Source organism: Muscardinus avellanarius (assembly GCF_963383645.1).
Source record: "Muscardinus avellanarius genome assembly, chromosome: 12".
In the NCBI taxonomy this organism is placed as follows: domain Eukaryota; kingdom Metazoa; phylum Chordata; class Mammalia; order Rodentia; family Gliridae; genus Muscardinus; species Muscardinus avellanarius.
In genome coordinates this window covers 105634519-105775256 of record NC_137798.1, presented here as the reverse complement: position 1 = coordinate 105775256, position 140738 = coordinate 105634519, and the positions used below count along the sequence as shown (strand labels likewise).

Genomic DNA, 140738 nt, shown 5'->3' with positions numbered 1-140738 from the left:
ATGGCTGCTCACAGGCCAAGCCTGGCCCCAGCCTGCCACTCAGAGCCCGCCCGCCCTGCCTTTCTTTTCCTTTCTTTCTCTTCTTTTCTTTGTGGCACTGGTGATGGAAATCAGGGGCATTCTATCTCTGAGCTACACACCCAGCCCTATTTTATTCTTTTAGTGTTCTTCATATTATTATTATTATTATTATTATTATTATTATTTGTGTGTGTGTGTACATGTGTCTGTGTGGTACTGGGGATTGAACCCAGAAGCATTCTACCTTAGAGATATACCCCCTAGTCCAATTTTATTTCTTATTTTGAAAACATGGTCTCACTAAGTTGATGAGAGTCTTACCACTTGCTGAGGCTGGACTTGAACCTGCAATCCTCCTGTCTCAGCCTCCCAAGTACAGGGATTACAGGTATGTGCTATCAGGCCTGGCTTAACTATTATTTGAAAACAGGATCTCACTAAATTGCTGAGGCTGGCTTTGAACCTGTGGTCCTCCTGTCTCAGCCTCCTATGTGCTGGGATTCCGAGTGAGCACCCTTTTGCCCGGCCCAGCCTCCCCTTCTCAGTGTGGCCCTGTGCCCAGGGCGACGCGCCCCTCCAGCCTCCTGGGCCTCCCCTCTGTCCGCTGCATGCCCAGCCTCCGGCTCTCCCTCCAGCCCTTCCCCGCCCAACCTTTCTCTCTCTCAGTTCCCCAAACCTGACTTGAGTTTCAGGACCTGGCACCCCACCTCCCAGGAGTCGTCAAGCTGCTGTTCCGCCCAGCCTGGCCACGTGTCTGCGCGGTGGGCACTCAGACCCGTCCCCGCAGTGGCATGGCCCTCTTTCCCGGCCTGGGCACCTCTGTCCACCCCCTCCCCTGTCACCCGAGGGCGCAGTCTGGAGAAGCGGGACCCCTGCCCCGGACTGGCCCTGCCCACAGCTCTGGGGCCTCACTGTGACTGCCCCCATGCACTGGGGCCTCTCTGTCTCACCGTCCTGCTGCAGCTCCCTGGGACTCCTGCCCAGACCACATCAGGTGCAGGCCTGGACTTCCCCACTTCCCCGCCCGCCTCTATCCCCCCCTCGGCTTGCCAGTCAGCCTCCAGGGCTCACTGTGCCCCTCCATCCAGGGACTGGCCAGTGCGCTGTCCTCCAAAGCTCACAGGTAGTTGGGCGTGGTGCACAGGTCTGCAATCCCAGCAAGTGGGAGGCGCAGACAGGAAGACAGCTTTGAGGCCAGCCTCAGCAAGGTTTAGAGGCTCTCAGCAACCTAGTGAGACCCTGTTTCAGAATGAAAAGGGCTGAGCCGGGCGTGGTGGTGCACGCTTGTAATCCCAGGACTTGGAGGGTGAGACGGGGGACTGCAGGTTCCTGGCCAGCCTCCGCAACGTAGCGAGGCCCTCGGCAACTCAGTGAAACCCTGTTTCTAGTTACGAAATAAAATCGTGTTGCGAATATAACCTGGCGGTAGAATGCCTCTGGGTTCAATCCCCAGTACCAAAAAAACAAAAAACAAAACAAAATGAAAAGGGCTGGGGGTGTAGCTTGGAGGTGAAATGCCTCTGAGTTCAATCTCGGGTATCACACACACACAGTGGTCACGCAGGCAGGTGACAGCCTGTCCCTGGGGCCGCTCGTGCCCCTTCTTCCCACCCCATCGGCCTCCTCACTCCTCTCCCTCCTGGCTACTTGGGGCAGCCGGGACGCCTTGCCGAAACCTGACCCTGCCTTGGAAAGGACCAGGCTGTCTGTTCTCACCGCCTCTTCTAAGGAAGAGCTCATGAAGGCCCCAAGGCAAGGACAACCAACCACTGCTATAACCATGAGAAAGCTCTCATTATCTGTTGGCAACGCGATTGTCTGTTCAGAAATCTGAGCCTGAATATCATGGACGCTCACAGAAGCTTGGCAAATTTCCTATGTTACTTTCGCCAATACAACCAATAGCTCTCCTATACCCCAGCAAGGCCCAAGACACTTACGGGCTCTCTTCAAAACGAAAAGCCTCAGCTGGGCGTGTGGCGCACGCTTGTAATCCCAGCACTTGGGAGGCCGAGACAGGAGGATCACGGTTTGAGGACAGCCTCAGATACTACTTAGTGAGGCCCTTTGCAACTCAGTGAGACTCTATTTCAAAATAAAGAATGAAAAATAGGGCTGGGGTGTAGCTCCGAGGTAGAATGCCCCTGGGTTCCATCCCCAGTACTGCAAAAACAAAAAAACAAAAACAAATGAAAAGCCTCCCAGGCTGCCATCGCCCCAGGATAGAGGCCTTCTCCTTGGCTTGGCGCTCAAGGCCCTTGCTAAGCCTTGGCTCCACAATCTTGCACACCTGAGCACCTGCGGGACCTCAGCCCCGCCTTTTCCCTCTGCAGTCTGCAACCCCTCAGGCTCCCTCTTCCCTGGACACTGTCAGCCTCTCTGGCTCAGGGCCCAGCCCCAGCCCCAGCCCCAGCCCTGGGGCCACTCTCCCATGACTAAGGATCTGAGAGGTCTGTGCCCTTGACCAGGAACAGGAAATGGGCCTGACCCAGCCCCAGCCAGGCCTGGACGTGGCAGGTGCCCCAGGAAAACAGGTAAGTGGCTGGAGCCTGTGAGTGTGAACCTGCAGCTCTGACCAGCTCAGGTGTGTGTGGCTGAGCACGCGTGGGTGTTAGGATGTGTGTGGGGGGAGGTTGTTTTAGTTCTTGGGGCCTCAGAGGGCTGCGGATGGGTCCGTGAGTCCCTGTGTGTCTGTCAATCCTGCACTCTCGTCTTCACATCTTGCGTGTGTCTCCGTGCTTTCTCTGCGTGTGCCTGCCGTGTATAAGCGTGTGCATGTCTGCTGTGATGGAGCAGGCTCTCTAGCCCAGTCAGCTGGGCTTCAAGCCAGCGCCCTGGCTGGGAGGGCCGTGAGTGGCTCCTGACCCTGCCCTACCGACCCACCGCGGGCGGGTGGCCCTCCCGCCCCACCTGCCCGGCACTTACCTGCTGAGTGCGCTACTCGGCCCAGGCAGAAGGGCCTTGGACAAGCCCAAGTGGGGCTCTGACCGCCGGCTGGGCCGGACCTCCAGTGCAGCCCAAGCCACAGCTGGACTCCCAGCGGCGCTCACTCCGCCCAGGCACCCCCTCCCCTCAGACTTTCACTTTCAGAAGACCCGCCCCTTCTCATTCCAGCTCCAACCTTTGATCTCTCCGCTCCCTGGGGCTCTGAGGCTAGGGTCAGTGGAGGAGGGACGGGAGGACAACCCGGGGGCCTGGGCCTAGGTCGTGGGGGTGGGTGATGGAGGGGCCACTAATGCCTACCAGTCCCTGCCCGCAGGCAGTGGCCTGTCCATCAAGCTCATCCTAAGCCCCCCTGCACCCAATGAGGCTGAGCGCCCAGAGGGAGAGGGGGAGAGAGGGAGGGGGAGAGGGGGACGGAGAGAGGGAGGGCGGGGAAGGGGGAGAGGGAGGGGGAGAGCAGAGAGAATGAGTATAGAAAGGTGGCTGCGGAGCTTGTCTCCTCGTTCCAGAGGACTTCAGGGGCTGGAAGGGAGAGGCCTTAAGCAACAGACAGGAGGGTGGGCTCGTGGGCAGGGGCAGGATCTGGAGGCGGGCCTGAGGCTGAGGACTGGGCACGTGGGCCCTGGCTCTCCACGGCCACTCACACTGAAGGCATTTTGTGCCGTGTCATGGAGAGTCCCAGAGGAGGCAGCCACTCCCCTTCAGAGGGGGATTCCACAGAAACTCGGGGAAGTCCAAGAGGGACGGACTCAGGCCTGGAACCTGCTAGGTGCTCCAGGCAGGGCCACAGAGTGCAGTGGACAGAAACCGTGCTAGTGGTCTAGGGCCACCCGGAAGAAAGCGCCACAGCCAGGTATGGTGGCACACGCCTGTGATCCCAGCACTTAGGAGGCTGACATGGAGAATTGCAGGTTGGAGGCCAGCCTCGACAAGAGTGAGGCTCAGCAATCTGAGGAGCCCCCGCTTCAAAACTAAGTAAATAAATAAAAGGGCTGGGGTAAAGCTTGGAGGTAAAGGGCCCCTGAGTTCAATCCTTAGTCACACACACACACACACACACACACACACACAATTAAAAGTCACAGACCTAAACAAGGCTTTATTGGCACACAGCCTGCCAGCCAGAAGGAAGATCAAGGTGTGGGCAGCTGGCTTCTCCTCTGTCTGCAGGCGACTGCCTTCCCCTGGTGCCTTCACGTGGTTGTCCTTCTTCGTGCGTCTGCGTCCAACTTCCTTTTTTGGAGGGGGGTACTGGAGATTTCTACCCAGGGACATTTTACTTCCAAGCTACACCCCCAGCCCTAGTTTTTATTCTTTACTTTGAAACAGAGTCTCACTAAGTTGCAAGGGCCTAAGTAGCTGAGGCTGGCCGAGAACCTGTGATCCTCCTGTAACAGCCTCCCAAAGTACTGGGACTGCAAGCCTGAGCCACCATGCCCGACTTTTATATTTTATTTTGAGATGGGGTCTTGCTAAATTGCTAAGGGTCTTATTAAGTTGCTGAAGCTGGCCTTGAGCCTGTGATCCTCCTGTCTCAGCCTCCCAGGTACTGGGATTACAGGTGTGTGCAGGCACACCTGGCCCAATTTTTTCTTAATATTGGATGAGGGCCCACTCTAATGATCTCATTTTAACTTATTACCTGTGTGTGTGTGTGTGTGTGTGTGTGTGTGTGTGTGTGTGTGTGTGTTACTGGAGTTTGAACTCAGGCATTCTACCTCTGAGCTAGAGCCCCAGAGCATTTTGCTTTTTTTTTTCCCCCAGTGCTGAGGATGGAACCCAGGGGCAGTCTACCTCTGAGCTGCACCCTCAGCCTCATTTTTTATTCTTTTTTGTTTTTTTCTTTTGGTGGTACTGGGGTTCCTAGAAGCCCTTCTACCTCCAGGCTACACTCCCAGACCTATTTTATGGTTTTTGTTTTGTTTTGTTTTTTGTTTGTTGGTGGTACTGGGGTTCCTGGAAGCCCTTCTACCTCCGGGATGCACTCCTACGGGCTACACTCCCAGACCTATTTTTTTTTTTTTACCTTTTTATGTGGAAACAGGGTCTCTTAAGCCAGCTCGGCTGGCTCTGAACCAGCGCAATCCTCCTGTCTCCGCCTCCCAAGCACGGGGATTACAAACATGCGCCACCACGCCCGACTATATGCTTTTTTGTTTTTGGAAACAGGGTCTCTTTAGCCAATGGCGCCCTGCCTGAAGCTGATCTTGAACCTGTGATCCTCCTGTCTCAGCCTCCCACGTACTGAGATCACAGGTGTGCACAAACAGACCCAGCAACTTGTTTCTCTCTCTCTCTCTCTCTCTCTCTCTCTCTCTCTCTCTCTCTCTCTCTCTCTCTCTGTTATTGGCGGGTCTGGGGATGAAACCCAGAGGCATTTGACCTCTGAGCTACACCCCCTGCCCTATTTTTTATTCTTTAATTTGAAACAGGGTCTCACTGAGTTGCGGAGGGTCTAAGTAGCTGAGGCTGTCCTCAAACCACCATCCCTCCAGTCTCAGCTTCCCAAATGCTGGGATTACAAGCGTGCGCCCCACGCCCAGTTTTATCTCTTTTAAAGACCCTGTCTCAGATGGTCACAGTTCGGGGACAGCTTCAGCTACTTAGTGATGCACTTTGCAACTCAGTGAGACCGTTTCAAAATAAATAAATAAATACATAAATAATAATAATAATAATAATAATAATAATAGGGCTGGGGTGTAGCTTGGAGGTAAAATGCCCCTGGATTCCACCCCCAGTACCGCAAATAAATAAATAAATAAATAAATAATAGGGCTGGGGGTGTAGCTCAGAGGTAGAATGCCCCCGGGTTCCATCCCCAGTACAGCAAAAATATAAATAAATAAATAAAGACCCTGTCTCCAAATAGGGTCATCATCTGATGTTCTGGGGGTTAAGATTTCAACAGATGCCAGGCGTGGTGGCTCACGCTTGTAATCCCAGCATTCAGGAGGCTGAGACAGGAGGATCGCAGTTTGCAGACAGCCTCAGCTACTTAGTGAGGCCCTGTTTCAAATTAAAGAATTAAAAAAAAAAAAATAAGGCAGGGGGGTAGCTCGGAGGTCGAATGCCCCTGGGTTCCATCTTCAGACCCGCAAAAAAAAAAAAAAAAAAAAAAAAAAAAAAAAAAAAAAAAAAATCAAGCCATGATTTTGGGGCCAGTGTTCAGTGCATAACAGACTGGAAAATTCCAGAATGCTGCCATCTGCAGACAGGCCGAGTCAGCGGAAGACACCAGCACCTCCTCGGGCAGCCCTCCTGCTGACCTCTGCCCTGGGTTCCCTCTGCACTGGTGAGCTTCCCAGCTCAAGCCCCGGAGCCGCCCAGCTGCCCAGCGGGCCTTTCCTTCCAGCTCAGCCTGGCCTGCCCGGGGACCTCCTGCCCCACGTGTCTCCAACAGTCAGGTTAAAGGGAGCAAGACAGAGCCAGGGGCCCAGGGCCTGGGGATCTGCTCCTGGACCCCAAAATCCCAGCGACACATGCCCAAGCCGGAGCCCACTTCTCAGCATGAAAATGTTCTTTTATTCTATTTCTCAGGAAAATCCCGGTGGAAAAGCCCCTGCCTTGTCTCGGAGGAGCCTGGGCACAGGACTGGTGTGGCCGGGATCAGCAGGCTGGGCAGGGAGCCTCGGTCTACCTCTCCATAAAATGGGGTTATTGTTGGGATCGAGTTCGCCTCCGCTAAGGTCCGGGCTCCGAGGTGGCGAGGGTGGGGAGGACTCTCAACACCAGGTGCTTCCCTGGCCTCCGAGGTTTGGGGAGCCAGGTGAGAAACCCACTGGAATGCAGACGCAGAGGTGACCGACTCTGCTAAGGTGGAGCCCAGCCGGGGAACAGGAGGCCCGGGTTCCATCCTCTGCGCCTCCCGGCTGCGGGGCGCGGCGCGGGGCAGTGCCCACCCGGAGCCGCGCTCAGGGCATCGTCGGCGGCCCACCTGGGAGGCGCACCGGGCCTCCGCAGTGAGCCCAGCCGCCGCCAGGGGGCGCCGCAGGACCATGCCGGCCGGCGCTGGGGGCGGGGCCTCGGCACACCCCGGCCCCGCCCCTCCCGTGTCCTGGCGCCCCGCTCACGCCGCCAGCCCCGGGGCCCGGGAGCCGGGCGTGTCCACTCTGGAGCTCCCCGAGTGGATGCTGAGCTCAGGATGATGCTGGGACGCTCCGCCGGGGGCTCCCGGAGACCCGGACTCACCTGTCGGTCCGCTCGGGCCCTCGGGCAAGTCGTGTTGAAACGGGGGCAATTATCCCCGCCTCGGAGGGACGAGGCGGGTGAGGGTTCAATCTTAGCAAGGGGCGCGGGGGCCCACCCCCCGCGCTGCCGACACCGCCTCGCAGGTGTCGCAACACTTCGGGGAAGCTGTCTCCTTTCCCGCCCCCGTCCTCCCCGCCGGCCACATCCCTCCTCGGCTCTCGCGCCCGAAGGACCGGCCGGCACCTTCCCAGGCTGAGGGCCGGGGGCGCCCAGGGACCTGAGCCTGGACCCTGCACGGGCCCACAGTTGACAAGAAAGCAGGCTCCCCAGCGGACTCGGCACCGCGCTCCCACCTCTCGGCCATTTGGGGGGTGGGCTATATTTAGCAGGCAGGCCGTTGGAGAAGGCGCCTTATTCATCCTGGAGGTTAGCGAGGCAGCCAGCAGAGAACAGAGGACCTGCGTCGGCCGCCTCCCCTGCCGCTCAAACGGGGGCGCCGCGCCGTGTGCCTCTGGCTCGGTGGAGCTAGCACTGTAGAGCGCCCCCAGCCCCCGCGCCCGGCTCAGGCTGCCTCCTGTGCCAGGCCTGACCGGGCAGCAGGGCTCCCGCCGGCCTGGGACAGAGCCTGGAGACGTCGTCGATGGGCCCTGGCGGAGGGACACGATGGGGTAACAGGAAGAGGCGCCTGCCTACCCAGAGCCCACGAGGGGTCTGTGGCCAGCTTGGTGGCCTCCTGGCCTCGGGGATCCCTTCACAGCCCCAGCCCAGCCGAGCCTTGAGCAACTCGCTTTGCACCTCAGTTTCCCCCTCTACAAAATGGGGTTTTGCAAGGATTTAGTGACACCCCCCTTGGCACTGGACACCTCACCCCGGGTGCCATCCCTGGGCCCTACTGTACCCAGGGTCAGGGAGTGATAGGAAAGCCTCCTGGGCTCTGGTCCCGGCCGCACCAAGGAGACTGCCTGGCCTGTCACTTCATGTCCACCCTGTGCCAAACACCCAGCGCTCACCCACCTGGCATCGTGGCCTGACCAGCCTGGGCTCAAGGGAGTCCAGAAGAACCAAAATTGTCTGCAGCCCCTCAAGTCCCCACCAAGTGTGCCCACCAGCCACCAGGAAGTGCCTTTATTTCTGATTCAAACCACCAAACAAGAGAGGGCAGGGGCCATGGTCCTGGCCCAGGTGGTGAGCCGGGAAGCTCTGCCAGCTGGCTGTCTGAGCAGGCCTGGCCATCTCGGTGTTTGGGCCAAGGCCCACTCAGCGGCCGGCGAGCAGGGCCCCGCCGTGTCCTCCTCTGTCACTGGGCCAGGGGTGCCTGCTCCCCGGGGCGGCCAGCATCATCCTCCGCCTTTGCTGCTGCTCCCGGCAGACTGGAAGAGGGGGCTGCAAAAATGAAAGGAAGGCCTCGCGTCAGCGGATCCTGGGGGTCTGAGGCAAGCCTCTGGCAGGCACCTGGGTTTGGGCCAGGCCACTTCTTCCCCGGGGAGATAAAGGAGGGGGGCTGGGCATGCCAGTTCTAGGGAGAGAGGGCAGGGCCTGGCTCTGGGAGCAGGAGCACCCCTCCCCCTTGCATCAAAGACAAGAGGTGGCACAGAGACGCGTGATCCAGGGCAGACCTGGGACCTCCCCAGGGTCCACATCCCAGTGGTTACCCAGGGGGCAGATGCTGTTCTGGGCAGAAACTGATAGGCCAAGGGGGCTTTGGGCAAAGGGGAGGTTATGGGCATGGGCCCCTTCTGGGCTCAGGCTATAGGGGCACCTATCATAAGGGTTACTGCCCAAGGGCTGATGTTCTGGGACAGGCAGGGTGCTGAGCAGCCTCTGCTGGGGGCAAATCTTTCCTCAGTAGGGCCAGACCCCCAGCGGATCTCAGAGCACAAAACTTCCAAGGGCACAGCTGAGCCCTCATGCCCCCTCCAAACCCCCGTGGCCCCAGAACCCTCCCCAGAGACCCTCACCGCTCAACCTGCTACTCCCCATTCCTGGGGTCTGGCCCTGGCAAGCCCTCCTACCCATGGTCCTCCAGAAGCTCTAGTCTTCCCACGGGGCACCTGCTGTGAGGACTGGAGCTGGCCACAGGGCTGCCCACAAGTGCTCCTGTACCAGGAGGCCCTCCTGGACCACGTGCAGGGGTCCAAAGGCCTCGGGTCAGTGAGGTAGAGAAGCAGGAAAGAGGGAGGGCGGGGTATTTCATTCATAAAACACTCACTCTGTGCGCCTCCTGGTGCCGCAGGATGGGTGAGACCTCGGATTCAAGGGGGAGGATTCCCACACTAAGCTGTGCGCTGGAAGGGGGTGTCAGGAGGGGTCGAGGCCAGGCAGGCACAGAGGGCAACGCACCTGGGCTGCACAGAGTGGGGGGCAGCCGCGGGCACTTCTGGACTAGAGGTTGGGGTAGCTTGGAGGGCCCTGCTTCTGTCCTGGGTGACAGTGGCCCCCTCTCTCAGCACCCACACAGGCAGCCCCTTACTCACCAGCAGAAGCAGCCTGGCTCTGCAGGGCCCTCCTCTGCGTACCCTCTGGGGGCCAGCGCAGCTCCCCGCTTTCCACAGCACCCGCCTCGCTGGGTTCCACCACGATGGACGGCAGCCGTTGGCCCAGCCGGGGGCCCTTCTCCCGGACGCCCACCCCAGCCTGTGGGGAAGGCTCCGTGTCAGGGCGATGCAGGCAGGCCCTGGGCTCCTGCCCCTGTCCCTAGGAATCCCAGGGCAGGGAGAGCATGGGTATGCAAACACACAGGGCCCTCCCCCAGAGTGGCCCAGCCCCTAGCCCACCCACTGCTGGGGAATGGGCCCTGGGCCCTGGGCCCTGGGGGGTGGCAGCTCTCCTGAGGGCACCACAGGACCACCTGGGGCTCATCCTCAGAAGCCCATCTCACAGACAGAGCCTGAAGCTGGGGAGGCCAAGGTCACTCCAGGATGAGCCAGGGTGGTGAACCCCAGCTGCCTCCCACTCCTGGAATCCTGCAGGCCCCTTCCTGGGGTCTTCCCTGCGGGGCCCTGGCTGCCTCCTTCCACTCCGAGGAGCTGGAGGATGTTGCCATAGCAACCTGAGCTCTGGCTCTTGGCTCATTGTTCAGTGCCCACACCAGCCCTCTGGGTGCCCTCAGCATCCCCGCCTCCCATTCAAGGCCTTCTGAGGTTGAGGCTGCAGCACTGCATACCTCCACCTCGCAGCCCAGCGCCCAGGTCCGCCCATACCCCTGCTCCACCTCTGGCTCAGGCAGGTCCTCCTTCCTGGAGCTCCCGCCTCCCACCTCTTCTCAGAAGGACAGTACTTGGCCCACCGCGGGGGCACTTTGCTAAATGGCCCTTGAACTGCCACAGGACCGGCCAATGTGCACTGCCCATGTGCCTCCCCGGCTCCACCCCGACACTCTTTTTTTTTTTTTTTTGCGGTACTAGGGATGGAACCAAGGGGCATTCTACTTCTGAGCTACACTCCCCAACCCCCCTTTTTTTGTGGTACTGAGGGTGGAACCCAGAGGCTTTCTACCTCCGGGCTATACTCCCAAACCTATTTTATACTTTATTTGGAAACAGGGTCTCACTAAGATACTGAGAGCCTCACTAAGTAGCTGAGGCTGGCTTTGAACCTGTGTGATCCTCCTGTCTCAGCCTCCCAAGCGCAGGGATTACAAGCGTGCACCACCACGCCTGGCTTCCCAGCCCTATTTTTTAATCCTTATTTTGAAACAGGGTCTCACTGAGTTGCAAAGGGCCTCACTAAGTAGCTGAGGCTGTCTACGAACTGCAATCCTCCTGTCTCAGACTCCCAAATGCTGGGATTACACCACCATGCCCGGCTCCAGACCCTCTTTTAACCAAGTCTCAGGTGACCCTGAGGTGTGAGAACAGGCGGGCAGAGAAGAGCCCCTCGCCCTGCCCAGAACAGGAACCCCTAGGGCTAGCCCCCATGCGGGCACTGCCAGGTCAGGGCTCCTTCCCCTCCTGGCTCCCTCGCCACAAGCCATTTCCTTCCTGCCCTCAGGAGCCTGGAGCGCGCCCACATGGTGAGGGGCCATGGCAGGCCTTGCAGGGTGTCTGTGCCATGTGGCCCCAGACTCCATGGTCACCCCATGTGTGTGGCACTGGGCTGTCCTCCGCTGCTGGCTCCGCTGCTGCCAGCCCAGGTCACACTCAGAGGATCAAGGCTGCTTCCTTTGTCCCGGGACTTCAGTGTTTTGCTACATCCACACCCTCTCCTGGAAAACCAGAGCTGGGGGCAAGGCCCCGTCACTGCATCACCCAGCAGCCGGCAAAGTGTCCCGGTCATTGTCGCCCCTTCCTCTCCCTCTCCTCCCCTTCTCCCCCTCCCTCCCCTTCCCTTCCTCCCCTCCCCTCCTCCTCCTGCTCCTCCTCCATCTTCTTCTTCTTCCTGTGACTGTGTGTGTGTCACAGGAAGAAGAAGAACAGGAACCCCTAGGTGTGTGTGTGTGTGTTGCTGGGGATTGAACCCAGGGCATTTTTCTTCTGATCCACATCCCCAGTGGCCTGCCCTCTTTCTTTTCTTTTCTTTCTTTCGCAGAACTGGGAATTGAACCCAGGGGCATTCTACCTCTAAGTTACACCCCAACCCTATTTTTTATTCGTGTGTGTGTGTGTGTGTGTGTGTGTGTGTGTGTAGGGGGGTTACTGGGGGTGGAACCCAGGGGCTTTCTACCTCCGGGCTATCCTCCCAGACCTATTTTATATTTTATTTGGAAACAGGGTCTCACTAAGTTGCTGAGAGCCTCACTCAGTAGCTGAGGCTGGCTTCGAACCTGTGCAATCCTCCTGTCTCAGCCTCCCAAGCGCGGGGATTACAAGCGTGTACCACCGCACCAGGCTTGTATTCTTTATTTTGAAACAGGGTCTCACTAAGTTGCAGTGGGCTTCACTAAGTAGCTGAGGCTGGTCGCAAACCTGTGATCCTCCAGTCTCACCCAGTCCTTTTCATTTTTTATTTTGCAGCAGTGTCTTACTAAGTTGCTGAGTCTGGCCTCAAACTGCAATCCTCTTTTTTCAGCCTCCCAAGTAATTTTAAAATTTTTGTTTATGCTTTACTTATTTATTCATTTTCGTGTTACTGGGGTTTGAACCCAGGGCATTCTACCTCTAAGCTTACCCCCAGCCCTATTTTATTTATTTATTTATTTATTTATTTATTTATTTATTTATTTATTTATTTTGTGTGGTACTGGGGTTCCTGGAAGCCTTTCTACCTCCGGGCTACACTTCCAGACCTATTTTATATTTTTATTTGGAAACAGGGTCTCTTAAGCCAGCGCAGCTAACTTCGAACCTGCGTGATCCTCCTGTCTCTGCCTCCCAAGCGTGGGGATTATAAGCGTGCGCCACTACGCCCGGCTATTTTATTTATTTTTTGGGGGTACTGGGGTTCCTGGAAGCCCTTCTACCTCCGGGCTACACTCCCAGACCTATTTTTACATTTTCATTTGGAAACAGGGTCTCCTAAGTCAGCACGTGTGGCTGGCTTCGAACCTGCGTGATCCTCCTGTCTCTGCCTCCCAAGCGCGGGAATTACAAGCGTGCGCCACCATGCCCGGCTTATTTTGAAAGAGAGACTCATTAGGTTGCTGAGGGCCTCATTAGGTTGCTGAGGCTGGCCACAAACCTGCCATCCTCCTGTCTCAGCCTCCCAGGTACATGGATTACAAGCACGTGCCGCCACACCTGGCTCTCCACCAGACTTCTATAGAAAAGCAACCACCTTCCCCACCCAGATGGGTAAACTGAGGCCAGCAATGAGAACAGGCATACCCCATCATGGACCAGGGCTCCAGGCTGGCTCCCTCCCAGGCTTCCATGACTTACCTTCTCTGCGGGGCCTCCAGCTTCCTCAGGAGGGCTTAGCTCTGACGAGGGCTGGGGGGTGCTCATTCTGGCCGGGCTGCACAAGACAGGGCAGGGATGAGCTTGGCTGGGCCAGTGCTGGATGCCGCCCCTTAGTCCTCTCACCTGGGAAACCTGCAGCCTTCTCAGTCCACACCCAGCCCGGCCCAGGACCCAGGGCTCCAGCTAGATTTTCTTTTCTTTTTTTCTTTTTTTCTTCTTTCTTTCTTTCTTTCTTTCTTTCTTTCTTTCTTTCTTTCTTTCTTTCTTTCCTTCTTTTTCTTTCTTTCTTTTGGTGCTGGGGATTGGACCCAGAGGCCTTCTAACCTCTGAGCTATACCCCCAGCCCATTTTATTTTTTATTTTGAAACAGGGTCTCATTAAGTTGCTAAGGGTCTTAGTTGCTGAAAGTAGCCTCAAACTGTGATCCTCCTGTCCCAGCCTCCCAAGTCCTAGGACTATAGTGTATGCCAGGCTGGATGTTTATGGCCTTGCTCCACTGGGCAGCTGCCACCCAGTGACCAGGACTGGCTGCAGGGGCACAGGTACAGGACAGGGGGACAGCCTTGAGACTGAGGAGGGCTCCTGGAAGGTCAGCTGGCCTGCTGGTAAGAGAGCAATGTGTTCTTGGGGTCACAGGGAATCAGGGCCCACATGGCTTTCTGAGCCAGGGGGCTGGGGAGCAGGGCTGGGTTTGAATGTGCCAGAGGCCAAGGTGCCCAGTTGCTCCCCAAGAGCACTCACCCCACACCCCCTACCACTGGAGAGGACCCACAGCCTGCCCCAGGGCCCAGACCACCCGGGGGGGGGGGCACAGGGCGAGGGTGTTGGGCCAGAGGCCCCCACAGCAAGGACCCGCCAGAAGTCAAGCTGACTCTCTACCCCCTGTGGCCAGGTGGGCTCTTGGGGCTGTGCCCAGGACAAAGGCAGAAGTGGGGATGGGGTCTGGCAGGTAGAGATGGAGTTTGGAGAGGGGGGGGACGGGTGCTGGGGAAACTGCCTGGGAGGGTGGGGGTCAGCAGGGCGGAATGCCTGTGACACCCTGCTGGGCGGGGTTGGCGCTGTGGGCTCCAGCAAGGGCAGGGCGGCTATTCTGGGAAATGAGGTTTCAGCCACCAAACCCCGGCTCAGGTCAGCAGGTCCCACAGAGGCTCGGGAGCGCGGGGGAGAGGGGCTCCCGCTGCGGTGGGCACCCACGGGCGTCAGCACCTCCCCCAGCCCCAGGGCTCGGGAATGCCCTGCCACCCACCCGCCCACGTCTGCCCCTCCGTGGAGCCCCTTCCAGTCCCCCCGCCCCCGGGGCTCAGAATCCCGAGCAGAGCCCGACGCCAGGACAGACCCGAGCGAGGTCTCCCAGACAGGCGCAGGCAGGAAAAGCGCGGCCAGCGGCCAGGCGCCGAGGCCAGCGGGCGGCGGGGCGGGAGCCGGGCGGCGGGACGGGCTGGCACCGCGGGCAGACCGGGCAGAGCGCGGCGGCCGCTGCCCGGAGCCCGGAGCCCGGCCCCCCGCCCGGCCCCCCGCCCTCCCGCCGCGGGGCGGGGCCGCGCCCGGACCGCCCCTCGGCCACACCGCCCGCCTGGCCCCGCACTCGGGACCCCGCCCCAGGCTCGGGTTCAGGAATGTGGAGCGCAGAGCCAGGTGGGCCCTCCCGCGAGGGCAGTGGAAAGGACCAGGGGCCTGGAGATGGACGGAGGCCGGGGGCGCCCACAGCTCCTCCTCATCCCCAGCCCAGGGGTCTCCTCCTTCAGGCTGGCACACGCTTGACACCTGAGCCAGGGCGCGCGACTAGCGATGACCTAACGTCCGACTCCCGTGGACCTCCACCCACCCACCGCCTGGGGTCTCCGTCCACGTCTGATCATCTCCTACCAGCCAGCCAGCACCCAGCATCAAACACCTACCATCCACCACCCAGCACCCACCTGCCACCCACCACCAACCCTCCACCTTCAACTCCCAGCCCTCCTTCACCACCCAGCACCCACATCCACCCAGTGTCACCCAACAGCCAACAGTCAGCGTCCACGACCCCACACACTACCCATGCGCCATGCGTCCAGCCGTTCGCCACCCACACCACAGTTTACCACACAGTGGCAGCACTCACCCCATACACCTCTCCACCTCCCATCCAGCGCCATGGTGGAACAGCTTCCATTAAATATTTAACAACTATCTGTCTAGCTTCTGGGGGTCCATCCACCACGTACCTAATGATCAGCTGTTAGTAGCCTTCATCCAATCAGCCCAGCCACAATTCACCCATCACCACCATTGTCTATGTTTCTATGAAATACAACCCACCATCCAGCCAGCCATCCCCAGTCAACACCATCCCTATCTCCACCCGCACGTACCTACCCATGCAACATCCTTCTCACAACAGCCGGTGTCCATCCACCATCAACTAGCCGTAACGCACTGCCACCCAGAATCCTTCCAGTATCACCCACCAGCTATTCATGTTCCCCATGCCACAAGAACTTACTGCGTGCCGTGTATTGCCAGGCATTGTTCTAGGTGTTGGGAACAGAGCGCAGAGACGGCAGCGCGCGTCACCCACCGTCACGGCTCCTCTCTGCCCACCCCTCGGCGTCCTGTTACTCGCTGTCCACTCAGAATCATCTCCATCTCCGCCCACTGCTATCTACCCATCTGTACATGAACGATCCGTTTGCCATAGGCCACTGCCCCTTCCATCCCCCCAGCGTCTCCCACTGCCCACCACCCACCTCTTACCTTCCGGGCGCCCGTCCTCCAGGCTCTAGCCACCCACTTCCACATGCTGTCCATTCAGCATGAAACATCACCTGCCACCCAGAGCCCACCCACCACTACGTATCCACCATGCACCTCCGTCTACACCCCACTAGCCACCCAAGGAGCAATCACGTATTCATATGGAGCCTCTATTCCCAATCCACGCTCTCTTCAGCCACCATCCGACTGCCCTTTCCACCCTCCTGTCCACCTGTCGTGACCCACCCACCCACCTACATGCACGAGCGTTTACCTGCTCCCTGTCTATCCCCTGTGAATCCGTCTGTCCATCAATCATCCACTTGCTACGTATCCACCATCTCCCACCCATCGTGCACTTCTGCAACTCACCCATCTACCAAGCACCCCCCACCGCCTTTACCTGCAATCCTCTTGTCTCAGCCTCCCAAGTGGTGAAATTACAGGCATGGGCCACCACATCCGGCTTAACTAAATTCTTAGAAGCCCCCTGCCCGATCCACTGGGCACAGGTAGGTTCTTCTACACCCCAGAGCACAGGAAACAGAAGGGCCGGGGGCTTGCGAAGGGTCACACGGCGCGCTGCGTGGGTCACCGTGGCTGCAGGTGCACTGGCTCGGGAAGGGCTCTGCGCAGACACCCCTCCCCGACACCGCCCCCTTGCCTCCTTCTACTTGTCTGCGAGGGTGCTAGCTGTCACCTAAGGTGCTAGTTATCATCCAAGGTGTGGGCCTCTCAGCTCCTGGGATCGCTCCTAATAGAATTCTCCAGAAGTGCTCAAGGCCCTGGGGGTACTCCCTGCAGGGCTGGGGTGAGGAGCACCCCCCAAAAAAAAAAACAGGCCCAGCGCCTGCAGAGCCGCCTTGGGGCTCGCCTTTGCTCGGCCTCGGCTTCGCGTCTCCGCTCCCTCCTGCGCACACCGGGGCCTTCTCCAGCGGACCCCAGTGGCAGGCCTGCCCTGCCTGGGCTCTCTGCCCTGCTGTAAGGGGAGGGGGTGCCCCTGCCCTGCCTGGGCCCTCTGCCCTGCTGTAAGGGGAGGGGGTGCGCCGAGTGGAGGGTATGAACCAGCCACCTCTGACGTCCTCGGGCCGTGCTGAGACTGCAGTGACCCCTTTCCCCACCGCTCCGCCCCCCACAACACCTTCCAGGAGGCGGCACCCGGGCAGGAGCGGGGCTCCGAGCGCGAAGGCTGGCGCGTGTTGCCCTCTGGTGGCCATTCTCGGTAAAACAGGCCCAGACCCTGGGCGACCGCGCTTCACGGCAGGGCAAGAAATCCACGTAGGTTCTCTGCTACCTTGAGTTTGGAAGGGTGCTAGGAGCGCCGTCCAAATGCCCTACATTTTGTCCCCAGGTGCTGACCCTCTGTGAGGAGGCAGGCCCAGGACTGAGTCGCCAACCCCATCCTTGGTGGGCAGGGAGGGCGGGGCAGATGGACCGCCCATGAAGCGCGCCTGCGCCTAGGGAGACCCGCACTCCTGTCCCAGCCCATTACAACCAAAGGCCTGGGGAAGAATTCCCAGCTGTCTTGCTCCCATAATAAATCCCAGCCTCTAAGTATTGGTTGGCTGTAGAATTTCTGGACATAAATAGTCAGATTTCAGTTTTTAAAATACCGTGAAACAGACTCTCAGCAACTTAGGAAGACCCTATTTCAAAATAAAATTAAAAATAGGGCTGGGGGTGTAACTCAGAAGTAGAATGCCCCCCTGGGGTTCAATTTTCAGTACAAAGAAAGAAGAATGAGTCCTACCAACAGAGGGAATCAATCCCAGGGTCTCCCTGTGGCAGACCCACCAGGCCCGGGAGGAGAGTGGGGAGGAAAAGTTGGGCCCATGGCCACGGGCGGGGGGCAATCTGCCCCCCGAGTGAGGTTGGAGTGGGCACAAGAGGAACCAGACCAGCACCTTCCAGACCAGGCAGAGGTGACCCTGCGGGGGCAGAAATGCATGTATTATAATTTTTTTTTTCAGTACTGGAGATGGAGCCCAGGGGCATTCTACCTCCGAGATACACCCCCAGCCCTATTTTTTATTCTTTACTTTGAAACAGGGTCTCACTGAGTTGCAAAAGACCTCACTAAGTAGCTGAGGCTGTCCTCGAACCATGATCCTCCTATCTCAGCCTCCCAAATACTGGGATTACAAGCATGCACCACTACACTCAGCTCTATTCTTTTTCTTCTTTTTTCTTTTTTTGGTGGTACTGGGGTTCCTGGAAACCCTTCTACCTTCGGGCTACACTCCCAGACTTATTTTTATACTTTTTTATTTGAAAACAGGGTCTCTTAAGCCAGCACGGCTAGCTTCGAACCTGCGCGATCCTCCTGTGTCTGCCTCCCAAGCGCGGGGATGACAAGCGTGCGCCACCACGCCCGGCTTTATTCTTCATTTTGAAACAGGGTCTCACTAAGTTGAGGAGGGCCTCACTAATTTGCAGATAGCAGATAGCTGAGGCTGGCCACAAACCCGTATCCTTCTGTCCCAGTCTCCCAAGCGCGGGATTACAAGCCTGCACCACCACGCCCGGCTCTTAACACGTGCACTTCTGTTTGCCTGACAGAAATGTTCCGGAAGGCTGCGCTGGAATCCTCACGAGTGCTGAGGTGGGGCCTGTGTGGTGGCAGGCACAGGTAGGTGCTTTGGCCATAACTAACTCCTTTCTTCATGGAACCCCTGTGATGGCGAGTTCTCCCCAGGGAGGCAGAGGGGGAGGAGGAAGCTGAGAGGCGCAGCTCGCTGGACTGAGTAGTGCCACGCCACGCCACCAGTCACGGCACCGCCTGGGGGCGAGGCACCCCCTCTCAGTGCCTGCACCCCAGCCAAAGCCCGGGGTGTTCTGTCCTCTGCCACGGGCAGGGGTGTTCCCTGGTGTGAAGCAGACGCCGAGACTGTGAGCTGAACCCTGGGCTCCCAGCTGGAAAACCAGCAGCGCTGAGGCCGGGACTCAAGTCTTCAGGCCCTCCCTGCCTCCCAAGACCAGCTGCCCACAGGGGAACCGGAGCACACGGCTCCTCCCCAGGCCAGAGCCCCTACGCTGGGTATTACATTCCCAGATCAGGCAAACACGGCTCCCCCGCCACCTCGCAGGCTCGGGTTTATGCCATTCTTCCAGCTGCCCGGGTGGGGCTATAAAAGTCCCCCGTGGGAATTCTCCACACGTCTAGGGGCAAAACCCATGACCAGGGTCCCCACAGGTAGGGGAACAGCTGCACGGCTCCGGCTGGCCCTCCCACAGGTGGGGGCAGGGCCTGGTGCAGCCGGCCACCTGTGTCCTGGCCAGCCTCCGCGCCCAGGCGCAGCCAGGAAGAACAAGTGTCCAAGGCGTGCTCCCCACCCGCCGCGCTCCCTCACTCCTGGGAGGTGACTCAGCCACGCGCATCCATGAACACCGCGGGCGGCATCAGCCCGCCTGAGGCACAGGACATGCTCAGGAGTGGGACCCCAAGCCCAGGCGGAGACAGGACGAGCGCAGGCTCGGTGCCAGTCCCCGCCACCTGCAGAGGCTCTCAGCAACCTAGCGGACTGTTTCAAAAGTAAAAGAATGAAAAGATCTGGGAGAGGACCTTGCAGGCAGAACGCCCTTGGGCTCAATCCCCAGAAGAAAAAAAGCGGGAGCCCAGGCTCTCCCACACTGCACCTGTCCTGGGTCGCTGTCTGGCTGGAGGTTGGGATGAAGGTGGAGAAAGGCTCGCAGTAGGCTGGGCATGGCAGCCTGCCTTGGGCTCGCACCTGGCGCCGGGTTTTTCTGTGTGTGTGTGTGTGTGTGTGTGTGTGTGTGTGTGTGTGTGTGTGTTACTGGGGATTGAATATACCCTCAGCTCTATTTTAAATTTTATTTAGTTTTTGGTGCTGAGGATTGAATCCAGGGGAACTCTACCTCAAGAGGTACATCCCAGCCCTAACTTATTTTTTATTTGGAAACAGTCTCACTAAGTTGCCGTGAGCCTCACTGAGTTGATGAGGCTGGCTTTGAACCTGCAATTCTCCTGTCTCAGACTTCCAAGTACTGGGATTATAGGTGTGCACCACCACATCCTGTCTGACATTTTGAAAAAGGGTCTCACTAAATTACCACATGCTGGTCTTGAACCTGCCACCCTCCTCTCAACCTCCAAAGTATCTTTTGTGTGTGTGTGGTACTGCGGATTGAATACAGGGGCACTCTACCTCCAAGTTACGCTCCCAACCCTATATTTTATTCTTTACTTTGAAATAGGGTCTCACTAAGTAGCTCAGGCTGGCTGCAAACCCGTGATCCTCCTGTCTCAGCATCACTAGTACTGGGATTATAAGTGTGTGTCACCATGTCTGGCGGCGGCAGCTCCTCCTCCTCCTCCTCCTTCTTTTTGTGGCGCTGGGGATGGAACCCAGAGGCTTCCTACCTCCAGGCTATACTCCCAGACCTATTTTATATTTTATTTGGAAATAGGGTCTCACTAAGTTGCTAAGAGCCTCACTAAATAGCTGAGGCTGGCTTCCAACCTGCGCGATCCTCCTGTCTCAGCCTCGCAAGTGCTGGGATTACAAGTGCGTGCCACCATGCCCAGATTTCCATTAGTTTTTAAAAAGTGATTTTTATGATTTCATTAACTTTTCAAACATGCAGAATATAGTTAATATAACTGTATTTTTTTTTTGCAGGTCTGGGGGTGAAACCCAGGGGCATTCGACTTCTGAGCTACACCCCCTGCCCTATTTCCCTATTTTTTATTCTTTATTTTGAAACCGGGTCTCACTGAGTTGCAGAGGGCCTCACTAGGTAGCTGAGGCTGTCTGCGAATCGCGATCCTCCGGTCTCAGCCTCCTGAATGCTGGGATTACAAGCGTGTGCCACCACGCCCGGCAACATAACTGTTTTAATGTTCTTCTCTGCTAATTCTAACACCTGTGTAAACTTTAGGTTATTATTCTCCTTATTTTATTTTATTTTATTTTATTTTATATTTTTGGTGGTACTGGGGGTGGAACCCAGAGGCTTTTTACCTCCGGGCTATACTCCCAGACCCATTTTTTTTTTAAATATTTTATTTGGAAACAGGGTCTCACTAAGTTGCTGAGAGCCTCACTAAGTAGCTGAGGCTGGCTTCGAACCTGCGTGATCCTCCTGTTTCAGCCTCCTAAGCGCGGGGATTACAAGCGTGCGCCACCTCACCTGGCTTATTCTCCTTATTAAAGATTGTGTTTTCTTGCTTGTTTGAAAATCTGGTGCTGGGCGTGGTGGTGCACACTTGAAATTCCAGTACTTGGGAGCCTGAGACAGGAGGATCCCAGATTCAAGGCCAGCTTCAACAACTTAGTGAGGTCCTCTGCAACTCAGTGAGACCGTTTCAAAATAAAACATAAAATAGGGCTGGTAGTGAGACAGGAGGCTCGCAGTTCAAGGCCAGCCTCAGCTATAGTGAGGCCCTTTGCAATCAATGAGACCCTATTTCAAAATAAAGAATACAAAATAGGGCTGGGAGTGTAGCTCAGAAGTAGAATGCTTCCATCCCCAGTACTGGGAAAAAAAAAAAAAGAAAGAAAGAAAAATAGGGCTGATAGAATGTCCCTGGGTTCGATCCTCAGTACACAGAAAAGAAAAGAAAATCTGGCAATCTTTAACTGGGTGCTGGACGTTGTGATTTTATCTCTTTTGGATGCTGGGTATTTTGCCTCCTATAAATGTCCTGTTGCTTTTTTTCTGAGATGCAGCTAATACATACATATATATATATATATATATATATATATATATATATATATTTTTTTTTTTTTTTTTTTGGTGGTACTGGGGGTGGAATCCAGGGGCTTTCTACTTCCGGGCTATACTCCCAGACCTATTTTATAATTTTTATTTGGAAACAGGGTCTAAGTAGCTGAGGCTGGCTTTGAACCTGTGCGATCCTCCTGTCTCAGCCTCCCAAGCACGGGGATTACAGCGTGCGCCACCGCGCCCGGCCTTGGAAAGATTTTGATGCCTTTTCGTCTTGATTTTGTGATTTGTTCGGCAGGTATAGCTCTGACTAAGGCTTTTCTAGGAGGTTTTGGGGAAAGGCAAGCAGAGGCTTCCTAGGAGTGATAATCCCAGGACTAAGGCACAGCCTTCTAGAAAGGTCTACGCAATGCCAGGAAGTTCCAGTTTGGCTGGTAGAAAGCAGGAATCTCAGTCTCATGAGCACTGGGCGCCATCCTCTGACCCTTTGCATGGTCTTTCCTCGAGCGTGGGCAGTTTCCCCCTCAAGGCACTTGTCAGTTTGCTGCTGGATGCTTGAGGAGACTGCAGAGTTCGGGGTTTTCTTTCTGTGCGGTGCACACTCTCTCTCCCCTCCCCTCTTCTCTCCCTATCTCCTTCTGGTACTGGGGATTGAAACCAGGAGCATTCTACCTCCTGGCTACACCCCTAGCCGTTCTGTATTTTTTAATTTTGACACTGGGTCTCATGATGTTGCTGAGGTTGGCCTGGAACCTGTGATCCTTCTGTCTCAGCCTCCCAAGTAATGAGGCTCTAGGCGTGTGCCACCACACGGGGCCCTGGTTTTTTTTTTTTTTTTTTTTTTTTTGCAGTACTATTGGTTGAAACCAGGGCTTTTCTCATGCTAGGCAAGTGCTCTAACCTCTGAGCTATAACCCCAAGCCCTATTTTATTTTATGAGTCTTACTAAGTTGCTAAGGCTGGCTTAAAACCTATGATCCTCCTGTTTTAGCCTCCCAAGTACTGGGATTACAGATGTGTGCTACTGTACCTAGCTAGGACTATGAATTTTATCTGGTGTTCATGTTATATGTATTGGGATGCTAAACTAAAGTTTTTCTTTTTGTGGTACTGGGGTTCCTGGAAACCCTTCTACCTCCGGGCTACACTCCCAGACCCACTTTATATTTTTTATTTGGAAACAGGGTCTCTTAAGCCAGCGCGGCTGGCTTCAAACCTGAGCGATCCTCCTGTCTCCGCCTCCCAAGCGCGGGGATTACAAGCGTGCCCACCACACCCAGCTGAACTGAAGTTTTGAGGGGCCAAGAAGAGAGGACAGGTATGGAATACTTAGCATTTGAGAGTTCTCAAGATGGCATCTGAAAATCGTCAAGGGGGATTCTTGGGCAACATCCTATACCCTGGAATGAATGGTTAGAGTGGAAGACGGACTTGGCAGTGACCTGCTGGGGGCACAGAGCGTGAGTGGCTGTGCGATCCATGACCTCCTGTCTCCGCCTCCCAAACGCTGGGATTACAAGATGTGCCACCACGCCCAGCTAGGGGTTGTTTTTAGTTTTGTCCAATGGGGGAGTTTAGGTCCTATCTGATAGTCTCCCAGAAGAGCTTTTGCACCCTCTAGCTGAACACCCACCCAGACAAGTGACGCCTGTGCTTGGGTTAAGGACTCAGGAGCGAGGGCATAGGGAACTGCCGAGGAGCCCCTAACGCCCGGAAGGCCAGCTCTATCCTCTGACAGCCCTTGCCCACCCTTCCCAGTTTCTCCTCCCTGAGCCCAGCGGAGAGGCTGGGGAAGGGAAGGGGGCACCAGCGTTGCTCTCAGACCCCGAGGAGCGCACGCCGGATGCGAGGAGGAGATTTAAGGCCCAGTCAACTCCAGGCTTAACTGTAGATCTGGACACTAATTTCTGAACCAAATTCTGTTTGTGGCCTGAAGTAACCATCTGTTGTAGACAATTTGGGGGTGCTGGGTATAAGCAGACACAGACTGGGGTTGGTATGTTGATTGCAAAGATCAGAAATCCACTGCAGCCAGCTCGAGGAGCTTACTGTAAAAATACAGCAGGCCTCGTGGGTGCCTGAGAACACACACAGCCAGCTGGGCATCCTGGCCTGCGGCCACGAGTCCGCATCTGAGGCTGCTCTACGTCAGCTGCTCGCAGAGTTCCTGCTTCTGAAATAACAGTCCCAGTGCATGATGGGGGTGACCAGTGTGTGTGCACTTAGGGTGAGCCAGCCCGTGTTGTGCCCCGTGCGGGATAACTCATTCTCCCCGATCCACTGGAACACACAGGTGGGCTTTATTATTTTCCTTTTGGTGGCACTGGGGATGGAACCCAGGGGTGTTCTGCCTTCGAGCCATACCCTTGATTTTATTTTGAAGCAGGGTCTCACTAAATTCCTGAGTCTGCCTTAAGCTGTGATCCTTCTCCCAAGCACTAGGGTCACAGGTGTGCACCACCATGCCCTGGTCTTACTCTCTTTTTACATCTGAGGAAAACGGAGGCAGAGAAAGTTCTGGCTCTAGGCTCATGGGCAAGCTCCATGTGGACTTGCTGCCTCCAGTGCCGAGAAGGAGCTCACAGGAACACGGGCTCTGTCCCTGGAGCTGGGTGAGACTGCCTCAGGGGCTGTGAAGCAGGCTTGGGCTGGGCAGACGGGACAGTGCGGTGGGACATTCAAGCGGGAGGGCTAGCAAGGTGGGGTCAGATAACTGAGGAGCAAGGAGGCCGGTGAGACTGGACCAGAGCCTGAGGGACAGGGTGACAGCAGCTGGGGGCTGAGCAGGGCCAGGCACAGCCAGCCAGATCCGGAGATGAGACCGTCCCAAAAAGGCATTGCTAATACACTAGGCGGAAGAGAATCCCGGGGACTATTCAGGCACTCTCTGAATTTGGTCTTTATCCTAAAACCAGCCTTTGGTTTGGGGCCAGATGATCTACTCGGCCTATTTTTTCTTTCCTTTTTCCTTTTTTTTTTTTTTTTTTTGTGGTACTGGGGATGGAACCCAGGGGCTTCCTACCTCTGGGCTTTCTACTCTCAGACTTACTTTATGTTTTATTTGGAAACAGGGTCTCACTAAGTTGTTGAGAGCCTCACTATAAGTAGCTGAAACTGGCTTCGAACCTGCGTGAGCCTCCTGTGTCAGTCTCCCAAGTGCTGGGATCACAAGTGCGCGCCACCATGCCCGGCTCTTTTTTTTTTTTCCTTTTAAGCTTTTTAAAACCAAAGTACCGGGCTGAGTGTGGCGGTGCATGCCTGTAACCCCTGTACTTGGGAGGCTGAGCTGGACAATCGCAGACTTGAGAATAGCTTCAGCCAATAGTGAGCCTTGCATCAACCTAGTGAGACCCTGTCTCCAAATAAGAAATAAGTTCAGGCCGGGGATGTAGCTTGAAGGTAGAATGCCTCTGGGTTCAGTCCTCAGTACCACAAAAAACAAAACAGAACAAACAACTAGCTGGGCATGGTGGCGCACACTTGTAATCCCAGTACTTGCAGGCTGAGACAGGAGGATCACAGGTTCATGGCCAGCCTCAGCTATTTAGGCCCTCTGCAACTTAGTGAGACCCAGTTTAAAAAATAAAGAATAAAAAAAACAGAGCTGGGGGTGTAGCTCAAAGGTAGACTGCCCCTGGGTTCAATCCCCAGTACCATAAAAACCAAACCAAAACCAAATTATCATACACATAAATATTTAGGGCACAGTCTGATTGATTTTTACATACGTATAGGCCCAGGAAGGAGTTATTTCTGATGAAGATACAGAAAGTTCCTACCCCCTATAGGGCTCACTCTGCCCTTTCAATTAGTATCCTCCAAAGGTAATCACTACTGGATTATTTGGCATGTGTTTTATTTATTTTTATTTTATTTTTGGTGGTACTGGGGTTCCTGGAAGCCCTTCTACCTCCAGCTACACTCCCACGGGCTACACTCCCAGACCTATTTTATACTTAAGCGCGGGGATTACAAGCGTGCGCCACCATGCCCGGCTTGGCATGTGTTTTAAAAACAAAAGTTATATGCACATACACAGATGCGCACTGATTTTAGGAGGGCAGTTTGGAGGTTAACTTCTTTTTCTAAAAATTTTTTTTTGCGGTACTGGGGATTGAACCCAGGGGCATTCTACCTTTGAGCAACACTTCCAGTCCTATTTTTTATTCTTTACTTTGAAACAGGGTCTCACTAAATTGGGGAGGGTCTCACTAAGTAGCTGAGGTAGCTAAGGCTGGCCAAGAACCTGCGATCCTCCAGTCTCAGCCTCCCAAGTACTGGGATTACAAGCGTGCCCACCACGCCCGGCTGGAGAAGGCTTACCTGTATGCACGCCTGTGTAACTGAAACCGAGTCACAAAACGTTCCCACCCAGCCTTCTGGCTCCCTGGACTTTCCCATCAATATCTGTCCCACAGGTACGGGGGTGGGGGGTGAGGGAGGATTGAACCCGGGAGGAACTCCACCTCTGCCACACCCCAGTCCTATTTTATTTTCTTAAATTTGAACAGGTCTTGGTAAACTACTGAGGCTGGAACCTTGAACCCGCGATCCTCTGGTCTCGACCTCCCGGGTACTGGGGTGACAGACGTGGTCCTCGCCCTCGCCCTCGGCTTCAGCACCCTTTCACCTGCTCCACCGCACCCCCGCTCCTGCTGAAGCGCCCTCCTGGAGGGGCCTTCTCCCCTAAAGCCAGGGGATTACTTGGGGGTGGATTCTCCATCAACTTCCTTCAGCCAACAACTTCAGTAAAAACGGAGGCTCGCCGGACCGGCCCAGCCTGGAAGCCGAGTCCCCGCTTCCTATAGCACTGTCGATCTAAGACGTTTGCTTGGAGAGTGGAATTCCAGATGGCCAGACAGGTCCGGAGCCCCAGCGCCTGCCTCCGCCACCAGATCGCCGGGCCGGAGCCCTCTAAGGCGGCTCTGACCCGGCCAGAGGGCGCCCGCCTCTCGGGGCGGGTCCGAGCGCCGGGCTGACCAGGGGGCCGGGGGCTGGCCGGGCGCGCCCAAGCCTCACCGGCCCGAGCCGCGCCACCCCGGCGCGCGCACGCGCAGCTCGGCCCCGCGCCCCGCCCGGGAGCGTCCGCGCACGCGCAGCTCGGCCCCGCGCCCCGCCCGGGAGCGTCCGCGCACGCGCAGCTCGGCCCCGCGCCCCGCCCGGGAGCGTCCGCGCACGCGCAGCTCGGCCCCGCGCCCCGCCCGGGAGCGTCCGCGCAGGCGCGGGCGCGCAATCTCGGCGGCGCACTCCTGGCCCCGCCCCCTGGCCGCCCTGCGGCGAGCGGCGAGGCCCGGTCGGCCCGGAGCGGCCGCGGGGCGAGGGCGGGGCGGCGCGCTGAGGTCAGCGCGGCGGTGGCCGGCCCCGCGGTGGTTGGCTGCGCGGCTCCGGCCGCGCCCTGGTTGGCCGCGGGCCGCGGGCGGGGCGCCGGCCGCGCTGGGTCGGGGCGCGGGCGCCGGCCGGGCTTGCGCAGCGCTAGGTCCGCGGCTCGCGGCGGCGGAGGGCGGCGGCGCCGGGGCTCACCGGCCCATGGACCCGCGGGGCCCGGCGCCCCAGACTCCGCGCCGCCGGGACGGGGCCCGAGGGCTCGGCCTAGGCCGGGGCTCGCCCGCCGGGCGCCCCAGGCCCGGGCCTGACGCCGGCCGCCTCGGCGCGTGAGCAGGCCCGCGCGGAGCCATGTCGGCCAAGGTGCGCCTCAAGAAGCTGGAGCAGCTGCTCCTGGACGGGCCATGGCGCCACGAGAGCGCCCTGAGCGTGGAGACGCTGCTCGACGTCCTCGTGTGCCTCCACACCGAGTGCAGCCACTCGGCGCTGCGCCGCGACAAGTACGTGGCCGAGTTCCTCGAGTGGGGTGAGTGCGTCCCGCCGCGCCCCGCCCGCCAGCGCCCGGCCGCTCCACACCCACCCCGGGCGGCCGGACCTCACTTCCTGCCGCGCCCGGGCCCTCCCCGCCCCCGGGACCCCCGCCCCCGGGACCCCGGCGCACCCCGAGGGCCCGGCCCCTGCCAGGTGGCAGCCCGTCCTGATCCTCTGGGTGTCCAGGGGCTGGATACCGTCCTGTAGAACCTCCAAGGAAAATGTCACATCAAAAGCTTTGTTTTAAATTCGCCCGGAAGAGTAAATTGGTTTCTTCTTCTTTCATTGTACCAGTACCAGACCCTTGTGACTCGGGGGACTTAGCTGGGACCCTCACTTCAAAAAGCCTTTTCAGCCGGTTTTTGCTGCCTGTAGCTCATTCAGGGATCCATAATCTAATCGTCAGCCCGCTGACCTCGTAGGCTTTATTTGGACCAACGTTTGATTAAATTACTTAGTGCTCTTAGATCCCCAAGACAGGTCAAAGTGTAAGATGAAGTCTTTTCTTGATCTTTCCCTAACGGGGCTGGGGGCATCCCTCAGGACCCTCAGACCCCTCACCTACAGTGACCGAGGAGGAGGAAGCCAGGCTTCCATCCAGGCCAAACGCCGTGAAAAATCTTAGGCCTATTAGGACTGTGCAGTTTGAACCAGTAATTTGTAACCTTTGGGGCTGCTGATAAAGCTGATATTACTAGAGGAAACAAATGCATGTGTTCTGAGCAGGCCTTCTACTCTGCCACAGCGAAAACTGGAATTTGGGATTTTGTTTACAAGTTCAAAATCAAGTGATCATCGTTTTTAGAGGGCTTCTGTTGGTTGCTTTCTTCATGCTGTGAGAACTGCAGAAAGAGGCCCACACCCCAGGATGGCCTGGTGGCTTTGCTGGAGGAACCTGCGTTCTTGGTTACACGGAGGACTTGTTGAGAGTCTGGAGTTCTTTATCAGTGACATGATTTCCACCAGGATAATTAATTGACTTCACAGTTGCTTTAAAAGTGAGTGAGGGCCAGGCGTGGTGGCGCACGCTTGTAATCCCCGCGCTTGGGAGGCTGAGACAGGAGGATCTCACAGGTTCGAAGCCAGCCTCAGCTACTGAGTGAGGCTCTCAGCAACTTAGTGAGACCCTGTTTTCAAATAAAATATAAAATAAGTCTGGGAGTATAGCCCGGAGGTAGAAAGTCTCTGGGTTCCACCCCCCAGTACCAGAAAAAAAAAAAAAAAAAGTGAGCGAGACCTTATCCAGGCGTGCTGGCGCACACTTGTCATCCCTGCACTTGGGAGGCTGAGATAGGAGGATCGCACGGGTTCGAAGCCAGCCTCAGCTACTGAGTGAGGCTCTCAGCAACTTAGTGAGACCCTGTTTTCAAATAAAATATAAAATAAGTCTGGGAGTATAGCCCGGAGGTAGAAAGTCTCTGGGTTCCACCCCCCAGTACCAGAAAAAAAAAAAAAAAAAGTGAGCGAGACCTTATCCAGGCGTGCTGGCGCACACTTGTCATCCCTGCACTTGGGAGGCTGAGATAGGAGGATCGCACGGGTTCGAAGCCAGCCTCAGCTACTGAGTGAGGCTCTCAGCAACTTAGTGAGACCCTGTTTTCAAATAAAATATAAAACAGGTCTGGGAGTGTAGCCCGTAGGTAGAAGGCCCCTGGGTTCCACCCCCAGTACCACAAAGAAAAAAAAGTGGGACCTTGTGGGGCATGCCTGTAATCCCAGTATGGGGGAGCCTGAGAGAAGAGGATTGCACATTGGAGGCCAGCCTCAGTAACATAGCAGGAACCCCCCCCCCACCCAGTGAGACCCTGTTTCAAAAAAAGTAAACAGACTTGAAAGCATAGCTCAGAGGTAGAGTGCCCCCAGTTTGAATCCTCAGTAACCCTTCCCCCAAAGAAATTGAGGTTTTGGTGCAAGTTGCAACAAGAGCCTCCTCAGCGATATGCTTGCCACTCCTTCCTGAGTGCTGGATTTTGAAATCCTGACAGACACTTCCACAGTCAGGTTGAGCGGAATGCCAGTAGGTGAGTAAGGTGTGACCCCGAGGAGGAAGCTGAGGGCAGGTCCGCGCAGCCGCGGAGGTGTGGTCTAGCTGGCCTCTGGCTTGGCCCTGCACAGCGCCTGGGTGGGATGGACTAGGCCTGAAGTCTGGGCACTCTTACACCAGATGCTTTGGGTTTCACCAGAAGAAGCGCTTCTCAGCCTTCTAGGAGGTCAGATTTCATAAGATCTGCCCTTTCCAAATCTAATCCGAACTGTGCACTATTACGTAGACATATTTTCAAGATTGTATCCTGGTTCTTGGAAATTGTGATTATAATTAAATTGGAGTAGCCGGGTGTGGTGGTGCACACCTGTAATCCCAGTATGTGGGAGGCTGAAATAGGAGGATTGCAGGTTTAAGGCCAGCCTTAGAAATTTAGTGAGACCTTGTTTCAAAATAAAAAATAAAATAGGGCAGGAGGAGTAGCTTAGAGGTAGAATGCCCCTGGGTTTACTGCTTAGTACCATAAAAATAAATATATTATTAAGAACTTTGTGCAAAAAATGTAAATATTAAATTACAGAGCAGAGCCAGATGTGGTGGTGCACACTTGTAATCCCAGTACTTGGGAGGCTGAGACAGGAGGATCGCGGGCTCATGGCCAGCCTCAGGTACTTAGTGAGGCCCGCTGCAACTTAGACCCTGTTTTTTTTTGTTTTTGGTGGTACTGGGGTTCCTGGAAACCCTTCTACCTCCAGGCTACACTCCCAGACCCATTTATTATTATTATTATTATTATTATTATTATTATTATTATTATTTTAATTTGGAAACAGGGTCTCTTAAGCCAGTGGAGCTGGCTTTGAACCAGCGCCCAATCCTCCTGTCTCCGCCTCCCAAGCGCGGGGATTACAAGCGTGCGCCACCACGCCCGGCTAGATCCTGTTTTAAAATAAAAAAATATAATAGGGCTAGGAGGTAGCTTAGAGGTAGAATGCCCCTGGGTTCAATCCCCAATACCCCCCAACCCAAATTACAGAGTAAAATGGACTTAAAGTGCCATCTTAATAAAACATGAACATATTAGAAGTACTGTAAGCTCGTAGACACATTAACATATATATAGTATTGTAACACCAAAGTAGTGTATTACTAGTAAGATAGGTGTGCACTCATTGTTTGATGTTACTTGAAATTGTTATTTTAATGTGAAAACAGTGGTTTTTCTCGGTGCGCCTCCGTAGAGCGTTACCGAGTGCCTGGCTTCCCTGTGTGATGACTGTTCAGGAAACAGCTCGTCTGTCTGGACCGAGTAGAGAGCCAGTCACTCACTGGTCATCTCCCAGATCTTGCCAGGTAGCTAATGGCCAGTGTGTGGAAGTCTTAAAATTTAAGAAAGAAAAGCAGCTGATTCGGCCTAGGTTTTGAGATTTATTGGGAAATCTTTGAGACAATTTGGAAAATCTAAGTAATAAGGTTTTTAAATTTTGAAAGGTTATTTCTGGCTCCTGTTCTCTTACTGCCGCAGTGACTGCTTTGGACAAGTCACTGGAGCTTTCACTCCAGAGTTTTGTTTATAGTTTGATTGGTTTTCTTTATGAAATTCTGGACCTTAATTAAAAGCTGGAAATACCCGGCTTTGAACTGTTTTAAAATGTAAATGATACCATTGGAAGCACAGCATATGAAACACTTTAAAATTTCCACTAGTAAATAGCAACAAATGCAAACAACCTCGAGGTAATGTGCTTTCATCTTTATTAAAAAAAATGACAACTATTTTTTCACAGCTTAAGTCTAAGGACTGGCATTGCATTCTCCACTCTGGCCGGGAGGCGCCCTGGGTGCGGTAGACGCACCAGTTAGACAGCTCCCCAGTCTCCAGCCCCAGCTTCTCCCGCCTTGTGCTTCCTTTGTTTTGTTTTGTTTTTTTCCTGCTCTACTGGGAATTGAACCATCGAACCCAGGCCCATCTCTGCGCTGCACCCACAGTGCTGTTATATTTTTTTATTTTGAAACAGGGTCTCAGTAAATTACCCTGTGTTGGCCTGGCCTCTAACCTGCAGTCTCCCTGTCTCATCCTGGCTTCCTCTTAATGAGTAAACCAAGTAAACCAATCTTACTAGCCTTCTGGCCAATTTCCTCCTTTGTGGTTTTCTTATCTTGAATGTGGTGGTGTCTCCGCCTTCCTGGATGTGAGTGTGCAAAGCTGTGGTGTGGAGAAGCCCCGGTCCCTGTAGGGCAAGGCTGTCACATTTAGTGAGCAAGGCTCGCCGATGGTGCGGAGCATCCCAAGATGCATTTTAACTTCATGATTTCAGTGGATAAAATATTCAGGAAGCTAGCCGGGGCGTGGTGGCGCGCGCTTGTAATCCCAGCATTCGGGAGGCTAAGACCAGAGGATCACGGTTCGAGGACAGCCTCAGCTACTTAGTGAGGCCCTCTGCAACTCAGTGAGACCCTGTTTCAAAATAAAGAATAAAAAATAGGACCGGGGGTGTGGCTCAGAGTAGAATGCTCCTGGGTTCCATTCCCAGACCTGCCAAAAATAAAAAAATAAAAAAATTCTCGAACCTGGGTGCAGTGGCGCACCTCTAGTCCCAGTACACGGGAGGCTGAGACAGGAGGATTTCAGGTTTGAGGACAGCCTTAGCAACTTAGTGAGACCCTGTTTCAAAATAAAAAAATACAATAGGCCTGGGGGTGTAGCTCAAAGGTAGAATACCCCTGGATTCACCCCCAGTTCCAAAAAAAGTTCATGTAATATGGTAATACTTTTAATTTTTTATGTGGGTGGTGCTCAGGGATTAAACACGGGCATTCTGCCTCTGAGCTGCACGTCTATCAATCTGTCTGTCTGTCTAACCTAGGGGGATTATGCAGTCCTTTTTAATTTTTTTTTTTTTTTGAATGTGTATGGGACTGATAATTGAATCCATGGACATTCTACCTCTAACCAACACCTGAGTGCTATCTTATTTGGAAATGGTCTAAGTTGCTGAGGCTGGCCTCGAACCTGCGATCCTCTTGTCTCAGCCACTCAAGTATTTATGCCCAGATTTTTTTTTTTTAAACAGACTCTTCTTTGGGTTGCTGAGAGGCTGGCTGGCTTTCTTTCTTTCCTGGTACTGGTGGGGGAACCCAGGGGCTTTTCTACCTTCGGGCTATATTCCCAGACCTATTTTATATTTTATTTGGAAACAGGGTCTCACTAAGTTGCTGAGAGCCTCACTCAGTAGCTGAGGCTGGCTTCGAACCTGTGCGATCCTCCTGTCTCAGCCTCCCAAGCGCTGGGATTACAAGCGTGCGCCACCACGCTTGGCTAAGGCTTTCTTTTTATTTCATTTTATTATTATTATTATTTTTTTGGCGGTACTGGGGTTCCTGTAAACCCTTCTACCTCTGTGCTTACACTCTCAGACCTATTTTTATACATTTTTATTTGGAAACAGGGTCTCCTAAGCCAGCGCGTCTGGCTTGGAACCTGCGCGATCCTCCTGTCTCCACCTCCCAAGCGCGGGGATTACAAGCGTGCCCACCACGCCCGGCTTTTTTTTTTTTTTTTTATTAAAAAAAATTTTTTTTTGATGGTACTAGGGATGGAATCCAGAGGCATCTACCTCTGAGGTACACACTTCGCCCTATTTTTTACTCCTTATTTTGAAACAGGGTCTCACAAAATTGCAAAGGGCCTCACTAAGTAGCTGAGGCTGTCCTCGAACCGCAATCTTCTGGTCTCAGCCTCCCAAATGCTGGGATTATAAGTATGTTCCACCACACGTGGCTCCAAACAGGTTTTTTTTGTTTTTTTTTTTTTTTTTTTTTTTTTGGTGGTACTGGGGTTCCTGGAAGCCCTTCTACCTCCGGGCTACACTCCCAGACCTATTTTATATTTTTATTTGGAAACAGGGTGTCTTAAGCCAGTGGCTTCGAACCTGCGTGATCCTCCTGTCTCAGCCTCCCAAGCGCGGGGATTACAAGCGTGCGCCACCACACCTGGCTATTTTTTATATTTTTATTTGGAAACAGGGTCTCTTAAGCCAGAGAGGCTGCCTTTGAACCGGCGTGATCCTCCTGTCTCTGCCTCCCAAGCGCGGGGATTACAAGGGTTCAGCACCACGCCTGGCTTTTTTTTTTTTTTTTTTTTTTTTAAACACGATCTCACTTGGTCTGTTTGCTGAGAAATGAAAGTCTCTCTTTGCTGAGGCTTTCCTTGAACTTCAAGCCTCCTCTGTCAGCCTCCCAAGGACTGGGATTGCAGGTGGATACCACCATGCCCAGTTTGACTGTGTTTCTTGGTAAAAAGGCAGAAAATATATTTTAAGGCAGACAAAGCAAAAGACTCTTGCTGGATGAGACCAAATACGGGTTTGTAACTTTTTTTTGTGGAGCACAGGATTGAACCCAGGGACATTCTACTTTCAAGGTATACCTCTAGCCCAATTTTATTTTTATTAGGAAACAGGGTGTCACTAAGTTGCTGATAACCAAAACTAAGTTCCTGAGATTGGCTTCAAATCTACCATTTTCCTGTCTTAGCCTTCCCCCAGTACAACTTTTTATTTTAAATAAAAAAATAGGGTAATATAGCCGGGCGTGGTGGCGCACGCTTGTAATACCCGTGCTTAGGAGGCGGAGACAGGAGGATCGCACAGGTTCGAAGCCAGCCGTGCTGGCTTAAGAGACCCTGTTTCCAAATAAAAAAGTATAAAAAATAGGTCTGGGAGTGTAGCCTGGAGGTAGAAGGGTTTCCAGGAACCCCAGTACCACACACACACACACACACACACACACACACACACAAATAAATAAAATAAAAAAATAGAGTAATATAAAGTTAAAGGAAATTTTGAAAGAATTGGAAAAAAAAAGCTAGGCATGGCAGCATACACTTGTGAACCCAGTATTTGGAAGGCTGAGACAGGAAGATTGCAGATTCAAGGCCAGCCTCAGCAACTTAGCAAGACCCTGTTTCAAAAAAAAGGGGAGGGGGTTAGGGGTGTAGCTTAGAGGTAGAATGCCCTTGGTTTCAATCTCTAGTCACATACACACACGCACACAGTGTAGCCAGGCATTGTGTGCATCCCCACAATCCCAGGTACTCAGGAGGCTAAGGAAGGAGGATTGCAAATTCAAGGCCAGTCTGAGCAACTTAGACCCTATCACAAAAAATGAAAAGGGCTGAGGTTGTAGCTCCGTGGCAGAACACTTACCTGGTGTGTGCGGGGTCCTGGGTTTGATCTCCAGTAAGGGGCAGGGGGATGGGCCAGAGCAAAGCACATTTTTCCTAAGTTTAAAATTCACAAGTGCTGGGTGTGGTGGCACATGCTTTCATCCCATTACTTTGTAGGCTGAGACAGGAGTTCCTTTGTTCGAGGACAGCCTCAGCAAGTAGTGAGACCCTCATTAACCTAGTGAGACCTTGTTTCCAAATAAAAGTAAAATCGTGCTGGGGGTGTAACTTAGAGGCAGAATGCCCCTGGGCTCAATACCCAGTACCAAAAAAGAAAAGAAAATTACAAGAGCTTTGACAATATGAAACTGTTAATGTAATTGTGTGCTTGTGTGTGTGTGTGCATGCACGTGTGCACATTGGCACACACTCGCACCGGGCGTTGAACCCAGGCCTGTACTGCTGAGCTCCGTGCCTGGTCCTGTGTGCAGTCCTCTGGAGCCTTGCTTTCGCCAGAAGACCTTTTTTGTGTGTGTGTAAATCAGATGAGCACTGCCTCTGAGGTAAAGGTCGGCTTCTCAGTTGGATTTTAAGCAGTGTGTGTTAGACATTCGGTTTTTGGTCAGTTTATTGATTAGTAGGTAACTGGCAGCAGCAACATTTTTAGATTAAAATTTCCAGAAAGGATTGACTACAGGGGTTCTGCGGTTTTGTTATTAGGAATGAGTTGGGGCTTTGATTGTTCTGTCGCGTGTTGTTCTGGGATTGACCAAGGGGCGTTCACTTTCAAGGCACATCCCCAGCCCTTCTTATTTATTTTGAACAGGCTCTCACTAACAGGCTGAGGGCCTTGCGGAGGCTGGTCTCGAATCTGTACTCCTCCGCTCTCAGCCTCCCAAGTACTAGGATTTCCAGTGTGTGTCAGCACGCCCGGCCGCTGACTTGTTTTACAAGTGAAGCAGTACCACAGTGTACAAACAGCGTCCTCTGTGATCCTGGCCACTCTGGCGGCTCGCTTCCGTAGACGACCACTTTTGTTTTTTTCTTTTTTGTTCAGAGGATTAAAGCCAAGGACATTCTACCTCTGAGCTCTTCATACCCGATTGCTTTTAATTTCTTTCTTTCTTTTTTGTGGTACCAGGGATTGAACCCAGGGCAGGGCGATTCTACCTACAGGATATACTCCCAGCCCTATTTCTTATTCTTTATTTTGAAATAAGGTCTCACTGAGTTGCAAAGGGCCTCACTAAGTAGCTCAGGCTGTCTGTGAGCTGCGGTCCTCCTGTTTCAGCCTCCCAAATGCTAGAATCATAAGGGTGCACCACCACACCCGGCTCTATTCTTTCTTTATTTTTTTTGGTGGTACTGGGGTTCCTGGAAGCCCTTCTACCTCCGGGCTACACTCCCAGACCTATTTTTACATTTTTATTTGGAAACAGGGTCTCCTAAGCCAGCGCGCGCGGCTGGCTTCGAACCTGCGCGATCCTCCTGTCTCCGCCTCCCAAGTGCGGGGATTACAAGCGTGCGCCACCACGCCTGGTGTGGGAGCCTTCTTTTTTTAACCTCCAGAGTTCTCGGGACTGCAGATGGGTAGCTAGAAGTATAGACATGCAGATTTTATAATTTTTCTTTTCTAACAGCATTTTGATAACAATTGGTTTGTAATGTAGATAAAATCGCATTTAGTATTAAGGAAAAAATCTAGCCAGGCATGGCGGCACAGTACTTGGGATCTACAGTAATCACAGTATCTGGGAGGTTCAGACTGGGAGATTATGGATTTGAGGCCAGGGCCAATGTCAGCAACTTAATGAGGCTGAGACAGGAGGATCACGGGTTTGTGGCCAGACTCACCAAGTTCTGGTGGCCATCCTCAACTTAGTGAGACCCCCGCTTAAAAGAATACAAGTGGCTGGGAGTGTACTCAGATAGAATGCCCCCGGGCTTAATACTAGTGCCTCCCCCACTAGAAAAATACCCCAGACCCAGACTGTTCTGGATTAGCATTTCTTTCTTTTTCTTTTTTCATTTTTACCATCGATTTCATGGTCCTAGCACATTCTTTTTCTCAGGGTTTATTTCCCCTAACGCTGTAGTTGTTGATGGCATCGCAGTGGTAAAGTATTACATTTACAGGCATAGAGAATATTCCCAGTAAAATGAATTTTTTTTTTTTGGGTGGTATTGGGGATGGAAACCAGGGGCTTTCTACCTCCAGGCTATTCTCCCAGACCTATTTCATATTTTATTTGGAAACAGGGTCTCACTAAGTTCCTTAGAGCCTCACTAAGTAGCTGAGGCTGGCTTCGAACCTGCGGGATCCTCCTGTTTCAGCCTCCTAAGCGCGGGGATTACAAGCGTGTGTCACCACGCCCGGCTTTAAAATGAACTTTATTTTTGAAAATAAAATTTGTGTACCTTGCCCGTAATCCTAGTACTTGGGAGGCTGAGACAGGAGGATCGCAGGTTTGAAGTCATCTTTGGCAACATAGAGAGGCTCTCAGCAACCTAGTGTGACCTTGTTTCCAAATAAGATCCCGAAAAAAAAATTCCCTATGATAAAAATGCTAATTTTAATAGGAAGTTTTTTATTTTTTCCAAATAAAATTGGTTAGGTTGAGGAGGGGGCAATGTAGCTTGGAGGTAGAATGCCTCTGGGTTCAGTCCCCAGTACAAAAAAACCGACAAATGGTGTGGAGGATCCACTTCTGCGTTTTCAGCCCCGCGTCTCAGGGGAGGCCTGCGAGGGACGGCGGTCAGCGCGCCGGCACAGCGCTCTGGGAAGCGGAGCCGAGCGGCGCCGGGTAGTTGAGATGGAACCTGGAGCCGATAGTCATGTCGGCCTGGCAGCGTTTGCACAGATACTTACCAGCTGGTGAAACTTGTCTGACCCAGACGGAGTGCGAGCGATAAGCGAGCTCACGGCGGACACCCGGGCGCCGCGCTCACTCTGGTGCGATGGCGCTGCCAGCGGGCTGCGGGTGCTGGTGACGGCCGCGGAGGGGCCAGCCTTCCTGCTGGAGGGCTTGTGAAAGGACGCGCCGGCAGCCGTTGCTCAGCAGCATCCTGTACTCACCCTGCACTGTCCTCAGGGATTCCTCTAGGACAACATAACTGCTCTTTTGGAGTGTCTTGATTTTTTTTTTTTTTTTTTTTTGGTATTACTGGGGTTCCTGGAAGCCCTGCTACCTCCGGGCTACACTCCCAGGCCTATTTTTATACTTTTTAAATTTGGAAACGGTCTCTTAAGCCAGTGTGGCCGGCTTCGAACCTGTGCAATCCTCCTTTCTCCGCCTCCCAAGTGCAGGGATTACAAGCGTGTGCCACCGCGCCCGGCTGATTTAAAAAAAAAAAAATAATAATAATTATTATTATTATTATTTGGCGGTACTGGGGATGGAACCCAGGAGCATTCTACCACTGATACACCCCCAGCCCTATTTTTTTTTTTAGTCTTTATTTTTTATTTATTTATTTATTTATTTATTTATTTTGGTGGTACTGGGGTTCCTGGAAGCCCTTCTACCTCCGGGCTACACTCCCAGACCTATTTTTTATACTTTTTTATTTGGAAACAGGGTCTCATAAGCCAGCGCGCTGGCTTCGAACCTGCCTCCTGTCTCTGCCTCCCAAGCGCGGGGATTACAAGCGTGCACCACCACGCCCGGCTAGTCTTTATTTTTTGAAACAGGGTCTCACTGAATTGCAAAGGGCCTCCCTAAGTAGCTGAGGCTGGCTGTGAACCGAGATCTTCAAGTCTTTACCTCCTGAATAGTGGGATTCCGAGCATGTACCACCACTCCCGGCGAGTGTCATTTTGTGTAATCAATATTAATAAAAAAGTAATAGTAATTGGTAATATTTCCTATTAAGATTAGCATTTTTATCATAGGGAATTTTTTTTGGGGGGGTCTGGGGATGGAACCCAGTGGCATTCGGCCTCTGAACTACACTCCCAGCCCTATTTTTTATTCTTTTTTTTGAAACAGGGTCTCACTGAGTTGCGGAGGACCTCACTGAGTAGCTGAGGCTGGCCACAAACCGTGGTCCTCAAGCTGTAATCTCAGCCTCCGGAATGCTGGGATGACAAGCGTGGGCCACCATGCCCGGCTAGGGAATTTCAGACACATTAAAAACTGGAGAGTATTGCCACATGTGGTGTACACCTATAATCTCAGGGCTTTGGAGGCCAGGACAGAAGGATCACAGGTTTAAGGCCAGCCTCAACAATTTAGTGAGACTCTGAAAATGCAAAGGGCTGGCTTCGGTCCTCAGACCCCCCAAAGTGGACAGTGTTTGTCTGTCTTCAACTCACAGTCATATTTCACCGTCCCCCAGTTCAGTCTGCCGCCCTCCCTCCCCTGCCCTGGGCTGGGCCAGCCTCCCGGCCCTCTGCCTCGCTGGCAAGAGAGCGCATGGCCTGCATGAAGGATCTGGTGTTGGAGAGGGGGCGCCGGTGTGCGTCATCTCGCGAGAGCTCCAGAAGGCCCTGGAGCCGCCGTCTCCTTGGACTCTGGCCTACCCCCGGGCCACGGGGCTTCCCCCCTCAGTCTGCACGCTGTCTGTGGGCAGAGGGGGACGCGGGGCTCGCAGCTGGCGGCCACGGCACCTCCCTCGGTGCGCACCTGGCGCGGCGGGTTCCAGCCGGGAAGCTGGCTGTGGTGTGTCTTAGAGAGGCCCGGGACACCGCAGGCTGTGCGGGCCCGCGCCCGGCTGGCCTTGGAGGTGACTCCATCGATCCATGTGTTAGTTGAGCTTTTGTTTTTTTTGGACTAGAGTTGAACCCAGGAAGTTCTACCTCCAGGCCATATCCCCACCTGTCCCTGTTTATTTTTGATTTTGAAACAGGGTCATATTCGGTTGCTGAGGCTGACCAGGGATTCCCCTGCCTCAGCCTCCCTAGCACCGCGGCCCCATGCCTGGCTGAGGACTCAGCTCTTTATTTTGTACTGAGGCTAGAACCCAGGGATAGTCTACCTCTGGGCCACACCCCCAGCACTTTATTATTTTTCAGTTTTGAATACGCTCTTAGCTGGGCATGGTGGCACAAACTTGTAGTCCCAGTACTTGGGAGGCTGAGACAAGAGGATCACAGGTTCACAGCCAGCTTCAGCAATTTAGTGAGGTCCTCCACACTTAGACCCTGTTTTAAACTAATAAATAAAATAAGACTAGGGGTATAACTCAGAGGTAGAATGCCTCTGTGTTCAATCCCTTGTACCAAAAAACAAAAAACTAAAAAACCCAAAAACAACAAAAAAAGGGTCTTGCTAAATTGCTGAGATTGGCCCCCAACCTGCAGCCCTCCTTCCTGTCTCGCCCCCCAGTACTGGAATTCCAGCTGTGTGCCCATGCCTGGCTGGCCCCGCTTTTAAATGTGCTCTTGAGCTGTGTGGTTTTAGTTAAACTTCAGGAACACGAGTTGATGCTTGCCCATCTGTGAACTGTGCTCAGATGTGCCCAGCCCTCCGGAGTGTTTCCTTGTCTGGCCCTGGCCCTGGCTCTGGCGTGGAGGGGTGGGCATCTACCTCTAATGCAGGGAGGCACAGCTGCTCCTGAGGGCGGGGCTGGAGCAGCTCTGTGCTGAGAGCCTGGGGAAGGAAGGTGTGGGTGTGTTAATGCTCGTGTTCCCCATAGCTGTGGTCGCCGTAAGCTTGTATTCTGAATCTTTTATTGTAATTGAAGGGTTTAAGGCATAGCGGTTTACTATCTCTTTTTGGTTTATGGAAGGAAATACAGGCTTTATGAAAACAGATTGCCTTTTAAAAAATGTTAAAAATTAGCCAGGTGTGGTGGTGCACCCTTGTAATCCCAGCCTTCGGGAGGCTGAGACTGGAGGATCTAAGTTCGAGGACAGCCTCAGCTGTTTAGCGAGGCCCTATGCAACTCAGCGAGACCCTGTTTCAAAATAAAGAATTAAAAAAAAAAAATAGGCCAGGGGGTGTAGCTTGGAGTTCGAATGCCCCTGGGTTCCATCCCAGACCTGCAAAAAAAAAAAAAAAAAAAAAAAAGACTAAAATATAGGGCTGGGGGTGTAGCTCAGAGGTACAATGCCCCTGGGTTCCATCCCTGGTACCACACACACACACACACACACACACACACACACACACACACACACACAGCCGGGCGTGGTGGCGCACGCTTGTAATCCCCGCGCTTGGGAGGCAGAGACAGGAGGATCGCGCAGGTTCGAAGCCAGCCGTGCGTGCTTGCTTAGGAGACCCTGTTTCCAAATAAAAATGTAAAAATGGGTCTGGGAGTGTAGCCCGGAGGTAGAAGGGCTTCCAGGAACCCCAGTACCACCAAACAAAAAAAAAAGGGAGTCGGGAGTGGGAGCGCATACTTGTAATCCCAGCATTTGGGAGGCTGAGACAGGAGGATCATGGTTTGTGGCCAGCCTCAGCTACTTAATGAGGCTCTCTGCAGCTTAATGAGACCTTGTTTCAAAAATAAAGAATAAAAAATCAGGCTGGGAATGTAGCTCAGAGGTAGAATGCCCCTGAGTTCAATCCCCAGTACTGCAAAAACAAAAGAAAACAGGGCAGTTGTGTACCTTAGACTCCACTGGCCAGTCAGAGCGCCCTGAGGCCACTCTGGAACCACTGCAGGTGCAAACCCAGGGCCGACCTGGGCACGGCAACCCTGGGCAGTGGGCAGCGGGGCTGGCGACTCTGCTTCTGCCTTTGGAGGGGGGGAGTTGGGCCCTCCAGAGTTTGTGGAGCAAGTCTGGCTCTAGAGCACCTTGAAAGCCGAGCAGTCAGGAATCGCAGAGGGAGCCTGTTGTGTTTTGAACATTTTCATCCTTACCTTTTTTTTTTTTCCCCCCTGGTGGTACTGGGGGTGGAACCCAGAGGCTTTCTACCTCCGAACTAAACTCCCAGACCTATTTTATATTTTACTTGGAAACAGGGTCTCACTAAGTTGCTGAGAGCCTCACTAAGTAGCTGAGGCTGGCTCTGAACATGTGCGATCCTCCTGTCTCAGCCTCCCAAGCACGGGGATTACAAGCGTGCCCCCAGCCCTATTTTTTATTCTTTATTTTGAAACAGGGTCTCACTGAGTTGCAGAGGGCCTCACTAAGAGCTGAGGCTGTCCGCAAATCACGATACTTCTGTCTCAGCCTCTGGAATGCTGGGATTACAAGTGTGTACTACCAAGCCTGGCTATAGTGTATAATTTTGATGGAAACAGTTCTTTCTCCTCCAGAAATGCTAACTCTTTGCAAAATACAGAGCTACTCACTAAACACATTAAAAACTTGAAGGAATATTGGATAAAGAGAATTTGCATAAAACCTCTTGCTGTTACATACTTACAGTATATCAACTATCCAATACAGAAAGATGGGCAGGGACACTTGATAATTCCGTACTGGGCTCAGTGCAGTTTTTAGGAACACTGGTGATGATTTATATGTAGGCTTGCAGCTTAGATAGTTGACCCAGGATCTAAGTTAGGATTAAAAAAGAAAAAGAAGAAGCCGGGCGTGGTGGGCACGCTTGTAATCCCAGCGCTTGGGAGGCTGAGACAGGAGGATCCCACAGGTTCGAAGCCAGCCTCAGCTACTTAGGCTCTCAGCAACTTAGTGAGACCCTGTTTCCAAATAAATTATAAAATAGGGTTGAGGGTATAGCTTGGAGGTAGAAAGCCCCTGGGTTTCACCCCCAGTACCGCAAAAGAAAGAAAGAAAGAAAGAAAGAAAGAAAGAAAGAAAGAAAGAAAGAAAGAAAACACGGAGAGAAACGTTTCTTGGTAGTGGTAGTGTTTTCCAGCTGAATGAGGTTAAAAATGAAGTCCTGTTCATCAAGAATCTGGCACAAGGCGTGTTCAGGTAGAAGCGCTGCCCGTGTGGCCGCTGAGCACCTGCGGCCTGGGAGCTGGGGCTGTCTGGGGCCCGCAGGGGATGCTCCGTGCTTGAGACCAGGGTGAGACCAGAAGGACCAGAAGGACTGAGGGCCGGCTGTGCCGGGGAGGCTTCTTGAGCAAGGCTTGTAGTAGCTGCACAGGGGAGGGGGGACGGAGGGCTGGCATTGACCTGCACCTGCTGAGCACCTGCTGTATGCGAGGTCCCGCCCTGCGGCCAGGTTTGTGTCTCCTGAGCTGGGAAAGGAAGCCGCTGGCCAGGCCTGGTGATGGCAGCACCGTCCTCTTTGCCTCTCCGGAGCCTCCTCCGACCCTCCGGGACCATCTCTGATCTGCTGCTGAGGAGTGAGTGCAGACTAGGTGTTTTGCAGCACAGTAGGGCAGCCAGGTCTGAGGCTGGTGCTGCTCTTAGTCACTGTCTTGCTCCATTTCATTTCAGTAAGATCTTTAATATATTCTTTTCTCTTCTTCTTTTTTTTCTTCTCAGTACTAGGGATGAAACCTGGGGGTATTCTACCTCTGAGCTAAACCCCCAGCCTGATTTTTTTATTCTTTATTTTGAAACAGGGTCTCAGTGAGTTGCACAGGGCCTCACTCAGTAGCTGAGGCTGTCTGCGCACCGCGATCTTCCGGTCTCAGCCTCTCAAATGCTGGGGTTACAAGTGTGCCCACCACACTCACTTTTGAATAAGTGACTGAAGCAGTCCTGCTCCCAAGCAGGCCCCAGTGTGACCCCTCCATCTTACTCCCCCGGGGTGAACACAGTTGGGACCCAAAGCACAGGATAGCTGTGTCTGGGCTATTTTTGTTGGTCTTTCACTTTTTCTTTCATGGTGCTAGGGATTGAACTGAGGGACACTGTACCGCCAAGCTACACCCCAGCCCTTTTTATTTCTTATTTAGAAACAAGATACCACTAAGTTGCTTAGGGCCTCGCTAAGTTGCTGAGGCTAGCTTTGAACCTGAGATCCTCCTTTTTCAGCCTCCAGGTATTGGTTTGACAGTGTGCTCCACCAGGCCTGCCCTTTTCTTTTCCTTTTTCTTTTTCCTTTTCTTTTTGAAATGGTCTCACTATGTTGCTGAAACTGGCCTCCCAGTACTGGATTACAGGCACGTACTAGCATGCCCAGCCTGTCCTTTCACTTTCTTCATGGTGTCCTCTGAATATTTTTTGTTCACATTTAGTGTTTGTAGTAAAAAAACACAAATTTTTAATTCTGGTGAAGCCCATTTGTCTTTATTCCCCCCTTTTGGTATTGGGAGTTGAACCCTCCAAGTTTGTATACCTCCAGCCCTTTTTTAATTTTTATTTTGGAATGGTTTTGCCAAGTGGCCTTGTCTGAACTCAAACCTGTGATCCTCCTGTCTCAGCCTCCCAAATACTAGGATTATAGGTGTGTGCCACCACACCCTGCTTCAAAGAATTTGAATAATGAAGTCTACCTTAAATTAAAAAGACACTGGCACTGGGGGCCATGATACATACCTATAATCCCAATATTTGGGAGACCGAGACTGGAGAATCTGAAGTTTGCAGCCAGCCTCAGCAGCCTTTTGGAGCTTTCTGCAACCCTGTATGCCCGTGGGTACAATCCCAAGTACCACACACACTTTTCACACATAAATAAGTAAGTAAGTAAAGGGAGCCTGCCTGCCATTGACTGTCATTTTCTCAGGAGATGGACTCTAAATGAGAAGCATGTAACAGGTCGGCATGGTGGCCAGCCTGAGATCCTAGTACTTGGGGGCGGAGACAGTGGGACCTCAGGTTGGAGGCCAGCCTCAGCAACATAGTGAGACCCTCTGCAATGTAGCAAGTGTTTAAACCACAGAATACAACGGGCATGGTGTGTGTGTATGGAGTGGCTTGTGGGTAACATGCCCCTGGGTTCAATCCCCAGTAGGAAGAAAAAAATGGGGCTGAAGGTATGGCTCAGGGGTAGAATGCTCCTTGGGTTCAGTCCCCAGTACCACAAAACAAAAACTGTGTGTGTGTGTGTGTGTGTGTGTGTGTGTGTGTGTGTGTGTGTGGTGGCACTGGAGATTGAACCCAAAAACATTCTACCTCTGAGCTAAATGCTCAGCCCAATTTTATTTTTTATTTGGAAACAGGATCTCACTTAATCAACTTAGGCCTTGTGTTTCCTTAGTTTGCTTATTTCTTTTTCTTTCCTTGGTATGAGAGATTGAACCCATGGGCATTCTTTCTTCGAGCTATACCCCCAGCCTTATTTTTTATCTTTTATTTTGAAACAGGGTCTCTCCGTATTGTGGGAGGCCTCATTAACTAGTTGAGGCTGACTGTGAACTTGTGATCCTCCTGTCTCAGCCTTTCAAATACTGGAACTGCAAGTGTGCAGGCTTGGTAAAAAGCAAATTTAAAGCATTAACTCAAGAATATAGTTTCTTATGTCTATCACGTACGAAGGCCCATGTTAGAAGTATGAGTGTCCTAACAGGTTCACAGGTATTACATCTGGTTGCTAAAACTTCCCCAGATTATTGAGATGAAGTTTCTGCCTTTGAAATGTATGTATGAACTTGCTAATACTTTGCAGACTTTTACCTTCCTATGTTACTCTCCCTACTCTCTTCATTTTAACAGTCTGCTTTGTCCTAAGTTTGTTGACTCTGTCTTCTAGATATGTGTTAGCCAGTCTCAATTCGAGGGTCAGAACCAGGAAGAGGAAGCTGGCATTATTCTGTGCCAGGCCCTCTCTCTCCTCCATCCCGCAGGCCCCCCAGCCCCGAGGCTTCTGGGAGGAAGAGGCGCAGACAGCTCCCTTCCTCGCTGTCCAGTCCTCCTTCCTGTCCCAGCTGGCTGGCTGTGCTGTGTGGGGGAGCACGCCTGTTGTGTTTAGTGCGCCCAGCTTTGTGCTGGGAGGGAGTGAGCAGGTCATTCTCGCGCCAGCACGGCAGCTAAGTTCAGTCCCCATGTTGCTGCCTGGAGGTGGACGCGCCCCGGCTGTGCTGCGCCGTCCCCTCAGTTCTGCAGGACAGATCTGTAAGGATGCTCGTGCCCATAAAGTAACTGCCTAGAATGTAGAGGGGAGAAGTGGCCGGTCACCACAACCCCAGACAGAACGTGTCTGGTTCAAAGACAAGGAGTGGAATCAGAAAGCCATGTCTAAGTGTGGCTGCCATCCTGCCTCGTGTGCAGAGAACGGAGCCTGTTGCACAGGACCCAGTGTTCTGTGAAAGCTGTGTATCACCAAAACATGCATATAACCCTGGTTATTAGCTTAATTAAACTATGCTTATGAATACGTTTTCTTTACAAAAATTAAAGTTCAGCCAGGTGTGGTAGTACACATCTGTAATCCAGTATTGAAGAGGCTGAGCCCGAGGATCACAGGTTCAAGGCCATCTTCAGCAATTTAGTGAAACCCCGCTTCACTAAGCTGGACATTGTGGTGCTCGCTTTTAACCCCAGCATTCGGGAGCCTGAGACAGGAGGATCCGGGTTTTCAGCCTCAGCTACTTAGTGAGGCCCTCTGCAGCTCAGTGAGACTGTTTCAATACAATGAATAAGAAATAGGGCAGCCCGGCGTGGTGGTGCGCACGCTTGTAATCCCAGAATTTGGGAGGCTAGACCGGAGGATCGCCTACTCAGGCCCTCCACAACTCAGTGAGACCCTGTTTCAAAATGAAGAATAAAAAATAGGGCAGGGGGTGTAACTTGGAGGTTGAATGCCCCTGGGTTTCATCCCCAGTACTGCCAGAAAAAACCAAAAACAAAAACTGGGCATGGTGTCACACCCCAGTAATCCCAGTATTTGGAGGCGGTGATAGGAGGATCGCAGGTTCAAAGCCAGCCTCAGCAACTTAGGAAGACCCTGTTTCAAAACAAAAATGAGTTAGCATGCTTGTAATCCCAGTACTTGGGAGGCCGAGGTAGGAGGATTGCAGGTCAGCAACCAGCCTTAGCAACTTAGGCACTCCATAACTTAGTGAGACCCTGTTTCAAAATAAAAAATAAAATAGGACTGGGGGTATATTTTGGAGGTACAGTGCCCCTGGATTCAATTCCTAGTACCAAAAAATAAATAAATAAAGTGGGGTTGCAGCTCAGAGTTTGAATGTTTTTTGGTTCAATCCCTTGTACCCTTCCCTATTTTATACTTTTTTATTTTGGAAACAGGGTCTCTTAAGCCAGCGCGCTGGCTTCGAACCTGTGCGATCCTCCTGTCTCCGCCTCCCAAGCTCGGGGATTACAAGTGTGTGCCACCACACTTGGTGACAAGTGAGTAATTTCGTTAATTTGTAGAAAATTGCTGCTTTTCTTGTGTGGAAAGGTTGTAGTGCAGGCAGGTGCGGTAGGGGCTGAGAGCAGGCGGCGTCCCCGCCGAGGGCCACCTGCTCATGGGCAGGGTCTCGGGCTGTCGTGCTGATGGCTTATGGAAGCTTGGGGTGTGCTTCGCAACCCTAGTACCTCACGTGAAGGTTACCCTTGGCGCGGACGGCAGTGGAAACAGGTTTATCACGCAGTGCTTCGGCGACCCGTTGGGCTCACGCCTCTCACCTGTGCGTGGCAGGTGAGTGTGTGTGGGTGGCACACGTGAATGTGTGGGTTGCCAGGCGGGTGTGTGAGTGTGGGGTTGCAGGTGTGTGTGGGAGTGGTAGCAACGTGTGTGTGTGGCACATGTGTGTGGGGTGGCAGGTGTGTGTGTGTGGCAGCGTGTGTGTGTGGGGTGGCAGGCGTGTGGGGTGGTGGCTGGTATGATGTGTGCACAGGTGTGGAATGGCCTGGCTTCCGAGAGGAGAGCTCGTTATTATTATTATTTTTTAATGGTACTGGGGATGGAACCCTTCTACCTCCCGGCTACACTCCCAGACCTATTTTATACTTTTTATTTGGAAACAGGGTCTCTTAAGCCAGCGCTGCGTGAACCTCCTGTCTCCGGCTCCCAAGCCCGGGGATTACAAGCGAGCGCCACCACGCCCAGCTAGTGCCTCATTTTTTTAAACAAACATTTGGTGAAATGCTTTCAAGCATCCGATCCACGCTTTGTGGGTTTTTGTTTGTTTGTGGTGCCATGGAGGAACCCAGGGCCTCCCAAATGCTAGGCACACGTTCTGCCCTGAGCTGTGTCTCCAACCCCTCACAGTTTGTGTGCTTGTGGGGCTGGAAGCCGGAGCCCCAGCATGCCAGGCAAACGCTCTACCTCCAGGCCGCACCCCCCAACCCTATCTTATTTTTATTGAAATAGGCTTTCACTGAGCTGTGGAGCCCGGCCTTGAGCCTGAGGTCCTGTCCTAGCGCCTCAGGGCTGGGGCTTCCTTTCACCTGTGGGGCTCCCTGCCTTGACTTTTGTTTCTTTTGTCTCACTCTTCTAACACTATCAGCTCTGCATAGGTAGGACTTTGCTCACAGGACTCTCTGCTGCCTGGAACAGTACCTGGCAACAGTAGATGCTTAAATATGTAATTTTTTTTTTTTTTTTGGTGGTACTGGGGTTCCTGGAAGCCCTTCTACCTCTGGGCTACACTCCCAGACCTGTTTTATACTTTTTATTTGGAAACAGGGTCTCTTAAGCCAGCGGCGTCGGCTGACTTCAAACCTGCGTGATCCTCCTGTCTCCGCCTCCCGGATGACGGGATTACAAGGGTGCGCCACCACGCCCGGCTAAAATATGTAATTTCTGACATATTTAAATTTCGTTAATCTTGGCATGGTCACATTTGACTTGTTCCTTCAGACACTCTGGACCCCTTCCTCATGCCTTTGCTTAAGCGGTTCTTTTCTAGACATATATATATATATTTTTTTTTTTTTTGTGGTACTGGGGATGGAACCCAGGGCCATTCTACCTCCAAGCTACACCTCACTCCTATTTTTTATTCTTTATTTTGAAACAAGGTCTCACTGAGTTGCAGAGGGCCTCACTAAGTAGCTGAGGCTGTCAGCGAACCATGATCCTCCAGTCTCAGCCTCCTGAATGCTGGGATGACAAGCGTGCGCCACCACGCCTGGCCTGGCTTAGTGTCTCTATTGAGATAAAATTTCTCACCATGAAATTCACACATGCAGTTTATCTCTCAGCTTTATCTCTGATTTTCTCCTTGCTTGCCTATGTGCTTTATTCCCAACCGGGCTAGTAGCTTTCTTCAGTAGTGGGCTCTGACTCTGGGCAAGAAACTGGTCCTCAGGCAGGTGTTGAGGCAGGTGGGAGGGCGGCCCCTCTCAGGCTGAGCATGGGTCAAGGCGGGTCCGTGTGGTCTCCCTGAGAACAGCGAGCCAGGGCCGTGGGCAGCAGCGGGCTGGGGTGTGGGTCAGGTACTGCTTGCTGCCAGCTCTGTCTGTCTGCCCATAGAGCCGACGAGCCTTTTTAATTTCACTGTCATGGTGAATAAATCCAGATATTAAGTGAAATGTCTTCAGAATCATTGCATTTCGAGTAGCATAGGTGAAGAGAGCTAGGGCAACTTATGTTTTGGAGAAAAACTACAAAGATGATTGAAAGGCTTTAGAAAGAAACAAGAATATGTGGTATGTGGTTGGGTTTTTCTTCATTCCAAAATCATAAGCAAAAGAAACAGACAAATTGCCATATTAAATTATCATTTTCTCAGCCGAATTAAATTTTGGAATGGGGGTAATTTAGAGTGTAACAGAAACCTAAGACTTTTTGTTGTATGTGACTTGGCTAATATAACCCCCAAAGCAGAAGGTGGCTTAGGGAAGATTCAGGAAGACCACCAGAAGCAGTCCTGCGGACGTGGTTCAGTACTCTTAAGTTGACAGTAGACACCACATTATCCCTACATTCTTATCCCGGCTCTGAAGAAGGTGATGTGCAGCTTGCCTGACTTGCATTGTTCAGATTTTTGGCTTCGCTTCAGCCCTGGGCTCACGAAGCTCTGCTGGCGTGTGTTGGACCCTTAGGACTGCAGCTGTCTTACCCGGTGGGCTGGGGCAGTGCTATGCAGACGCCTGACTCCTGCCCAGGGCTCGGGGGCAGGTGTCTGGGAACAGACTTCGTCCTGCCTCAGCGTGTTGCGGGCTCACCTGCATGCACCGCTGAGGCCTTCCTGGACGTCTTGTTAAAATGGCCAGACAGAATAGAGAATTAAAACTCTTACGCTGGGTACGGTGGCGCATGCTTGCAATCCCAGTACTTGGAAGGCTGAGACAGAAGGATCATGGCCAGGCTCAGCTACTTAGTGAGCCCTCTGCAACTTAGTGAGACCCTGTTTCAAAATAAAGAATAAAAAAAAAAAAAATAGGGCTTGAGGGTGTAGCTCAGAGGTAGAATGCCTGGGTTCAACCTCCAGTACCACCACCCTCCCCCCAAAAAAATAAGATAGACCTAGAAGACAGGGTGCTCCTAGCAACTCACAGAAGAAATGGCCTGGAAACGAGCCAGCTCACTGGTGGCACTAAGTGAGTAGGTCTTCCTGATGGAGCCTTTGCTGTATTTCTGTGGCTTGCGCCTGTGGCTCCATTGGCTCCAGCCCTCCCACCAAGCTATCATATACTTGGGTGTTGGTTTCTTCCTGTCACAGCCTCACAAGTCCTGAGGTTACAGTCGTGCAACACCACGCCCAGCCTTTTCCTTTGCAGTGCGGGGCCTCTCTGCTCTCAGCCTTGGACAACTTTCTTTTTAAAAGGTACTGGGGATGGAACCCAGGGCCATTCTACCTCTGAGCTATACCCCCAGACCTATTTTTATTCTTTATTTTAAAATAGTCTCACTGAGTTGCAAAGGACCTCACTAAATAGCTGAGGCTGTCCTCGAACCACGATCCTCCTGTCTCAGTCTCCCAAATTCTGGGATTACAAACGTGCGCCACCACGCCCAGCTCCTGGACAACATTTTTAACTAAAAGATATTTCTACTCAGAACAGCAAGAGAGCTGCTTTATGTTGCAGAGTGACTTGTGCAGGCCTCGGCTTTGCAGAGGACTCCCAGAGGGCGGTGCTGCCGCGGCTCCCAGGGCACTCTGTCTGGGGTCACTGCCTCTGTCTTAATGTGGGGTTCAAACAAGAAGGTGAGGCAGTGGGGTTTTATTGTAGTAATGACAGCAAATTCAAGCAAAGGGAACAACTGAGAAAAGAACCTGTCAAGTACCAGCAAAGGTGAAGGGAGATCTCCAGCCCCAAGTTGCTGTTGAAACTAGCGGGAGCCGGGCTGGCTGAGGGCGCCTGGACGAGGGTTCCCTGTTCTGGAGGTGACTCAGCGGCCTTCCCCTCCCAGGACTCTCACCGCCCATCGCCACCCTGGCTTCTGACTAGCTCTGACTAAAGGGCTTCCTCTCCAGCCCTCTAGAATCCCACGTCACGTTCCCCTAGACCTCCCCGTCTGTCTCTCGCGAGTGTTGTAGTTCTGCCTGTGGCCCGGGTGGAAAGCTCGTGCTTAGAGAGGTTTGCTTGGGTGTTGATGGGGCTTCTGGAAAAGTCCATCTTCTCCAGCCGTGCCTTGTGGTGAGGGAGGCACTGCCGCCTGCCTGTGAAAGAGAACGCTGACACCCTGTAAAGCCTTAGTTATGCAAACAAGTGAACATGTTTGTAATTTCAGCACGTTTTCCAAAAATTTTATGATGGGCGTTAATATTCTGTAGGTGTCAGCAGTTGGAACCACAGGAACCAATCTGGTGTGGGCTTGGAATTTAGGCTCAGTGCTTCCTCTCCAGGAACCCACCCTTGCCCTGGACGTGTCCGAGGAGGTGCTGGGCGAGGCGAGCCTCCACCCTGCCCTCAGAGCTGTTCTGGCCTTCCTCCCTCTGCGGGAGGGTCCCTGGCACCTGCCGCCAGCGCTGCCCTCCAGGTGCCTCCCGGGAGCTGCCCTTGGTCCAGCTAGCCCTCACTGCCCGGCCATTTCCACCCCATTGTCTCTGGAAGGGACCGGAGCTGTTGAAAGGGGAGGCATTAAGCGGAGTTGGCCTGGCCTTCGGGACCTGTTTCCATGCAAATTATTACTTATACAGCATAACTGTAAGACTGCTTTTAATTCTAAATGTGTCGATTGTGACCACAAACCCCGGTGTGGATCCTGTAATTCAGAGGGAGGCTGACACCTAGAGCCCAGGGGGTGAGGGGACATCCGCAGGCCTTCCTGTGAGCTGCCGCCCTGGGACCCAGGGCCCTCTCTCCTCTGCCCCTCTCCCACCCAGCTAATCTGATTTTATTTCCTTTCTTGGTTGGTAAACACGTGGGTGTGGGGCGTGGGGGTGTGGGTGGGAGGGTCATTAGTTTCCCATTTCACAGTGATTTTCAGCCAAAGATCCTCCCTCTGCCCCCAGTTCTTCCTGGCAAAGCCTTTCCTGTTTAAAGGGAACACTGGGTTCCAATTTTCCTTACGATTTAGATCTCATATTTATCAGTGGTGACCCTTGGTCGATGGAATTCATTACATTTTAGGGCATTAAGAGTAGTTCAGTGGCCGGGTGTGGTGGCGCACGCTTGTAAACCCCGCGCTTGGGAGGCGGAGACAGGAGGATGGCACAGGTTTGAAGCCAGCCTCGCTGGCTTAAGAGACCCTGTTTCCAAATAAAAAAGTATAAAATAGGTCTGGGAGTGTAGCCCGGAGGTAGAAGGGTTTTCAGGAACCCCAGTACCACCAAAAAAATAAAAAGTAGTTCAGTGAGAGTCGGGGCCTGGTGGCACGCTCTTATAATCCCAGCATTTGGGAGGCTGAGAGACAGGAGGATTGTGCAGGTTCACAGCCAGCATCAGCTACTTAGTGAGGCCCTTTGCAACTCAGTGAGACCCTGTTTCAAAATAAAGAATAAAAAATAGGGCTGGGGGTGTCACTCGGAGGTAGAATGCCCCTGGGTTCCATCCCCAGTACCAAAAAAAAAAAAAAAAAAAGAATAGTTCAGCGAGGTCTAGGTTATGGAGGGGTGGGAAATTAGGAGAGTCCTTTTGATGGAAGTCTATTCAACCTTGCGGTAGGAAACATCCTAAGATATTCAATGTATTCCTTTTGGTGATTGAATCCAGGGGCATTCTACCCTCAAGCTACACCTCCAGCTTTATTTTTATTTTTGGTATTGGGGACGGAACCCAAGGTCTTTCTACCTTTGGTCTATGCTCCCATCCCTGTTTTATATTTTGAACCAGTCCCGCCAGGTTGCCAAGAGCCTCACTATGTTGCTGAGGCTGGTCTCGAACCTGTAATCCTCTTGTCTCAGCCTCTCAAGTGCTGGGATTACAGGTGTGTGCTGGCTATTAAATTATTATTTTAGGAAAAATGCAGGTCCTCCTGGGGAGAAGGGAGCCTCTTTGATGGCGTGTCACTGCCAGCTGGTTCAGTGAGCTGTTCTCTAAGCTGTCGTCCCGCCAGGTGCTGGGGAAGCAGTGGTTATCAGGCTGGCAGACCCAGGAGGAAGATAGCCAGGAAAGGCGGGCTTGTGACTGGGAGGGTGGGCGCTCGCCTGTCAGGTGGCACCTAATATTTGTGATGGAGTGTGAAGGAAAAGTTCATCTTACTCTTTTTTTTTTTTTTTTTTTTGGTGGTACTGGGGTTCCTGGAAGCCCTTCTACCTCCGGGCTACACTCCCAGACCTATTTTTACATTTTTATTTGGAAACAGGGTCTCCTAAGCCAGCGCGCGCGGCTGGCTTCGAACCTGCGCGATCCTCCTGTCTCTGCCTCCCAAGCGCGGGGATTACAAGTGTGCGCCACCACGCCCGGCTCATCTTACTCTTTGTAAAATTCAAAATAGTGATGTAGCTGGGCAGGGCAGCACATGCTTGCAATCCCAGTACTTGAGGGGCTGAGACAAGAGGATCTCAGGTTTGAGCCAGCCTCAGCTCCTTAGGGAGGCCCTCTGCAATGTAGTGAGATCCTGTTTCAAATAAAGAATAAAAATAGGGCTGGGAGTATAGCTTGGGGGTAAAATGACCCTGGGTTCAATCGTCAGTCTCCCCCCGCCATATATTTATTTATTTGTTTATTTATTTATTGATTGATTGGTTGATTGGCATTGGGGATTGGACCCAAGGATATTCTACCTCTGATCTGCATTCCCAGCCTTAATTCTTTATTTTGCAGCAGGGTCTCATTATGTTACTGAGGACCTTGGTAAGTTGCTGAGACTTGGTAAGTTGGCCCCAAACCTGTGACCTCTCGTCTCAACCTCACAAGTGCTGAGATTAAAGATGCGCACCACCACACCTGGCAAATAAACTATTTACTAACTGTTGTGTAATACTGGGGATTGAACTCAGGTTCGTTCCTTCTCTGAGCTACAACCTCAGCTCTATTTTTTTTTAAATTTAACACAAAGTCTTGCTAGATTGATAGAATCTCTCTACTTGCTGAAGTTATCCTCAAATCTGCAATCCTTTCTCAGACTCCCAAGTACTGGGATTCCAAGTGTGGCCACCACACTCGGCTTTGCTCAGCCCGCCGCGAAGCTAGGATCTCAGTTGTCTCCTAATGTCTATTTTCTAGGAGAATCTTAGGGTAAATGCTGTATAAGAGTAGGTGTCTCATGGTTTTCTGTTTGTTGCCGGTTTGCTTGCATCTACTGTTTTAGAGGGTGTGACAAAGCCGGGCGTGGTCATGCGCGCCCATAATGCCAGTACTCCGGAGGCTGAGACAGGAGGATCACAGGTTCGCAGCCAGCCTCAGCAATTTAGACCCCTTTCCAGATTAAAAAATCAAAGTGTGACAAGCTGTGTTGTACTCTCACAGGTGCGATTCATAAAAATTTTAAGTAATGTTTTTGTTCTGAAGAGCATCCCAGACTAGATTTAAGTGATGAGGTGTCACTAGCAGTCTGAGAAGTGGCTTTAAAAACCCAGGTAGCTGGTGGTTCTGAAGGGACGGTCTTTTGAAAGTCCAAGAAAACGCACCTTGGTCTCTTCACCACTCAGGCCCCTGCGCCCTCCTACCCACCCCAGCCTGCCGTTCCTGGGTCACAGTTGGGCAGAGCCCAGCAGTCCAGTGGACGCGGCCTTGGCGCCACACGTGCCAGGTTGCCCTTGTGTTGCGTGCCTTGCTTGCTGCTCCCCACTCTCAGACCTTGCTCTCCAGTTAGCCAGGCAGGACCTTCCAAAGACTTCTGAAACAGTTTCAAATTTAGGGAAAATCCCAAACAACAGAACCAACAGCTCTCTCCCCCAACCTCTCTTTTCTTTTCCTTTTCCTTTTATTTTGGTACTAGGGATTGGATTCATTGGCCATTGGCATTCCACCTCCAGTCTATGCCCCTAGCCCTTTTTACTTTTTTCTCTCTTATTTTTATTTTGAAAGGGGGTCTTGCTAAGTGGCCGAGGGTCTTGCTCAATTGCTGAAGCTGGCCTTGAACTTGCAGTCTTCCTGTCTCAGCCTCGCGAATGCTGGGATTACAGGCGTGTGCCACTACACCCAGCATCCCCCAGCTTGTTGAGAGTAAGTACTTACATGGCGCTCCCTCTCCTGGAGCACTGTAGTGTGTTGTACAGAGATGTCCACACACACCAGCAGGACCCCAGTCAGGACTCCACGCCCATGCGTGCCGACCGCAGAGCCTGCGGGCCCTGGGGGCTGCCATTCATTTCCTCTTGAGCCTCGTGGCCGGGGTGGGTGCAGAGCCGCGGGTGCAGCGGCCTGCAGGCCCGCTTCCTCTCCAGCTGTCATTCCGGGCATGCCCTTCAGTCTGGCTCCGCTGATGTTTCTTCATGAGACTCAGGTTATGTGTGCACTGCAGGAAACCAAGATTGACGCCGAGCAGCTTCCCCCAGTGTCCTGCAGTCACCTTGTCACACAGTCGATGGCATTCGCTGCCGCTTGGTTCAGGCCACTCACCTCTCCCTTTGTCAGCGAGAGGCGCTTTGTTGGGAAGTCCTGCAAAACTAGAATTATCGACTTCGCAGCAGACGTTGAATGGATTTATTTACTGCCACCAGTGGGCTCCTGGCTTTCTGTGCTGTTCCATGGTTTGACCTGTGGCTCTCGGAGTTTGGTTTGCCACCCTTGTTTGAGCGTGTCCTTATGTAGGAGGATGCTCCAGGCTGGCCTGGCACTGCCGGCCCGGCTCTGGGCCTGCGCAAGGAGCTCTGGCTCCTTCCACGGAGACTGGTGTTAGCAACCGAGGCCTGGCACTGGGTGTGCTCACGGTGCTCGCGGTGGGGGCGACAGCTCTCAGGCCCTCAGGAGCTGCGACCGTGTGTGTGCATGCCCACTCATGCCTGTGCTCATGTTGTATGTACCTCTGTTGAAATCGTGAGCACACACTGAGATGGGGTTTATTCAAACCCCATCCTGTGCAGCCTATCCCGGTCTCCTCCCTAGCCATAGCTCCTCCTCTGGCAGTGAGGAGCCCGCTCCCATCACTGGTACCTGTGCTTCCTGATGGTGAAACTACGCACCAGGTCACCCTCCACCTCACTGGTCCACAGCAGCGGGTCCTCACCGGCCGCCCCTCCCTGCCCCCTGTCGCTCTGGGCCTGAAGAGGGAGCCTGCAAGACCGGGAGGAGGAGAGGGCCTTGCCGCGTCCTAGTGCGTCCTGTCCCTGTGGATGACCGTCTGTCCTGTTAGTAACAGCCAGCTGGCTTCACTCTGGAGTCTCCCTACGCGGGCAGGCAGCCTGCTGCAGTCCACTCAGACCAGCACTGCCAGCAGCACTTGCTCTTGACCCCAGGTCTGAGTGGAGCCCTTTGCCAGGGCCCCAGCCTTGTCCTTTGACCCCCCGGTGCGGAGTCAGTGGCCCCTGCACCTGCGGTTCCTGCGATCATCCCATGTGCCCTCCTCACGTCCCAGCACCGAGGTCACAGTTCTTCGCTAGGTTTCCTTTTTAAACATCTGGCGTGGTTTCTGTCTCCTGGCTCTCCTCGGTCCTCATGGCAGAGTCGTCTCATTCGGTGTGGGTGCTGATGGGCACCTCCCTCAGAAGCCTGTCCTTTGCACCTGCTGTGAAGGGGGCCCTGGGGCCTCCGTAGCCCTTCCCTGGAGGCCCTGTGTTGCTGGCTGGCCGGTGGTGCCCTTGTGGCTGCACGGCCTCAGTCCTCACAGTTCTCACACACACCAGTCCAGTGTTGCTACTGTGGTCTCGGAGATGTTAGAAAATATTGAGTCTTAAAATAATATTTTCCTGCCAGACATGGTGGCACACACCTGTAATTCCAGTTCATGTAGGCTGAGACAGGAGGATTGAAGATTCAAGGACAGCCTCAGCAACTTAGTGAGACCCTGTTTCAAAAAGGTAGGAGGCAGCTGGGGGCAAAGCTCAGAGGCAGGAAGCTCCTGGGGTTCAAGCTCCAGCATAATAGATAGCTAGATGGATGGATCCTGCAGGGCCTGGTGCTGCTTGCCTGTAATCCCAGTACTTCAGGGAATGAGACGGGAGGATCACAGGTTTGGAACTAGCACCCGGTAACTTAATGAGACCTGTTTCAAAATAAAAAGGGCTGGGGGAGTAGCTCAGGGTGTAATGCCTGAGGTCACCCTTAGTACCACGCACACACAGATAAATGGTAAAGGTGCTGCTTTCTCTTGGACTTTTCCCTCTGGGCTCTTCTTCCTCGCTCTCTGAAGGTTGGCTTCATTCATGGTGCTCCCTGCCGCTTGACTCTTGCAGCTCTCCATCTTTTCAGGCTCTCACCTTGGGGTGTTTTGCCTCTTGTCAGCCGACCGTTAACAGGATGTAAAGCGCATGAGCAACAGAAGTGCTTTGTCTAAAGCAGGACGGCCGGGCGAGGAGGGGCAGGCCAGGTGGCGTGGGGCCGCTAACATGGGGACGAAGGGCTGGGAAGAGGGCCGTTCAGGTTGTACCCAGGTACAAGCATTGTCTGGCTGATCCCTACTGCTCGCGACTCCCTGGAAAGCGCTCTTGGCATTGTGTGGATGAGAAGCTAGCCACAGAGGAACGCTCAGCTTTCTCTCTTTTTTGTTTAGTGGTACTGGGGATTGAACTCTTGCATGCCTCTTGCATGCTAGGCAGGTACTCTACCACTGAGCTATGTCCACAGCCTGAGAGTGTGTGTATGTGTGTGTGTTTTACTGGGTATTAGACCCAGGAGGATTCTACCTCTGAGCTATACCCAAGCCCCCCTTTTTAATATGGAACTGCTTGTTTTTTGTTTGTTTGCCTGCTTTTTTTTTTTTTTTTTTTGTGGCATTGGGGGTAGAACCCAGGGGCTTTTCTACCTCTGGGCTACACTCCCAGACCTATTTTATACTTTATTTGGAAACAGGGTTTCATTAAGTTGCTGAGAGCCTCACTCAGTAGCTGAGGCTGGCTTTGAACCTGTGCGATCCTCCTGTCTCAGCCTCTCAAACACTGGGATTACAAGCGTGCGCCACCACGCCTGGCTTACCCCAGCCCTTTTAATTTTTTGTTTGGAAAAAAGGTCTTGTTAGGTTGCTGAGAGTCTAATTTGCTGAGGATGTCCTTGAACATGTGACCCCCCTCTCTCAGACTTCCAAATCCTGGGATTACAGGTATGCACCCAGTATGCCCTGCTCCCTTTAAATTTTTTTTTCTCCCCGGTACTGGGGATGGAACTCAGGCATTCTACCTCCGAGCTACACCCCCAGCCCTATTTTTTATTCTTTATTTTGAAACCGGGTCTCACTGAGTTGCAGAGGGCTTCACTAAGTAGCTGAGGCTGGCCGCGAACCACGATCCTTCTGCCTCAACCTCCCGAATGCTGGGATTACAAGCGTGCACAACCACATCTGGCTTTTCTTTTAAATTTTAAGACAGGGTCTCACCAAATTGCTCAGGCTATTCTTGAATGTGCCATTCTTCTGCTTCAGACTCCTGGGTAGCTAGGATTATAGGTATGCCTCATTGTACCTTGCTAGAAAATAGTTTTTTTTTTTTTTTTTTTGGTGGTTCTAGGAATTGAACTTGGGCTACCAAGCTACATCCCCAGCCCTTTTTATTTTATTATTTGGAAACAGGGTCACCACGCCCAGCTTTCATTCTTTCTTTATTTTTTACATTAAACTTTTTTGTGTGTGGTGCTGGAGATTGAATCCAGGGGCATTCTCCGAGCTACATCCCCAGTCCAATTTTGAAACAGGGTCTGACTAAGTAGCTGAGGCTGGCCGTGAACCTGGATCCTCCTGTCTCAGCCTCTCAAGTACTTGAATTACAAGTGTGCCACTAACTAACTCTCCCTCTCTCCCCACCTTCCTTTCTTTCCTATCTTTTTTTGTGGTACTGGGAGTGGAACCCAGGGGCATTCTACCTCTGAGCGACACCCCCAGCCCTATTTTTTATTCTTTATTTTGAAACAGGGTCTCACTGAGTTGCAAAGGGCCTCACTAAGTAGCTGAGGCTGGCTTCGAACCTGCGCAATTCTCCTGTGTCAGCCTCCCAAATGCTGGGATTTACAAGTATGCACCACCACACCCAGCTTTCATTTTTTATTTTGAAACGTGGTCTAACCAAATTGCAGAAGGCCTCACTGGTAGCTGAGTAGCTAAGGCTCAGGTTTCTAAGTAGCTGAGGCTGGCCATGAACTTGTGATCCTCCTGTGTGAGCCTCCCAAGTACTGGGATTATAAGCATGCACCCATCATGCCTTGCTGAAAATAATAATTAAAAAAATTAACCTAGTATGCATTCAATAGACACATGGTTGAAAATTTTTGGCATGTTAACTCAGTTCATACATCTGTTAAAGTGGTCCTTGGATGGTATAGAAACATGAAAATCAGAAGTAAAATAAGAACAGAATATAAAAACCTCTGTAAACATTGAATATACCAAGAAGCGAGAACTGAAATGGGAACGTGGACAGACTGAGTTGGTCCATGGCTCAGTTTAGATGGAGTTGGCTTTGTTCCCTGGGTGTTGCTGTTGGGTTTGTGTGGCTTAAGCAATGGTGAACCCGCTCTCTGAGTGCTTGGGGTTCATGGGAGAGACCACGGTGCTATGTCAGGCCACCGCGGGCTTTGCGCACTCATTTCTTGTGGCCCCTGGCCTGGTTGATTGGCATCCTTCCCTCCCCAGAGCCTCTTCTAAATGGGGAAGTAGAACAAATTGTCCATATTGTGACTTTCTCCACAATCAAAGGAAAGGCTATATGTGGTTCCCAAAAGACACCAAGAAAAGTGGTTGTAGCCGGGCGTGGTGGCGCATACTTGCAATCCCAGCATTCAGGAGGCCGAGACCAGAGGATCGTGGTTCGCAGCCAGCCTCAGCTACTTAGTGAGGCCCTCTGCAACTCAGTGAGACCCTGTTTCTAAATAAAGAATAAAAAATGGGGGGGGGTGTAGCTCGGAGGTCGAATGCTCCTGGGTTCCATCCCCAGACCGGCAAAAAAAAAAAAAAAAAAAAGGTGGTTGTCTTCATTGTTTACAAAGACTTAGTTCTTTTAGGAATTTTGTGAATGGTTATTTTTGGTGCTATTTGAAAGGACTGCAGATGAACTGAGGGTGGCCTCATAAGTTCCAGCTCAAGGGTTTTCTTTAGCTTTCCCTCCTTTACGCCATCTCGGCCCTGGGCTCCGTTCCTGAGCTCTCTGCCGATGGGCATCCTGGGTTAGTAATCACCATCTGATAGGTGCCAGGAACCTTCTGCTGCTCCTCCTGTTGTTGCTGGAGGCAGTTATGGTGGTGGGAGCCTTGTGGCGTCGCGCAACAGTGTAAGGAGCGCAATGTAGAGTCAGATTACTAATATGGAACTCAAAAGCCCAGGAAGATGGGGTTATACATCTTGGGGGAGCCAGCTGTAGATGCAGTGGTAAGTAATAAGCTCTGCCCAGTTTCACCCAATGGTAACATTTTGCAAAACTGAAGTAATGGAGGATTTGAAGGGGAGCTGTATATACACATAGAATTTACATAGAACATGTGGTCTGCAGCCTGAAGGTGGAGGTGAAGACAGCCTTGCGCCAGTAGGCCTAATAGGTCTTTCTAGGTTGATGAGAATCTAGTTAAATTGCTGAGGCTGCCTTCAAACCCGTGACCCTCCTCTCTTGGCCCCCCAAGATGTGTGTGGCATCCGTGGCATGTCTGGCTGCTGGGCAGGACTGTGGCCCAGAGGGGCCGTTGGTGGAGGCTGCCTCTGGAGCCAGGCTACGAGGCTCTAGTCCTGGCTCTGCCACCCGCTCCATGCTCTGGGGAGACGCTCCCTCACCACTCCTAGGTGTTTGCTGGGCCCATCACACGTGACCATAAACTTGAGGGTTCAAAATAAGGAGAGTTTTTTTTTTTTCTTCCCGGTACTGAGGATGGAACCCAGGGGCATTCTACCTCCGAGCTACACCCTATGCCCTATTATTTTTTCTTTTTTCTTTTCTTTTATTTTTTGCGGGTCTGGGGGTGGAACCCAGGGGCATTTGATCTCCGAGCTACACCCCCTGCCCTGTTTTTTATTCTTTATTTTGAAACCAGGTCTTACTGAGTTGCAGAGGGCCTCACTAAGTAGCTGAGGCTGTCCGTGAACTGTGATCCTCCTGTCTCAGCCTCCTGAGTGCTGGGATTACAAGCGTGCGCCACCACGCCTGGCCAACGAGAGTTTTTGGAGTCTTAGAGGTCAGCAGCCAAAATCTAGTGTGTCAGGTCGTGCTCCTGCTGTGGGCTCTGGGGGAAGAATCTCTCCCTGCCTCTCGCCAGTTCTTGGTGGCTGCCCGCTGGCCTTGGAGCTAATTAGTGAGGCTGCCTCCCTCTCTCCTCTGTCTCCATCTTCACTTGGCCTCCCTGGCCCTTCCCCTAGCATGCCTCTGCGTCCAGCTCGCTCTGTCCTCGTGCTAGGCCCTGGCCCGGGTGCTCTGCCTCAGCGCTGTGCCAGTCGCCCTACTTTAGAGTCTCTAGGTTGATGAGAGTGTAGCTAAATTACCGAGGCTGCCTTCAAACCTGTGATCCTCCTTTCTCGGCCTCCCAAGTACTGGGGTTATAGGCATTCCCACCTCAGGCTCTCCTTTTTATAAGGACACCAGTCTTTTCCAAATAAAATCACATTAAAAAAAAAATCGACTTCCGGGAAGATGGCGACCGAGAAAAGCGGGGCTTAAGAGTCCCGCTAACAACCAATCTCCATTACCACAAAAGAGCGCCTTTCATAGCCAGAAAACACCATCACCAGAAAAACAAAAAAACCACCAGGCTCCAGAGAGAAAGCGGACTGAGAATAGAGCTCAGGGCCACAGAGGAGACACACGCGCCCGAGGACGCGGCAGCAGCGCCATACTGCCGGCGGCAGCGGCGAACTCAGTGGACTGCTACAGCAAGCCGAGGTGAGCCGATGCGGAACAGCCAGGCGGGATCTTTCGGCGCAGACAGCATTTAAAGCTCCCAGTGGCTGAGCTCAGCACACGCTGCAGGGATTCAGAGTGGAAATCAAAACCAGAGAAGAAAAAATACGCCAGCCTCATGGCCGAGGGCGTGGCAGAGGCGCCATATTGCCACCGGCGGCGGCAGCAGCAGTGAATTCACCGAGTCCAGTACAGCTACATCTACGTACTCAAGAACAGTGAGTCAAATTGCGGGCCACAGAGGAGAAATCCCAGTATTGTGCCTCCTGGGACTTGACCCAGTGAGGGAGTGGTGGTGGCAGAGATATCACACCATAGGAGAGCGTGCAACCTGGCACCCCCCATAGTTTAAAGCAGCCTCTATCAACTCCCTGGGTCGGAGACTCTGTGATACAACCCAGTAAAGTAGTAGTAAAGGAGTAGTAGTAGTAAGGAGATCCAGAGCACCTTAAGTGAAGCCATAGTGACCCAAGGGAAGAACCCAGAGAAGGCACAAACCTCCGAAATCATGGGAAAGAGGAATAACACTGAAGTAATGAATGTGCACAACCCCACAACATCAGAACCTGATAAAACAGAAAATCAGAGATTTCTAGAAGATCAAATCAGGAAAATAACTGTAGAAATAATAGAGGTGCTTCGAAAAGAACTCAGAGAGAGCCAAAAAGAGATAAAGGATGCAATTAATGAAGTAAAGGCCTCAATTCAAAGCACAAACAACCGATTAGAACACATGGAGAACAGAATCTCGCTCTTAGAAGATGAGCAATCCAAAAATGAATGCATAGTTTCTAATCTAGAAAAAGATATCCAACAGCAGGAATCTGACATTGAAGAAATATGGGCCCATCTTAAGAGAGCTAACCTAAGAATAATTGGAATAGAGGAGGGAAAAGAAAGTGATACCAAAGGGATCAACAATCTCTTCAAGGAAGTAATAGCAGAAAATTTTCCAAATATAGAGCAAGAGGTTGATACACAGATCCAGGAAACTTATAGAACTCCCTTTAGACAGGATCGGAGAAGAGGATCCCCACGCCATATAATTGTCAAAATGACCAATGTGGAAGCCAAGCAGAGAATCTTAAAGGCAACAAAAATAAAGGGCCAAGTGACATTCAGAGGCAAACCAATTAGAATCACTCCAGACTTCCCAAACCAAGTCATGAGAGCCAGAAGGGTTTGGAGTAACATATTCCAAACTCTGAAAGAAAACAACTTCCAGCCAAAAATTTCCTACCCAGCAAAACTTTCTATCAAATTAGATGGAGAAATAAGAAGCTTCCATGACAAACAGAAACTGAAGGAATTTATGTCTTCAAAACCAGCGCTAGAGAAAATACTCAAAGAGATTAACTACAAAGAAGAAATAGGTAACACTCACCAGAACCAGAGAAACAAGAGTTTCCATCCAACAGACAACTAAGATTGGTTATCTGTGGAGATTCATTATTTATGTTAGTCTTTTACCTATCTCTAAATTGTATTGTTTGCCTTTATTGTTGGTAATTTTTAGGATTTCTAGTTGGAATATTAATATACCTTCAGATATAGCATTTGGAAATATTTTATCCAATTCTATTAGTAACTTTTAACTCTGTTTACATTGTCTTTGGATATACAATATTTTCTTTTATTTTTTAGGGAGTTTGTATATTCTTCTGTTGCCTGTGCCATTGAAATCATATCCAAGAAATTACTGCCAATTTCAATGTTGTGAGGTTTTATGACCCAGATTTTCTCCTAAAAGTTTATAGTCTTAAGATTTATATTTAGGTCTTTTATCTAGTTTGAGTTAATACTTGTATTTGGGATTAGGTAAGGGTCCAATTTTATTCTTTTCCATGTAATTATTATTTTTCAACAATATTTAGTTAAAAGATTATTATTTCCACCACCAAATCTTCGTGGAAACCTTGTCAAAAATAACTTGACAATATAGGGAAGAAGTTAGCTCTAGGCTTGTATTTAACTCCAATGGTCTATATATCTGCCTTTAGAACAGTACTACACTGTTTCAATTATTGTAGCTTTATATGGTTTGAAATCAGAAAATATACATCTTCTAGCTTTGTTTTTGCTTCGAGATTGTTTTGGGTATCTAGAGTCCATATTCCATATCAGGATAGATTTTTTTCTGAAAAATAAATATATGATAGTTTCACCTAAAAAAAAGAAAAAAATATTCTCTGGTAAGAAAGAAAGCAAAAAGAAATATTGAAATGTTATCTTTAAGTCATCAAAAGCTTGGTATCAGACAAATGAAACTGTTATGTGAGATTATCATTTTTAATTTTGGATAAATTGCTATAATACTAGATGTCAACCACTAAGCCAAGCATGGGAGGGAGGGATGGGGAGAGAATGGGGTGGGGATCGGGTGGGGGCTGACTGGGCGATGTGTGCATGTATGTCTACAAAAGTTTGTATCCCACTATGATGTATGAATACAGTGCACCAATAAAATAAAATTAAAAAAAAAAAGAACAAAAAAAAAATCATTTGTGGTACTGGGGACTGAAACCAGTGGCATTCTACCTCTGAGCTGCATCCCTGGCCCTGGCTTACTTTGAAATACGGTCGTCTCATTCAATTACTGAAGGTCTAGTTTAGTTGCCGAGGCCGACCTTAAACCTGGTGGTCTTCCTGTTCAGCCTCCCAAGTTCTGGGATTACAGATGTGTACCACTGTGCTGGTTAAAGTTTTATTTTTTATGTGTGTGAATTGAACCCAGATGCATTCTATCTTTGAACTACATCCCCAGGCCTTTTTTTTTTTTTTTTTTTTAAACAGGGTCTTGCTAGGTTGATGAGACCCTCACTATTTTCTGAGGCTGTCCTTGAACCTGCGATCCTCCTGTCACAGCCTCCCAAGTGCTGGGATCCCAAGTGTGCACCATTCTTCCTAGCTTCATTTTGTTTTTATTTTATATTATTTTGTGTGTGTGGGTACTAGGATCGAACCCAGGTGCATTCTTCCTCTAAGCTGTACTCCTAGCCCTCTTTATTTCTTTTGAAACAGTCTTTTGCTGGGTTGTTGAGTCTTGCTACTTGCTGAGGCTATCCTTGAACCTGCGATCCTCTGTCTCAACTTCCTAATTACTGGGGATTATGGGCATGTGCCACCACACCTGGCTTTAAAGACATATTTTAGGAGAACACTTGACCCACTACTGTCCACAGAAACTTGATTCAGTTTCCTCATCTGTAAAAAGTCAGTAATAAGCTAGGCATGGAGTTGCATGCCTGTAATGCCAGTACTTGGGAGGCTGAGACAGGAGGGTCTCAGCGACTTAGCAACTTAGTGAACCCGTTTCAAAATTAAAATCGTGCTGGGATGTAGCTCAGAGGTAGAGTGCCCCTGGGTTTAATCCCCAGTACTCCCCCCATAACATTGGTAATAGAAATACTCTGAAGAAGTCAGTGGGAAAAGCGTGTGGTGAGTGACACCTCGTGGTTGGTAGGCTGGTTAGTAGACGGTACTGTCAGACTGAGCTGCTTACTGAGGCCCTTTATGGATGTGCGGGTGCTGAAGCACTCGGTGTTCATTGTGGTCCTGGAGGAGACTCCTACAGTGTAGACTGGGAGCAGAGCTGTCTCACTCTGAGCTTTGTGGTCATGGGCTGAACCGTCTCCTGGCAAATGTGGGCACTCCTGGTAGCTATGGAAATAGTTGCTAATAAACTTGACAAGGTGTTGCAAGCTTGTTACCCCAGTACTGGAGAGGCTGAGACAGGAAAAGACCATAGGTTCAAGGACAGTCTCAGCAAGTAGTGAGACTCTCATCAACCTAGAGGGACCCTGTTTCAAAATAGAAATAAAGACTAGGTAGCTTGGAGGTAGAACGCCTCAGGGTTCGAGCATAGTACCACACACACACAAAAAAAAGAATAGTTGCTGGTAAACATTTACATTAATTAGCATCAAGACAGACTTCTCAAAACCTTTCATTTATTGAATATTTAAAAAGTAAACACTTTTAAGAATATAACATAAGCTGGGCATGGTGGCTCGCATCTGTGACCCCAGTACTTGGGAGGTTGAGGCAGGAGGATCGAAGGTTTGAGGACAGCCTCAGCAAGTAGTGAGACTCTCATCAACTTAGTGAGACGTTCTTTCAAAATCAAATCAAAATAGGGCTGGAGGTGTAGCTCAGAGTAGAATACCCCTGGGTCCAATCCCCAGTACCACCAAAGAGAAACAAGTATAATTAGCAGAATGCCGCAGTTAAAGTTTTGAGATTCTGTGAGCTTATTAGACCAAATTGTTAACTTGACTTTTTCCGATTTGTAGCTAAACCGTTTACACAGCTGGTGAAGGAGATGCGGCTCCATCGAGAGGACTTCGAGGTCATCAAAGTGATCGGGAGAGGCGCGTTCGGCGAGGTGAGCTCTCCTTCTGGGGTACTCGTGCACTGCTATCGGAAGGCCTTTGACGGGTAAACTGGAAAGACAAATTGAGAAGAGTACCCGCCCGCACTTCGTCCACACACACAGTCATGCGGTGCTGGGTTTGAGCCCTCACCCTGCCAAAGAAGAAAGAAGGGGCATGCGTTGACAGGCTGCTCTCAGTACTGTTGGGGACAAATATGATTTCCCACACACCTAAGTAAATTAAAAATCATCCATTTGTTATTGAGAAAATTTGCCTTTTTTGGTACCAGGAGCGTTCTACCTCTGAGCTACATTGCCAGCTCTTTGTATTTTTAATTTTTATTTATTTATATTTTTGCGGTACTGGTGATTGAACTCGGGCATTCTACCTCCAAGCTACACCCCCAGCCCTGTTTTTCTTCATTCTTTATTTTGAAACAGGGTCTCACTAAGTTGCAGAGGACCTCAGTAAGTAGCTGAGGCTGGCCGCGAACCTGCAGTCCTCCTGTCTCAGCCTCCCATATAATGGGATTACAAGCGTGTGCCACCATACCCAGCTTCTTTGTACTTTTTAATTTGAAACAGGATCTTGGTAAGTTGCTAATGTTGTTTTTTAGTTGCTGAGGCTGGCCTAGAAACCTGTGGTCTTCCAGTCTCAGCCTCCTAAGTTTTATGTATGCACCAACCCTAACTCTCCTCCCCTCCCCTTCCCACTCCTCTCCTCCTACTGGGGAATTGAACTCAGGGGGCATTCTACCTCCAGGCTATATCCCTAGCCCTTTTATATTTTATTTATTTATTTATTTATTTATTTATTTATTTATTTATTTATTTTTGGTGGTACTAGGGATTGAACCCAGGGGCATTCTACCTCTAAGCTATACCCTCAGCCCTATTTGTCTTTTTTTTTTTTTTTTTTTTTTTTCCGGAACTGGGGATGGAACCCAGGGGCATTCTACCTCTTGAGCTACACCCCCAGCCCTATTTTTTATTCTTTATTTTGAAACAGGGTCTCACTGAGTTGCAAAGGGCTGCACTAAGTAGCTGAGGCTATCCGTGAACCCGGATCCTCCGGTCTCAGCCTCCCAAATGCTGGGATTATAAGCATGTGCCACCTTGCCCCTATTTTTTATTCTTTATTTTGAAGCAGGGTCTCACTAAATTGCAGGATGCCCCAGTGAGTAGCTGAGGCAGGTCATGAACCTGTGATCTTCCTGTCTCAGCCTCCCCAGTATGGGGATTATAAGCGTGTGCCACCACTCACAGCTTTATTTTTTTATTTTTTATTATTTTGCAGTACTGGGGATGGAACCCAAGGGCATTCTACCTCTAAGCTACACCCCCAGCCCTACTTATTTATTTTTTATTTTGAAAAAGAGTCTTACTGAGTTGCAGAGGACCTCACTAAGTAGCTGAAGCTGGCCACGAACCTGCGGTCCTCCGGTCTCAGCCTCCCGAATGCTGGGATTACAAGCGTGCACCACCACGCCTGGCTTATTTCTTATTTTGGAACAAGGTCTCACCAAGTTGCTGAGGCTGGCCTTGATCCTGCAATTTTCATGTCACCACCTCTCAAGTACTGAGATCACAAATGTGTGCCGCCCACATGTGTCTTTTTGTTTGTTTTGGTGCGAGAAGGATTAGTGAGGGCTGCCTCCAGGAAGAGTGGTCGGTGAGCCTTTAGCACTGGTGCTGTTCTGTTCTGATCCCGGCCAGAGCAGCGTCTCTGGCCCCTCCAGGCTTTGGAGTCTGTTAGCAGCTGTCCTGAGACAGCCTCGGGCTCAGCCTGCAGGGCTGGGGCATGTTGGTTACTGAGTGGGAGCCACACAGGAAGCCCCGGAGTAAGGACTTCATTAGAGATGCCAGAGGAATAACTTGAGTTCCATATACAGTTAAAATCTCTAAATGGTAAGCAGCAAGCCGGGTGCCAGGCGTGGTGGCGCATGCTTGTAATCATTCATATGTGTGTGTGTGTGTGTGTGTGTGTGTGTGTGTGTGTGTGTGTGTGTGTGAGAGCAGCTTGTTTGAGGATGTGTGGTGTGGGTTTTGGTGTGTAGTAAGAAGACATTTAAGAAGGCCCTTTAAATTTTAAGCCAGCTAGCCAGGTGTGATGGCGCAGGCTTGTAATCCTAGTTACTTGGGGGGTCTGAGTGAGGAGGATCACAGGTTTGCAGCCAGCCTCAGCTACTTAGTGAGGCCCAGCACAACTTAGTGAGACCCTATTTCAAAGTGAAGAATAAAAAATAGGGCTGGAGGTGGAATGCCCCTGGGTTTGCCGAACTGGCCAGAGGGTGCTTTGCAGAGGGAGAAAGGGGCACGCCAGGGCAGGTGGGCGATGATTGACGAGAAGACATGCGAGAAGGAAGGGAGAGCTGTTCTCCAAAAATAGTTTCTAGTTATTTTTAGTGCTCTGTGTGAGAACTTAAGGCAAAACTCAGTTTTTGATGAGTTTCAGAGACGATGACACTGGTCTCTGAGTCCTCCAGATGCGGAGAGCCAGGCCTGGCCCGGCTTTGCTCCTTGGATCGCCCCCCTCCCTCCCAGCATTGCCGCTCCTGAGCCCGCCTTCCTCACCCCAGTCGTCCCTCCGCCAGCCCCTTCAGCCGCCTGCCTGGCCCCTGCTGGGTCTCCATGGCTGCCCGTTGCTCAGGCCGCCCCCCGGCATGGCCAGACCCTTGGCCTCTGTGGTTGATGTTGCTGTGACCTCTGTGGCCCCTCAGCTTTTTGTCACATCCTGAAACGTGCCAGTGTCAGCCCCCTTGCCTCGGACATCACCCAGTGAGCCACGGGAGTGAGGGCACCTGCAGTTCTGGGCAGGAGCGCTCTTCACTGAGGTGCTGTCCGGTTTTGTCGGGGGGACACTAGAAATTGAACCTAGGGGCGTCTTACATCTGAGCTCCACCTCAGTCCTTTTTTATTTTCCCTAGGTTGCTGAGAATCACTAAGTTGCTGAGGCTGTGCTTGAACCTGCGATCCTCCTGTCTCAACCTCTCAAGTACTGAGATTACAGGCATGCCATCCGGCCTGGCTGGTTTTTTGTTTTTTATTTTTGGTGGGTCTAGGGATGGAACCCGGGGCTTTTGACCTCTGGCTACACCCCTTGCCCTGTTTTTTATTCTTCAGTTTGAAACAGGGTCCCACTAAGTTGCGGAGGCTATCCTCAAACTGCGATCCTCCTGTCTCAGCCTCCTGAATAGTGGGATTACAAGTGTGTGCCACCACGCCCGGCTTGGGTTTGTTTTTTAATTAACATGTAGTAGTTGTACATATTTAAGAGGCACAGTGTGAGCCAGAGGTGGTGGCGCACGCTTGTCATCCCCGCGCTTGGGCGGCTGAGACAGGAGGATCACAGGTTCGAAGCCAGCCTCAGCCACTGAGTGAGGCTCTCTGCAACTCAGTGAGACCCTGTTTCCAGATACAATATAAACTAGGTCTGGGAGTATAGCCCGGAGGTAGAAAGCCCCTGGGTTCCACCCTAGTACCACCAAAAAAAAAAAAACCCAAAAAACAAAGAGGCACAGTGTGGCTTTGTACCACCAGTCTCCTGGCGCGGCCTGCTCAGATTGGGAATCAGCATTTCCCACTCCTGACTGTGTTTCATGCCGGGCCTGCAGTTGTCCTCCGCTCGCTCTCTCTAACACACATGCTGCTATTGAGTCTTCAGTGTTAAGCCACAGGGCCAGAGCCCACTGCCCCTGGGAGCAGCACAGCGCAGGGGCCGTGCCCAGGCGGAGCTTGCAGGTGGGCTGCAGGGCAGTGCTGGTGTGCGTGGGCTTGGTGAGCCCAGGACTGCTGCCCACCACGAAACTCCAAGGGTACGAGAAGGGCTGCCAGGTGGTCATTGCTATTTTTACTGCTTGGCAGTACTGGAGATTGAGCTGAGGGCGCGCTACCACTGAGCTTACATCCTAGCGCCCACCCCACCTTGTGGTATTGGAGATTGAGCCCAAGGGCATTCTTCTGAGCTATACCTCTCTCTTTTATCTTTTTAGTGTGTGTGTGTGTGTGTGTATTTGAGGTACTGGGAATTGAACTCAGGGGCATTCTACCTCTGAGCTACACCCCAGCCCTATTTTTTTATTCTTTATTTTTAAAACAGGGTCTCACTAAGTTGCAGAGGGCCTCACTAAGTAGCCGAAGCTGGCTGTGAACCTGTGATCCTCCTGTCTCAGCCTCCCGAGTACTGGGATTACAAGGTTGCGTCACCACACTTGGCTTGCCCTTTTTAAAGTTTATCTTGAGACAAGATTTTGCTAAATTACTGAGGCTGGTCTCAAACTTGAGATTCTTAGCATCTGGGATTACAGGCACGCACCGCCACTCCTGGCTCATTCACTTTCAATAAAATGGACAAGCCGGTCCAGGCGTGATGATCCAAATCTGTAATCCTTATGTCAGCCTTGGCGATTTGGCAAGACCTTGTCTCAAAATAAAACGAGGCTGAACGTGGTGGCACATGCTTATAATCTCAGCACTTGGGAGGCTGGGACAAGAGGATCGCAGGCTCGAGACCAGTCTCAGATACATAGCAAGACTGTCAGCAAGATAGTGTTTAGGGAGACCTTGCTTCAAAACAGAAGATTAGTAAAAGGGCTGGGGTGTAGCTTAGAGGTAGAATGCCCCTGGGTTCCATCCCCAGAACCACACACACAAACCATACAAAATAAAAAGGGCTGGAGATGTAGCTCGGTGGTAGAGGGCTTCTGGATTCGGTCCCTAGCACCACTAAATAAGTAAGTAAGTTTTAAAGTGGATAGAATTTTTTGGGTTTCTTTTCCCCTTCAGCACAGGGCCATCCAAAGGGACTCACAGCCGGGCTGGTGGCGCACGCTTGTAATCCTAGCATTTGGGAGGCTGATTCAGGATTCAGGAGGATTCAGGTTCACGGACAGCCTCAGGTACTTAGTGAGGCCCAACTCAGTGAGACCCTGTTTCAAAAGAATAAAGAAGAATAAAAAACATAGGTCTGGGGGTGTCACTCAGGTAGAATGCCCCTGGGTTCCATCCCCAGTGCTGCAAAAGGAAAGGATTCACTTTGGCCTTCGCCTTCATGTTCAAGGACCACTTTCTAATCTTTTGTAAAATTATTTTGATATGTATTTCTTTGCTGAAATAGGAATTTTGGAAGAATTTTTTGGGACTTTTTTTTTAATAATTCAGATTGAAGTTTGAGCCCAAAGAACTTTCTGGTAAACCAAACGGGATTTTCTACAGATACTTACTCTGTAAGTTGCTTTGTGATAGACAAAGTTTGTTTTATACACAGGTTGTTTTTTTTTTACTTTAAATTTTGTACATTTCACTTTCATGTATTCTCAGTTTGGTGTTTTTCTGTGGAAAGGTATATTCTTCCTATTTTTTTATTTTATTTTTTGTGTGGTATTGCATATTAGACCTGGGGCGTTCTATCTCTGAACTATACCCCAGCTGTATTTTCTTTTTTTATTCGAAAGGGCCTGGCTAAGTTGCCGAGAGTCTTACTAAGTTGCCGAGGCTGTCCTCAAGCCTGTGCTCCTCCTGTCTCAGCCTCCCAAGCACTGGGATCACAGGCGTGCCCGTCTGTCTCACATTTTTTTCTGGCAGTAATCTGTGCGTCAGTACGCCTCCTGCAAAGAATTAGGGCCTTCCAGCGAGAGTCCCGGGCGACAAGCATCTGCCTCTGAGAGACCCGGCTTACTCTAGAGGCTTCCCTCTGGAGAATGTCAGCATTTCCTGAAGACATCGCCAGCTCTGCTCTCTCTTTGTGGCTAGACTGGTCGTTCCTGTAGTCTGCCTGAGTGCTTTTAAAGTGACAGTGTCTCCTTTAACTGCATGGCAGCTGACTCCCAGGAGTAGAGACAGTTCAGTGTTGCAGTGAGGTGTGCACCGGAGCTTTTACTGTTTGACACCTTGGGGAGCTCATTCAGCCTTTGTGCACATACTTTTTATTTTTCAGTTTATTCAGGTAGTACTAAGCTTGGCTATTGGTTTCTAAACAGGGCTAGAGAGGCCGCCATGGCAGGGAGACCTGAGGTGAGCAGAGGATGACTTCGGTCATGAGGGCCGGCTTGGCAGAGGACCTGGGGGCCTGCGGTGTAGGGCAGGTGCCCTGACCCTCAGCAGGCCTGAGGACATGCTCACAGCATCCTGTGGTCAGCCAGGGAGGGCGCCGACTCAGTGCAGTTGTTGTCAGGTGGCCCTTGGCCACTTCTTGGCATGTCGTTTAACCCTGGCGCACAAGCGCCAGCTCTAAGCATGACGCGCAGCCTCCAGTGTCTGGGTGGGTGAGAGCGCAGGTAAACGCAGCGCAGGTGTGTGGAGAGTACTGGGTCGTGTCCTCCCGGTGCCCTTACCAGTGGCGTTGTGTGGCGTGCAGCTTTAGAGCGGCGGGAAGTGATGACTCCATTGAAGAAGGCTCTGTGCAGGGAGACACACCACCTCCTGCCACCGGCGGCCCAAGGCGCAGTCACAGTCACCGCCATGGAGCAGCTCAGCGTCGTGATGGGGGCTCAGGTCGGAGGGCAGCCAACTTCCACAGAGTAGGCTGTGCCGTGCCCTGTGCGGCCCTGGTGACGCAGAGCTCAAGCAGGACCTGGTAGAGGCCAAGAGGACTTGCGGGGAGCACTGGTGTCGCAGTGGTGCTGCAAGGGTGGCCGACGGCCAGCGCAGGGAGCTGACTGCCTGGCACTGCGGACAAGCCTGGAGTACGGGGAAACGGGCCTCCAGCGAACTTTAAAAGCTGTTCGATTTTAGTGGAGATCTCCAGGCACCCCCATGCAGAGGACAGTGAGTGTCCAGGTGCCCATCACTCGGTGTGAAGTTTTCTGAGCCGGGCCAGGTGGTACCAGTCACACTGCAGTGTGCATAAAGTCGGGTTTCGATGTGTAAAAGTCTTTAGACATAGGAAACTTCACTTTCCTTGACAGCTTGCTGTTCAGGCACTTGGGATTTCATTGTAGCTGTTTTAAGACGTGCTAGCATTTTTTCCCATTAAACTTTTGTTACTCAATTTGTATTCCAGGTTGCTGTTGTCAAAATGAAGAACACTGAAAGAATTTATGCCATGAAAATCCTCAACAAGTGGGAGATGCTTAAGAGGGCGGAGGTAAGTGTGGAGGATAAAGTAAATGATACAGCGGGTCTTGGCATGGCGGTGCATGCCTGTAATTCCGGTTCATGGGAGGCTGAGAAGGGAGGACCATGAGTTGGAGGCCAACGTTGGCAACTTAGTGAGACCCTGTCTCAAAAAATAAAAAAGGGCTAGACATGTAGCTCAGATGTAGAACACCCCTGGGTTCAATCCTTAGTACCACAAAAATCAATAGAAAGATAGTAAAAGTGGCGTGCATTGAGAGGAAGGTGGCAGCGGCCCGGCGGACAAGTGCGCAGCCACCTCACTTGTTCGGGCCTGCCTTCCTGGGCAGGGAGCAGCCTCGGGCTTCCAGCTTCAGCTCTCCTTGGCCGGCCCACTGGTCTTCCTGGGCTGCACCCGAGGTCTCCCCCGGAGTCCCTCGCCAGGACCTTGGGATTTCATTGTAGCTGTTTTAAGACGTGCTAGCATTTTTTCCCATTAAACTTTTGTTAAACTCAATTTGTATTCCAGGTTGCTGTAGTCAAAATGTATCTTGTCAAAATGTATCTTGTCAAAATGTCTCTTGTATCACAGTCTACTCCAAAGCAAATGGAAACATTCATGAAGTTTTAGGCATTTACTATAGTTCTAGTCCACATGTAAAAGATAGTGGTTTGCAGCCTACTTATGTGTAGAAGTGTTTTTATTTTTTATTTTATTTTTTATTTTAATTTTTATTTTTTTGGTGGTACTGAGGTTCCTGGAAACCCTTCTACCTCCGGGCTATACTCCCAGACCTGTTTATATTTTTATTTCAAAACAGGGTTCCTTAAGCTAGGGAGGCTGGCTTCGAACCAGCGTGATCCTCCTGTCTCCGCCTCCCAAGCGCGGGGATTACAAGTGTGCACCCGACGCCTGGCGCAGAAGTGTTTTAAACACCCTTCCAGAGGCGTTTATACATGAAGGCTGGAAATACACGAGCTGCTGCTGCTTGGCGCTGTTGATGGTGCTTCTTGGTTCTCACTGTCTGACCTTAGCCACGGGCCTTTGTGCCTGCTCCCCATGCCTCCGCCGGCCTTAGATCCAAGAGGCCTCTTGCCATAGACTTCCTGGGCCCGTCTGCTCAGCTCACTTCCACCCACCATGCCTGTTCCTCTGAGCTCTGCCAGTTGTGCTCGCCGTGGGCATGGCCCTGTCACTTCTCCAGCCTGCTCCGGGGCATCTGGACTTGGCTCTGGCCGGGCTAGCCTCCCTTCGTCCTGCCACCCACATCCTTCTGGCCACTTTCTGTGGCCCTTCCTCTGTCCTCTGGAATTCTCTTGGGTCAGTGGCAGCAGCCCCTAGGGCAGGCGACAGTAGGAACAGCTGGTGGCATCTTTACCTTGGCTCCCACCGGCACCGCAAGCTCATCCTGTCTCAATGGGTGGTGTGCTCTTCCCTGCTTCTGCCGTTCTGCTCTCCTGAGTGGTGCCTGGCACCCATCTGTTGCTTAGGAAGTGCCTGTGGGTTGCCTAAGTTGCCTCCATTTGGCTGTCACCTGGTTGCCTGGTGACTCTGGCTCAGCCATGTACATCCTGTAGCCCTGGCTTATTAGAAAAGGCAGGAGCCGGGCGTGGTGGCTCGCGCTTGTAATCCCCGCGCTTGGGAGGCAGAGGCAGGAGGATTGAAGCCAGCCGCGTGTGCTGGCTTAGGAGACCCTGTTTCCAAATTTAAAAAAAAAAAAAATGTAAAAAAAATAGGTCTGGGAGTGTAGCCCGGAGTAGAAGGGCTTCCAGGAGCCCCAGTACCACCAAAAAAAAAAGAAAAAAGAAAAAGAAAAGGCAGGAGACTTGCGTTAACCATTTTGATTACCCTACATTTTATGTAGTGGTGTGTGTGTGATTTATAGACTTTTTCTTGGCACTGGGAATTAAACCCAGGGCATTCTATCTCCGAGCTACACCCTCAGTCCTTCTTAAATTTTTTTTATCTTGAAACTGTCTCCCTAAGTTGCTGAGGCTGTCCTTGAACCTGCGATCCTCTCTCAACCTCGCAATACTGGGATTATAGGCACGCACTCTCATGCACAGTGAGATTTATTTTAAGCATTAAATTGGACAATAGCGATGTTAAAAAGTTTTATTTTCTTTGTTTCTTTATTTTTTTTGGTACTGGGGATTGAACCCAGAGGCATTCTACCTCCTAAGTTAAATGCTCGGCCTGATTTTTTATTTAGAAATAGGGTCTCACTAAGTTGTGGAGGGCTTTGAAATTGCAAGCCTCCTGTCTCAGCCTCCCCAGTACTGGGATTACAAGCCTTTGCTACCCTGCCTGGCTACATTTAAACTTTTAAATAGAGCTGGCATGTGTGTGTTAAGGCTATTTTCTTTCGACCATACAACTCAAAGGTAGCCTCATACTGTGTGCTTCGGAGCATAATTATGTCTCCATTGTAGCGTTTGTTTTGATCATCGGCCTCCTCGTGGTTCAGGTCTGTGTACAGCATGTCCCCATCCTGCCAGCCGTGGGCTGCCGGAGTACGGAGACGGCTGGAGTGGGTTAGCACGCATCCTAGGGCCTGTGGAGGAGGCTGATCTGGGAGAGCAGAGTTTGGCTGTGTTGCGGAGAGCCACATCTGAGCGTGGCACGGCCCTACTGTGGGCATTTGGGGATGGGAAGGGCAGGTAGTTCTCAGCAGCCTTTGAATCCCTGGGGCTCCGGAGAGGAAGAGAGCTGAGGTGCGTAGCCTCTTGACGGCTGCGGAGGATGCTGGGTAATGATGGTGCGCTTGGCTTCAGGTGGCTTGAGGTACCAGGCTCAGCGCAGGAGGGCAGGGGCCACTGTCTCCAGAGCTACAGTCATGCAGGGACCCTGGCACTTAGGGTGCTCTGCAAGCCGCTTTTCCAGAGGGACCCAGACTGACTGTTGTAATCACTCACAGACTGCTTGCTTCCGAGAAGAGCGCGACGTGCTGGTGAATGGCGACTGCCAGTGGATCACTGCGCTGCATTACGCCTTCCAGGACGAGAACTACCTGGTGAGTGTGGTTGCCGGGGCCCAGGGCCACCAGCGCCTTTCACTGTGTGCCTTCAGTCCTTGGTGTCGTCACTGGACAGTGAGAGAGATGGGTTATGTTGACATTTACTTCTTAAATGTGTATTTGACTTGATAAAGTTGAGGGATTGGTTTTAATGTAGTGATCAGCAGGTGGAAAATTTAATAATATACTAGAGGAGATTGGTCATTGGCTTTTTTTTTTTTTTTTTTTTTTGGTGGTACTGAAAATAGAACCCAGGGGCATTCGACCTCCGAGCTACACCCCCTGCCCTGTTTTTTATTCTTTATTTTGAAACAGGGTCTCACTAAGTTGTGGAGGGCCTCATAAGTAGCTGAGGCTGTCCGTGAACCGCAATCTTTCTGTGTCAGCCTCCTGAATGCTGGGATTACAAGTGTGTGCCACCACTCCCGGCTCCTCTCCCAGACCTATTTTTATTTATTTATTTATTTATTTATTTATTTATTTATTTATTTATTTATTTATTTTGGTGCTACTGGGGTTCCTGGAAACCCTTCTACCTCCGAGCTACACTCCCAGACCTATTTTTATTTGGAAACAAGAGTCTCTTAAGTCAGCGAGGCTGGCTTCGAACCTGTGCGATCCTCCTGTCTCCGCCTCCCAAGCGCGGGGATGACAAGCACCACCACGCCTGGCATATTTCTTTTTATTTTATTTTTGCGGTACTGGGGTGTGGAACCCAGGGACATTCTACTTCTGAGTGACACCCTCAGCCCTATTTCTTATTCTTTATTTGAAACGGGGTCTCACTGAGTTGCAAAGGGCCTCACTACATAGCGGAGGCTGTCCACGAACCACGATCCTCCCGTCTCAGCCTCCCGAATGGGATTCCAAGCGTGCGCCGCCACGCCCGGCTCCAGACCTATTTTCTATTTTGTTTGGAAAAGTCTCACTAAGTTGCTGAGAGGCTCACTGAGGAGCTGAGGCTGCTTTAAACCTGCCGACCCTCCCGTCTCGCCTCCCAGGTACTGGGATTACAGGCACGCACCACCACCTCTGGTGGTTATTGTCTGTTTTCTAATTCCCAGGTTACTGGATTACCATCCTCTGGGTGTATTACATTTAAATAAACTGTGGGTTTGAAATATTTCCTAACTTGAATTATGTTTAAGAATAAGAAACTGCTGTGGGGATTTTAGATGCTCTAGCTGTGTGCGGCACAGCAGTTTCTTCCTCCTCTGCTGCCGTGGGGCAGGCAGGCGGCCGGCCGGCCGGCGCAGTGTATGCTGGGTTCCTCTGGTCACGTCCACCCTTCCTGCTCTGGCTGGGCTCACTGTCCTCTCTGTTCCACGGAGGGTGTCGTGTTGATCGAGTGCCTTGTGTGCCATTCAACTGGCGTAGAGGTGTGGGGGAGATTGACCTGTGGGCCTCAAGCTACCAGTGACCACACCACTTTTTCAGGATTTTAAATTCTAGAATGACTGTTCACCAGGCCTGGTGCATATGCCTGTCATCCTAGTACTTGGGAGGCTGAGACAGGAGGATCACAGGTTTGAGGCTAGCCTCAGCAATTGAGCAAGACCTTTTTTCAAAATAAAATAGGACTGGGAAAAAAGACAATAGATGACTTCTTATTTCCTAGACCTCAAAGCCTCTCAGCGGAGCTCGAGGTTGGCGGGCCTGGTAGGCTGCAGACCTCTGCATGCTCTTCCCTGGCCAGCGCTGAGGCTGAGGAGGGCACTGTGGCCATCGTCACCACAGCTTCCAAGCAGGGACCTGAGCCCCTTCCTCTCCACAAAGCTGACTGACCTAGTCACTCTGAAGCTTCCCAGACACTGGTTCCACTTGCTCACAAGAAGTAGAATAATACAGGATTTCTTTTATTCATCTTCAAATAATCTCTTTCAGACATCAAAGAAGTCTCTTAGAGCCTGGTGTGGTGGTGCGTGCTAGTAATCCCAGTAGTTGAGAGGCAGAGACAGGAGGATTGCAGGTTTGAGGCCAGCCTCAGCCACTTAGTGAGACCCTGTTTCAAAATTTTAAGATGGGGGAGGCTGTGGGTATAGCTCAGAGGTAGACCCCCTCCCAACCCCCTTCAACCTCTTCTCACCCCCCCAAAAAAGAAGGAAATCTCTTAGATTTGAGCATCCAGGATTAGTTTAAGTTCTGGGTTTTTGTTTTTGTTTTGTACTGGGGATTGAACACAGACCTCACACATGACAGTAAGCACTCCAGGGTTCCTACCTGGGCGCCCGGCAGGTGACAGGTGCTCCTGGGCTGTATCCACAGAAACCCTCTTCAAGCGGACCACTTCCACTCCACTCCATCTTGATAAGAACTGGATGATTTTCCAGGGAGCACCACACAGTGTGGGTCTATACAAAAGAAGATAACCTTTTTCTTTTTTATTTCAATATCTCTCCAAAATTAGCAGAGAGCTGCCGTGTGTTAGGCGAGCATTACCAGGTAATGCCAAGGTAAGACACCTCAGTTAGGGGTCCCAGCGAAGACTCATTCTTGAGTGTTAGGAGCTGCCCAGTGAAAAGGAAGGGCAGGAGGAAGGAGGCAGGGCCGAGGCGTCCTGGGCGAGGCTGTGGGTCCCGGCAGCAGAGTGGGCTGCTGCCTGTGAGCGGGTGTGTGTGAGCAGAGCACGAGCGGGCAGCAGAGCGCATGTGCGTGCCGTGCTGGTGACTGGCATGGCGCCATGGCTTCCCACACCCACGAGCCGGGGCATGTATGGTCTCTGTTGTAGGGTCTAACCTCAAGTCTCATAAAAAGTAAACCTGTCTCTGCCAACTAGGCTGCTACCCTGTTGACTTGCCTTAGAATCCTGTATCACATGGCAGAGGGGATACTGGCCTAGCGCTTCACATTGAGTCTCTACCTGCCTGCCCTGTTGATCCCTGTGTTTGCTTTTTGTGAGCTTGTTTTCCAGGAGACCGTCGTTCACATCCACACTGCCGTGGTGTGCATCTTGTTCTTTTTAGCTCTCTGGGCCGACGTGGGACGTGTTAGGGCTCGGCTTCGTGTGGCACTGTTTCATTTAAGCGTGAGGCCTACGCTGGTCACTCCTTAGGCTGTCCCCCACGCGCGTCTCAGCAACTGTCGCCCTCCACGTCTGCCTCCCGCCAGGATTGCCCCACTTGGCAGTCCCCAGCTGAATGGTGGGCCCTTCGCGTGGTAGCCCCGTTCCTCCCTGCTCGTGGCTCAGGCCGTGGCCGCCGCTTCCCATCTCCGCGGCCCAGGCTGGCTCTCCTCCTGGCCTCTGCACAGACCGCACTCTGTCTGCAGTGTGCCCGCCACCCCGGGCAGTTGGCCGTCCCCCGTCTGCTTGGTCTCCTGGCCTTGCTGCCACCCTGGATGGGCCTGTTGTCCCGCCCCTTCGCACTGGTCTGCACGCTTGCTGTGGCCATCTCCCTCCAAACGCGAGCTCCTCTGAGTGACCTTGCTGTCTTACGCACACGGGTCCTTGCCTCCAGGGGAATGACGGCTCATTGTTGAGAGAGTGAGGGAATGAACACACACCCGAAAAAATGAAGTGGGCGGACTCCACTGAGGTGCTGCTGTGGTGAAAGTTGGGTGAGATGGGTGAGATGGACAGGCGGGCCCAGGGCTCCCTTTGACGGCCCTGTCGATGGAGAGCTGGGGCCTGGACGCAAGTGAGGCTGCCTGTCAGGGCAGAGGAGGCAGGCCGGCTTCGTGGAGGAGGCACCGCTGATGTTCATTTTGGAAACAGGAGAGGGCTCCTGGTTGGAACTCTGCTTGCAAAGAGCCTAAAATACTGTCATCTCTGATTTCCTCAGGTCTGCCAGCGCCGGTCCCGTCCTGAGCAGCGTGTGGTGGTTCGTTAGTTTCTTCAGAGACACGACCAGTGCAGTGCAGATGTCTAGTCCAGTCCTGACACTTACTAGCTGGTGACTTGCGCATGTCACCAGGGCGCCCCTATAAGAGGGGTCTTGATTGTACCCGAGGGGAGCGCTGGTGTGCGAAGATCAGGTCCAGGTCGGGTAGCCTGCAGCCCAGAGCGCGGCAGTCGCACAGTGAGCGAGGGTTGTCCTTGCTGTTAGGGTCTCCGTGCATCTAGCAGGCTATTCCCCTGGCTCAGCCACCCAGGCAGAGGTGTTTCTTCCCTGATGGGCTAGAAGTTAACCGTCCGCACCAGAACATTCACATCTCAACAGGAAGTTAGCCCAGGGTTGGCGGTTGCTGTGGGGTGGGGATGGTTTCTCCAGACCTCTCTGAGGCCTAGTGGCCCTGGCAGTGAGTGTGTTGGCTGCTGTGGGGGTCTTGTTCTTCCTGGCCTCTCTGACCCAGGAGGATGCCCCCAGGGGCATCGTGCTACTTGGGAGATGCTCTCCCCAGCAGAGGTCTCCCCAGGTGCCTCTCCATGTCTCCACTGCCCGGCACGCGTTTGGTCCAGTGCTGTCCAAGCGTAGGGGCAGGCTCAGCCCTCTTAGCAGAGGAAGCTCCCTTCGCGCTGCTCTGGGTGGTGGATTTCCAAAATTGGCGATACTGCCCCTTCCTCTGGGTGTACCTGGAACCATCCAGGAAGTGGTAGCAGTGGTAGTAGTAGCCTCGGTGTAATCAGGGGCACTGAATAAAAAGAAGGGGTGGTGGAAGCTCCCAGGAAGGCACTGGATAATGTTTATTCCTGTAAAGGGGCAGTAAGCCAGTGAGTTTTGCAGAGCACAGTAAGCTCTGGCAGTGGGTTTTCTGAGCTGTACGTGGGGTGAAGTCATGACACTTCATTTCCAGCCTCTGATGACACCGTGTCTCCCACAAGAGCTGCTGATGCCCCGCGTGTTTGTAGATGACTCGCCTCCCTTCTCTGGTCTGGTGTCCTCCTGGGGCGTGAGGGCCTGAGAGCTACAGCCCGCAGGGCTCGGAGGCCCGAGGTTGTGCTGCTGCTGTGGGTCATGGCTCCTGGCCGGCTTTCTCCAGCCGCAAGCCCTACAACGCAAGCCCTACGCCTTCAGTTGTATCTTCCTCGACTAAGTTTCTCTTTATTGAAGTCTGTCCTCTGCCTTGTGTGTAACTTCAGTTGCAGCATTGCTGTAGTAGGTCAGGGCGCGCGCTCGTGTGTGTGTGTGTGTGTGTGTGCGTGTGCGTGTGCGTGTGTGTGTGTGTGTGTTACTGGGGATTGAGCCCAGGGGCATTTTCCCCCCGAGCTACACCCCCAGTCCTATACCATTTCTATTTTTTTTTTTTTTTTTTTTTTTTTTTTTTGGTGGTACTGGGGTTCCTGGAAGCCCTTCTACCTCCGGGCTACACTCCCAGACCTATTTTTTTACATTTTTATTTGGAAACAGGGTCTCCTAAACCAGCGCACATGGCTGGCTTCGAACCTGCGTGATCCTCCTGTCTCTGCCTCCCAAGCGCGGGGATTACAAGCGTGCGCCACCACGCCCGGCTACCATTTCTATTTTGAAACGCAGTCTCACTAGGTTGATGAGACTCACTACTTGCTGAGGCTGTGCTTGGGCCAGCAATCCTCCTATTTTAGCCTCCCAAGTCCTGGGGTTAACAAGCGTGAACCGCCACGCCCAGCACCAGGGCACATTTGGGAAGATCACGGAGGCTGCAGGCGCAGCGGAGAAGCCTTGGCTCAGCCACTGGAGTCAGGCAGCTTCTAGGGAGGTGCTTGGTCTTTGTCAGGGCCAGTGCTGACTGAGTGTTGTGACCTCTCCTTTGCTTTCCCCACTCTAGTACTTGGTCATGGATTACTATGTGGGTGGTGATTTGCTGACCCTGCTCAGCAAGTTTGAAGACAAGCTTCCAGAAGACATGGCCAGATTCTACATTGGTGAAATGGTGTTGGCCATTGATTCCATCCACCAGCTCCACTATGTGCACAGGTAACCACTGCCTTCTCTTTCATGGAAGCCATATTTACTGTGCAAGTCCTCCTGTTGGAGGCCCCTGAGTGGGCAGCCCGGCCTCGCCTGTGAGCCAGGCCTGGCTCATTGGTGTGTTCACTAAAGTTGCTTTATGACAACAGTGTGTGTGTGTGTGTGTGTGTGTGTGTGTGTGTGTGTGTGTGTGTGTGTGGCTGGGGATGGGACCCAGAGGCATTCCACCTTATGAGCTACACCTCACAGCCTGGTTATTTTTATATATACAGTCTCACTGGGTTGATGAGGTCTCACTACTTGCTGAAGCTGTGAACGAACCTGCAGGTGTCTCCTATCCCAGCCTCCCAAGTACTGGCATTGCACGTGTGCACTACCACACCTGCCTTGGGTAACAATTTGTTTGTTTGGTTTTTGCAACTCAGTAAGACCCAGTTTCAAAATAAAGAATAAAAAAAAAATAGGGCAGGGGGTGTAGCTCAGGGGTCAGATGCCCCTGGGTTCCACCCATAGACCTGCAAAAAAAAAAAAAAAAAAATCAGTAGAAGCTGGCGTGGTGGTACACACTTGTATTCCCAGCAGCTTGTCATCCCAGCACTCAGGAGGCTGAGACTGGAGGGTCACAGTTCAAGGCCAGCCTCAGCTACTTAGTGAGGCCCTCCGCAACTCAGTGAGACCTGGTTTCAAAGTAAAGAATAAAAAATGGGGTAGGGAGTGTAGCTTGAAGGTCAAATGCCCGTGGGTTCCATCCCCAGACCTGCAAACAAACAAACCAACAAAATAAAAACCGTCAGTGTTTCCACAGGATTTATCTCTTCCAGATTTTCTCTTCCAGGAGAGTCCCAGCACCACCTTCCTGATGTCCCCTGGTTCGTGCAGTGCTTGATCCTCCTTGCGGTCCTCCTCTCGCTCTCGTTCTAGACGCACATACATACTCAGTTTAGCTCTTTGATAGTTGTGTCCTCTCTCCTCCTCCACATCCTCCCAACTAGTAAAGCTGCTCAAGCCAGGTGTGCTGCTACGTGCCTGTAATCCCAGTACTTGGGAGGCTGAGACAGGGGGTCCTAGGTTCGAAGCCAGCCTCAACAATTTAGCAAGGCCCTCTGCAATTTAGCAAGACACTGTTTGAAAATAAAATACGGCTAGGGGCGTCGGTCAGAGGTAGAAGTCCCTGGGTTCAATCCCTGGTTCCCGTCCCCCCCCCCACCCCCCCCCCCCCACACACACACAACCTTTAGGTAAAGTCAGTTCTGATGCTCATGATGAATGTGCGAATATTACTCATATATGAGTCTTAGGATAGTTAACATTTTATACCTCTTTGTTTTTCTTGGAGTGTATTATTCCATTATTGTCCCATTAGCCTGGTTTTCTATGTCACTCTCACTAATTATGCCCAAATCCCGAGGTCGTGTCGGAGCTCTGCACACTCAGTCAGGCCGTCCTGGTCTGTTTTTCAGGAGGAGTCCCCGCCTCCTCCCTCTTGCTGTCCTGTGCTCATCCCGGGATGCTTGTCTAGAGGGGAGATGTCTTCTCACCTCTCTGGGACTGCACTTTTCTAATTCATCTGTCTTCCTTGCCAGGCCCATTCCTTGATGGTGGAACACACCCTCCAGGGCTCTGGAGAAAGGGCGCGCGTGGGGCTCTGTTGTTGCATCCACACCATGGCTGGTGATCACCCTGTAGGAGGGAGTTTCACGGTGCAAGCCCAGGGAAAAGGGGCACTTGAACTGTCAAGGGCGGCTCGGTGGGTTCTCTCTGACATTGCTCTGCAGAGGCTCCCAGGCTTTTTGCTCTCTGTGGCTTTGATTTCTGCTTTTATATTGTTCTAGAGATTGGACCCAGGGTTCTGCATGTGCTGAGCATGCAGTTTGCCACAGAGCTGCACCCAGCCCCCTTTTGGGCCTTGTAAAGCTTTGGCTTTCCTAGGCAGGCGTGGCTCCTAAGGGCTCCGTGGCACCCACAGTGAAGGTACGGGCCGCCTGGAGCGACTAGGTGGCATGTGTCTGTGCCTGTGGTGCCACAGCTGTGCTGTCCTGCTGTGGCCGGGAGTTGGGGCTGCTTAGTTCAATGTGATTATTTTATTTTATTTTATTTTATTTTATTTTGGGTGGTACTGAGGATGGGACCCAGGAGCCTTCTTACCTCCAGGTTACATTCCCAGACCTATTTTATATTTTATTTGGAAACAGGGTCTCTTAAGCCAAATGAGGCTGGCTTCGAACCTGTGCGATCCTCCTGTCTCAGCCTCCCAAATGCGGGGATTACAAGTGTGCACCACCACCCCTGGCTTCAGTGTGATATTTGAGATGGTGCCTGCCTGACTCCCTCCCTCCCCTCCCCCCTCTTTCTTCTTTTTGTTTTGTGTTATTGGGTGGAATCCAAAGGCTTTTCTACCTCTGGGCTATACTCCCAGGCCTAGTTTATACTTTATTTGGAAACAGGGTCTCACTAAGTTGCTTAGAGCTTCGCAGAGTAGCTGAGGCTGGCCTCGAACCTGTGCAATCCTCTTGTCTCAGCCTCCAAGTGTGGGGATTACAAGCGTGCACCAGCACGCCAGGCTCGTGCCTTTTCTTTTTCTCCTGTGTGTTCTTTAATCTGGTTGTACCTGCTTCTCTAAGTTATTGACGTTTTTAACATGAGATTTTATGCTCTGTCTTCATGACAGAGTTGTGCCTGCTTCTCAGTAGAGATGTGTCTTGTATTCATTACAGGTCTAAGGAATTAGTCACTTTATTCCTTCATTTCTTCGTGATTAGGGATTGAATCCAGTGCATGTGCTTGCCGTGCACGCGCTCTACGACTAGCGACGTCCCCGCCCGTGCTGGGTGTCTTACTCTAAGACAGGGTCTTGCTCTGTTGCCCACGATGCCTTGAATGTGCTCCTTCCAGCAGGGAGCTGCTTCTCAGCCCCTGTGAGACCAGTTGTCTGGAACAACTCCAGGCTGCCTTGCCCACTTTACCAACCCAGACAGGCCCCTGAAAGAGGTCTGCACCTCCCCGTGGCCACCCTCCCTGCGCGCCGGTCCCGCGGGCGTTCGCGGGCTGCCTGGATGTGCGCGGTGCTGCTTCCCCGCTGCTTTCCTTTGGCATCGCTCATCCAGGCACGGTTTTTGTTAGCTTTCCTCTTGAGGCTCTGCTTCCCACCCTTTATTGAGGCGTGTTCCCCAAACACCAGGCTGTGCACAGTGTAACTCAGAAACGCAGTCCCTTCGGAAGCCCGTCTGCCCACGCTGTATCCAGACTGCGGTCCTCCGCCGTGGTGTTCCTGCTTGTTTGAGCTAAGCAGACGTTTTCTCGTTTTTCCTTCCTTGAGAGAGAATGCGCTGGATTGCTTGTTTTATTTAACTACACATCCTATAAGCCATCTTGTCAGTTCCTGAGCTCTTCATTCTTTTACTTTTGCATAGTGTTGTTGCACGCAGATTCCATAATGTATCCACCCAGCCTCCTAGGAGTGGACATCAGGTAGTTTCCAGTATCTTCCAGTTATGAGTAACGTAATAATGAGTAACTGCGCGTGCGCGCGCACGTGTGTGTGTGTGGTTTGTCTTCAGGACAATTTCTAGAAGTGGGGTTGCTGAATCAAAAGAAAAAGCCAAGCCAGGCGTGGTGGGCACGCTTGTAATCCCAGAACTGGGGGGGCTGAGACAGGAGGATCGCGGTTCACAGACATCCGCAGCTACTAACAAGGCCCTTCACAACTCAGTGAGACCCTGTTTCAAAAATAAAGACTAGAGTTGGGCGTGGTGGTGCACGCTTGTAATCCCGGCGCTTGGGAGGCTGAGACAGGAGGATCGCACGGGTTGGAAGCCAGCCTCAGCTACTGAGTAAAACCCTGTCTCCAAATAAAGTATAAACTAGGTCTGAGAGTGTAGCCTGGAGGTAGAAAAGCCCTGGGTTCCACCCCCAGTGCTACAAAAATAAATAAATAAATAAGAAAATAAACAGACTAAAAAAATTGGACTGGGGGTGTAGCTCAGAGGTACAGTGCTCCTGGGTTCCATCCCTGGTACTGCAAAAAAAAAAAAGAAAGAAAGAAAAAAGAAAAAAAGAAAGAGAGAGAGGGAGGGAGACAGGAGCCATGTGGAGCTGGTCAGGAGCTGCAGATTCCCCTCTGGGGTGAAATCCTCTTGTTTTCCTAGCAGCACTGGAGAAAAGCTCCTTTTTCTTGGCAGCGGGGCCAACACAGTGTTTCTGTAGGCTTTTGAATTTTTACCATCTGATGGGGAAGAGATGGCACACAACCATAGTTGCCTCCCTGCACTGCAGATCGAGCCCGGGACATTCTGACTTTGAGCTACTCCCCCAGCTCTGTTTTATTGCTTTTTTTGAAAGAGGGCCTCACTAAGTTACTGAAGCTGGCCTCAAACCTGCGACCCTCTTGTCTTAGCCTCTCTTATGGCGCCCAGTAAGTCCTGGGATTACTATAGTTTCATTTTTGACTCTGATGTCTGATTTGTTTGCATTTACTGTTTTAGACGATAATTGAGAACAGGTCTCGTATCTTTAACCAGAAGGCTCTGCACTAGTCACAACCCCACTTGTGTGTGTAAGTCTGTCTTCCCCATGACTTGAAGCACTGTCCTTGCCCCAGGATCACTTTCTCTCCATCAGCACCATGTTTCTGGATGCTGTCTTTGCCTCTGTGGTCTTTCTGCCTCCTGCGCTGTGGCACCGCAGCTGGCCAAGGCTTCCTGGAGACCACACCGGGAACCTGTGGATTCCTTCCTAGCTGTTCTGTCGTGTTAATATCCTGTGTGTGCTTCAGTGTCAGCGTTCTTGGCTCCAAAAGCAGGAAACTGATTTTCTTTTTCAACTGAAAGGGCCTTCTCAGCCTGGGTCTTTTGATCTCTGGAGAGTCCTGGGGGCCGCAGTTGACCTGTGTGGGCTTCACTGCTCTGGCCCCTTCCGGCCCCGTTGGCGTGTGCAGGCCCTTGTGGCCTGGCTCCTGCCAGTCTCTGGCTGCCTGTATTCTCACAATTGCGCTCTCTCTTTTTTTGTTTTTGTTTTTGGTGGTACTGGGGGTGGAACCCAGGGGCTTTCTACCTCCGGGCTATACTCCCAGGCCTATTTTATATTTTATTTGGAAACAGGGTCTCTCTAAGTTGCTGGCTTTGAACCTGCGTGATCCTCCTGTCTCGGCCTCCCAAGCACGGGGATTTCAAGTGTGTGCCACCACGCCCGGCTACTGTTGCTCTCTTTATTGTGTCCTTATGCCTCTAGACCTTAGATTTTTACCTAAATTTACTCTTCTTTGGGCATCTTGTAGTCTTCTTTTTTTTTTTTTTTTGGTACTGGGGATTAAACTCAGGGGTGTTCTACTTCCAAGCCACACCCATATCCTTTTTTACTTTTTTTATTCTGAAACAGGGTCTTACTAAGTTGCAGAGGCTGTCTAAATTACTGAGACTGTCCTTGAACCTGCAGCCTCCTGTTTCAGTCTCCCAAGTACTGGGATTACAAGTATATACCACCGTGCCTGGCTAATTAGTGTTCATTTCTGGTTAAGATTTTATTTTTTCTTCTAATTCTTCTCAAATTAAATCCATTCTTTTTCTGTCTTTTTGTTTTTATTCGGTTCTTTTTCTTAGCTTTTAAAGATTATTCATTGTGGTGTTTGGCTGATTCCTTTTTCATATTCTGTAATGTTTGTTTTAGGATGTTTGAGTCAGAAATGCTGTGCTAGAGTTCTCTTTTGCTTTGTGATCTTGTGTAGCTTCTGTAGTTTCTTGGTGAAAACTGTCATCTTTTGCTCATGTTAATTTGTGGACTTTCTCCCTGCTGTTGGGGGAGAAACGTGTTCCAGGGGTTCTCGTTAAGGGTGATGTTGTCCTGTGGTTGCAGCCCTGGGCGGTTATCATTGTGTAGGTGGAGGCATAGGTCTCCCCACTTGGGGCGGTTATGTGCGGTGCTTCTGGGAACAGACTTGAACATAACGTCTAGTGAACTCCTCCCTTGCCTTGAGAGTTTGTCTCTTCATACTGTTCAGGCTGGGGAGGAGGACTTGTACTGCTGAGTGGTTGGGCTGAGTACTTGGGGAGGCAGTGAGGAAGGAAGGTTTATCAGGCGGGTCTGCTTTCCTCCAGGCGCATGCTGCTAGAGCTTTGCAGAGCAGTTAGCGCCCAGGCCGCTTCCACCTGTAGGTGCCATCTGGGCGGCAGACGGTTGCCAGGCTGCGGTAGTCTGCGAGTCTTCCTGGCCTCTTTACTTCCTCGTGTGCTACTTCTCGGTGGAAGACGCCTGACCCCCGCCTGACTTGCGTCCTTCCTGTACAGACTGGCACTTGTGATGGGGTTTGGGGTGGTGTGGCGTATTTATGTGTTGGGGCGTTCATTTTCCGCCCCTTGGCTGTGTGCAAGCATCCTGATGGCGGGCGCAGCGTTGTCTGGGCTGTGAGGGCGATGCCCAGGGCATCAGCTGGGCGGGTGGATGGGAGGAGCACACAGTGCTGCCTCTTCAGCCTGGGGCCGTGGTGTGGCAGGCGCAGCCTCGGTGGTTACCAGGTTCCCGAGTGGTGTGGTCGCAGCTCTCCTGGGCCTGAGCTTTGACCTGCCTGACTCATTGCATGGCGATGGCTAACTTGTGTGTTTATTTTACTAACAGAGACATTAAGCCCGACAATGTCCTTTTGGATGTAAATGGTCACATCCGCCTGGCTGACTTTGGATCCTGTTTGAAGATGAATGATGATGGAACTGTAGGTATTTGGCTGGAGGTTTTCCATATGGGTGTGGGCTTAGCTTGTAGTTAGAAGGGCCTCCAAGGGTCCAATTTGAGATACAAGTAAGAAATTACGTTTGCTTCTCTTAGTGCTGGAGGTTGAACTCAGGGCTTGAGCATGCTAAGCACATACTCTGCCATGAGGGGCACCCTAGCCCCTTTCTAGTTTGTTTTTATGGTGTGGGGATAGATCCACAACATGCTAGTAGACAAGGGCTTTACTTCGGAGCCAATATCCCTAGCCATTAAATTTATTAAGATAAATTAAGAAAATCAATTCATTTAGGAGATAATTGAAGCTTTTTTTTTTTTTGTGGTACTGGGGGTGGAACCCAGGGGCTTTTCTTTTTTTTTTTTTTTTTTTTTTTTTTTGCGGGTCTGGGGATGGAACCCAGGGGCATTACACCTCCGAGCTACACCCCCTGTCATTTTTTTTATTATTTATTTTGAAACACGGTCTCACTAAGTTGCAGAGGGCCTCACTAAGTAGCTGAGGCTGTCTGAGAAACACGATCCTCTGGTCTCAGCCTCCCAAATGCTGGGATTACAAGCGTGTGCCACCACACCCAGGGGCTTTTCTACCTCTGGTCTATACTCCCAGACCTAGTTTATACTTTATTTGGAAATAGGGTCTTACTAAGTTGCTGAGAGCCTCATTAAGTAGCTGAAGCTGGCTTCGAACCTGTGAGATCCTCCTGTCTCAGCCTCCCAAGTGCTGAGATTACAAGCGTGCGCCACCACACCCGGCTGATAATTGAAGCTTTGTATGTGGGGAATTTTATTTATTTATTTATTATTTATTTATTTATTGGTGGTACTGGGGTTTCTGGAAACCCTTCTACTTCTGGGCTACACTCCCAGACCTATTTTATATTTTTATTTGGAAACAGGGTCCTTTAAGCCAGTGAGGTTGGCTTCGAACCTGCGTGATCCTCCTTTCTCCGCCTCCCAAGTGCGGGGATGACAAGTGTGCGCCTGAATTTTTAAATTTAAGAACGTCTCAGCTGGAATACATGGCCTGTCATCTCAGTACTTGGGAGGTGGAGACAGGAGAAACACAAGTTTGAGGGCATCCTCATCAACCTAGTAAGACCCTGTTTCAAAACAAAAAATAAGAAAGGGCTGGGGTGTAGCTGGGAGGGAGAATGCCCCTGGGTTCCATCCCCACTCCCCTCCCCCACAGTCTTTAAGTCATGCCTTCAAGGGAACGCCTGGGAAGCCTGCTAGCCCTGCAGCAAATGCAGGCAGCGCCGGGCCCCTGTGGCCGCCCTTCACTTTGCCTTCAGTAGTTTCCTGTGAGACCAGGACTTTCTCCCCTTGTTCCTTGGAATGCAGAATGTTACCAGGACTTCCACCATCCCCGTGGTGCTGGAGACCCCAGCCTCATCCCGGCTCTACCAGCATTGTGGCTGGCTGGCCTGTAGGTGGCTTCCCACCTCCACGCAATGTGACCCCTTCCAGGCCTGGATTCCCTGCACAGAGAAACTGTTGTATTCTCTTGTGGCCTTGGTTACAGCTTCACCCTGTATATTTGGGGATTGTTTTTCTCCTTTAAAACCTATATTTAAGCCGGGCGTGGTGGTGCACGCTTGTAATCCCTGCACTTGGGAGGCTGAGACAGAAGGATCATGGTTTGGAGACAGCCTCAGCTACTTAGTGAGGCCCTTTGCAACTTAGCGAGACCCTGTTTCAAAATAAAGAATGAAAAATAGGGCTGGGGATATCGCTTGGAGGTAGAATGCCCCTGGGTTCCATCTCCAGTGCCACCAAAAACAACTAAAAGCTGGGCATGGTGGCATATACTTGTAATCCTAATATTCAGGAGGCTGAGACAGGAGGATTGTGGTTCGTGGCCAGCCCCAGCTACTTAGTGAGGCCCTTTGCAACTCAGTGAGAGTATTTCAAAATAAAGAATAAAAAAGAAATAGCCGGGTGTGGTGGCGCACGCTTGTAATCCCTGCTCTTGGGAGACAGAGACACAAGGATCGCGCAGGTTCGAAGCTAGCCCGGCTGGCTTAAGAGACACTGTTTCCAAAAATAAAAAAGTATAAAATAGGTCTGGGAGTGTAGCCCGGAGGTAGAAGGGCTTCCAGGAACCCCAGTGCCACCAAAAAAAAAAATAATATAAATAAATAAATAAATAGGGCTGGGGGTGTAGCTCAGGGGTAGAATTCTCCTGGGTTCCATCTCCTTACCACAACAAACAAATAAAAAAAGCAAAAAATAAAACAAAAACCCTATACTTAGTTGGGCATGGTAGCCCATACCTGTAATCCCAGTGCTTGGGAGGCTGAGACAGGAGGATCACAGGTTTGAGGACAGCCTCAGCAAAGGGTGAGACTCTCATCAACCTAGAGAGACCCTGTTTCAAATTAAAAATAAAAAGAATAGGACCAGTGGGTGTAACTTGGAGGTAGAATGCTTCTGGTTTCAATCATCAGTACCACAATACCAACCAGTAATTCCCTATACTTAGCCAGGCATGGGGCACACACCTGAAACCCCAGTACTTGGGAGACTGAAACGGGGGGATCAAAATAAAGGCCTGGGGTAGCTCAGAACTAGAATACCCCTGGGTCCAGTCCCTAGTACAAAATTAAAACAGAGCTCTCCACGTATCGTGTACTGTGTAACACTTCAGAGCCAGCCGTCCCGTCCTTTCCTACTAGTGGGCTTCAGCTATAAAGCAGCCGGCCAGTAGATACTGAGAGAGTACTGAGCTGGGTGCTCTCTTTCTGCAAAGCCAGTTTCTCTTGTTGTTACAAGTCTCGCCAGAGATTCTTTAGTCAATAGTTTGGTGCTGCCCTCAAGTCCAGTCTCCCGGGGACCAACACTGGCCTTGAGCCCTTCTCGTTTGCACTTCTCATCACGGAGTGGTTTACCCCGGGTCTCCAGCGTGCCCACTGCCCACCAGCCACCATGGGACCTGTGGGTGGGTCACACCGAGCAGAGAAGCGTCAGTTACGCTGCTGAGGCAGAATCCCTGCTGTTCCTTCACACTCGCAGTTCCCGCCGCTCCTGACCTCGGTGCTGCCCGTGCCCAAGGCTCCTCCAAGGTGGGCCCCGTGGGGAGACCTGTGAGTGTGCCCTGCTCCTCGTGAGCCTCGGTCCTCTGGGCACGGGAACCTCTCGTGGCCTCCCCTCCTGTGCCTCGCCTTCCTGTGGAGCTGGGGAGGCGTCTCCACGCTCGGCCAGGCCTCTCCGCAGCAGGGAGCTGCTCTCTCCCTCTTGGTGCTTGCCTCCCAACCCCCCACCAAGGAATGCTCAAGTCCCAGCCCGCTGGGAGGCACAGATGCTGCAGGGGGGCAACCTTAGCACCCCTGGGGGCTTGCTAGAAACACGGCACCCACAGAGCCCCGCCACTCTGTTCTAGCAAGAGCGCCCTTAGCCAGAGTCTGTACCTCTAGGCATGGCGGCGCATGCCTGTAATCCCAGTACTTGGGAGGCTGAGGCAGGAGGACCACAGTTTCAAGGCCAGCCTCAGCAACAGAGTAGACCCTGTTTCCAAACAAACAGGGCTGGAACTGTAGCTTGGAGCTAGAACGCCTTGAGCGACATGGTGCCGGCCGCCTGGGAGCAGTGGTGAGAGGGTAGGAGTGCTCCCGTGGGCCTGGGAGAGCCAGGTGCGTGGGGCAGCAGGTGCTGTGCAGGATGTCGGGCGCCCTGGGAGCTCCACGGTGCTCAGGGTACAAGAGAGCGTTTGCGTCGCGTCCACATTTCTAGGTTTTAATCCTGATGCGTCACCGTGTTGGTTCCATGATGGTTTCATTTTCTGTTGCCACCGATTTAGAGACAGTGGTGGGAAGCACAGCGGGAGTGCTCTAGGTTTTCAAGCCCTCGTCCTCCCCCAGGTCCAGTCCTCTGTGGCCGTGGGCACCCCTGACTACATCTCGCCGGAGATCCTGCAGGCCATGGAGGACGGCATGGGCAAGTACGGGCCCGAGTGTGACTGGTGGTCGCTGGGCGTGTGCATGTACGAGATGCTCTACGGAGAGACGCCATTCTACGCGGAGTCGCTCGTGGAGACGTACGGGAAGATCATGAACCATGAAGTAAGACCCCCATGTTCTCATGTCTGTTTTCCTACTGCCTGGAGTCCAGGGTCAGCAGGCCGGCGGGATGGGAGGGGGCGCGGTGGGGGCTGCGGCCCCGGGGACTGGGCTCCCGCTGCCTGGGGCCTCCTGGTTGTTGAGCGGGGCTCCCTGGAAGAGCAGTGACTCTGGAAAGGCGCCGGGCTCCGTGGCTGCCAGGCGTGAGCGGCGTGGGCGGCCCACGGGCCATGTCGCCTGCAGCTCTAGTCGTCCTCTAGATCGCTGGCCAGTCAGTCCTTGTGAGCTCCACGCCCAGGCCACCTTCCTGGACTCCATTCCTTCCTTCTTTCTCTCTGAGCCACTGGTTTTTCACTTCAGTGTTGCCTGCCTGCATCTTTTTTTTAATGATTATTTCCTCTTCTATCCTGTATCTTCTTCTCTGTTCTCCATACTCAAATGTCTTTCTGATGCCACTTCTCTGCCATCCGCTGCCAGATGGCCATGGCATTCTGTTTCCTCGCCTGCTCTGATCTCATGCACACACGCGTGCCCACACGCAGCCCGTAACCTCCAACTGAGACCCTGAGCTGTCTCCAGCCAGTGTCTCCACTAATTGCTCTATGGGGAGCAGATTATCACGAAAGCGGCAAATTATATTTCATTCCAAATAAAAATAAAAGCTATACTTGAAAGTTTTTTCCACATGTGCATATAGCATATGGCGAGCCCCTCCCGCGGGGCTCAGCAGACCCCAGAGCCTGCTGCTACCACGTGCCAGCATCGGCACAGCTGGCCAGGCTTTCTGTGCACTCATCTATTTAACCTTCCCATCGTCCCTTTCTGTGGGGACACGAGGCATAGACGCAAGTGCTGAAGGCACTCAGGCCCACTCTGCCACTAGTATTCGTGGCCTGGTGTGTGTATTCGAAACGTGCCTCACATTACATTTCAGGTGGGTTTTGGCATCTTTCTGTGTCAACTCAGAGCCGTACCTTACTCTTTGTATGAACTGTGTCTTTTAAAACGAGTCCCTTTTTGATGCCACTTAGGTAAGCTGCTTTTTCTTGGTCCAGAGCTAGCATAGTCACAGCAAGGCCACATTTTCTTTTTGTGACTGCCTCTGTAGACCCAGCGCTGAGGTGCGGACTTGCCCTGGATGTTGGCAGAAGGCACTACCGCGCCTCTGGGATCCCCCACAGCGTGCTGTCCATGTGCTTTGCTGCTTTGCTGGGCAAAATTTTGTCGTTTTAACTTATTTGCAGTATGATATCAAACCAGAGAGACTAATGATTTTCTTACTTGCCTTTCTGGAATTAGAATTCCCTAGCTTTGATTTACGCTTAGTTGTCATGAAATAAAAAGGACTTTGCTAGCCGGGCGTGGTGGTGCACTCTTGTAATCCCCGTGCTTGAGAGTCTGAGACAGGAGAATCGCACAGGTTCGAAGCCAGCCTCAGCTACTTAGTGAGACCCCGTTTCTAAATAAAATATAAAATAGGTCTGGGAGTACAGCCTGGAGGTAGAAAGCCCCTGGGTTCCACCCACAGTACCACCAAAAAATTAAAAAATAAATAAAAAAGGACTTTGCTCTGGAGCTGCTGTACTCCCTCTCTTGTAGGTTTTCTGATTGTCCATTCACTGTCCTTTCGCCCCCACTCAGGAGCGATTTCAGTTCCCTTCCCACGTCACAGATGTCTCTGAAGAAGCCAAAGACCTCATTCAGAGACTCATCTGCAGCAGAGAGCGCCGGCTAGGGCAGAATGGAATCGAGGACTTCAAAAAACACGCATTTTTTGAAGGTCTGAATTGGGAAAACATACGAAATCTGGAAGCGCCTTATATTCCCGACGTGAGCAGTCCTTCTGACACATCCAACTTTGACGTGGATGATGATGTGCTAAGAAATGCTGTAAGTGCAGAGCTGCTGTTATTCTCAGAGCTGCTTCACAGAAGGGCTGGGTGTTAGCAGTGTCAGGCTGAAGGCATTACTTATACGCTAGAACTGCACTGATTTTTGAAAAATTTGGTAGTTGTTGCAAGAAAGTACCTTTTACCCCAGCCTTCAGGTTAGTCCTCAGCATCCCTTTTAAAAAGTAGATGATGACGCCGGGCGTGGTGGCGCACGCTTGTAATCCCCACACTAGGGAGGCGGAGACAGGAGGATCGCGCAGGTTTGAAGCCAGCTGCGCAGGCTTAAGAGACCCTGTTTCCAAAAATAAAAAATAGGTCTGGGAGTGTAGCCCGGAGGTAGAAGGGCTTCCAGGAACCCCAGTACCACCAAAAAAAAAAGTGGATGATGGCTAGGTATGGTAGGGCCTGTAGTCCCCTGGAGGCTGAAACAAGAAGATTGCAGTTTTGAGGTTAACTGTAACAATTTAGTGAGACCCTGTTTCAAAATAGAAATAGAAAGGTTTGGGAATAACTGGGCATGATGGCACATACTTTTTTTTTTTTTTTTTTTTTTTTTTGGGTCTGGGGATGGAACCCAGGGGCATCTGACCTCCCAGCTACATACCCTGCCCTATTTTTTTATTCTTTATGTTGAAACAGGGTCTCACTAAGTTGCGGAGGGCCTCACTAAGTAGCTGAGGCTGTCCGCGAACCGCGATCCTCTGGTCTCAGCCTCCCAAATGCTGGGATTACAAGTGTGCGCCACCACGCCCAGCTGGCACACACTTCTTATACTAGTACTTGAGAAACTGAGATAGGAGGATCCCAAGTTTGTGGCCAGCCTCAGTAACTTAGTGAGACCCTGTTTAAAAAACAATAGGGTTGGCCGGGCGTGGTGGTGCACGCTTATGATCCCCACGCTTGGGAGGCAGAGACAGGAGGATCACGCAGGTTCGAAGCCAGCCGTGCCGCTGGCTTAGGAGACCCTATTTCCAAATAAAAATGTAAAAGTAGGTCTGGGAGTGTAGCCCGGAGGTAGAAGGGCTTCCAGGAACCCCAGTACCACCACCAAAAACAAACAACAAAAAAAAACCCAAAACAATAGGGTTGGGGTGTAGCTCAGTGGTAGAATGAAAAGTTTTGGGTTCAATCTCCAGTAAGAAAAAAAATTGATGAAGTCAGGTGCAGTGGTACATACCTGTATTCTGGTACTTGGGAGAATGATAATCAGATGATCACGGGTTCAAAACCAACCTCAGCAACTTAGTGAGACCCTCTTTTTGTTTGTTTGTGTTTTTAATGTAGTACTGGAAATGAACTCAAGGGCATTCTACTCCCTAGCTATACCCCCAGCCCTATTTTTTATTCTTTATTTTGAAACAAGGTCTCACTGAGTTGTAGAGGGCCTCACCAAGTAGCTGAGGCTGCTGCAGACCACTCCTGTCTCAGCTTTTCAAGTACTGGGATTACAAGTGTGTGCCACCATGCCCGGTGATGCCGTTTTAAAATAAAAAATAAAAAGGGCTGCTGGTGTAACTCAAAGGTAGATTGAATGCCCTTGGGTTCAATCCCCAGTACCATGTACACAGACACACGTACCAAAAAGAAGATGGATTACTTAATTTTTTTTCTTTCTTTCTTTCTTCCTTTCTTTCTTTCTTTTTTTTTTTTTTTTTTTTTTTTTTGGTACTGGGGGTGGAACCCAGAGGCTTTCTACCTCCAGGCTACACTCCCAGACCTATTTTATATTTTATTTGGAAACAGGGTCTCGCTAAGTTGCTGAGAGCCTCACTCAGTAGCTGAGGCTGGCTTCGAACCTGTGTGATCCTCCTGTCTCAGCCTCCCAAGCGCAGGGATTACAAGTGTGCGCCACCACGCCCGGCTTGGATTACTCAATTTTCATAAATTCAAGCTCTTTTGTTTTGGAATTCTTTTCCTTTTTTCTCAAAGCAGTGTTGCACGCGCTGCTGTGCTCAGCCTCAGCACCACCTTGTCACCACTTTAGATTTAGACTGAAGACACCAGGGGAGCCGACCTTGGCATCTGATCCAGAGCTCAGTAAATGTCCCAGGGTCTGCCCTTGCATCCTCAGTGCAGACCAGTTCACCCAGCTGAGAGTGGTGATGACCACGGAGATGTTGGCAGATCATGGACTTCTGCTGGGGCTGGCCTGGGCTCACCTTCCCTCTCAGGAAATGGCTTTTATCTTCTAGAATCTCATCAGGCCCTTACATGTGAGACTTTTTGAGCTTGGAGAAACTGAGGTTTGACTGAAGGAAAGAAGAACGTCCTCCTCAAATGAGAGATTTCCTCAATAATATGAAATAATATCGTTTGCTGGATCTGTTTTATCCCTGTTGGCCTCTTACCTTGAATGGCCTTGGCCTCAGGGAAACTGCAGGTTGTTTAGAGGATCCTCAAGGTGGGACCAAGTCCTGCACTCCTTGCAGCTTCCTGAGGACACTGCCCTCTTGCACTCAGTGCTTGTTTAGATGGCTCCGCATTCAAAGTAAGAGCTGAATTTCAAGCCGCGCGGATAAGAAAAAGTTATTCCACTGCTCCAAGGTTTATTCATAGACTTCAAATAACCATTTCCAAGCTGGGCTTGGCACATACCTCTAATCCCAGTACATGGGAGGCTGAGACGAGGATCACAGGCTCGAGGACAGCCTTAGCACGCAGGGAGATGCTCATCAATCTAGCAAGGCCCTGTTTCAAAAAATAAAGTGGGGCTGGGGTGTCACTTCGAGGTAGAATGCCCCCAGGTTCTATCCCCAGGGCCACATATACACACAAACAACAACAAAACTTTTCACACTAAATTCTTCAGATAAACACTTTTTATATGTATATTTTCTTGTGGTATTGAACCCAGGGACATTCTACCTCCAAGCTATACCTCCAGTCCTATTTTATTTTTATTTTGAAACAGAGTCTCACTAGATTGATGAGAGTCTCACTACTTTCTGAGGCTGTCCTCGAACCTGTGATCCTTCTGTCTCAGCCTCGTAAGTATACCGAGATTACAAGTGTGTGTTACCATGCCTGGCTTAGTTTTATTTTTATGAAAGAAAGTTCATTCACTTGAAAAAAAAAAAAAAGAGTTGTAACAAACTTACCTAAAATAGCCTGCCTTTGGATTGGAGCTTCTTTCTGCCTGGGGCCTATTTTACGCCATAAACCTTAAGTCTCAGCCATACTCTATGCCCCCAGAGGCTACAGGTGCCCCCACTTTTGTCTGTGTAGACAGTCGTGCTTAGTAATGGGTTCTGTGGCTTTACAGAGCTTGGCAGTCACTAGCCTGGTCAAGGCTGGCGTTGTGATGGTGCGTTTATTCTCCTCACTGTGGTGTGCACGCAGTGGGTAGAGCCAGGCCTGAGAACTCGGAGTCTGTAGATGCCACGTTCCCCTGCAGGCCTTCCACGCTGCTGCGTGGTGGTGTAGAGATTTCGTTCACACTGTGTTCTTCCGCAGGAAATATTACCTCCCGGCTCTCACACGGGCTTCTCTGGATTGCATTTGCCGTTCATTGGGTTCACATTTACGACAGAAAGGTATGTCCAGGTTTCGCCTCCCTTGCTGGGTCCTCCCTGGGGAGGTGTGTGCTGAGAGTAGGCTTTATGGGTGTGCATGTGTGTGCCCAGAGGTTGATGGTGTTGCGCAGTGAGACACAGGATTTTGGTTTGTTGGAAATGCCCACTAGGTTACTGCAGGTGTAGAGCAAGGCCAGCTGCTTCCTGTGAAGCACAGAGTACTTACCATAGTCATGGGCCTGTGATGTTTTGGTCAGTGAATCCTCTGTGCTGTGGTGGTTCTGTGAGATGACAGCGAGGCTGAAGAATCACCGTCACCTAGTGACACCATAGCCCTGGTAAGGTCTGCCATGGTACAGTGCATTAGTAACGTGTGTGTAGTGCTGCTGGTTTAAACACACCCCCTGGGCTGCTAGTCTTATAAAAGTGTAACAGTTACATATGGTGTGTAACACTTGATACTGATAGAAAAAGACTACACAGCTGGTTTACATCCTTGCTATACTGTATTCTATTATGTGATGGCCTGTATCACAAAAAGAAATCACACAAAGCTAGATGTGGTGGCACACGCCTGTAATCTCAGCACTGGGAAGGCTGAGACAGGATGGCAGGTTCAAGGCTAGTCTCAGCAGTTTGGTGAGGCCCTCACCAACTTAGTGAGATCCTCTTTCAAAAATAAAAATAAAAGTTGGACATAGTGGTGCATGCTTGTAATCCCAGTGGTTGGGAGTCTGAGACAAGAGGATCGCACAGGTTCGAAGCCAGCCTCAGCTACTGAGTGAGGCTCTCAGCAACTTAGTGAGACCCTGTTTCCAAATAAAATATAAATAGGTCTGGGAGTATGACCTGGAGGTAGAAAGCCTCTGGGTTCCACCCCCAGTACGGCCACCACAAAAATAAAAATTATATATATATGGCTGGATATGTCCAGAAGGCAGAATGCTCCTGGCTTTAATTCTTGGTGAAATAAAGAAGGAGGGAGGGAGGAGAGGAGGGAAAGCGAGCTATAAAGGTGACTGCTACAATTCCCCAAGCCACATGCAGCCTGTTCCTTGCTGTGTGTGTGTGTGTGTGTGTGTGTGTGTGTGTGTGTGTGTGTGTGTGTGTGTTTTACTGGGAATGGAACCAGGGACATTCTACCTCTGAGCTATACCCCCTGCCCTATTTTTTATTCTTTATTTCGAAACGGTCTCACTGAGTTGCGAGGGCCTCACTAAGTAGCTGAGGCTCTCCGCGAACCGCGATCCTCCTGTCTCAGCCTCCCAAGCACTGGGATTACACCACCACGTCCAGCTCCTTGCATCTCTTTTCTGATTTACCCTGGATTTGTGTATATACACTGCAGTGTTTGCACAACGATCAAATTGCCTAACGCTGCACTTCTTAGCACATACCCATCATCAAGCAACACATGACTATAATTTGAGTTTTGTGGTCTGTTGTATGTTCTTTTACAATCTTTTGAAAGTGTGAAAGCCATTCCTAGCCCGTGGTCAGTAGAGGAGCAGGCTGTGGGTGGTGCTGATGCCTCATGCCATAGCTTACTGACCTGCCTGGTGGCCCTTCAGTGTTAAAGAATTTGTGCTCATGCCGAAGGCAGTGGCTAAGCCAAGTTCCCCCCGCTGAGCACGTCTTCCTGTAGAGCACTGTGCTTTAGAAGTTGGACCCTCAGTTCCACAGTGCCGTCAGGAGTTGGAACACGGTCTTTGCCTCAGTGTGAAGCGCGCAGCGCCGAGGGCGCCCGTCCTGTGTGGCCCTGGCTTTGTGTGTGCGCAGGAGGCGTTTGTGGCTGTTGGCCAGTGTTCCCAGTGGCTTCTGCAAACTTGTGTTGCCCGAGGTGTTCTACCTCTACCAGGACACTGGGGCCATGGAGAAGATAAGGTGAGACGAGACAAGGAGCCCGTGCCAGAAGGAGGGTCCAGAAAGGGTTCACAGCACGTCTGGCTGGCCCCGGCGAGAGGGTCTTCAGGCGCACTTCCGTTCGAGCTTGTGGGAAGTCGCTAGGTGTGAGGAGCCCACGTGATAGCGACATGATGCTCTTCTAGGTGGACAGGTGGGGTTAGTACCTTGCGCCCAGAGGCTTCCGGCCTTTCTAGTACATCCCAGCTCACCACACTTGTCACACTTGCAGAGATTGGGCTCTCCTCCCAGGAAAGACCCCCACAGGGCCAAAGTAGCCTAGTCTGTCAAGCCCCTGTGCAGAGACAGGTTTCGTAACAGGGCCATGTGCCCTGGTGCCTTATCAGGCTCAGCATAGCAGCACCAGTCTTCCTGGCCTGTGCTGAAACCAACTTGCTCAGTCCTAGGGGGCAAATCTGGCACTGAGTCCGTTTGGGACCGAGATCCTCAGAAAGATGGACAAGGGCTTAGGTTGCACTTCTGCAGCCACTTATCTGCAGTGATTTTTTCCCTTTTATGAAATAAACTCCTTTAAATTCCTGTTCACTGCGCTAAAAGTGGAGATTCCTCTCCGGGGAAAAAAAATCTGAAATAGTTATTGACATGGACAACTGCCTTCTGTGCAACTGACAATGTTTTGATTTCCATCACCAGTATTTATACCCAATACCCCGTGTAAGCACCAAAGGACAATAGTGAGGCATTAAGTGTAAACAGGATAAAAGAAGATCCATGGAGTCACAGTTTAAGATTCGTCTGGGACTAGGTGACTGAAGTCACTCCCCTTGGCCTTTGTCATTGGAATCAGGGTTCTGGCCTTGGGTGAGCCTTAGGGGGCAAGGTCTGGAGTCCAGAAAGGCATCTGGAACAGGCAGGCATCTGTAAAGGTGGGGGTTCACACCCAAAGTCCGTTTTGGGGAAATTCAGTCTTCTAGGATATCCTTTGATCCTTCCAGAGTCTTTTTGTCTCTAGGGCTTAGTCCAGGCCCTTCTTTATCAAGATCCATGGGCTGCGTTGCAGATTTATCTGGTCCTGTCTGCTCCGCCATTCCCTATAAGGCAATACTTATATTACAGTTAGTAAAACAGGGCAAAAACATTATAACACAGGTGATTGGATTTCTATAATTGTTCTTTAATGCATAATTTTGGGGCAGACTTTTGAGTTTTATACTGTCCTGCTGCTGAGTCCTAAGATAGGCTTGTTAAGGCCAGATAAGAGCTTATTAGCATCTCTTAAGAGGAAAAACAAATGGCCCAGGTTCCAGAGACAGTTTTGCATCTCTTTGGGAGGTGGGTTTGCAGCTTCCCCTGCTAGCAGAGAGGTGCTGGGAGCTAATCTTTAGATCAAAGGACCTGCCTTCGGAAAAAACCGAAAGGAATTTTGCAGCCCCTGAATTCTGGCTGCCCTTTACTAGAAAATTTATCTTTCATGGACTCAATTTCTTCCACAGTCCTAATTCTTGGGATCCTGTTTTACATCATTGGAGCTTTTTAATGTAGAAATCTAAGAGCAGGGAGTATTTCTGCCAGAGATGACGCCTCTTTCCTCGGGGCGTGGCCTCCTTGGACCTTGCCGATTGATACAAGCGTTTGTCACACTCATATATGCCGAGGTGGGTGGTGGCAGGCCTGTGCCTCCTAAAGAGAGAACAGAATCAAAGAGCATGTGCAACGGTCCAAGACCCAGCCATCGGGGGACTGTCTTTGACCCCGTGGGGGGGCTTGCTGTGCAGGAAGGCCAGCAGCTGCGGGAGCCCCTTCAGCCATAGGAAGCTGAGCCGGGGCGCATTGCTAGCTGCCCCTGGTGGCCTGCCAGTGAGCAGCGGTGTTCGTGTCCTGGTGGAACTGGAGCCCCGTCTTGGAAGTTCCCAGTGCAGTCCCTCCATGGTTCCATGCGGGCCCTGGGCAACTCCCTCACAGAGCGCTCTGCATTGACTAGCTCTGAGGTCCTTTCTTTTTCAGGCTCCCATCTAGCTTTGGTTCCATACACAGTGAAGCCTTTCACAAGTGTCTCGTGTGCCACTTTAGAGAGGCTGTTTCTCACTGTAGGAAGTGTTTAAATAGTAATGGAGTGCTGGGTGTAAATGCACGGTGCTGTGTCTCGCAGCTGCTTTTCTGACCGAGGCTCTCTGAAGAGCATGACGCAGTCTAACACCTTAACCAAAGATGAGGACGTGCAGCGGGACCTGGAGAACAGCCTGCAGATCGAAGCTTACGAGAGGAGGATACGAAGGCTGGAGCAGGAGAAGCTGGAGCTGAGCCGGAAGCTGCAGGGTGAGTGGCGGGAGGCGTGCGGCTGTGTGCTGCCTCCTGTGCACGCCAGCCACACTCACGCGTGTCTCCCCAGAGTCCACCCAGACCGTGCAGTCCCTCCACGGTTCCATGCGGGCCCTGGGCAACTCGAACCGCGACAAGGAGGTCAAAAGACTCAACGAGGAAATCGAACGTTTGAAGAACAAGGTGGCAGGTAAGCGGGGTAGCTGCTCACCGCCGCTCTTCACACTGGCGTCCCTCCCCTTTGAGGCATTGGGGTGGAACCCGGGGCATTCTGTGTCCGAGCCACTCCTCCAGTTTTTTTCATTATTTTATTTTGAAACCGAGTCTCGCTAAATTGCTGAGTGTCTGGCCGAGGCTGACTTCAAACCTGTGGTGCTACTGTCCCAGGCTTCCAAATACTGGGATTATAGGTGTGTGCCACCATGCTTGGCTAGCATTAATCTCTGAAAGGAAATTTTCAATTCCTTTTATAAGGTGGAAAAGCAGGAAAAAAGAAGCTTTAGTAAACCTAGACTTCTGGAGGTTTTCAGTATGTTTTTAAAAATTATATCCACCTGTGTGGTTATGATGATACAATTTTGTGGTTACCAGCTACAACTGGTTCCTTACATGTTCTTTTCTTCTTTCTTTCTTTCTTTCTTTCTTTCTTTCTTTCTTTCCTTCCTTCCTTCCTTCCTTCCTTTTTTTTTTTTTTCTTTTGCAGTACTGGGGATGGAACCCAGAGGCATTCTCCTCTGAGCGACACCCCAAGCCCTAATTTTTGTTCTTTATTTTGTAACAGGGTCTCACTGAGTTGTAAAGGGCCTCACTCAGTAGCTGAGGCTGTCCTTGAACTGCGATCCTCCTGTCTCAGCCTCCCAAGTACTGGCATTGCAATCAAGCCCACCACACCCGGCTCCTTACATACTCTGTGTAAACTCTTGCTTTCCCTCTGTAGCTCTGACGGCTTCCCCTTGCATCCATGGTGCTGCCTGTTTTTTTGAGGCACCGCCGTCTGTTTGTGATTCCTGGTTCTCAAAGCCTCCTGCAGGCTCAGCTCACTTGTGAGCTGTGACCCCTGACCCCGCAGAGGCTGGTTCTGCTGTTGGCGACTCACATCTGCGCAGGTCACACATGGAGCCTGTCCTCTTCTCTCCATCTCCCATCTGAACCCCACTGCCCTGATCCAGAAAGGGGCTGTGGTTGAGTCAGTTATTTCCTGAAGCTTTTATTGCATCCTGCGAAAGGGCCAGGCGCCGTGCTGGCTTACACATTTTGCAGGGCCTGAGACAGGTGGGTGCCGGTACCTAAGATTCTGTCGGTCCCTGGCTCTGGGGGGAGCGATGAGAATAAAGTCCAGAGAGCCGCTCACTCCAGTACACGCCGCGCGTGGGTCGCCAGGTGACCTCTTGGCAGTAGGTTGGCTGACATGAACTTCTTTTTTGCCTAGATTCAAACAGGCTGGAGCGCCAGCTGGAGGACACAGTAACTCTTCGGCAAGAGCACGAGGACTCCACGCACCGCCTGAAGGGCCTGGAAAAGCAGTACCGCCTGGTGCGGCAGGAGAAGGAGGAGGTCCACAAGGTACTGCAAGAGGGGCCCGCCTGCGCTCTGCTGCATGGGTCCCTGCCTAGCTTCCCTGGGCGGCAGCAGGTGGGGCCAGGTTGTGGGTAGCCTTGAATGCCCTAGCCATGGCGGCACGCACTCTGCCGTCGTCATCTTCAGACCATCCCTGCAGAGGCGTCAGCATCTCCCCCGTTCTGAGTGGGTGAATGGCGGAGTCCACAGAGGCTGAAAGGTGCAGGGCTCTCCCTTCCCACCTCCATTCCCCTGCAGCAGCCTCGCACCTTCCCCGGGGGGCCTGCTTAGCTATGAGGTGGGGTGGCTCCCCTGTAGCTTTGAGAAATTTGATTTTCAGTGAGATACATCAAATTTCATGCTCAGTGTTGGTGCGCTAACATAATTAGGACCTTTTTTTTTTCTAAAAGTGTTATTTTATTACCTCAGTAAGCCGGGCGTGGTGGCGCACGCTTGTAATCCCAGCAATTGGGAGGCTGAGACCAGAGGATCGCAGTTTGCGGACAGCCTCAGCTACTTAGTAAGGCCCTCTGCAACTCAGTGAGACCCAGTTTCAAAATAAAGAATAAAAAAACTGGGCAGGGGGTGTAGCTCAGAGATCAAATGCCTCTGGGTTCCATCCCCAGACCTGCAAAATAAAATAAAATAAAATAAAATAAAATAAAATAAAAAATAAACCTAGCTTATTGAGTCTATGGTTGTTATCAAGCCTGGGTTGTTCCTGAAGCCCACCTGCAGCGTCAGCCCCCTGCAGTGATTCAACGTGGTGTCAGTCAGCTTTCCAGCTCCACAGCAGAACACCTGAAGAAACCACTGAAAGGAGGAGTGATTTTGGGGCTCAGTTTAGGAGGGTTCAGTCCACGCCACAGGGGCCTTGCCATGGTCTGTGGGGTGGTGGGGTATGTGGTACAGCTGCCTTATGGCAGCCAGGAAACAGGAGACCGGAAGAAACCAGGGGCCGAGTGGTCCCTCCGAGGTGCGCCCTCAGCGACCTAGTTTCTTCCCCAGGCCCCGCCTCTTAACGTCTCCCCCCTGTCTTGCCACCAGCTGGAGACCATGTCTTGAAAGCATGGCCTTTGGGTGACATTCCAGATTCAAGCTCTCACTGGCATCTTCTTGTCGCATGGTCACTGTCATGCCACTGAGTGGACCCCACTCTGCCAGTCTCAGACCAGCAGGTGTGATCACTGACTGGCTGCAGCAAACTAAATAGCCAGATTGCGCACCAGCTGCTAGAAGGTTGGAGTCGTCAGCACAGCAGTGGCCAGGTCCAGCTGTGACCTCAGACTCTAGGGAGGGGATGTGTCCAGTGATGGTGTCATGCTCTGCATCACTTGATTTAAGCCTGGCCGGGCGGAGTGGCACACGCCTGCAGTGTGGCCTGTAGTAATGTAGTGACACCCTCTGCCAGGCCTGGTGGTGCACACCTATGGTCCCAATATTTGGGACGGTGAGGTAGGAGGATTGCAGTTTCAAAGCCAGCCTCAGCAACTAGTGAGACCCTGTTTCAAAATAGGGCTGGGGATCTAGCTCAGAAGTAGAAGCCCCGAGTTTACTCCCTAGCACAACCAATCAATCTATCCATCTTACGCATTTTCATGAGCAAACTTTGGCCACACAACGACATTTGAATCAGTAACAGACTACATATACAGCGGTGATTGAGTAAAATTGTGTCACTGTGTGACTTTGGAGCTGGTGTATGTAGTCTGTGTAAGCACACTTTGATCACATAGTGAAATATTTTTAACAGTTTCTCAGAACCTGTGCCCACCACCGAGTGAAGTGTGACTGTATGTGTTCGGGAGGTCTGTGTGTGTTGAGTGACTAAGTCAGCTGCTGAGCTCCCTCCGCTCCCGCCTTGTGACTGTACATGAGCGAGGAGGAGGTGAGTCTGAGGCTGCTCTGTCAGCAGGCGGCCCTGCGGCGGGCCGTCTCCTGGAGTGAGTCTGGTGCTCCGCTCTAGCACATTGTGGCTGGAGGGCGCAGCAAGGCTTTGCCAGGAAGGTGGGTCCGCAGCCAGCCTCTGCCATCACTCAGGGTCCAAGCTTCCAGCCATGCAAATCTTTGCTAAGCAGGTGTACAGCCGCCTTAATTCTCTCCTGTCAGCAATTTGTTGAAGCTTCGGAGCGACTGAAATCCCAAACCAAAGAACTTAAAGATGCCCATCAGCAGCGAAAGCGGGCTTTGCAGGAGTTCTCGGAGCTCAGCGAGCGTATGGCCGAGCTTCGCTCCCAGAAGCAGAAGGTGTCCCGGCAGCTCCGGGACAAAGAGGAGGAGCTGGAGGTGGCCATGCAGAAAATCAGCTCCATGCGGCAGGACATCCGCAAATCTGAGAAGTTACGGAAAGAGGTAGATTTTACATTTCAAGATGGTATTGCTTGGACTTGGGTTGAAAGCCTGGGCTGCGTTATGGACACTGCATATGTAACAGTAAACTGGGTCTTAAATATTGTGTGAAGCCAAGCATTTGTTATTTGTTGTTGTTGGGGTTTTTTTTTTCCCCTTTGGTGTGTGAGATACTGGGGATTGAACCCAAGGGCATCCAGTGCCCCCTCCCCCTTTTATTTGGTGGTACTGGGGATGGAACCCAGGGGCCTTCTACCTCCGGGCTACACTCCCAGACCTATTTTTTTTTTTTTTTCTTTTTTCGTGGTACTGGGGTTCCTGGAAACCCTTCTACCTCCAGGCTACATTTCCAGACCTATTTTATACTTTTTTTTTTTTTTGGGAGAAACAGGGTCTCTTAAGCCAGCGTGGCTTTGAACCTGCAAGATCCTCCTGTCTCCGCCTCCCAATTGCGGGGATTACAAGCATGTGCCACCATGCCTGACCAGACCTAATTTATACTTTTTATTTGGAAACAGGGTCTCTTAAGCCAGCTAAGGCTGGCTTCGAACCTGCGCAGGGATTACAAGTGTGTGCCACTACACCCGGCATTCCCAGCCCTTTTTATTTTTTATTTATTTATTTTTTGGGGGGTCTGAGGATGGAACCCAGGGGCATTTGACCTACGAGGTACACCCCCTGCCCTAATTTTTAGTCTTTATTTTGAAACAGGGTCTCACTAAGTAGCTGAGGCTGTCCGCGAACTGCTATCCTTCTATCTCAGCCTCCCAAATACTGGGATTACAAGCGTGTGCCACCAGGCTCAGCTCCTTTTTATTTTTTATTTTTTGAAAGACTTGCGAAATTGCCAGTGCTAGCTTCAAACTAAGGCTCCTCCTGTTTCACTCTCCTGGGTAGACAGAATTATAGGTGTGAGTCACCATCCCTGGTGATTTGATAGTTTTTCTCTTTCAATATCTGCTTATGAAATTATTACAGTTATTATTATTACATATTTTTGGCTGTACTGGGGATGCCACCCAGGGCCTCACACATGCTAGGCAAGTAATGTGCCACTGAGCTCACTCAGCCCATGTTTGTAAAATCATGAAACAAGATTCCTGTGGTGCTAATTTTTAAATTCCCTCTGAAGTAAACACGCAGTCCTCACATCGTTACCAGACACAGTGTGGCTTCAGTGAATGTGCTCTGTGGCCCATTGAGAAGAGGCAGAGATGTACTAGCCCTGGCACCATCCCCGGTGTGACACACACACACACACACAGCCAAACCAGGTGTGGTGCATGTTTGTAATCCTAGTACTTAGGAGGCTGAGACAGGAGGACCACAGGTTCACAGCCAGCCTCAGCTTCGTAGGCCCTCCACAACTTAGGCCCTGGTTCAGAGTAAAAAATAAAATAGGACTGGGGTTGTAGCTCAGAGGTAGAATGCCTCTGAGGACCACCGAAACACACACACACACACACACACACACACACACACACACACTCACTCTCTGTCTGTCTGTCTGTCTGTCTGTCTCTCTCTCTCTCTCTCTCTCTCCCTGGTGAAGTGACTCAGCATCTGGGCTTTGCTGTAAAATAATGTGGAGCAGGCATATTGAGCTGGCAAGCTCGGACCCTACAATTTGCCACCTGCTGAAGCTGGCCACAGGCTCACAGAGTCCTCACCTCACTCTTTCCTTTGAGGGTGCTTGAATGTTTAGTTAAAAGATAAATCAGGCCAGGCGTGGTGGCGCACACTTGTAATCCCCACGCTTGGGAGGCGGAGACAGGAGGATCACACAGGTTCGAAGCCAGCTGTACTGGCTTAAGAGACCCTGTTTCCAAAAATAAAATAGGTCTGGGAGTGTAGCCCGGAGGTAGAAGGGCTTCCAGAAACCCCAGTACCACCAAAAAAAAAAGATGAATCAGGCCGGGCATGGTGGCGCACACTTGTAATCCCCGCACTTGGGAGGCAGAGACAGGAGGATCGCGCAGGTTCGAAGCCAGCCGTGCTGGCTTAAGAGACCGTTTTCAAATAAAAATATAAAAATGGGTCTGGGAGTGTTGCCTGGAGATAGAAGGTTTTTTTTTGTTTGTTTGTTTTTTGTTTTTGGGTGGCGCACGCTTGTAATCCCAGTACTTAGGAGGCCAAGCCAGCCTCAGCAGCATAGTGAGGTGCTCAGAAACCTAAGGAGACCCTTTTTCCACATAAAGAAACAAAAAATGGGGCTGGGGCATAGCTTAGAGGTAGAATGCCTCTAGGTTCAATCCTCAATACCAATAAAAAAGTAAGTAAGTAAGTAAGTAAATAAATAAACAAACAAACAAATAAAAGGCTTGTTTTTTCGTAGCTGGAAGCGCAGCTTGAGGACGCCATCGCTGAGGCCTCGAAGGAACGCAAGCTCCGCGAGCACAGCGAGAGCTTCTGCCAGCAGGTGGAGGGCGAGCTTGCGGCCCTCAAGGTAGCGCTGGGCCCCGTGCTCCTCCTCCGAGGCCACGGAGGCGCAGGATGCGGGTGGGCCTGGCTGCTGCATGTGCGGTGGCTCTTACCTCTGAGGCGGGTGTCTTTATTGCTGCTTGTATGTGGTCAGTCGTATGAACTAACCTCTGAGATCTTCATACCCGCGTTTTCGGATCGGCCAAATCCAGTTTAGGAAAAGCCCCTGGAGCCCATGACCTCCAGGAGACTGGGAGGGAGGGAGCAGACTGTGGTGGCAGGCAGCTGGAGGGCCCATTGGCTGTTGCACCTCCCTTGTCTCAGCCTGTGTGTCCTGACCCCCAGCACGCATGCCTGCTGAGGCTGTTCCCCTCGGTGCTCCCTGCGTGCCTGATGTCCCGGGCCCTTTGTCAGCTGGCTCCGTATGCTATCTGCACGGTGGGCATGGAGCCATTGGGACCCACCAGAACGTCTAGGTCCCTTTGTAGGGCCCTATGACTGCGCCCAGCTCCTTTCCAGAGCCTCTCCAGCGCCTCCCTGGCCAGCCTCACTCTGCCACACTAGCCTTTCTGTGCCCTGCAGTCCTGCTTTGGTCCCCTCACTCTCCTCCCTTTATGCCTCTGCCCTTGCCACCTGTCCCTGTGAGTGTGGGACAGATGTCGTGGAGGCCCAGGCAGAGCTGGACCCAGCCGCCCCCAGACCCTGCCTTGTTAGAAGGGTCCCATTACCCAGGTCCCTGGCAGCTGCCCAGGGGACAGAAGAGCTATGCCTATACCTGGTAGGGACGGAAGAGAGCATGGGCCTCAAGGGGAGGACACAGAGATTCATCGATTTATTTCAACCTTTGCCTGCAGGTGGAGCAACGAGGCCAGGGGCCAGGGCCCATGTTAGAACAGCAGGAGATCTCCAAAATCAAATCGGAGCTTGAGAAGAAAGTCTCGTTTTATGAGGAGTTGGTCCGACGTGAGGCCTCACATATGCTGGAAGTGAAAAATGTGAAAAAGGAGATGCAGGATTCAGAAAGCCACCAGCTGGCCCTGCAGAAAGAAATCTTAATGTTAAAAGATAAATTAGAAAAGTCCAAGCGTGAGTGGTAAGTGCCCACGCACCACTCTTCGCAGAGGACGGAAGCTTGCCCCGCCATGTGCAAACCCGAGCGCAGCCTGAGCCTGTGCCCGTTTCTCTCGCACCACCCCAGGCACAGTGAGCTGGAGGAAGCTCTAGGCACAGCGCGAGATAAGTACGAGCGGGAACGGGCGCTGCTCTGCGATGAAAACAAGAAGCTGACTGCGGAAAACGAAAAGGTACCTCCCGCCGGGCACCTGGAGTCTTCATTCTCGAGTCCTTTGGAAGTTGTGTGTGCGTGCGTCTGTCTGTCTGTCTGTCTTCAGTGGAGATTGGAGTCAGGGACAGTCAACCTCTGAGCTACACACCCAGTGGAATGTTCTCATTCAGTTCAAAGCTGGTAATTGGCCAGGCAGGACACTCAGCGATCTAGTGCGGAATTAAGAAGAGGAAAGGCAGGGAGTGGACCTCAGAGGTAGGGTGCTTCTGGGTTCAATCCCCAGTACCCCCCACACCCCCCAAAAAGGCTACAATTGCCAGCATGGTGCTATGGACCTGTAATCCCAGTATTTGGGAGGCTGAGACCGGGAGAACTGCAGATTCGAGGCCAGAATCAGGAACTTAGCAAGACCCTCTCCAAAGTGAAAAAGGGATGAGGGTGTATCTCAGAGGTAGAATGCCCTAGGCTCAATCTCTGTTATCTAAAATGAAATGAATAAAAAATGAACTCCTAATCACTGGCTCAGTCACTTTAAGGATTAGATTTGAACTGAAATGTGACTTAAGTTAGATACCATTAGTTTTCTATACTTAGTCTGGAAAAATCTCATAAGAATGAAAGAAAATGAAGAAGAAAAAAAAATGAAAGAATGAAAGAAAATGTTTAGGCCAGGCTTGGTGGAGCACGCTTGTAATCCCAGCATATGGGAGGCAGAGACTGGAGGATCAAGGTTCGAAGACAGCCTCAGCTACTTGGTGAGGCCCCTTGCAACGCAGTGAGACCCTGTTTCAAAAAATAAAGAATAAAAATTTGGAGCTGGAGGTGTCACTCAGAGGAAGAATGCCCCTGGGTTCTAGTACTGGAAAACAAAAAAAAAAAAGGATGAAAGAAAATTTTGTTCAAAATCTCTAAAATTTCTGTTTTTGTTTTGGGGTACTAGGGATTGACTCTGGGGATATCCTACCTCTGAGCTATACCCCCAGCTCTGTTTTATTTATTATATGTTTATTTTTTATTTCTTACTTTTTTTTTTTTGGTGGCATTGGGGGTGGAACCCAGAGGCTTTATACCTCCCGGCTACACTCCCAGACCTGTTTTACATTTTATTTGGAAACAGGGTCTCACTAAGTTGCTGAGAGCCTCACTCAGTAGCTGAGGCTGGCTTTGAACCTGTGTGATCCTCCTGTCTCAGCCTCATTTCTTACTTTTTTTACAGTACTGGCGATTGAGCCCAGTGGCATTCTTCTCCATGGTATACCCTCAGCCCTGTTTTTAACTCTTTATTCTGAAACAGGGCCTCACTAAGTTGTGGAGGGGCTCACTAAGTAGCTGAGGCTGGCCTTGAACCTCGGTCTTCCTGCCTCCGCCTCCCAGATGCTGGGGTCACAGGCCGTGCCATCACGCCTGGCCAGGACCTCCTGTTTAGATCGTGCCGTCACAGTGAGAGGGCGCCAGACTAACCGACAGTGTGCTGGCACTGTTCATTTCAGCTCTGTTCCTTTGTGGATAAACTCACAGCCCAAAACAGACAGCTGGAGGATGAGCTGCAAGACCTGGCGGCCAAGAAGGAGTCGGTGGCACACTGGGAAGCTCAGATCGCGGAGATCATTCAGTGGTACGTGCGGCAAGACCCGAGAAGGGCGGCCCTGCGGGAGCTGGCTGGCCGCCTGCCCGCCTCCTGCCTGCCCGCCTCTGCTACTCCTGCAGGTGGAGGCAGCAGCGCTGCGCCCTCCCGAGTCTCTAGGTGTGAGCACATGGGACTCGGGGTGGGGCACAGCGCCAGCTCACTCACGGGCGCGAGTCTACCCGACTGCACCCCTCTCGCTCTTAACGAAAGGGAGGCGGTGCGCTCTCGTGAGCAACGGCGCGTGCCCCCGGAGGCCAGGAGGGAGGGCAGGCCTCTGCTCACAGCGGGGACTGCGCTCTGGTGAACGCTGCTGCGTGCTGCCAAGGGTGCGGTGTGCTCCTTGGGCTCCTTGCATGGGTAGTCCTGCCTGACGAGACTGCACATCTGCACCCCCTCAGGGTCAGTGACGAGAAGGATGCCCGGGGCTACCTTCAAGCCCTTGCTTCCAAGATGACGGAAGAGCTGGAGACCTTGAGAAGTTCCAGTCTGGGATCAAGAACACTGGTAAGATTTGTCAGAACACCTGCATTTTACTATTGAAGGGTCTTATCCTGAGTCTAGCGGGCCGTTAGTATATCCAGTGAAGAGCAACTCCTGTGGCCAGCTACCCTCAGCCCTGCGTTGAGCGCCAGGGCTGCCCGGCGACCACGCTCCTTCCGATGGCGCTTCCCCTGGTGCACCTGTTGCGTATGCGGCTCCCAGGTCTTCAGCAGGGCGCGGTGTTCACTGACCCGACCCTAGCCGTCGGCGTCTGTGTTTTGAACTTGGGTTTCAGAAGGGACGCAGCGCAGCTCCTGCTCCTGGACAGCAGCAGCCCCAGGCGGATGCGTCCACCACTTTCTGGGTCCAGTTTGTTTGTTTGTTTACTTATTTTGTGGAACTCAGGGACTTTTCTACCTCCAGGCTATACTCCCAGACCTATTTTTTTTATACTTTATTTGGAAACAGGGTCTCACTAAGCTGAGGCTGGCTTCAAACCCGTGCCATCCTCCTGTCTCAGCCTCCCAGTGCTGGGATTACAAGTGTATGCCACCATGCCCAGCTCTGGGTCCAGTTTAAAAACACCCATGTAGAGCCGGGGGTGGTAGCCACACTTATAATCCCAGTACTTGGGAGGCCGAGACAGGAGGATCACAGTTCATGGACAGCCTCAGCTAATACTTAGTGAGGCCCTCCCCAACTTAGTGAGACCCTGTTTCAAAATAAAGAATAAAAAAATAGGCCGGACGTGGTGGCACACGCTTGTAATCCCCGCGCTTGGGAGGCAGAGACAGGAGGATCGCGCAGGTTCGAAGCCAGGTGTGCTCGCTGGCTTAGGAGACCCTGTTTCCAAATAAAAATATAAATATAGGTCTGGTAGTGTAGCCCAGAGGTAGAAGGGCTTCCAGGAACCCCAGTACCACCAAAAAGAAAAAATAGGGCTCAGGGCGTAGCTCTGAGGTAGAATGCCCCTGTTCCCAGTATTGCATATTAATTAATTAACACGCTAATTAATTAAAAGTGAATGTAGCTCAGAGGTAGAATGTCCATGGATTCGATCCCCCGTACCCCTCACACTCACAGAAGCTCAATACCTGTGGAAACATCAGTAATTCATGATTACAGAAGGAAGGAGTATGACCGTGGGCTTGGTTCTGTAATTGAAAAACATTGTTTTTCGACTGATAAACACCAGTTAGAATGTTCCATTTTTATTGTTCCATTTTCCGTTTTATTAGTCATGTTTACACATACACGTTTACCAGAACTTATGACCAGCATTAAATAAATTATGTGCACAAACCCCATACAAGATGACAGTGGGAGCTGCCTGCCTGTAATTCCAGTACTTGGGAGGCCGAGGCAGGAGGACGGCAGGGTGGCAGCCAGCCTCAGCTGTTTAGGCCCTGTTCCAACATAAAATAAGATAGAGGGTATAGCTCAGAGGTAGCATACCCCTGGGTTCAATCCAGGTGCCCCAAAGAAGGAAAAGGAAGAAGGAAAGAAAGAAAAACTAAAGGTCAGGCCAGGTGTGGTAGTGCACACCTGGAATCCAGCAGCGTGGGAGGCTGGGGCAAGAGGGTCGGGCCCAAGGCCAACTGGGCAACTTTGTGTCGTGGGCCTTGGGTTGTAGTTCATTTGTAGAGCACCTGGGCTCTAATCCCCAGTACCACACACACCAAGAGGTGGAAGTGTGGCCGGAGGTGTCGCCCAGAGCAGAGTGCTTGCCCAGCACGCACGCGGCCCTGGGGTCCACCCGTCACCTCTGCCCAACAACAGAGATGGAGGAGTGCTGCGATAGGTCCCTTTAGCAGAATGCCTTGGTTGGGCGCTTGTTGCAGGCTATGGTGTCAGGTGTCAGCAGTCCCTCATGTTGAAGGGCGACCTGAATGGGAATGTATTTCCTTCTCTAAGAAAAGTTAGTGTTCGCCTGTCAGTGCTGAGCAGACTTGTCCAGTGCACGGTGGCCTCAAGGCCGAGGCTGAGGCCCTCCTCACACTCGTTATTAATTAATATCTAGCGAGGGCACTGCTGGCTCTTCCTCCTTGTCCACTTCCAGTGTGTGTGTCAGACACAGACACAGACACAGACACAGGAGATCGAACCCAGGGGCATTCTACCTCCAAGCTACACCCCCAGCACTTTTTTTTTGTACTGGGGATTGAATTCAGGAGCATCCTGTCTTTAAGCTACATTGTTATTTTTTTTTATTTTGAAATAGGGTCTTGCTAAGATTCTGAGACAGCATCAAACATGCCTCCTGCTTTCTCCTGCCTTCTCAGCCTGGAGGCCTGGGATTCTCGGTGTGTGTGCCACCCTTCTGCGCTTGGTGGTAGCAGGGTCCTGGGTCAGTGGGATTCAGTTCTCTCAAGACAAAGTTTTTAGATGAGAGGGAGAAGGCAAGAGAGCCGACTTCCTCAACACACCTCAAGCCTCTCTTTTATTAATAAAGGTCATTTAGAGTTCAAGTTGGTTCTCTCTTTTTTTTTTTTTTTTTTTGCGGTACTGGGGATGGAACCCAGGGGTATTCTACCTCCAAGCTTCACCCCCAGTCCTATTTTTCTTCTTCTTTTTTTTTTTTTTTTGGTGGTACTGGGGTTCCTGGAAGCCCTTCTACCTCCGGGCTACACTCCCAGACCTATTTTATATTTTTGAAACAGGGTCTCTTACGCCAGTGCAGCTGGCTTCGAACCTGCGCGATCCTCCTGTCTCCGCCTCCCAAGCGCGGGGATTACAAGCGTGCGCCACCACGCCTGGCTTGTATTCTTTATTCTGAAGCAGGGTCTGGCTGAGTTGCAGAGGGCCTTGCTAAGTAGTAGTTGAGGCTGTCTTGAAAGTCTCGCGAGGTTGCTGAGAGCCTTGCCACGCTGCTGGCACTGACCTTGAACCTGAGATTGTCCTGTTTCAGCCTCGCCATGGGATGACAGGTGTGGGCAACACGCCCGGCCAGGCTATTGTTGAGTGATGCTCTGCAGTGGCTTTCTGTCTGCCACTCAGCTGCATTCAGCAGTGTAAAGGAGAGCCACCAACGTGGCATTTTAGGCTTCTTTTACGCTGTCTCAGTCCTGTTGGAGTACCGGCTTTACTCAAGCATCACGTGTTAAAGTTACATGTTTATGTGAGTGGGTTCAGACTGTAACATGACATTCTGATTTTCTTAAGGGCATGCTTTGCCTGGTGCCAGATTACTAGTGATGAGTTCACTTAACCATGCTGTTCAGGGGGTCGAAAGAAACAGGCCACCCGGATGCGCGTGATACTGTACAGCATCACCTTCTCACTTCCTCGTGGCTAAGGTCCTTCCAAGAGAGCAGGCCAGTCCTAGACACTTCCAGTTCCATGCAGACCGCCACGGCACGAAGGCGCACACTTGTAATCCCAGTACTTGGAAGGCTGAGACAGGAGGGTCACAGGTTTGCAGCCAGCCTCAGCTGCTTCATGAGGCCCTTTGAAATTAGTGAGACCCTGTTTCAAAAGTAAAGGGTACCCGGCATGGTGGCCACGCTTGTCATCCCAGCATTTGAGAGGCTGAGACCGGAGGGTCAGGATTCAGGAACAGCCTCAGCTACTTAGTGAGGCCCTTTGCAACTCTGTGAGACCCTGTTTCAAAATAAAGGATGAAAAATAGAGCTGGGGATGTAGCTCGGGGGTAGACTGCCCCTGGGTTCCATCCCAGACCCGCAAAACAAAAACAAACAAAAAAGGATAAAACATAGTGCTAGGGGCGAAGCTCAGAGGCAGAATGCCCCTGGGTTCCATCCCTAGTACCTAAATAAATAAATACATACATATTCAGGAATAAAAAATAGGGCTAGGGTATAGATTAGAGGTAGAATGCCCCTGGGTTCAATCCCCAGTACCATATAATAATAATTTTTAAAAGTACATGACCCTGTTTCAAAATAAGAAATAAAATAGGGCTGGGGGTATATATATATCTCTAAAGTAGAATACCCCTAGGTTCAATTCCCAATACCACCACCAAAAAAAAGTACATTAATTATAACTCAAAAATCATACCTCAACTGAGAGAGAGAGAGAGAGAGAGAGAGAGAGAGAGAGAGAGAGAGAGTGTGTGTGTGTGTGTGTGTGTGTGTGTGTGTTTAAACCAAACCTGGGAAGCTTACAATAGAAGTAGTATTTATTTTCAAATCACACTTCTAAGCATGACAATAACTTGATTGTGGTGTGCCCATTTTAGCTCCTTCATTGCAGAACTGTATTTTTGCTGTTATTTTTATCAGAATATTTTTTTTTTTTTTTTTTTTTTTTTTTGGTGGTGCTGGGTTTCCTGGAAGCCCTTCTACCTCGGGGCTACACTCCCAGACCTATTTTTACATTTTCATTTGGAAACAGGGTCTCCTAAGCCAGCGCGCGGCTGGCTTCGAACCTGCGCGATCCTCCTGTCTCTGACTCCCAAGCGCGGGGATTACAAGCGTGCGCCACCACACCCGGCTATCAGAATAATTTTTAATGATATCTTGAAACGTATATTTTAAGTGTTAATACCAAGGTAAATGAACACTTTTTAGATGTGTTTGGTATGTTTATTTTCTCTGTAAGAATTGCAGTCAGGTGTGGTGGCGCATGCTTTAATTTTTATTTATTCATTTTATTTTTAAAATTTATTTATTTATTTATTTATATATTTTTTTTTTTTTGGTAGTACTAGGGGTGGAACCCAGGGGCTTTCTACCTCCGGGCTACACTCCCAGACCTATTTTATATTTTATTTGGAAACAGGGTTTCACTAAGTTGCCGAGAGCCTCACTAAGTGGCTGAGGCTGGCTTCAAACCTGTGCGATCTTCCTGTCTCAGCCTCCCAAGCGTGGGGATTACAAGCGTGTGCCACCACGCCCGGCTGGTGCATGCCTTAATACCAGTACTCGGGGGCTGAGACAGGAGGATTGCAGGTTCATACCCAGCCTCAGCAACTTAGTGACACCTTGTTTCCAAATAAAATATAGCTGGGGGTATAGCTCTCAGATATAAAATATCCCTGGATCTAATCCACAGTACCAAAAAATAATAAGTAAACTAGTTTTTAGAAGACTTTTTTTGTAGTATTCAGGATGGAACCCAGGGGCATTCTACTCCTCCAAACTACACCCTCAGCCCTATTTTCTAGTTGCAAAGGGCCTAAGTAGCTGAGGCTGTCCGTGAACCGCGATCCTCTGGTCTCAGCCTCCCCAAATACCGGGATTAAAAGCATGCGCCACTATGCCTGGCTTATTCTTTATTTTGAAACGGGGTCTAACTAAGTTGTGGAGGGCCTCCCTAAGTAACAGGCTGGCCACAAACCTGTGATCCTCCTTTCTCAGCCTCCCAAGTACTGGGATTACAAGTGTGCGCCACCACGCTTGGCTCCATCCCTAATTTTTATTCTTTATTGAAACAAGGTCTCACTGAGTTGTGGAGGGCCTCACCAAGTAGCTGAGGCTGGCCATGAATTTGGGATCCTCCTGTCTCAGCCTCCCAAGTACTGGGATTACAAACATGCGCCACCATGCCTGACTAAAAGGACTTCTAAAAATGATAAGAGTTAGAAAATACCAAAACTAGATCAGAACTGGACATGATGGTGCATACCTATAATTCCAGTACTTCAGAGGCTGGGTCAGGAGGACAGCCTCAGTAGCCTAGTGAGGCCCTATTTCAAAACAAAAAATAAGGGCTGAGGGTGTAGTGCAAAGGTAGAACTCCCCTGGGTTCAATCTCCAGTATCTTTAAAAAATAATAATAACAATAGCCGGGCGTGGTGGCGCACGTCTGTAATCCCCACGCTTGGGAGGCTGAGATAGGAGGATTGCGCAGGTTCGAAGCCAGCCGTGCTGGCTTAAGAGACCCTGTTTCCAAATAAAACCTATAAAATAGGTCTGGGAGTGTAGCCTGGAGGTAGACGGGCTTCCAGGAACCCCAGTACTACAAATAATAATAATAATAATAATAATAATAATAATAATAATCAGCCGGTTGTGGTGGCGCATGCTTGTAATCCCTGCGCTTGGGAGGGTGAGACAGGAGGATTGCACAGGTTCAAAGCCAGCCTCGGCTACTTAGTGAGGCTCTCGGAAACTTAGTGAGACCCTGTTTCCAAATAAAATAAAAATAGGTCTGGGAGTATAGCCCGGAGGTAGAAAGTCCCTGGGTTCCATCCCCAGTACCACACACAAATAATAAATCATGTCTGATGAATTTGATACTGTAAGAGGATTAATAATGAAATATAGTAGTTAAGTTTAAGATTAGAAAAAGATGAATTACTTGTTTGCATTCATTTTTACACATGAATAGCTTAAAAATGCATTTTAACGTGTTAACGAATGTCACAGGATCCACTCTGGAAAGTCCGCCGTAGTCAGAAGCTGGACATGTCGGCGCGGCTGGAGCTTCAGTCAGCTCTAGAGGCGGAGATCCGCGCCAAGCAGCTTGTTCAGGAAGAGCTGAGGAAGGTCAAAGACTCCAGTCTGTCCTTTGAAAGGTACCGGTGCTTCCTCCCCCCGGCAGGAGCGTGTGCGCTTGCACCGCAGCCGGGCGGGCCCGTGCTCCCCGTGTGGAACCCGAGCCAGGCTGACCGGCAAGCATGTCGAGGAGTGTATGACCTGGTTCTTGGCAGGTGCTTTCTGAGAGTCAGCTGGCTGGATTTAGTGTGCTTCCCTGCAGGGACGCGCTCAGCATCCCCAGGAATGCTAAGGCCGGTGTGGTGCCCGAGGCAGGTGCCACTCTCCATTCGTCAGCGCAGAATGTTTTCTGGGGGGGGGTGATGGTGGTGTGTCTTATTTCAGGTTTTCCCCAGCCCGGAGCAGTTTGCAGGGGCTGCTTCCTGTGCTCAGGACATGAGAACTTAAGTTCCATAAACTCTAGGCCTGCTGCAACGGAGGGACAGGCCAGCCCTGCCACGAGAGGACTTCGCACCCAGACCCTCGGTTTGGGACTAAAATTAATAGCCACTGCCATTTAAGTGTACCTCCATCGTGCCAGGGCGGCCTGAAGAACTTTGTCTTGTTAGATCTTGTGCTCTCACAGGTCCCTATGAGGCAGGCACTGTGACTACCCCTGTTTCACCAGTGACAAGGCTGTTGCACAGTGGTGCAGTGATTTGTCACTGCCAGCTCACTGGCAAGCTCACTGGCAACCACAGAGCCCCAGCCTGACGTGCTCGCCTCCAGGCCAGACCTTACCCCTCCATTCCTCTGTCCTGCCCACTAAAACCTAGACTCCCCGGGCCCCAGCGCTTGGGCAGCAGCAGCACTTCCAGTCCACCTGCCACCTTGCTGATCACGGGGGAGTCTAGCAATTGGGCTGTGTGTTCTTGCATCTTGGAAGGCTCTTCTAGGAACAAAATCCCAGGTGTCAGAGCTCACCTGCCGCTTCATGGGATGCACCTCCCTGGGCCACGTCATTTAAAGTTCACTGGGATGCTAATGCTTTGGAAGCATTTGTGCTCTCCGGGGTGTGCTAGGTAGCAAGGCCGGAGCATGCCGAGCACCTGCCGTGTTCGGGCTCCTCAGGAGCCGGGGCTCCCGGCCTCCGTCCTCTCCCACCCTGAAGTGTGCGCAGATGACCTCTTCTCATGCACCTAAAGCTGTTATTTTTATTTTAGTAAACTAAAGGATTCTGAAGCCAAAAACAGAGAATTATTAGAAGAAATGGAAATTCTGAAGAAAAAGATGGAAGAAAAATTTAGAGCCGATACTGGTAAATTATAATTACAGTTTTGAGTTATTTCAATATCAGCCTTTTCTAAAGAATGCTATTATTTTCTATGCTTCCTTTTAGATTTAGTAGTTTAGTTATATAAAGTACTTAAGTAATTCCAAGGTCAAAATCTTGAAATGGTAGAAAGATAATCTTCCCAAAGGTAGCCACAATTTTTGGTTTATTGTCCCTTTTTCCACGTTGAGAACAAAGCAAGAGCACCCGTGTGTTGCTGCGCACCCCCAGCCCTGCTCACAGAAGGCAGCGTCTTCGTGCTGTGAGCGCTGGGCGCCACGCGGCCACCTTCGCCAGTGAAGCATCCCGTGTTTGCGTTCATCTCTGGGTAGATCCTAGAAGAGGGCTGCCAAGTCAGCGGCACGTGCAGAGCTGCTGCTCCTGGGCCTGTCCTGGACCCAGGCCAAAGCGGCCTTGCTACTTGGGATTTGTGCTGAGTGTGTGCAGTAGAGCATCTTCTAAGTTAAAGCTGCACTCTTTTGCCTATATTTTTAAAATTTAGGTTGTTAGTCTTAAGTTTTAGAAGCTTCTTATATATTAGGCACAAAAACCTTTTGTTTGTGATGAGGGTTGCGAGTATTTTTCCCACTTTGAAGCCAAAGTGGGAAATGAAATCAAAGTGGGAAATTTGCTTATGTTTTTTGTTGTTGTTGTTGTTGTTTCTTTTTTTGTGCCGAGAAAAGTTTTTTTGTGTCAGATTTATCACTCCTGCCAGGTGTGGTGGTGCACGCTTGTAATCCCAGTACTTGGGAAGCTGAGATGGGAGGATCGCAGGTTCAAGAACAGCCTCAGCAAGTATGAGACTCTAATCAACTTAGCAAGACCCTGTTTCCAAATAAAAATAAAAAGGGTGTGGCTTGCAGGTATGCCCCTGGGTTTCATCCCCAGTATCAAAAAATATATATATTTTTAATTCCTATCCCTTTTTGAGTCATAGTTAGGAAAATAGTCTTAACTCCCAACTGTTTAAGGGAGCCACACATGTTTTTTCTAATATTTTTAGGGCTTTTTTTTTTTTTTTAAAGAAAAACCTAGAGACTGGTCTCACTGTGTTGTCCAGAATGGCCTCACACTGCCCTCCTGCCTCGGCTTCCCAAGTACTGGGATGATGGGCGTGTGCCTCCACGTCAGCTGGGTCTCACTTTTCAAGTTCAGGTGGCTGCGCCATCTGGACTCCACCCGCAGCAGTCCGAGGGCTCTGCCAAGATTTTTCTCGCCTGGATTCTCTCCTTCCTGCTCCCACGTGAGAGAGATCGCTGTGGGCACCGGTCTCTTGGTGGGTTCTCTGCCGGGTTCCACCGGGCAGTGGTAAGAGCTGCTTGGTGCTGGTGCCAGAGCGCTCCCGCCTGTCCAGCCCACACATCCTCCTTCCTAGGGTTTCCTGGAGAGTGCTCCTGGGTTTCCTTCCAAGTGGATTTGCTCATTCTCTCGCTCACTCTGGGGTCGTACCAAACGGATCCGTTAGATCAGGGAGAACTGGCATCTGGACAATATTGAGGGTTACTTTTGTGTGTGAGAATTGAACCCAGGCATTCTACCTCTGAGCTGTGCCCCCAGCTCTATCTTATTCCTCATTTTGAAACAAGGTCTCAGTAAGTGGCTGCGTCCTGTCTCAGCCTCCCAAGTACTGAGATCACAAGTGTGCACCACCAGTCACACCTGGCTCCACACTGAATGTTCTCATTTAACAAGACGAGCAGCCTTTTAAATATTTGGACTTGATTATTCTTCCTTTCTTCCTCACAGGACTCAAACTTCCTGATTTCCAGGACTCCATTTTTGAGTATTTCAACACTGCACCTCTTGCACATGATCTGGCATTTAGAGTGAGTAGTTATTTTCTTAAAATGACAAATTAATTTACAATATATTAGAAATAGTAGAATACAGTTTGTTTGCTGAGGGGCACAAACACATCAGTAAATTAAGATTGATATTTATCTCAAAGTTGTGCCAACCTCATAATCGAGCCAGGGTGCTGCAGGGTGAGGCCAGAGACATGCGCCTGCTCCTAGACGGGCTCTCCCAGCGCACTGAGTGGGGCTGGTGGAGAGGCACTCAGTGCCCGGGCGGGCCTGCACTGCTGGCCCTGGCCACAGAGGTAGTACTAGGGTCATCTTTTTATGAATATGAACTCACACTGCAAAAAATAGTAATTAGTCATGTTACCATTTTTGTGACTTCCCTGTGACTATGTCTCCGTGACTGATGAGAACCAGGCGTGATGGCGCCTGCCTGTAATCACAGTACTTGGGAGGCTCAGACAGGAGGATCACGGGTTTGAGGACAGCCTCAGCAAGTACTGAGACTATCAACCTAATGAGACTTTGTTGAAAAAAATAGAGCTGAGAAGCCGGGCGTGGTGGCGCACGCCTGTAATCCCCGCGCTTGGGAGGCGGAGACAGGAGGATCGTGCAGGTTCGAAGCCAGCCGCGCTGGCTTAAGAGACCCTGTTTTTAAATAAAAATATAAAATAGGTCTGGAGGGTGGAGCTCGGAGGTAGAATGCCCCTGGATTCAATCCCTAATACCACAAAATAAATAATAAATAAAATTTAAAAATGATTGATGGGAAAGATCTTTTTTAAAAAAAAAAATTAAATTTTGAAACAGAGTCTCACTAGGTTGCTGGGGCTGGCCACAAACGTACATTCCTCCAGCAGTGCCCAGCTGCTCCTCAGAGTGCAGGGCGGGCCGTCTCCTGCCCGCCCCGCTGCTGTGAGTCCCAGCAGCACTCCAGGAAGAGTACAGTCATCCCTCTTCCTGCCACAGTAAGGTGAAGCCTAGCTTCTGGAAGCCACTTGAAGTGTGTGCAAAGTTGGAACAATGAGAGCAGGTTCCCATAACTGAGTTGAGGAGCCTGCTGTGTTGGTTTTCTGGCTTTTTTTCTTTTTCCTCGGTACTGCGGACGGCCCCCAGGGGCATTCTACCTCCGAGCTACGTCCTTAGCCCCGTACTCATTCTTCATTTTGAAACGGGTTCACTAAGTGGTGAAGGGCCTCACTACTCAGTAGCTGAGGCTGGCTGCGAACCTGTGATCTTTCTATCTTAGCCGCCCACGTACTGGGATTACAAGTGTGAGCCACCAAACCTGGCAGTTTTCTGGCTTTTTATTTAGAAAGTGTTGAACTTACAAAAAGTGGAGACCCATGTACTGTGCGCGTGTATGCACGCCTCCCCTTCCTTCCTTCCCTCCTCGGGAAGGCGTGGGGCCTGAGAGTCCCCTGGGCGCCCCTTGCTCTCGCCTCGTGGAGCATGCTCCCCGCTGGCGCGTCATGTGGGCCAGTCGTTGCCGCCCCGTGTGTGTGCACCAGGCCCCGCTCCTCCTTGCCGGAGTCTCCTGTGTCAGCCTTCTGCGGAGGAAGCAGTGCCTGGCTCTCACCAGCAGCAAGCAGCATCCTACTCTTCCCGAGCTTGCATCCTTTTGATGAATTAACCAACTAAATTAAACCAGGGGGTTTAAATGGCCAAAATTCAATTCCTCAACGCTCTCGTTCCTCTCCTAGTAGTCACCTCTTAACTGCTCTGGTGGTTCTCATTTATGGAAGACAGTTGCTTACATCCTTGTAGCCTGGTTGATTATCTAATTGATCCAGCCTTTCCCTCGTGAATGTCTATACAAATTCTAAACCTGCACACAGCACGTGTGTGAGTGCACTACCTTCCCGTCGAGTGTGGCGGGCTGACCGCGCTGTTGGAAGGTGACTATCTGATGTGGACATTGGGAGCCAGCGGTGGACCGCCCTCTCGGGCCTCCCCGGCTCCTCCCAGTATTTGGACACTCACCACATTCGGGCTCCGCTGTGGCCTGGAGTGGCCTCAGCATCACTTGGGAGACGGTGCTGTCCCTTTGGGGCTCCTGCCATGTGGGAGGAGACACCGCGGGCAGCGGAAGCGCGTGCACCTGCATACAGGCCCGTGGGCTGTTGGTGTGAGAATTGCTTCTGGGTCCTGTAGAGGTTGAGAAGCATCTGGATAGTTGGTCTGAGGACCGTCAGTTCTGCATAGAAATTGCTTTTTATTTTTACTTTCTTGTGGTGCTAGTGATTCAACCCAGGGGCATTTTACCTCTGAGTTGCACCCCCACCCCTAGTTATTTTTTTATTTGCAAGCAGGGTCTCGCTAAGTTGATGCAAGCTTCACTGAGTTGCTGAACCTGGCTTTCAACCTGTGATTCTCCTGTCTCGCCTCCCAAGTACTGGGATTATAGTCACGCGCCATCACACCTGGCTAAAAATTAGTCATGATGAAGTCAAAGGGTTGACCCTTCCCAGGTCCTGCCTTTGAATAGCCAGGAGGGGAAGGTGGTGGGGGTGGGCGGCGGGGCCTCACGATAAGGAAAGGGGGCAGGGGCACCTGGCCCTCAGAGTAGCAGTATCTTGCCAGGCTCCACTTGGCCTCACAGCCCCCAGCAGCCTTAGAGCACCCCGGGCAGCGGTCCTCGGGGAAGGCGGGTGTCTGGGAGTGAAGCGGGGACTCCCGACAAGGCCAGGGCAGCCGGGCCCCAGTGGAGTGCCCATTTCAAGTAAGAACTCTGTCTTTCTTTTCACAGACCAACTCAGCTGGTGAGCAAGAAACACAAGCTCCAAAGACAGAAATGTCCCCGTCGGTCTCTGCGGCAGCAAGTTCAGAGCAGGAGGTAAGGTGGTGGCCCTGTTGGTGCTCCCCAGGCCTCAGGCCACCCGTCCAGGGGCACACGTCCTGCTGCTGTGAGCGGCCACCACCTCCACGCCAGGCTGCCATCTGGTCCCCGCGCAACTTGTAGCAGGAACACCTTGGGGTCCCTCAGCTGGTGGGCGAGGATTTGCCACATGGCTCAACGACCCAGCCAATTAAAGTGCAGCATGTCAGCCAGGCGTGGTGGCGCACGCTTGTAATCCTAGCACTTGGGAGGCTGAGACAGGAGGCCTGCAGGTTCGCAGCCAGCCTCAGCTACTCAATGAGGCCCTCTGCAACTTAGTAAGACCCTGTTTGAAAATAAAGAATGAACGCCAGGCGTGGTGGCGCACGCTTGTAATCCCCGCACTTGGGAGGCGGAGACAGGAGGATCGTGCAGGTTTGAAGCCAGCTTCGCTGGTTTAAGAGACCCTGTTTCCAAATTAAAAAAATATAAAAAGTAGGACTGGGAGTGTAGCCCGGAGGTAGAAGGGTTTTCAGGAACCCCAGTACCCCCCCCAAATAATAATAATAAATAAATACAATAAAATTTAAAAATAAAAAATGAGCTGGGCATGGTTGCGCACGCTTGTAATCCATCATTTGGGAGGCTGAGACCAGAGGATCATGGTTCGTGAACAGCCTCAGCTACTTAGGGAGGCCCTTAGCAACTCAGTGAGACCTTGTTTGAAAAATAAAAAGACTAGCCGGCGTGGTGCTGTATGCTTGTAATCCCAGCACTTGGGAGGTTGAGAGAATTGCACAGTTTTGAAGCCAGGCTCAGCTACTTAGTGAGGCTCTCAGTAACTGAGACCCTGTTTCCAATAAAAAATATAAAATAGGTCTGGGAGTATAGCCAGTATAGCCTGGAGATAGAAAAGCCCCTGGGTTCTACCCTTAGTACCGCAAAAAAAAAAAAAAAAAAGAAAAGAAAAAGACTAAAACATAGGGCTGGCATGTAGCTCGGAGGTAGAATGCTCCTGGGTTCCATCCCACTGCAAATAATAATAATAAATATATAAATAAAGAATGAACCAGGGTGTGATGGCACACACTGGTATCCTAGTACTTGGGAGGCTGAGACAGGAGGATCACAGATTCGAAGCCAGCCTTGGCAACTTAGCAAGACCCTGTTAAGAAATAAAATAAAATCAGGCTTGGGGCATAACTTGGAGGTAGAATGCCTCTGCGTTCAATTCCTGGGACCCTCCCCATAGAAAAAGAATAAAAAGACAGGGCTGGAGAGTGTAGTAAAATGCCCAAGTTCAATCCCTAGTACCCCCCCGCCCCCCGAGTGTGAGTTATTGATGATTCTAGGGAGGAATGATGGCAGCGGGCGCGGTGTCTGAGAGTGGTGCCTGCACACCGCGCGCTCACCTCTTCCCGCTTGTCTCCCAGGACCTGTCTCGGCCCCCGCAGAGGCCGCCTGCTGTGCCGCTGCCAGCCACGCCGGCCCTCGCCCTGGCCGGGCCAAAGGTAGGCCCTTGCTCGTCATCTGGCACCATCTTGGTTTTAGAAAATTACCTACTCTTGTGCACACTTAGTAGCCTCTTGTATGTTGGTGACTGCTGACAGCGTGCAGCCCAGCGCCGGCGTTGTCCTCATCACGCCAGAGCCGCGTAAACTTGCTTCAGCTGAAGGTTTTCCTGGAGCGGTCTCCTCGTCCCCTTCCCCACTCCCCAGCCCCGTCCGTCTCCACGTCCAGTTCCATCTCCAAACTTATTTTTATGTATGTCTGGACTTGGTTTGTCCATGTGGTTCATCTACAAACCATGTGGTTTGTAGATGAAGGTTTTCCCCAGCATACCAAGCTTCTACGCTGACTACCCCATCAGAAGCGCATTTCGGAGGCGGGGACCTGGAGCTCAGCTCTCCCTCGTTCCGCCTGCCGACTCGGGGCTCTGCAGCCAGTCCCGGCTCTTGCAGAGGGATGTCAGTGCAAGGCGAGTGTGGCAGCGCATGCCTGCAACCCCAGCACTGGGAGGCTGAGACAGGAGGGTGGCAGGTCCTGGCCAGGCGCGGTGGCGCACGCTTGTAGTCCAGCATTCAGGAGAAGGAGACTGGAGGATCGTGGTTCGCGAACAGCCTCAGCTACTTAGTGAAGCCCTTGCAACTCAGTGAGACCCTGTTTCAAAAATAAAAAGACTAAAAAATAGGGCCGGGGGTGTAGCTCAGAGGTACAATGCCCCTGGGTTCTGTCCCCAATGTTGCAAAACAAAACAAAAAGAATGAAAAAAAGATAGCAAGTTCTACAGTGAGACCCTCTGCAACTCAGTGAGACCCTGTTTCAAATAAAGAATAAAAAAGAGGAGTGAGGGTTGAGCTTAGGGGTAGAATGCCCCTGATTTCAATTCCCAGTACCACACAACCAAAATATAATAAAATATAAGTAAATAATAAATGTGAGTCGGCACAGATTCCAAGACTCCCAGATGTGTCCAGATGCTGGGCAAGGTGTACAGCCCGTGGACCTGCAGTAGGGCTTCTGTTTTGTTTACTGTCACCCTGGACTCTGGTTCCAGCTACAGGGAAGCAGCTAGGTCTTACTTGAGAGTAGTCAACGCTTTGGCTTGGCACTTGGGTCCTTGCAGAGCCAGGGACTGGCGAGAGGCCCGCTATTCTGTGAGCACCTGGCCCCTAGCAGCTCTGCAAGGGTGTACTGTGTGTCAGTGGTAGCCGAGCCCTGCCTCCTCCCTGTCCCCTCTGGACCCCAGCCTCTCCTGGGGCCATCCCTGGGTGTGCACAGGCCTCCCCGCTGCTTCCTGAACGGCCCGTGGCCCTACCTGGGCTTCACGCGCCGCCCGCTCGTGCCCAGCGCATTCACACGTGTCCTTCCTCATTGGCTGTAGCCCTGGCCTTTCTGTCCTCCTGGCAGGAAGCAGTGGGCCTTTTTCCTCATGTACATGTGCTACTGTTGGTGCAGTGTGGTTACGCACAGTGGCACACAGTGCACACATTATTGCTGCACCCCTCTGTGCCTGCTCCCACCCACAGCAACGGTCTCCCTGGGCTTTGCCATTAGGAACAGGCTGCTGCAGTCAACTTGTTGCATCTGTCTGCGTCACAGGCCCAGTCTGCTCCCAGAGCCAGGGGGCTGGTCTCTGGAGACAAGGAGGCAGCTGCCTCTGGAGCGCCAGGTGCGCCCTGCAGCACTGCAGCCGGGCCCAACTCCCCGGGTGGCCAGACCTAGAGGGAAGCCCTGAGGATCTGGGCTCTGGCTTGAGCTCGGGGGCTCTGGCCACAGCCCTCGTCAGCCATCAAGGAGCGCGTATGGAGAGAAGTGGCGTGTCTCCGCTTTTCACACCGTGTGGGGCTGTGGAAGCGCGTCACGAGCGTATTGATGCGCCCCTTCTCCACGCCTGGCCACTTGACACTTCCCCATGTTCTCCTGCAGCCAAAAGCCCATCAGTTCAGCATGAAGTCCTTCTCCAGCCCCACCCAGTGCAGCCACTGCACCTCACTCATGGTCGGACTGATCCGCCAGGGCTACGCCTGTGAGGGTGAGTATTGGCCGCGCTACCAGAGGCCATTGTGTGACCTTGACACCCCTGCTGTGCTAAGCACAGCCAAAGGCAAACGTGGCTAAAGTGAGTTGTTTAAGGCAGTTCATTTTTTATTTTTATAAACACTGAGTAAGGTCTGTTGAAATCCTGAGTCCCTTCTGCACCCACAGTGTGAGCTGTGGCAGGTGACCGTGTCATCTGTTGAGAATTCTAAGATTTAATGTCCATGGCTGGTTGGAAGTGCTCTATACAAATGTTGAAAATTCATTCTGGGGCTTTTTGGGGATGGCACTAGGTCTTAGCGGTACGGGTAGCTCTTGGCGTGTCCCAGGGCGGGGTGCTCCACAGTGGTTCCGGTTCGCCAGCAGCACGCTGAGGGTTGGGCTTCTCTCTTCTAGTGTGCGCATTTGCCTGCCACGTGTCCTGCAAAGACAGCGCTCCTCAGGTGTGCCCCATACCTCCTGAGCAGTCCAAGAGGCCTCTCGGTGTGGACGTGCAGAGAGGAATAGGAACGGCCTACAAAGGTTACGTCAAGGTAGGCAGGGTGTGAGCTCATCTTGTGCCCCAAAGTTAAGTGGCATTGCAGACCACTGACGTGCGTGTCCGCTGCAGCTCAGGGCCCTTCCACCAGACACAGGCGCAAACAGCAGGAGCGGCCTGCAAGTGAGGCCTCGAGGCCTGGCAGCCTCCTCTTCTGTCACAGGGGAGCTCCAGCCAGTCACGTGGTCACTGTTCTCCTGCAGGTCCCAAAGCCCACAGGGGTGAAGAAGGGCTGGCAGCGGGCCTTTGCAGTGGTCTGCGACTGCAAGCTCTTTCTATACGACCTGCCTGAGGGGAAGTCCACCCAGCCTGGGGTTGTCGCCAGCCAGGTCCTGGACCTCAGGTTCGTTTCCGCAGCACTGTCCTCGTTCTGTGAATTGTGTTCCATATTTATTTATCTTTAGCCAAAATGAGTTTGCTGCTGGGTGATCATAAATGCCCTTTATACTTCACCTCCTCAAGTGTTGCACAGTTTCAAATCCAAGTAAAAGCCTTAGTTATTAACTTAAAGTACGTGTTACGGCTTTCCTGCTTTGAGTTATTTTTGCTTTAAAGAGTTTTCCAAGCTAGGCGTGGTGCGCACGCTTGTCATCCTAGCATTCGGGAGGCTGAGACCGGAGGATCGTGGTTCGTGGACAGCCTCAGCTACTTAGTGAGGCCCTCCGCAACTCAGTGAGACCCTGTTTCGAAATAAAGAATACAAATTAAGGCAGGAGGTGTAGCTCGGAGGTTGAATGCCCCTGTGTTCCATCCCCAGACCCGCAAATAAGTAAATAAATAAAAAGTTTTCCAAATAGGCACGTAAAGCTACATGCCTAAGAATAAGCAGAAAATATCCCAGAGAAAAACTGCCCAGACTGGGGCAGCCTGTGCTGCTTTATTTTTTTTTATTTTTTTTTTATTTTTATTTTTTTTAGTGGCACTGGGGATTGAACTCAGGGGCATTCTACCTCTGAGCTACACCCCCAGCTCTTTTGATTTTTTGCTTGGAAAAAAGGGTCTCATTAGATTGCTGAGAATCTTGCTACATTACCGAGGCTGGCTGTGAACCTGTGGCCCTCCTGTTCCAGCCTCTCGTGCACTGGGATTGCAGAGCCAGCTGTAGCGTACGCCTCTTAGATGCCTTGGCAAGTCCTGGAGGGCGGGGCTCTGTGTGGCCGTAAGCTTTGCCCCTTGACACTGTCTCTTCTCAGACGCGCACACAGAGCAGGCAGGGTCTCTGCGCCCTCCACACTTCCTGTCGCGGTTGCTCCTCCGACCCTCCATCTCCCCACCTGTGGGATGGGGTGGGGATCACCGCTGACAGCAGAGGATTATAGGGCTGTGCTTGGCATGGGGCCTGGCATGCAGAAGCGCTGGCACTGCTCCTGCGGGACCCCACATGCTTAGGGCACCTCTCCTATTCTTGTCTGTGCACCATGGAGATGATGGGCACCTGGGCTGGGGGCCTCGGCTCCAGCCTTGGTTCTTAGGAGCAGGAGTCCCGGGCAGGTGCCCACAGGACCCAGGGGAGTCAGAGCTGCTCGGCGGCCCTCCACGTCCATCCCCAGCCAGGCGCCGGCTCCTCTTTTCACAAGTGGTTAGTGAGTGACCACCTGACTATACCAAGCAAGGCCAGGCCGTGTCACTGCGGTGGCGTCTGCTTCTCTGGGACAGCGTGACGGCATAGGTCAGGGCCAGCTCTTACCCCAGCTCTCCCCGACCCCTGAGGCTTGAGCACGAGTCTCGTGGTTGTGTGCTGGTGTGAGTGTGTGCTAGCTCAGGTCTTTCCTAGAGCTCTGAGTGTGTCTTTCTTACCAGAGACGAGGAGTTTTCGGTGAGCTCGGTCTTGGCCTCAGATGTCATCCACGCCACACGCCGAGACATTCCGTGCATATTCAGGGTATGAGTTTTTCTGACTTTTCCCTACTTCTTAGAGACCATCTATAATCATTTGAGAAGTCACATAGTTAAAACACAGCAATTCTCCCAAGTATCTCACTGTGCCGTAGCAGGCAGAGTGGTGCCCGGGACCGCCAGCCTCACTGAGCAGCAGCCCCTCCCCACACAGCGGCGCCTCAGGAGCGTCCCTGGGCCCGCCCGGACCCCACACTTCGCTCGCCCCCGCTCACTGTGTCCGAATGCTTCTACCTGGTCTGGCTCTTGCCCTTCCCCCCGGCCTCAGCACCGTGGAGCCTCAGGCCACTATTCCTCATCCTCTCAGCAAACTGAAAATCTGAGCCAACCTGGGAGCTGGAGCCTCCTTCTTGAATTAGCATTAGCCACTGTGACCTTAGGAAACTTCCAGAAGATTGTGGATCAGAGAGAGAATTCTCCAATCCTCAGCCCACCCTCCAAACCGGGAATTTTTATAAACAGCCAAATTTTGGCTGACCACAAAACTAAGTTGCAGTCATTTGTTACTAAGTCAGGTTCCTATTCAGAAGCACCCTTGTGAGCAGTACTGAAAATTACCACCACAGCACACCCCGGTGACCGTCACTGTGTGGCTACCGAAGCCTTGGGCTTCCTCACAAGCACTTGGCGACGGGAAGCGGGGTTTGGGTGGCATTGTCTTTGTTTGAGACGCTGGCTTCCTTGGACACATTCTGAGAGCGGCTTTTTAAGTATGATAAACTTATTCAAGAAAGCAATCTTAAAATGGACAGCTGCTTTTCACAAGAGTTAACTAAATCTGACCGGGAAGGGACTTCCCAGGACTGTTTACGGCCACACCCTTCCTGTTGGGCAGCTGAGAAGCTCCTGGAGGGCAGCACACAGAGACAGGAAGTTGGGCCCCAGCCCCACAATAACTCTCTGGGAAGTGCGACCTTCCCGCCTGTGACCTCGGGCTCAGTGGCACTTGTGCGACCCAGCGGCTGACTGCTCCTGTGTTCTCTCCTGAAGGTGACAGCCTCTCTCTTGAGTTCACCTGCTAAGACCAGCTCACTGCTCATTCTGACAGAGAATGAGAATGAGAAGAGGAAATGGGTTGGAATTCTGGAAGGACTGCAGTCTATCCTCCATAAAAACCGGCTGAGGAACCAGGTGGTGCATGTCCCGCAGGAAGCCTACGACAGCTCGCTGCCGCTCATCAAGGCCGTCCTCACAGCGGCCATCGTGGGTACGGCCCGGCAGGCTCTGAGAAGGCAGAGTAGCCCCAGTGCTCATGAAGCAACCTAAGAGTTCACAGAACAGGACCGCCAGCGAGTCTCCACCGTGTGTGTAGACAGCAAAGCGGTGTGGGGTCTGGTGGGGCATGCCTTATAATCCAGTACTTGGGAGGCTGAGAAATAATCACAGTTTGAGGATGGCCTCAACAACTTAGACCCTATTTCAAAATAAAATTAAAAAGGACTAGGGGGTGTAGCTCAGAGGTAGATCGCCCCTGGGTTAAATCGCAAGTACCAAAATAATGCAAATGGTGGTTCACAAGATGGACTTGTTTCCCCCAGATGGAGACAGAATTGCTGTTGGCCTGGAAGAAGGGCTTTACATCATAGAGCTCACCCGGGACGGTGAGTAGCAGGGGCTCCTTCCAGCTGCCGTGGTATGCAGAGGGGTGTCAGCGGGACCTGAGGGGACACGTTCACTGACGAGTGCGTCAGTCACCGTCAAGGCGGAGGCGGGAGGGACGGAAGGACAACCTATATCCTCACCGCAGGCGCTCAGCCTCCTCTGCTGAGCGTCCCCTGGTGCCTTAGGGCCTGGTGATGCGGCGGGGAGTTGTAGCATCGTTGAGTTCTTGGAGGAGTGCAGGGAGGGGCTGGGGCAAGGATCCCTGGCTCCTCTTTCCGTGGAGCCTGGGCCACCATGGCAGTCCGCCTGCTAAGTTCTGCGGGTTGCAGAGTGGGGGTGTGGAGTGGGGATCCCGAGCCAGGAGGTCTCGGTTCGTTGACCCATGAGGGGCAGTGTTGAAGGGTCCGAGTGAGGTTGCGGGCGCTCTGTGGCATGGGTGCCTTTGCCTCCAAGGCTGGGGCGGGGGGCTGGCCGCGGGGGAGGTGTGGGGAGGCCCTGGGGGCCAGAGCGTGAAACCTCGGTGCTCCTTGGCCCACGCAGTGATCGTCCGCGCCGCCGACTGTAAGAAGGTGTACCAGATCGAGCTCGCGCCCAAAGAGAAGATCATCATCCTCCTCTGTGGCCGGAACCACCACGTGCACCTCTGTCCCTGGTCTTCCTTCGACGGAGCAGAGGGCAACTTTGATATCAAGCTTCCAGAAACAAAGGGCTGCCAGCTCATAGCGACTGGCACGCTGAGGAAGAGCCCGGCCACCTGCCTGTTTGTGGCCGTGAAGCGCCTGGTCCTCTGCTACGAGATCCAGAGAACTAAGCCTTTCCACCGGAAGCTCAGCGAGCTGGTGGCTCCCGGGCACGTGCAGTGGATGGCCGTGTTCAAGGACAGGCTCTGTGTTGGCTACCCTTCTGGGTTCTCTCTGTTGAGCATCCAGGGGGACGGGCAGCCTCTGGACCTGGTAAATCCCGCTGACCCCTCGCTTGCGTTCCTCTCGCAGCAGTCTTTCGATGCCCTCTGTGCTGTGGAGCTCAGAAGCGAGGAGTACCTGCTCTGCTTCAGCCACATGGGACTGTACGTGGACCCTCGAGGCCGGAGGTCACGCGCGCAGGAGCTCATGTGGCCTGCGGCTCCTGTCGCCTGTAGTATGTATATGTCTCTGTTGCCATACCCTGTTGCGCTTCACGTCGGTTGGCGTGTGTCCTCTTGTGCTCTGGTTTGTGTCCCAGGCCCTAACAGTCTGCAGGAGTCCCTGCGGCGGCGAGGTGGCACAGGGCTCTGCTGGCCGGCCAGCCTGCCCGCCTCCCATGGCAGAGCCCTGGCGACGGCCCGGGGCGAGGAACAGACGCGGAGGAAGGTCTGCGTGCTCTGCGAGAGGCGCTGCTCAGAACCTGGGCTCAACGCCACGGGAGCAGCCCAAGGGCTCGGTGGCCAGAAAAGAGGCAGCTCTGGCATCTGGGGCACCGGCCCTTGGGGACTAGTGTTTTCAGGAGTGGGGAGCTGTTCGAGGCAGGTGACGGGTAAGGCTGGCACTGGGGCGGGCACCCGTCCCGGGGGCCATGGGGCTGGTTGCCAGCCTGCCCTCTCACCTCTTTTAAAGGCCTTGAGCCTTGAAATGCCTCGTGGCGCACCATCTCAGCAGCAGGCCGGCCGCTCCGGGTCCCCAGGGCAGCCGTCAGGATGCGGCCGAGGCTGGGGTGCCGGCAGGGTAGGCGCCGTCTTCTCTCGAGTGACCTAAGCCTTGTCTGCCTTGCTGCTGGTCTTCCACGCTGGCAGCAAGCCTGGCGCTGGGTCCAGAGCTGGGTTGTGGTGGGCAGCGCCTCACCCATTCAGGTGCGGGAGCTGCAGGTGGGCGAGGGGATCGCCGGCCAGCCCAGGTGGGCCTGAGGGAAGGGATCAGCCGCTGCCTGGCCCCGTCCCTGGTCTCCTCTCCTCCTGGCTGCAGTGCAGGGCTGCAGAGCACACAGGATCATGGGGTCCTTTCCTCTAGAGCTTGTCTTTCCCAGAGTTTAAGCTAGAGAAGACCCAGCCCACTACACTCGGTGTTTTGTGAGCCTGGCCACACGGGACCAGCATGGGCTTCCGCTGTTCCTGCGCCTCCGCCTTTGTGTCTCGAGGTCTGGGCTCTGCCCCGTGCAGATGCCAGGGAACTTCAGAGCTGGTAAAAACTTTCAGGAAGGAGAAACGCCTGTTCAGAACCGTGTGCTTGGCACTTTCTGCATGTGGCCATCTCTCAGGGCAGACGTTACCCGCCTGTCTTACAGAGGAGGAGGTGGGGTCCAGGGCCAGCTTTTGCGAGGAGGGTACATGATCTCATCCCAGTACTTAGGAGACTGAGTCAGGAGGAACGCAGGTGTGAGGCCAGCCTCAGCGACTTTAGCAAAGCCATTATTTTCAAAATAAAAAATGAAAGGCCTGGGAGGAGGAGTATAGCTCAGAGCTACGTAGAGTGCCCCTCAGTTCATTCCTCAGTACCACACCCCTAAAAAGAGGCTCCCCACACTGCCTGGCACTGCACTCCTAAGGAGCGTGGTGACCAGGCCTCGCCACCGTGTCCGCCTCCCAAGCCCCATCCATTTTCTGTTTCACACTCAAAAGAAAGATGCAGACCTCATAGGCTGGCTGGAGCCGAGTGTCCTTCATCTGCTCAGCGTGGCTACAGAGACTCACTTGACCCAGGACCCTACAGGCTTCAGAGCTAAGCTTGGACCTCACGGCCTGGCCCCAGGCGCTCTGCACTCCTCGAGCGCTCTGCCCCCCCCCTCGAGCGCTCTGCCTCCCAAGCACTATGCTCTGGGAGCCAATACCCAGAAGCTGGCAAGGACGAGGTTGTGCACGGCAGTGGCCAGGTGTGCAGCCTGTGGCAAGTGGCCAGGAGGTAGACAGCCAGCACTCTGTTGGGGCACACAGATGGGTTCACTGCTGTCCTCACTGGGCTAGAGGGGTCCTGTCACTTTATGTGCCGGGGTCACCGGCCCCGCTGGCACACAGGCCAGTTGTCACAACCTCGTAGAGGAAGATCCCGGCACCCACAATGCAGTGTCCTTGCATGCCCATGCTCAGGGCAGACCAGCAGAGGGATGCCACGTGCTGGAAGGCCCGCCCCCGGAGCCGGCGTCGCTCAGGGGTGTGGAGCTGAGCAGCAGTCTGGCAGCACGGCCTGAAGCACTCGCCCATAAACCGTACTTCTGGGCCTTCGTCCACCAGCGCTGAGCCGTCAGCCCCTCCCTGAGCCTCCAGAGTGCTGAGCCTGCAATGGTCATCTCGTATAAGAGCTAAATGTAAAAACAAATTTGAGCCAGGCATGGTGGGCACGCTCATAATCCCAGACCTGGGAGCCAGACAGGAGGATCGCAGGTTTGCAGCCAGCCTCAGCTACTTAGCCCTCCGCCACTCAGACCCTTTTTCAAAATAAAGAATAAAAAACAGGGCTGGAGTGTAGCCTAGAGGTAAAATGCTCCTAGGTTCCATGCCCAGGACCGCAAAACAACAACAAACTGGAAATCGTCTTCAACCCTGTACCATGGTGCTTAAGATGTTCGGGTACACTTTTAAGCGGCCCTGTGCGCGTGGCCTTGATGGAAACTGGCTGTGGGTGGGCGCAGGCGCCTCACAGGGCGGGGCCTCCACTCACCTCTCCTTCTGCGCCAGGTTGCAGCCCCTCCCACGTCACTGTGTACAGCGAGTACGGCGTGGACGTCTTTGATGTGCGCACCATGGAGTGGGTGCAGACCATTGGCCTGCGGAGGGTAAGGCGGCGTGGCCTTGCGGTGCGCCAGGGGCCTGTCTGCCTGCCTGCGTCCACACACAACTGTCACTGTTCCCCACGCAGATAAGACCGTTGAACTCCGATGGCAGCCTCAACCTCCTCGGCTGCGAGCCTCCACGCCTCATCTACTTCAAAAGCAAGTCCTCAGGTGAGGCCGGCGCGGCGGCGGGCGGTCGCCACAGGATCCGTGGCTGCGCCGCGCCGCGCCACAGCGGGTGACCGTGCCCTCTGCCGCAGGAGCGGTGCTCAACGTGCCCGACACCTCGGACGGCAGCAGGAAGCAGATGCTCCGCACCCGGAGCAAGCGGCGCTTTGTCTTCAAGGTCCCGGAGGAGGAGCGACTGCAGCAGCGGCGGTGAGGGTGGCAAGGGTGTCTGCGGCGGGAGGGCGGCTGGCGGCGACGCGCTCCTGAGCGACCAGTGTTTCCTTCCCCAGGGAGATGCTCAGAGACCCCGAACTGAGGTCCAGAATGATATCCAACCCGACCAACTTCAACCACGTGGCCCACATGGGCCCCGGCGACGGGCTGCAAGTGCTCATGGACCTGCCTCTGGTGCGTCGGCTGGGTGCCGTCCTGTGCGACAGCTGGCCTGGGGACTCGCGAGGCAGGCCTGCCTCCGCCTAGCAGGGACAGGGTGGCTCTGCCTCGGCCCTCCCTCCCGTGTGGGCATCTGGGTTGGTGGACTCCTCGGTGTCCCTTAGGACACCAGCTTTCAGAGGATCATTTCTAACTTAGCAGTGAGTGGGTGACATTTTTCTTGATTTTAAACATGTCTTCTAGCTGGGCGCGGTGGCGCACGCCTGTAATCCCAGCACTCGGGAGGCTGACACAGGAGGATCGCAGGTTCACGGCCAGCCTCGGCTGCTTAGTGAGCCCTCTGCAACTTAGTGAGACCCTGTTTCAAAATAAAGAATAAAATATAGGGCTGGTGGGGGGTAGCTTGGAGGTAGAATGCCCCTGGGTTTAATTCCCAGTACCACAAAAAAATAAACATGTCTTCTGTAGGACTTGCTGAAACTGCTGTTAGTTCTTAACTAGAACTGACAGAAGGCCACAGTCTGGCGGCCTCTGGCCCTGTGCTCCTGCCGGTTGTGGTGGACCCACCGCCGGTGCTGGGCCCGCGTGGCTATGCGCAGCGCCCCTGACCTGTGGCTCTCTCCCCCAGAGTGCTGCGCCTGCCTCCCAGGAGGAAAGGCCGGGGCCCGGCCCCTCAGGCCTGGCTCGGCAGCCCCCAAGCAGGAGCAAGCCCTACATCTCCTGGCCATCAGGTACTGAGCGGTGCGGCACAGCGGAGCGGGGGCCTCCCCACACGCTCTTCCCAGGTGAAAACTCTGCTTGCCTCGCAGGCGGCCCGGAGCCCGGAGGGACCGTGCCTCTGAGGAGCATGTCCGACCCTGACCAGGACTTCGACAAGGAGGTATGGCCGCCCCCCAGCGTGTGGGGGGCATGTGCGGGGCTGGCGGGGAGGGGGAGCTGCAGACCAGAGTCCTGGGCGGGCCTGAGCCCTCAGCCAGGCTCGCCACACCTGAGGACGCACCGCATCCCCGCAGGGTCAGCACCACACAGCCCCGGCCAGGGCACACACATCTGGATGCACCCCGGAGCCCGGCCAGCTTCTCCCAGAAGCTCCTCTCCTGGGCTTTTCTGCTGGCCCTTTGTCCTGCGTGTGATACATTGTGATACAGGGGCAGTGTCTTTCTGGAGGACCTTCCTCTCTGGCCTCCGCTCCCGCCTCTCCTCTGTCCCCTGGTGTCTGGGCTGGGCAGCAACATGCAGGTGCGCTTTGAGGCCGCATCGCTGCCTGCCTCGGTTTCCCTGGTGTGGCAAGGGCCGAGAACACAGATGAGTGGAGTGGGAGGCATCCCGTGTGCCCCAGCAGAGGCGGCGTCTGAGTTGCTGCTGGTCGGCACCCTCTCCTGTGCGGAGCGGCCACCTCTTCCTGTGACGCCCTTTCTCCTCGCAGCTCCTCGAGGGCCGCAGGAATCCATGTGCAATGTGGTTTTCAGTCTTCAGTCCTTTTTCCAGAATCACGAGTCAAAATTATCTTTTAAGGATAGCCTGTTCTGTGGCCGGTCTCAGCTACTTAGTGAGGCACTCTACAATTTACTGAGCCCATTTCAAAAATAAAGACCAAAAAAATGGGCTGGAGGTGCAGCTCAGAGGCAGAATGCCCCTGGTTCCGGCCCCAGGACGCCAGACCAGGCCGTGAGCGGTGGTGATGCGCAGCCATCGCCTCTGCCTTCACGAGCGCTGCTGTCAGGGCACGCCCAGCTGCCAGCCTCCCACGGCCCTGTAGACCCCTGGGCCCGTGTAAGGGCCTTTGTGCACAGACGGGCGCGGGCTGGCGGTGTCCGGCTCTCGCTTTGCGTAGTCTTTGCGTCTGCACTCGCTAGCATGTAGGGTGCTCCGGACAGTCAGCACTGTGTTCCCGTCTTCTGCTGGTGGCTGGCCCGCCGACTCTCCTGCTCTGCCGAGTGTGCTGCTTAAAGGTGGCACAGGTATTTAGTGCCTGCCCTGGCTTTTGGGTGTGTACCTAGACGTAGAAAAGCTACATCACATGGTAACTGTTCATCTTTTTTGTGGTGAGGATGGAACCCAGGGCATTCTACTCAAGATCTACACCCCCAGCCCTATTTTCTAGTCTTTATTTTTGAAGCAGGGTCCACTAAGTTGTTGAGGGCCTCGCTAAGTGGCTGAGGCTGGCCTTGAACCTGCGATCCTCCTGTCTCAGCCTCCCAAGGACTGGGATGACAAGTGTGGCCATGATGCCTGGCTGTGTTTGCTTTTTGAGGACCTGCCACATTGTTGTAGTGTGTGTGAGGGCTCTGATCTCTTCACCCCCAGTGCTTGGTTCCCTTTGGATAGCCATCCTGGTGAGTGTGAGTCGTACTCGACTGTGGTTTGATTTGCATTTCCCTGGTGCTGGTGGTGGGACTCGGTTCATAATCTTGGTGACCAAGCGTGTGCCTCTTGGAGAGATGTCTGTGTCTCTTCTCTGCTCACCTCCCCGCTTGGCTGCTGGGGACCAAGCCTGGCTTCACACATGGCTAGGTAGGCGCTTTTCCTCTGCGTTACGCCGTCGGTCCCATGGCCTTTTTTTTGAGTTGTAGTACTGGGGATTGGACTCAGGGGCATTCTGCCTCTGAGCTAAACCCCCAGCCCTGGTTTTTTTTTTTTTTTTTTTTTTTTTTTTTTTTTTTTTTTTTTTTGGTGGTACTGGGGGTGGAACACAGAGGCTTTCTACCTCTGGGCTACACTCCCAGACCTATTTTATATTTTATTTGAAAACAGGGTCTCACTAAATTGCTGAGTGCCTCACTAAGTAGCTGAGGCTGGCTTCGAACCTGTGCGATCCTCCTGTCTCAGCCTCCCAAGCGCGGGGATTGCAAGTGTGCGCCACCACACCTGGCTCTTTTGTTTGTGTTTTAAATTTGAAACAGGGTCAGAGTTGCTGAGACTGGCCTTGAACCTGCGATCCCCCTGTCTCAACATCTCAAGTACTGGGATTAGGGGTATTCTACCTCCCAGCTACACTCCCAGCCCTTTTTTCTTTATTTTGAAACAGGGCCTCACTGAGCTGCAGAGGGCCTCACTGATTAGCTGAGGCCGTCCACGAACTGTGATCCTCCTGTCTCAGCCTCCCAAATGCTGGGATTACAAGCATGTGCCACCACGCCCAACTTCTGTTTTATTTTCTTTATGCAGATGTTTTTGTATTACTGAAAAAAATATATGTATGTATATGTATGTGTGTGTGTGTGTGTGTGTGTGTGTGTGTGTGTGTGTGTGTGTATATATATATATATATATATATATTGGTGGTGCTGGGGTTTCTGGAAGCCCTTCTACTTCGGGGCTACACTCCCAGACCTAATTTTATATTTTTATTTGGAAACAAGGTCCCCTAAGCCAGCGCACGAGGCTGGCTTCGAACCTGCGCGATCCTCCTGTCTCCGCCTCCCAAGCGCGGGGATTACAAGCGTGCGCCACCACGCCCGGCTACTGAAAAAATATTAAGCACATTTAATTAAAAATGTGTGTTTGATGCTAAATTGAAACCAGGGGCGTTCTACTGCCAAGATAAACCCTCACCCCTATTTTTTATTTGGAAACACAGCTTCACCACTAAGTGGCTGAAGCTGGCTTTGAAACTTTCATCTTCTTGCTTGAGCCTCCCAACTACTGGAATTGACATATGTACCACTGTGTGTGTGTGTGTGTGTGTGTGTGTGTGTGTGTGTGTGTGTGTGTGTGTGGTGTTGGGGATGGAATCCAGAGGCCTTCTACTTTCAGGCTATAGGCTATACTCTCAGACTTATTTTCTATTGTATTTGGAAACAGGGTCTCACTAAGTTGCTGAGAGCCTCACCCAGTAGCTGAGGCTGGCTTCGAACCTGCGCCATCCTCCTGTCTCAGCCTCCTAAGTGCTGGGATTCTAAGTGTGCGTCACCATGCCCAGCTTCTTTGGTTTCTTTTTTTTCTTTTTTGGTACTTCAAGCTACACCCCTAGCCCTATCTTTTAGTCTTTATAAGTAGGAGAGGCTGGCCGAGAGCCTGCGCGATCCTCCTGTCTCAGCCTCCCAGGCACTGGGCCACAGGCGTGCACCCGGCAGAAGGCGGCGTGTCTGTGACTGGGCCGCGTGGCTGCGGGCCCTGCTTCCTCACGCGGAGCCTCTTCTCCGTCATAGCCAAGTTGCACGGAGCCCTGTTGAGGCGGGCGGGCTTGGGCGCCGAGCAGCTGCAGTGTTCTCCTGAGTAGTGGCACCGCCTCCCTCCACCTGCAGGCCGGGCTGTGCTCACGTGTGCCCCTCTTTGCCTTGACAGCCTGACTCGGATTCCACCAAACACTCAACTCCCTCCAACAGCTCCAACCCCAGCGGCCCCCCGAGCCCCAACTCACCCCACCGGAGCCAGCTCCCCCTCGAGGGCCTGGAGCAGCCAGCCTGCGACGCCTGAGGCCACAGCACATCGCGGGGCAGGGCCGCCGGCAGGCAGTGCCAAGACCGAGCGGACCTCCAGTGTTGTCAAGGAAATGTAGAAGCAGCTTGTAGATACGGAGATGAAGAGAATCTTTATTATAATGATCAGTCTCACGCCACGTGCTTCGTGGCAGTAGACCAGATCTGTTTTTCTGCACAGCCGCGAGGCGACACTTCCGTTTGCACATGAAGGACCACCACACACCTCTTCCCACCACGCCAGCGGGAGGCGCAGCCCCAGGGGCATCACGGGAAGGCGCTCATTCCCAGCAGCACTGGACAGGAGAGTGGAGGCTCGTTTACCGCTCAAGTCAT

General features: G+C 51.9%; 2 protein-coding genes across 2 annotated transcripts; one reads left to right on the top strand and one right to left on the bottom strand.

The window, feature by feature from the left end:
- Positions 1–8452: 8452 nt before the first annotated feature.
- On the bottom strand, positions 8453–13302 carry LBHD2 (LBH domain containing 2; the record flags this gene model as incomplete). The annotated part of the gene is made up of 3 exons (XM_080707236.1): positions 12972–13302; positions 9630–9789; positions 8453–8538 (listed from the first exon to the last, which is right to left on the bottom strand). The coding sequence occupies exons 1-3, from the start codon at positions 13035–13037 to the stop codon at positions 8453–8455; spliced, it is 312 nt and encodes a 103-aa protein (XP_080563362.1). The 5' UTR covers positions 13038–13302.
- Positions 13303–27092: 13790 nt separating this feature from the next.
- On the top strand, positions 27093–140400 carry CDC42BPB (CDC42 binding protein kinase beta; the record flags this gene model as incomplete). Its single annotated transcript, XM_080707347.1, has 37 exons — positions 27093–27267; positions 65722–65813; positions 72802–72885; positions 75773–75868; positions 81554–81702; positions 88303–88396; positions 92271–92471; positions 94110–94358; positions 97814–97893; positions 101885–102051; positions 102125–102244; positions 103484–103617; positions 105721–105963; positions 108296–108406; positions 109236–109474; positions 109580–109685; positions 111157–111281; positions 111692–111797; positions 118106–118254; positions 119377–119471; positions 121233–121312; positions 124038–124124; positions 125540–125617; positions 127536–127641; positions 128043–128179; positions 128388–128527; positions 129985–130066; positions 131071–131287; positions 131619–131681; positions 132223–132819; positions 135326–135423; positions 135507–135591; positions 135681–135798; positions 135879–135996; positions 136610–136712; positions 136791–136861; positions 140269–140400. 37 exons carry the CDS (start codon positions 27093–27095, stop codon positions 140398–140400), a joined length of 5127 nt encoding a protein of 1708 aa, XP_080563473.1.
- Between the last annotated feature and the right edge of the window lie 338 nt (positions 140401–140738).